The following is a 120,783-nucleotide window of genomic DNA, read 5'->3' as shown; positions in this document are numbered from 1 at the left end:
CTGCATGCCTATATACGTGTCTGTGTAGACCTGTGGTTGTCAGTTTTCTGTCTATGTACCTGTTTGGCACCTAAGGGTGATTGTGATCCTATGGTGTGTTTATGCCTATGTGTGGATCTATGGGGCTGCCATGTATCTGTTTTCATGTTGAAAGTGAGTCTGGAGTTCCTGTCCTGGCTCAGCAGAAACCAATCTGACTAGTATCCATAATGCCGCAGGTTCCATCTCTGGCCTCGCTGGGTGGGTTGAGGATCCAGTGTTACTGCGAGCTGTGGGATAGGCCAGCAGCTACAGCTCCGATTCAAATCCTAGCCTGGAAACCTCCATATACCACGGGTGCGGCTCTAAAAAGACAAAAAAAAAAAAAAAAAAAAAAGAAAAGAAAAGAAAAAGAACAAAGTTGTGACTCTGTTGATTATCGCGTGTCCATTTGGATGTGTCTTTGTACGTGGTGAGGATTGTGGATCTACTTGCCACTGTGTCCTTGTGGTTGCATGTTTATAGGCTGAAGGGAATCTGTCTTTGCCTCTCATCCTGGGGTTTTTAGAAAAATGTGTGTAGCCGTGTGTGTCCATGACAGGAATGTGTTTGGCTCATGGCCAATCTTTGTTCTCACCCAGGGCCTGGGGTCATGGTTACCTTCTGGGATGCCTCGGCCTACATTCCCAGAGAGGCGGGGCCCTGAGGGTCCCATCGCCTGTCCCCAGGGAGATGCCTCTTTGCACAGGGCAGTAGGGGCGGGGTGGGGGGGTGGAGTGGGCGGGGTGGGGGGGTGGAGTGGGCGGGGTGGGGTGGAGTGGGCGGGGCCTAGCCCGCCTCGCCAGCCGGGTCTGGCCCCCACCAACTCTCATTGGCCGTGTCTGCAGTGACGTCGTGGGGATCTCAGACCCAACTCCTCAGCTCCCGGCGCGCGGGAGGTATTGTCGGTTGCCGAGGCTTTGTTGCGTCGTCGCCGCCTTACCTGGCCGCGGACGCGCCGTGGCTGCGGCAGCCCAGAGTGGGGTGCCAGCCTCCGCCACTGCCGCCATGGTTTCTCCGGTCACTGTGGTGAGTGAGCGAGCCAGCGAACCAGTGTCCGGCGCGGCCGGAGCCCACCGGCCTGGGGACTGGACTGAGGAAGGCCAAGCCGCCGGGGACCGGGGAAAGGCAGGGATCCCGTGGCTGCCAGCGTCCCCAGGCGGGAGGCGGTGCTGTCACGGTGCCCCGCATCCCAGACCTTGGCGCCCCTCCTCCGCGCGCCCCCGGCCGTCTCCCGGGAGGGAGGAAAACAGTGGGCACGTGACTCGGAAGCGTGACTTTGTTGATCTCTGTGTGTCTGGCGCGGGTCGGCTGGGTCGCTGCTGGGGAGAGGAAGGGGACGGCAGCGAGCCGCGGGCTTGTGCGTGGGCAGATCACAGCCCAGCCTGGGAGAGGGCGGGGGAGGGCAGGAGGGTGACTGGGACCTCCTGAGAATCCTGTTCCAAATTTGTTTCCTCCCTTTCCTCATCTTGTAAACAAATCAGGGGCGGTGCAGGGGACGCCTCTGAGTCTTAGCAGCCTTGATAACGCGTTGGAGGAAAAGGGGTCGTTCTCCGTTGACACTTCACCCTGTTCAGACTTTCTCACCTGAACCTTTGTCTCTCCCCCGTCCCCCTCCTCCTTCTAGTGTTGGATTCTCTGACTGCGGAAGCCTCCCCAGCTACTACTGCTTGTTTCTCCTTCTAGGAAATATGGGGCTGGGGGGAGGGATGTAGATACTTCCAAGGGGTGGCAGGTGGATACTGGGGCGATCAGGGGACCTTGAGGATGAGCTATCTGCTCATCTGCTTATGTCCCTGTCCTGACCAGCCGGCATAAGGGACGCTCCACAGGAAGAAACTCAGTCATCTCTTCTCATTGCTCTCACCCCTGGCAGAGCAAGGATGGGCTTAGACCCTGACCCAACCTTCTGCCTCTTCCCAACCTCCTCACAGCCTGATCAGTCCCTGGGTAACCAGGGACTGGTGGTCTGAGAGTCTGTGTACCCAGAACCCTGTACTGGGTGGCTTAACCCTGCAGAGGCATATCACTTTGGGCAAAGCAGAAGTATCCCAGGAACCTCAGCTGCTCCTAATCGCTTCCCAGTACCAGAGGCCCAAGGAAGGGAGCTTCAGTGGATCATGGATTCTGAATAGCAGTAGCAGCCCCCTCCCTCAGCTTGCATGGCCTTGGACACAACCTTTCTTTAGCTGCTCTCCCCCATAATTCTGCTGAGACCAAATCAGCTGCTCCAACTTCCTTTTTTCAGTTCCTCCCTCTCCTCCCAGCCTGTCTGCTGGCTTCAGATCAAAAGCTGGGAAGAGAACCCCTCCCTCCCTTTCGTGCCTTTCTTTCTGAAGTGCCTTGAGTTGCTCGTATTCTCTGGGAAATGAGACTGCCTGACGCCCTCCTCCAACCCCTCCAATGCCTGAGATTGCTGGTATTTCAGGGACAGTGTTCTTGCTCCCAACTCATGGGTCCATTTCTGTAGGCAGCATCCCTGTCTCCTCTCCTTGCCCTTGATGGTAACTTTAGGCTGGGGCAGCTGGATGGGAGGCTGACTTGCAGACTGGCCGAGGAGAGAGGCTGTGGGGGCCAAAATGGTTGCCAGTGCCTACCTTCACGCATTCCTGGCACTCACCTGGTGTTTCCGGGCCCTGAGCTGGTGTCCTGTCCTCATTGCTGAGGATCACGAGTTGGCCAGTTGTGGCATCTCTGTGGATCCTGCTGACTCTACTCTATTCCAGACAGTTGGGGGCTGATGCTGGTAGAGAGAGGCTAAAGGGGCTTTGAGGAGGGAGAGAATGGGGGCAGAAAGGGAGAAGAAGCACTGGGCTGCAGGATGGACCCCCTAGCCCAAAGTCGTATTTTTTTTGCCCAGTGAGTGACGATTCTGGTTCTGCCCCAGGGCCAAAAATGGACATGAGTTGCAGGAAGAGTGAAGCCCTTTCTCTTCCTAATCAGGCCTCTGGGTAAGGATGGGCTTGTTCGCACTCTGCTGGCTGGTTGGGGCAGGCCAAACTGGGTTGTATTTCAATCCTCCCTGCTTGAGAGGTGGGCTAGTCTCTGGGGTGGATGCCTGGGGTGAGGTTGCGGCTCTGAACCCCCCTCTGGGCTTCTGAGCTCCTACACTCTCAGTGCTGCCCTTGTCCTGTGTTCTCCAGGTGAAGAGTGAGGGACCCAAGCTGGTGCCCTTCTTCAAGGCCATCTGCGTGTATTTTGTGCTCTGGCTGCCTACATCCAGCCCATCATGGATCAGCGCCCTCATCAAGTGCCTGCCCATCTTCTGCCTCTGGCTTTTTCTTCTGGCTCATGGCCTAGGATTCCTGCTGGCCCACCCCAGTGCCACCCGCATCTTTGTGGGGCTCGTCTTCTCTGCTCTAGGTGATGCCTTCCTCATCTGGCAGGACCAGGGCTACTTCGTGCACGGTCAGTCATCGCAGGAGCTATGTGGGAGGAATCCTGGGGTTGGGGACTAGAGGATCCTAGGAGACCAGGATTTGGGAAAGGGAGTTTTTTTTGTTTGTTTTTTTGTTTTGTCTTTTTGCCTTGAGCCGCTCCTGCGGCATATGGAGGTTCCCAGGCTAGGGGTCGAATCGGAGCTATAGCTGCCGGCCTACACCAGAGCCACAGCAACGCAGGATCTGAGCCGCGTCTGCAACCCACACCACAGTTCACAGCAATGCCAGATCCTCAACCCACTGAGCGAGGCCAGGGATCAAACCTGCAACCTCATGGTTCCTAATCAGATTCGTTAACCACTACGCCACGACGGGAACTCCAGAAAGGGAGTTTTTGAGCAAGAATACAGGGAATTTGAGGAGTTCAGAGGCTAAAGACGGTTGGCGCCCCTTTTGGAGGATGACCTTGTGGTGATATGGTGATCAGCTTGGAGTGCCACAAAAAAGTTGGTGGGCGGTAAACTTCATGGATTTCTTCCCACTCCTGTTACTCCCAAATGAAAACTCCTGGGAAAGGGGAAAAAAAAAAAAAGAAAAAAAAAAGGAGTTCCCGCTGGGGCACAATAGGATTAGCTGCATCTCTACAGTGCCAGGACACAGGTTTAATCCTGACGTGACACTGGGGGTTAAAGTATCTGGCATAGGTTCCTCCCCCAGAGTGACTTGGATCTGATCCGTGGCCCAGGAAGTCCATATGGCCACAGGGTGGCCAAAAATGAAGGGAAAAAAAAAGAAAAAGGAATCTCTTGGGTTATCCCAAGCTCTCTACTCCCACCCCATCCCCTGTTACTCAGGACTCACCTGAGCTGGCCTTCAACACGCCGTTATCCCCTCTCGCTCCCAGGTCTGCTGATGTTTGCCGTGACCCACATGTTCTACACCTCAGCCTTTGGCATGCGGCCACTGGCTCTTCGGACAGGCCTGGTGATGGCAGTGCTGGCGTGCCTGTGCTATGCCTTCCTCTACCCAGGCCTCTCAGGTGCCTTCACCTACCTGGTGGGGATCTATGTGGCCCTGATCGGCTTCATGGGCTGGCGGGCTATGGCAGGGCTGCAGCTGGTGGGGGCAGCCTGGCGCTGGACCGAGCTGGCGGCGGGCAGTGGGGCACTGCTCTTTATTATCTCAGACCTGATCATCGCCCTCAACAAGTTCTGCTTTCCTGTGCCCTACTCGCGGGCACTCATCATGTCCACCTACTATGCTGCCCAGATGCTCATCGCCCTGTCAGCTGTCGAGAGCCGGGAGCCAGTGGAGGACTACAGACTGAGCAAGGCTGAATGAGGGGCCAGGTTCTGGTCACCCCTCTCTCTCCTCCTGGGGCTGGGGTCCAGAAACTGGGAACTTATACGAGCTGGCTCAGGATGGCTGCAGTACCAGCCTAGGGCAGCAGGTACCACCTGAGAAATGCCCAAGTTTGAGGGGGTAAACAGGAAAAAGGATCTTTCTAGTAAAGCTAGTGGTCCAGGACAAAGCTGAGAACTACAAAGGGCCAGTCTAATGCCCCTTTCTGGGGCCAGAAGAAGATATATCTCCCCACCTCTACACCATCCAGACGGTCAAAGCCCCTCTGGAGGGCCATGGTGCTCAGCCCCTTGACCTTCCCCCACTTCTTCTAGATGGAAGAGTCTGACTCACCCACTTCCCTTCTTTCTGATCCTCACAGAGTTGAGGGAGAAGGGGAGGAGTCTGTGCTGGGATGACCCGCATCCAGGGCGTGAAGCCCCTGTCACAGGCCCCTATTCGTGAAGATTGGAGGAGGATGGAGTCTCCATTTCCCACATCTATCCTTGTTACTTGAACAATCTCAATCTCTGAAGTGTTGGGTGGGAAGGTGAAGGGGTGTCTGGGCAGGAAGGCAAGATTGGGGACCTCTTTGGCCTGGGAGTTTGGGGGGCCTAAGGATTCAGGTTGGTCCCATCTCTCTTGAAGGCCAGCCCAGAGCTCAGGCCCCACACCACCACCCTCAGACCCTATCGCCAGGACTAGGGTGAACCATGCCAAAGGAAGGGGCCAGCCTGTGCATGGGTGTGTGCGTGCATGCATGTTGTGTGTGCACACATGTGCACATGTGTGTATGAGTTCTGTTTGTCATCTCCCAGCCTATCTATGTCTTTCTCTGCCAGCTGTCTCTGACCTGCTGTGTGTCAAAGTCTTATAGGGAGAGGGCCTCAGGGAGCTGCTGGGGGGTGCTGAGCCTGGCTTCGAGAGCTGGGGCACTCTCCACATACACTCAGTTCTTTCCTTCTTGCCCCTCCTGCACTGGGAGCAAGAGGAGGGGGCTCTAATGACACTCTAGGGTCATAAGACCCAAGGCACATTCAATGCAAGAAGAGCCAGGATGGGACAACTCCATCCTGTTGCTCATGTGAAAAATAAAAAATAAAAACCAAGGGCCATTGGCTTCCCTGCTTGTCTGCCTGTGTGTCATGTGCCTGTCCTGGAGAAGAGGATGGGGGCAAGGTACCAGGGGCCCTGGACGTCCCCACAGCCTGGGTCACAGTCTTGCCCAATGCAACTGGCTTGGAGTGGGTTTCACTTCCTGGTCATGTGTGAGGATGTAGTTCAGGAGGATGGGGGTGTGGGCAGCATCTGCCACCAACCAAATTTGTCCTTGATGCACTCCCCTATGCATGGATGTCCAGCATCTTTAGTGACTCTTAGTTACCCAGTGTCCTCTACTGCTACCTACCTCCTCCCCTCCCCACCCCAGGCCTGATCCAGATTCCCTTTAAGCATCTCCTTTCTCCTTGGACTCTGGGCTCAGTTGAACATGGGAGGAATGAGATCAGACTGTCTGACATAAAGCCCTGGTAGAATAACATGTCACGCCACTCCAGGGGCATTTGTATCTTAACAGGCAGCTCCCTAAACCAGAACTAGAAAGGGGAGCATGGGCTAGTGGTAAATACACCATCAGTTGAGGAGCTGTACTGTTGTGGGGATGTGATAGGGACTCAAGTCCCATATGGGTGTTAGATGAATCAGTACATTTCAAACCAGAGTTTGTTTTTTCTTTAGGGACACACCCGTAGCAGATAGAGATTCCCGGCTAGGAGTTGAATCAGAGCTACAGCTTCTGGCTTGTGCCACAGCCACAGCAATGCGGGATCCAAGCCATATCTGCAACCTACACACCACAGCTCACGGATCCTGGACTCACTGAGGCCAGGGATAAAACCCACATCGTCATGGATACTAACTGGATTCATTTCTGCTGCACCACAATGGGAGCTCCCTCAAACCAGGGTTTTTACAGGGATCCCTGGCAGGAGGAGGGAGGCTCAAAGACCCCATGTTCTTGTTTCAAGTCCAGGAGCTTCTTGAGTTGTGTGTGTGTGTGTGTTTTTTTTTTAAAGGAAGGATTTTCTGTTGTGAAACCTAGTGAGCTGGTGACCATCCCCTTCTAGCTTTCAGATGCTCTAATTCTCAAAACGTGGGAACCCTAGACACTAAAGAGTCAATGTCCTGATCCCTTCAAGTCCCAGAACTCTGAAGACACATCTATGAAGAGGGCAAGATGAAGCCAGCAAGACTTTCCCTCCTATACCCTGGGCAGGGTGCGGGGTGCAGTGTGGCTGTGGTAAAGGGGAAGGCAGGGCAAGGCTCAGTCAAAAGAGGGACTGGTCACTCCACATGTGGGTGGGTTTTGACCAAGCTCTCAGGGGTCTGGGTTCTGCATATTTTCCACTCCTAAGCTCATCTCCTTGGTCCCTGCTGCACACCATGGTCAGGAACAGGCGAGGGTGCGCTCAATTTATTGTCCCTTCACTGAATGTTTACATTGATAAGCACCACAGAGTGAACTGTGCTTCCCTCACTGGGACCACACAGAGGACAGGCCAAGAAGCCCTACATTACAACATCCTCCTGATGCCTCGGCTGGGCTGGAGCTCACATAAAGTACTTTGATTTCTTCTGCAGACTCTTAGTGATGGATGCTAGAATTGACTTGGCATCTTTGTCTGAAAGAGCAAAGTAAGTACTCATTAGTGTTAATGATGCTAGGGGCAAGGGAAACTCCAAATTGCTGGGTTTGCAGTCACTATGCAGGAACCAGGGGTTCCTCAATCCTCCCAGCCCCCGTCTTCCAAGGTCAGCTGAGTGTGTGAGGCCAAGAGCTGCCAGTCATTCAGCATTTACTATTTGCCGTGCATTGTGCCAGGCACTGCTATGCACCATCTCATTTAATCCTCACAGCAGCCCTAAGGCACACATGGGAAAACAAACTCAGAGTGACTTGCCAAGGTCACATGGCTGGTCAGTGTTGGAGCCAGGGCCCTGGGCCCGTGTGCTTACAAGCAGAATTAAGTTGTCAGGGATCTCTCTAGCTGTGGAATGAAAGCTGGATGTCTCCCATAGTGCCTTCCCTGGCCTAGTTCTCTTACACAGTTCGGCAGCCACTGTGGAGGCAGCATTTCTGTGCCAGACACTTAGCTGAGCACTTGGGAGACGGGACACGGTCCTTTCTCCAGAGAAAGTCATCTCTAGCAGGATGAAAAAGGTCTGTAACCATGGAGACCATGGACACCAATAGGGTGCCACGGAGACTTCAGAGAGTGGCAGAGGATGAGGCTCGAGAGAGAGGGTGGCAGGGTTAGGGGAAAGCCTTGTTGATTGTGATATTATCTGATAGATCATGGAAAAGCTAGGAGGGAGATGAAGCAACGGGGAGCAAGGCAGGACATCTTTGCATTTAGGGAGTTCACGCTACTAGCTGTTTAGCTCTGAAGACAGTAGGGTAGGTAGGAAGAAATAAAATATTTCCCTACATGAGCAGACATCACACATGTGTGTGCAGAGGGAGGGCCTTCAGTAAATTCCCTTCAGTGCCTCCCATCTATCCTTATCCTAGACCAGTAGCATGTGGAAATTCCCAGGCCAGGGGTCAAACCCATGCCTCAGCAGTGACAACTGGCAGATCCCTAACCCACTGAGCCACCAAGGAACTCCCAGTAGTTTTCAATCTTGGTTGCATATCAGAACCACTAGCAAAATGTTATAGAGATTCCTTCCAGATCCCTGCCAGGGAGATTGTGATTGGAAAGTCTGGTTTTAGGGCTGATCACCAGTATCTTTTTCAAATGCAAGTCTAGGCCCACCCAGAGTTGCAAACTACTGACTACTGACTACTGAGGGATTGCAAACTCCCAGCTCTGCAGAGGCCAGGCACATAACAAATGATATGGAGAGGATGGGAAAGTGTTACCGACGTTGGCCGGTTAGAGAATGTTTACCCCACCCAATGGCAGATGAAATAGTGACAGCCATAGGAAAAGAGTCAACAGCCCAGGAGACCACCATTTTGCGCCTCTGCTCCAGACAGGACACAGCCGGAGCGCCCGCACCCTCCCCGGCCGGCCAGGTGAGGCGCCCTCACCATAGACAGTGAGCTTGCAGCTGCTGCGGTCCTTGCCCAGCTCGTTCTCCACCAACACGCTGTACTCGCCGCTGTCCTTGAGTGTGCAGGTGGGGATGACGATAGTGCACACCCCGCTGATGGAGTTGTACCAGAATTTGGAATTGGCTGTGATGTTGACGTCGCCCTTGTAGAGGGTCACGGTGGGCCGCGGGTTCCCCAGGAAGGCGCAGGTCATGGTGCAGTCCTGGCCGCCCAGCACCCTGTGCGGCCTGAGCGGGATCAGGAAGCGCGGCGCGTGGCGCCAGTCCTTCTGCTGGTACGTCTTCGGCTTGGTGCTCAGGTCTTCGATTGTGCGGGCTGGACGGGCGGGCACCCCACCCGCTGCGCGCCGGCTTAGAGCTCAGAAGGCACCCCGCAGACCCAGCTCACGAAACCCCCATGACCTAGATTAGATTCCCACACGCTATGAGCTCTGGGCCCCGGCTTTATATTAGTTCCTAAGGTTCCCCTTCCGCCACTCTCCCATCCCCATGCCGCGGCTGGTTTCCAAGACCTAAACCAAATCTGGGGATTTTTTATGCTTTTCCAAACCCGGAAGTCCTAGACGTCTTTCCAGCCGCCAGTTTCCGGACTCGAGCTGTTACCTGGCTTGCAATTCCCCATCCAAGTTTTCCCCAGCGCCATCCCTGCCTCAGCGGTCGGTCTCCGCTCTCTCCAATTTAGGCCCTTGTTTCAAGTTTGCCCAAGGATCCCTACCCTCAACCCCTCCCTCCAGGGTTTCTGGATGTCATCCTCACTACGTGGACCCTCCCTAAGTCCTCACCCCCGTTGATTCCTCTGTTCAGACCGCGTCTCTGCTCCACGCTCCTGCCCTTTCCTCCCGCACCCACCATCAACCCCTTCACCAGGGGACCTCCCCACCTCCGCATTAGTCCCCGCCTCAGAACACTCTGAAAGAATATTCTCCCCTAGCCTTCCAGACCTCTGCTTTTCTCCCCAGGATCCCCTACATTAATTCAGATTTTACCTCAAATCCTGGGTACCCCTGCCCACCTTATCTCATCCCCAGCATCAGGGATCCTAGAGGTTACCTGAACCCCAAGACCCCAGACTCACTCTTGTCCTTGTTGACATGCCAGGTATCCTTGGAGTCAAGTGGGTCACTGTCACCGATTTTGTTCCGGGCCGTGTACTCTGAAGTAGTACTTCCTGCCTGGGATCAAACCCGTCACCTATACTTGTTGCTGAAAACACACTCTGCTGCAGTGAACCAGGTGGCGGTGCTGGCATCCCACTTCATGATGACATAGTGAGACTCGCTATCCTCCTGCACATTGGGGCTGTGGTTCCAGGTCAGAGTCACAGTGTTGGGGACCTCCTCAAACAACCGTAGGTTTGTGGGTGGCCGTGGAAAATCTGGAAGAGTCCGCAGATCCATCAGTAACCCTGGAGGAGGTTAGCTAGAGTTGTGTGACCCCACCCTAGCCGCCTCCCAAGCCCTAAGGAGGATGGGATGCACATTTACCTTCTTCTTCATCCTCTTCTTCTTCTTTTTTTTTTTTTTTTGCTTTTTTAGGGTCTCACCCATGACATATCCAGGTTCCCAGGGTAGGAGTCGGATCTGAGCTATAGCTGCTGGCCTACACCACAGGCTCACAGCAACACCAGATCCCCAACCCACGAACGGGGCCAGGGATTGAACCCACATCCTCATGGATACTGGTCGGATTCGTTTCTGCTGCGCCACTATAGGAATGCCATATTTATCTTCATCTAAATCTCAGGCAGCTGAGGTCTTGGGGTCAGAAAACTTTTTTTTTTCCCCCCCTAAAAGGCCACCTGTGGTATATGGAAGTTCATGGGCTAGGGGTCAGAACAGAGGTGCAGCTGCCAGCCTACACCACAGCCACAGCAATGTGGGATGTGAGCCTCATCTGCGGCCTACACCACAGCTCATGGCAATGCCAGATCCTTAACTCACTGAGTGAGGCCAGGGATCGAACCCGTATTCTCATGGATACTAGTCAGGTATAACCCAATAAGCCACAACAGGAACTCCCTAGAAAGAACGTTTTTGCTTTTTAGGGCTGCACCTTGGCATGTGGAGGTTCCCAGGATAGGGGTCGAATAGGAGCCATAGTTGCTGGCCTACACCACAGCCACAGCAACAGCAACATGGATCTGAGCCATGTCTGCGACCTACACCACAGCTCATGGCAACGCCAGATTCTTTTTTTTTTTTTGCCATTCTTGGGCCACTCCGCGGCATATGGAGGTTCCCAGGCTAGGGGTCCAATCGGAGCTGTAGCCACCGGCCTACGCCAGAGCCACAGCAACGTGGGATCCGAGCCGCGTCTGCAACCTACACCACAGCTCACGGCAACGCCAGATCGTCAACCCACTGAGCAAGGGCAGGGATCGAACCCGCAACCTCATGGTTCCTAGTCGGATTCGTTAACCACTGCGCCACGATGGGAACTCCTGCAACGCCAGATTCTTAACCCACTGAGCGAGGCCAGGAATCAAACCTGCAACCTCAAGTTTCCTAGTCTGATTCGTTTCTGCTTTGCCACAGCAGGAGCTCCTACGGTTCAGGAATTCTAATGAAGCTATATGGCCATGACACTCTGGGACTGTGAAGTTTCCCTAAAAGGGCTCTCCAGATGACCGTATCACAAATTTTAAAAGTATTCCCAATGATATATAGGCAAGTTACCCTGATTTTTTTTTTCCTTTTCTAGGGCCGCTCCTGTGGCATATGGAGGTCCCCAGGCTAGGGGTCTAATTGGAGCTGTAGCTGCCAGCCTATGCCACAGCCATAGCAACGCGGGATCGGAGCCATGTCTGTGACCTGCACCACAGCTCGCAGCAACACCAGATCCTTAACCCACTGAGCAAGGCCAGGGATTGAACCCACAACCACATGGTTCCTAGTCAGATTCATTAACCTTTGAGCCATGACAGGAACTCCACCCCATTTTTAATGGTTTCATCTCCATCTAGTCCTTCTGTCCCCTTACCCATTCTTTGCTCTCTCTCTGCCCACTGACTTTACTCTGCATATGCCCTGAAGCTCACCAGATATGACTGCAGAGGCTGAAATAAGGGCTTGGTCCTAGTTCAATGCCTCTGGGGCTTTAAGATACTGAGAAAAAGTAGAACAACCTTCTCCATTAAGGCAACAGCTGATAAAGTCTTGCTCTGTGGTGCCAGAGATTTCACTACCTTAAGATGTGACTGTACAGTGTTAAGAACTCAAACATGTGCGTGGATGTCCCCCGCCCCAGGCCTCTGCCCATTGTCATACCTGCTACACACACATGGATGTCATAGGATGCCTCTCCAAACTCATTCTGGAGCAAGATGCGGTACACTCCTGAGTCAGAGCGCTTGGTGCTGTTGATGAGGAACTGGGAATGGTTTTTGCTCTTGGTGATGGTCTCCCTGCCCTTGGTGGGGATGCCGTCCTTCTGCCAGATCACGTTGGGTGGTGGTGAGCCCTGGGTATTGACAGGAGATGGCACCAGGGGTCAACGGGGTGTTATGTGTGGGCAGGCCCTCACCCACTCTTAAGGAGTCTCCAGCCAGGCTCTAATGCCAGGGGTCTGGCGAGGCATAGAGCCAAATGCTGAGACTATGACAGCTCTCTATAGCAGCCATCTTGGTTAAGTGGTGGGCATCTGGGGGCCAAGGTCAGGAATGACTCACAGAGAAGGTGGCATGGATGCAGAGAGCTGTCCCAGCGCGAACCACCATGTGACTCTTCAGCCGGGTGCTGAGTCAACTTGGGAGCAGCTGAGATAGAGGAGACAGAGGTGGATCACTCTTTCCAGAAGACTCAGCTTTAAGCCTCCCCTCCAAAGCCTTTCCCAACCTCTCCTCCTTCATGCTCTCCCTGCAGGCCACACGACCTCTAGCAACTGCAATGCTGTGAATTTTCCCCCATCTGTCTCTCTCTAATAGCAGATGAGACTCTAGGGCAGGTTTTGTGTCTTATTTGTTTTTGTATCCCTAACACCTCCCTTGTCACATGGTAGATATTCTTTGGCACACAATGCATGGGTTTTTTTTCTTTTTGGTAAAGAAGCCCCTGAGGTCATCCCTAGCTCTGTAAAGCCACGACAAATATGGATGACTTTTTTTGATCACAGCATCACCCAGTTTTTCCTGTGGGATGAGGTCCCAGAGAGGAAGGTGTGGAGCTAGGATGCTGGGCCCTAAACCGAAGCCCTTCCTGCATCCCTCACCTAGTGGTGGCATCGCCCGGACCCCCTTGTCTAGCTCCACAGGCTCCCCAACCCCAGCCTCGTTCACAGCCCGGATTCGGAAGAAGTATTTCTGCCTCTCAGTGAGGCCTCCCATTGTGGAGTAGGTGCCTGAGATGGGGATCTTTGTGCACTTGGCCCACTCCTTGGTGTCTTCAGCCCGCATCTCAAGGATGTAGCCAGAGGGTGGGTCTCCATCTACAGGTGCCCTCCAGGTCAGGGAGATGCTGGAGTTGGAGGAATCAGACACGCGCAGGCCCTGCACCAGGCCTGGGGGTTCTGGGTGACACAGACACTAGTCAGCCCCCAAACTCCTCTCCACTCAACCCTGTGCCCAGGTCCCACACTCAGTACCCTGACACCTAACTTTTACCCCCTCTGTCTTCTGCTCTCACAGTTCACATGCTCAGTACCCAACCTTGCACCCTCAACAACCTCCAGGTTCAAGTCTCTCACTGACTCAGTACTTACACTCTTGAAGTCAATACCCTCCACATTCAATATACACTATACACTCACCCTCTCGATGTTCAAAACTCCAGCCTTTAGGAGTTCCTGCCATGGCTCAGTGGTTAACGAATCCAACTAGGAATCATGAGGTTGTGGGTTTGATCCCTGGCCTTGCTCAGTGGGTTAAGGATCCGGCATTGTCGTGAGCTGTGGTGTAGGTTGCAGACGCGCTCGGATCCCCGTTGCTGTGGCTCTGGCGTAGGCCGGTGGCTACAGCTCAGATTAGACCCCTAGCCTGGGAACCTCCACATGCCGCGGGAGCGGCCCTAGAAAAGGCAAAAAGACAAAAAAACAAAACAAAACAAAAACAAAAAAAAAAACTCCAGCCTTTGGCCCAGCGCATCATCCATGTGCAATATTCCCATCCCTAGGCTCGGCACCCTCCCAATCATTTCCCTAACACCCCTTCTCAATCCTCAAACATGCCTCTAAGACCTCACCTACCCAGATAACTCAATGTTTGATCAAAACTTTTTTTCCACCCCCCCTCCTCACTGTCCCTGACTCTCAGTCTTTATGTGAAGACTTGTTCTTGTGTGAATCCTGTCCCTCTCTCAGGCTGGCAGTTCCCGGAGAGTGGAGACTCTGTGACCCCCTCCTGATAGACTTTCCCAGGACAAAATCCTCTTTCTACCTCGAATGGCTAATTCCATTATGTGTTGGGGCCTGGCAGCCCCGTACTCACTGACAGGGTTCTTGGCTACCACCGAGCTGGACGGCATACTGGGCTGTCTGGGGCCTGCCTTATTCACCGCTACAACTCGGAATTCATATTCTGTGTCTTCCAGGAGGCCATCCACAGTGTACTTGGTACCTGGAGTGGGAATTTGAGGGGTCATAAGGCCGGGGTCCAACAGGACATGGAAGTGACCATAGAGTGAAAGGACATGGGATTATTTTTTTTGCTTTTTAGGGCCGCACGCCCAGCATATGTTAGTTCGCAGGCTAGGGGTCAAATTGGTGCTATAGCTGCTGGCCTACACCGCAGCCACAGCAACATGGGATCCAAGCCACATCTTTGATGTGCGCCACAGATCATGGTAACGCCGGATCCTTAACCCACTGAGTGAGGGTAGGGATGGAACCCTCATCCTCATGGATGCCAGTCGGATTTGTTTCCACTGTGCTGCAATGGGAACTCGATGGGATGCTATTAAAATCCCCAAAGGGGCGTTCCTGCCACGGCTCAGTGGTTCCTAGCCTCGGAACTTCCATATGCCGCAGGTACGACCCTAGAAAGACCAAAAAAAAAAAAAAAAGAAAAAAATAATAATAACAAAAAAAATAAAACCCCCAAAGTAGTTGGAGGATGGGGTATGTTCAGAGCAGCAGAGGTAGGTGGGTCCACCCAACAAAGTCTTCCTTTGTCCCTCCTGGGCCTCTGTCCCTAGGACCTCACCCTGGATGGGGTCTTTGTTCACTGGCACCCACAGGTTGTTGCCTTTCTTCCTCCGCTCCACAACGTAGCCAAGCACTGGGGCTCCCCCATCTTGGGTGGGGGCGTTCCATGTGATGGTCATGGACTCTTTGGTCACATCAGTCACTTGAGGCTGGGAGGCAAGACCAGGGGGCTCTGTGGGAGACAGAGGGAAGAGCATGTAGATAGTTGCCCACCCCATGCTGACCTCCCTCTGGTCCCCTCCTTAAAATGCTTAAGCCAATGATTGCTTTTTTTTTTTTTTTTTTTTAGGCCTGTGCCCACGGCATATGGAGGTTCCCAGGCTAGGGGTTGAATCACAGCTACAGCCGGCAGCCTATACCACAGCCACAGCAACGCAAGATCTGAGCTGCATCTTCGACCTACACCACAGCTCACGGTAACGCCAGATCCTTAGCCCACTGAGCGAAGTCAGGGATTGACCCTGTGTCCTCATGGGTACTAGTCAGATTTGTTTCCTCTGAGCCACATAGGAACTCTGGCATCAGCACTTTTTAAAGACCTCAAGAGATTCTAAGGTGTAGCTAAGATGGAGAATCACTGATTTGATTTTTCCAACCTGTGTGATCCCCAATGGCACAGTTTGTAATGTACTATCTTGACACATAGAGACAGAGAGCTCAGTTGGGAGAAGTGTAGTAAGTAATTAATTAACAATCATAATTAAAATGTCAGTGGTGAGAGTTCCCTGGTGGCTCAGTGGGTTAAAGATCCTGCATTGTCACTGCTGTGGGCCATGTTTGATCCCTGGCCAGGGAACTTCTGCATGTCATGGGTGTGGCCAAAACCTCCCCAAATGCCCAGGTGTCAAGGATTTTCTTTGGAAAAAAAAAATTAGAATGGATTCAAAGTTATCCAAACATCACTCTCCTTGGGTAAGGGATGGTTTCTGGAATAGAGAAACAAGTGGGGTAATTTCCCTGGAGTTGTGCACAGTTCTGGATATGCACACAGGAGCTGGCTGTGCATGTGACCTGACTGGAAGAAGCTGAGAATTCCTGCCCCAAATAAGGTTCTGCTCTTAACCCTAGAATTAGTCTGTCTCATGGGGCTGTTAGAGATGACCCTGTGGCATCCCCCCAACAGACCAGCATTCCTCACTGGCCGAATGGCCCCCACAGTGGCCCCCGAGTTCCCCATTGAGCATGGGGCCGTCTCATTGACCAATAGGATTTCCTGCAAATACTTCCTCTGTCTCCAGCAGGTCGCTCACTCCTTCTGAATTGATGGCCAGGATTCGAAACTGGTAGGCTTTCCCCTCTTCCACTTGTTGGTGGAGAACTTGGTGACTTTGCTGTCCACCTTGCCGACCTTAATCCAGGACTTCTTGCCAATTGCTCTCTGTTCCACTATGAACTGTGTCACAGGTCGCCCGCCGTTGTCCTTTGGGGCTTTCCACTTCATGTGCACACAATTCCCGGAGAGCTCCAGGAACTCCACCTGGCCTTGGGGAGGCTTGGGACGGTCTGAGGACAAAAGATAGTGTCAGAATGGGGCTTTGGAACAAAGGACCAAAACCGCTCACCGGAGTTCACCCGACTGGGACATGGCTAGATTCTGAGTTTTGTGGATCCCTAAGAGTTTGATCCCTGTTCCCCTGAGATTCCATCTGCCTGGGAATAGGTGACCTGGAGACCTGCAGAGCCCCTGCTTCAGCACATGTCCACCGGTCTTCTTTCAGACAAGGTCTCCAGTACTTTTTCTGATTATAGTTTATTTTATAATAACATGTCTGCCAGTTTTCATCCCTTTGGGGTTGAAGGACTGCTGGGGATAATTCACTCCGTGTCCCCAGCACTGACAACACAGAGGAGGTGCTCAACCATGCTGCTGAACCGAATTGAAACCTAAGCCATCCCAACCCACGGCTTGATGGACATGCACGTGGAGGAGGTGGTGATGGGGTGTGTGTGTTGGATGTTGAATGAATGAGTTCACTAAGGCCAGCTCCTCCTCTCTTTCTCTAACTTTATGTTCAAGCCCCATTTCTACTCCCCTTCCACCTTTCCCTACAACCCCGTTTTATCCCTAATCGTATCTCCCCCCCCTCACTCTACTTCACTTCCAACTCCAGTTCTCTTCCCAACCAAATTTCATCCCTAAATCCCACTTCTCTTTCAGCTATTTCCACCTTAGTTCCAACCACATCCTCATCTCCAAGTCAATCACAATACTTAAGGAACATGTGAAGGTCTATTATGGGCTGTGCACTCTGCTACATTCTTTAAATTCCCTTGAGATAGGCATTTAAAAAGAACATCCAGTTTCAGAGTTAACTGACTTGCCCAAGGCCACCTAGTTAGGACCTTAGGAAGTGGGCTTCTAGCTGCAAAGCCAGGACTTCAATCCCATGCTCAGCCCAAACTCCAATTCTCTCCTCCGCCTGCGTCCTAAGCCCTGAGCAGCAGGTGCCCCCAGCCTAGCCAAGCCAGGGTACTGCCCTCACCCAGCACGCTGAGGTGCAGAGTGGCTGTGGCCGTAGTCATTCTTGAGCTTGAGCAGAATAAGGCCGCTGTTCACAGTTTGAAATGGTGAGCAGCGCCTGCTCTTCCCCAAGCTTTATTGACACGCGTTCCTCCTCCGTCACTTCCATGCCGTCCTTGTACCATGTCACTTTGGGCAGAGGCTTGGCTCGGAAAGGCACCTTGATGTTCGCCGTGTGGCCCACCTTCACGGTCACAGGGTGCGGCTAGCGCCTCCAGTAGCGACAGGTCGATGATAGGAGGATCTACAGGGCAGGTCGGCAGGGAAGACTTGCCCAGCAGGGGTGGGGGAGGAGCCAAGGGATGGTGGAGGAGCCTATGGGACTGGGGGAGGAGCTAGGAGTAGGTGGGTGGGCCAAACGTGGTCTAGATTTGTCTGGGGGGGTGACTTTACCTGCAATAAATACTGAGGCTTCACTCTCTGCACCCCTGGCCCGGAATGTGTACTTGCCCTCGTGCTCGGGCCCCATATTGGGGAAGATGAGCTTGTGCACCGCACCCTGCTTCACGATCTGCACGCCAGGCAAGCCCTTGATCTGTGGGGTGAGGAGAGGGCATGAGTGTGAGTGTGTCTGGTGGATCCTTTGCTTCTCCATTCCCTTCCCTGGCCGTTGCCTCGGACCTCCTTGCCATCCTTCAGCCACATTGCCCTCCACTTTCTCGTCGTTCAGCACTACGCACAGCTCAGCCGGGGTCCCTGTGGCCGCCTGCACATCAGACATCCCGCTCTTCACCGTGGCCAGCCGCTCTGGAGACAAAGGAGGCAGGGCCTGGGTTAGGATGTTGAGTGGAAGGGGTCGAGGGAAAACGGCGTGTGCGGGGGCGTGGGGTGGTCTGTCAAAATCATTTATGATGAGAAGTTGCCTGTCCTGGTGAAGTGGAAACAAATCCGACTAGGAACCATGAGGTTTCGGGTTCTATCCATGGCCTCCCTCAGTGGGTTAAGGATCCTGCATTGCTGTGAGCTGTGGTGTAGCTCGCAGATGCGGCTCAGATCTGGTGTTGTGGTGGCTGTGGTGCAGACTGGTGGCTACAGCGCCGATCGGACCCCCCTAGCTGGGAACCTCCATATGCCGCGGGTGTGGCCCTAAAAAGACAAAAAAAAATCATTTATGATGAGCAAGATGTTTGGAATTGGGTGAATGGGGAATTGACAGTGGAGGGATTGAAGCAGGTAGAGAGAAGGTTGAGGAAAACAGTGGCTGAGGAAAACAGTGGCATTGGGAAATGGCAACCAGGAATTACAGGAGATGGCACAGGGGAGGCTGTCATCAGAGGTTGGTCAGTGGGGACTTAGGATGCTCAGGTGAAGAAGAGGACTAGACAACAGAGATGCAGGTGGTTAGTGGAGTTGGGATCTTTAGCTGTGGTTATGCTGCTCTATGGGATACTCAGCGCTTATTGGGAGTTGAGGGTCAGGTCAGGTCAGTGGGGAATGGTCAGGGACAGCAAGTAGGGGCTGGCCAGGGTCAAAAGGTGTGAATGATCAGGGTTGATAGGCATGGTCAGAGTCTGGAAGTAAATGATGGATGAAGTCAAGGGATTTTGGACAGAGTTCAAAAGATGAGGAATGATCAGGGCCCGGGAGGTCGGAGATGGTCAGAATTTGAGAGATGGGGGTGGTCCCGGGGCAGGGGGAGGTAGAAATAAATCATGGTCTGGAGGAGGGTTGAAGTCAGCAGGGTAAATGGTGAATTCCACAGTAAGAAACTATTAGGGCGGGGCGGCGGTGGGGATTGGTCAGTGAGGACTGACAGGGTGCATATATACCCTCCACGGTGAGTACAGCAAGTACTGCAGTATTCAGTGGGGTTCCCATCCTGCATAGCCACCACCGTGTACTCGAGGCTGTCACTGAGCTGCGCGTCATCAATGACCAGCTCTGCTCGCTTGCCCTCATGGCTCGTCCTGTATTTGGGGCTGTGCTCCAGCAGCTGCCTGTCCTTCTTCCAGCGCAGGGTCATATCCTTGGACGTCAGCTCACACTCAAGGCATGCACGGGTCTTCTCTTTCACAAGTACATTCTTGAGGTTGCTCACAAACTTTATGGGGATGCCTACAAAGTCAGACAAACACTTGGTCCTGCTCCAAACCTCCCACAACCCTTCCCTACTGCGTGATGTTGCCCCACGCTTCTTTTTGACCCCAGAAAGCACAAGGCCGTGTGACACGGAGTGCGTTTGCGTGCAATGTGTGATTCACAGAGGTACCGGGCAGTGGAGAGTTCCAACTCTGCCTCTCACTGCTAGCTGATGGTATGCAATGCATTCTCCCTCTGAGTCTCAGTCCTCATACGTACAATAGGACAATAGCTTTTTACCTCCTTACAGCCCTGCAGTCAGTTTCTCTAATGCCCCCTTGGAACTCCAGCCATAATTGCATTGTCTCTCAGTGTCTGGACATGCATACATGCTGTTCCCTCTCCTGAGAATGTCCTCTTCTCTTCCCCTTTCTCTGGAAACCAGACCTCTTTTCGTTTCTCTTGGTAAAGCTTGGCCATCATTTCATCACATCCTTTCTGACCTTGCCAGGTGGTACTTCTTCTTTGGGTTCTCACAACCCCCATGTCTCCCTCCATCACAGCAATGATGATTCCATGTCACGTGTCAAGTGTGGTCACATGTGCGACATGCTTCTTGATGTATCTACCATCACATGAAACTCTCTAAACTAGCTCTAAGAATGCAAGTAGTCTAGAGTGATGTGCTGTAATATATGATATTAGAGCCCTAAAAGTTAAAAATTTCTTGGCCGATGATCTCCCCGCTGGTAGTAAGATCCCAGTGTGTCTTGACTCCTTGCTTGAGAACTTTTGTTCTAGTTCCATTTCCCCACCTGCTTCTCCCTCTAGACTAGGAGTTAGGGAGGAGAACCCTCTATCTTCCTAGTATCCATGACAGGGCCTTGCAAGGAGAAGATGGATGGATACATGAATGGATGGGTGGATAGCTGATGGATGGATAGATGGATGGGTGGATGGATGAGTGCCCACCCCTCAAGCTCTGGCCAACCACTCACAGTCAATATTGAGCTGGGCCTTCTGAACCAGGTTCCCTACCTCGGCAGAGACCTCGCCACTGTCGCTGAGTCTGGCATCCTTGATCTTAAGCGTGTGGGTCAGACCATCTTCAGACACTGTGATGGCATACTCGTCATCCCTCTTCAACTCCTTTCCATTGAACTTCCACACAAAGTTGGGCACTTTCTTGGAGAGGCGGATCTCAAACACTGCTGTTGGCGCTCTGTCTCCTTCATGGGCTTCATCTCTCTCCCAAGAACTTCAGTGGCTCATCTGCAGCAAGAAGTAAGAGGGACAGTCATTGGGCTGCATTTCTGGGCCTGCTTGAGGGGTTGGATGGTGAAGGGGGGCAGACAGACTCAGGTATCACTGGCCTCCTGTAACCCACATCCTTCCTTTCACCGTGCTTATGAATCCCTGGCATCCTCCCCAGGAATGATAAGACCAATTTTTTAAATGAATATTAATTTGTCTGATTTTAGATATGTTCCAGGCACTATTTTAGCCAAATTGCACATATTAAAGCATCCATTTATCACATAGGAAGAGTCTCCTATTAATTCCCATTTTTCAGATGGGAAAACAGAGGCAAAGAGAAGTTGCATACCTTGCCCCAAATACACAACTCATAAGTTGGACAGGTGCAGATATTTGAACCCAGTAGTTTAACTCCAGAGACTGTGGATTAACCATCATGCTACATTGCCCAGGGCCCTTTATCTCAGTCCTCCCCCTTAGACCCCATGTTTGTTTCCTCCGCTAATTCCCAGCCACCCATGCAGTCCTTGCATAGCCCCACAGTCTTTTCTCCCATTTTGCCATGGACCCCCATCTGAGATATTCCTCTCTCCTGACCCTGACCGTGTCCTCCTATGCCTCCTGGTGCCCACACGCATACCCAGGACCGTGAGCTCTGCATTCATCCGCTTGTTGCCCACGCACAGGCTGTAGGTGCCTGCGTCGTTTATGTTCACGTTGGTGATTGCCAGCATGTACTTGGTGCCCATCTGCTTCGTGTCATACCTGCCCAGGGAGTACTGGATCCTCAGGGGCTCATCATCCTGCCTCACGGAATAGGGAGAGAAGCTGATGAAGGGGTTTAGGAGATTTCTAGTGGTCCCCATTCCCCAAGGCCAGCTGAGCTGGAAGGTGCCATATCTATCTCTCCAAACCCTCAAACATATTCAGAGGCCTCTAAGATGTCTCTAGCCTCGTCATCTGGCTGGTGGGATCTAGGATCCCTGCCTGCCATGAGGCCTGAACTCTAAATATGCATGAGTGTCCACTAGACCACTTTTTCTTAGAGGCCCAGATCTTTAGTGACCTTCAGGACTCTCTACCCAGCCTTTTCAGATGAGTAGACTGAGGCAGACAGAAGGAAAGTAACTGTCTCAAAGCAAACAGCAAACTGGTGGATCACTGAAGAATAAAGCCCAGCTCCCAGCCAGTTTCAACCATACCAGGGGGTAGCCTTTTGATGGGCTGGAGAGAGGACATGGGTGATGGGTAATGAGAGGGTCTTTGAAGGGAACAGGTGCAGAGAAAAAATGATATTCCAGGGTGGGCCTGCCTAGGTGTTCCACCCACCATGAGCCACGTCATTTGATATTGGGGTCCTTCAGCTCCATGATGCATTCAAAAACCACCGTGCTGTCCACCTTGGTCTCTATGTCTTCCAGGGGCTTCAGAATCCGGATGGTCTGAGAGATTGTGACAACAAAATGGCAGACGTCAGGGGCATCTGGAGTCTGCTTAGTCTGTGTCCCCAGTCCTGAAGGAGCCCCTTGGGGGTCTGGGGAGAAATGACCAGGCTGATTAGATAGCTGTGACTTCCCTCCCCAAACCCCCCACATTGATTGACTTGCAGATTTAGGGGGAAATGGATATGGGAAGGGAAAGGAACCACCGTCTGTGGAACAGTCTCTGTATACGTAGGCCCATTACACAGGTCCTCTAAGTCCAATAATGAGGCTCAGGAATTATAAGAATGAGAGTGAGAATGAATGAGAACACCACCACAGAACACATGAAAGAGGAAAGCATAATTTTCATTGTGCAAATGAGGAAACCTAGGTCCAGAGAAACACCCCGCCTTCCAAGGATACTCAGTTAATAAGACAGCAGAACTGGAATTTGAATCCCGGTCCATCTGACTCCAAAGTCCATGCAAATACATCAGGGAGCAGTGAAGAGAGGAGAGATAGAAGGAAGGTGATTTAAGTTCCTTTCCTGCCCCTGCAATAGAGTTTGCCCTTACCTGTGCATGCGCAGAGCAGGAAGACCTTGCCGTCGAAAGTCACTCAGGCACTGGAACTTTTTGGTAAGGCCTAGCCCCTGGCTTGCAGCCCCCTGCCCCCCTGATGGACATTGACCTCCACCTCCACTTTTTTCATCTCTTTGAGCTTCTTGAGCAGCCCCCGGAAGTTGGTGAAACCATACTCCATGCAGACCTTCTCAAAGTCCTTCTTGGGCACCTTGGACAAAATCTCCAGCATCTCTTTCTCATCTGTCATCTTCTTCTGCTTCTTCTTGGGAGCAGGGGGTCCCCTGGAAGGCAGAGGGTACCAAGCTTGCACTTAAAGCCCTTCTCTGAAGACAAAAGGAGGCTTTTCGAACCTTGAGATGCCCCTCCCCACTCCATGGATCCTCGGAGGATGGGCTGTTAACTCAGAGCCCTGTTGATAGGCCTTCTAGAAGCTCTGGCCTGTAGGGTGGGGGTTCCATGCCCTGGACAGAGGAGCCTCCGAGCCTCACCTCTTCTTCAACATCTTTTTGAAATCCACTTTTTCTTAGCCTGAGTACAGAGAGAGGGATGGGGTCAGACAGGGGGAGGTTGGTCCCTCAGAGGAAAGGCCAGGAGGAGGGGGCTGGCTCACCTTTGGTCACCAGCAAGGACACAGTATAGATGGTGTCTGCATGGTCATTGCTTGCGATGCACGTGTAGTTGTCAGAGTCATCCGAGGTCAGTGGCTCCAGCTGGATCAGAGTTAGGCTGTTAGTGGGGGAGGTGGGGAGAGAACCACAGAGAGACTTTCAGTGAGACAGGAAAGGAAGGCGTTTTGGGGGATGGCAGAGGAGCTGAGAATTGGATGTAGGTGTGGATGATCGAACAGCTTCTCTGATTGGGAGGTGCCAGGGAGCAGTCAGTGTGAGTGTGTCTGTGTGAAGCCTGATTCCACATTAGATTCCCTGCCTTGGCTGTGAGCTTCTGGAGGACAGGGACTTCCCTGGAGTGGTCACGCTACCTGCAGTTTCTGGCACTGGGCTGAGTACTCCTCTCTTGAACACCTATTTACTCCTCTGTACCAGGCATTTGGCTGAGTCCCTGAGGAAACCGTGGTGAATGAGCCTTGGTGCCTATAGAAAGGCACTGACATAACCCCTGTGCTCCTAGAAAATGCTTGCTGAACGAATGAGCTTGGCCAGTAGGGGGACTCTGGGCTGCTTGTGTGTGCAGTGAGGGGCTGAGGGTCCGATCATGGATTTTTGGAAGGAGAAGGATGCAACTCGCATCCCCGCGGAGGGGGGAGGCTCTCTGCCTTCACAGTGGGAAGTCCCGGCATGACAAATTGGAACAGGAGAAATCATAGGCCTAGGTTTCCCAGGGACCCATCCCTCCCTTTCCTCAAAAGGTTTGGACCCAGAGGCTGCAGACGATGGTTAGACCTTAGGCGGGCTGGCTTGTGGCATTGCTTTTCTGAAAGATCCCAGAAACCCTCAACCTCACCTACATTCTATGACCAGCTCCCTCTCTCTGTCCAAGCCCTGCCTCCACTCAGTCTGGCTCCACCCACTATGGGCTCCTCCCCTTCAGGCCACACCCATCGCTTTGGTCTCACCTCACTTTTGGGCTCCTTCACCTTCAGGAACCTCTTTCTCTTCCATTTGGTCCTGCCCCCTGCCTGTCCTAGCTCTGCCTTGCCCCGCCCCTGATTTTGGTCCCCTGCTCACTCTGGCCCCAGCTCCTAACTCACCCTCTCTTATCCCGCCTCTCCTCTAGGACACTGAGAGCCCCTCTCCCCATCTTCCAGTTCTTGGGTCTCCCTTGTGGATCTCTTGTCTGTGAGAGCACCGGGGGGCCCATCCCAGGGGGCCCAGCCTCCGGCCTTTTCCATAACTGGCCCCCTCACCTTCAGCACGTGCTCCTTGTTAATGCTGTCGTAGAACATCTTGGCGGACTCCTTGATGGGGATGCTGCTCTCCCTCTTCCAGGAGACGTGGGGTTTGGGGTTCCCTTGCACCCGGGTTCAGAACACAGCTCTATCCCCTGCAGTGGGCACAGGAACCATTTTTGCCTCTAAACTGCACTTTCTGCCTGCTTCCAGCCCTGGGCAGGGGAGGGACCCTAGGCTTGGCTTGGTGTTACTGTGTATTGGGGGGACAATGGTGGTGGTGATGGTGGCTGCAGCCGTGGCGGTGGTGGCGGCTGGGACACTGGGGAAGAAAAGGAAGCACCTGGGGGCCTGGGAAGACATTGGGAGAGACGTACCCTCGGGTGCGGTGACTGGGCGAGGTTTCTCCACGAACTCGGGGACGCTCTTGCCGGCAGGGATGCTGGAACTCCGGGTCACCAAGCTGAAGAACTCCGAAGATCTGGAGGACCTCCTTGTCATGAATTCCTCTGTGGTGGCAGGTGGGAGGTCAGAATGGGCTCTGGGCAGAACTTAGCCTGGGATTGAAGGGCTGACCTTTTCTTGAGGGGACAGTGGGGCATTTTAGGTCAGGGGAGTCAGGACTGGCTTTGGCCAAAACAAAGACCTTAGAGTCAGTGGGTCATTGTGTTATGGCTAATTGCAACCACTAGGGAGCCAATGCCCTACCTACCCCTTAATGGTCAATCTCGTTAAATGGGTCACGGTCTTAAGTTCTACTTTTTCCTCTTTTATTATTTTTATTTATTTAAATTAATTAGTTAATTAATTATGCTTTTCAGGGCCGCATCTGCGGTATATGGAAGTTCCCACACTAGGGGTCGAATTGGAGCTGCAGCTGCCCACCTACACCACAGCCATAGCAAGGCCAGGTCCTTAACCCACTGAGTGAGGCCAGATATTGAACCCACATCCTCATGGATACAGTTGGGTTCATAACCCGCCAAGTCACAACAGGAACTCCTACCCCCCCCTTTTTGGTCATTTTTGGCCACCCTGTGGCCCATGAAGCTCCTGGGCCAGAGATCAGATCATAGCCACAGGCACAACCTAAGCTGCAGGTGGCAATGCTGGATCCCTAACCCACTGTGCTGGGCCAGGGGTTGAACCTGCACCTCTGTGGCTCCTAAGACGCCACCAATCCTGTTGTGTCACATCAACAGCATCCACAATGGGAATTTCTGCTTTTATTTACTTTTTTTTTGGCTGCACCAACTGTGCACAGAAATTCCCAGGCCAGGGATTGAACCTGCACCACAGTAGTGATCTGAGCCACAGCAGTGACAGCAATGGATCCTTAACCTGTGGAGCCACCAGGGAACTCCTTTTCTCTTTTTTTAGAAGGAAACTTCTCTTTGGGATTTTATTGATCTCTTGGGCTTCTCTTGTGAAGTTCTGGTCACCCAGTAGCATTAAATAGTGATCAGAGGTCTACAGGCTGCACCTGGTCTACAGATGTTTTTATTTGACCTCTGTAATGTTTAGACAAAAAGTAACCACTTGGAGTTCCCGTTGTGGCGCAGTGATTAACGAATCTGACTAGGAACCATGAGGTGGCGGGTTCAGTCCCTGCCCTTGCTCAGTGGGTTAACGATCCGGCATTGCCGTGAGCTGTGGTGTAGGTTGCAGACGTGGCTGGGATCCCGTGTTGCTGTGGCTCTGGAGTAGGCTGGCGGCTACAGCTCCGATTGGACCCTTAGCCTGGGAACCTCCATATGCCGAGGGAGCAGCCCTAGGAAAGACAAAAAGACAAAAAAAAAAAAAAAAAAAGTAAACTCTGCTAAAAATGGAGAGGGAGTTCCCGTCATGGCTCAGCGGGAACAAATCCGACTAGTATCCATGAGGACGTGGGTTTGATCCCTGGCCTCGGTGGGTCGGGGATCCGGCGTTGCCGTAAGCTGTGGTATAGGTTGCTGACATGGCTTGGATTTGCTCCGATTTGACCCCTACCTAGCCTGGGAATCTCCATATGCCATGGATGCAGCCCTAAAAAAAAAAAAAAAAAAAGAGGAGTTGGTAAAGAGTGTTTATCTGGGCTTGAACTCTGTGCACAAAGGGTTCTGAAGGAGAGGCAACAGCTGGGAGGACGGGTATTCAATATCCTGGTCCCTGGCCATCTTTTAATCACTTTCCTCTAGAGACAATGACTAAAACAATCTGTTCTGCTCTGAGACCGTTTCTCAGCTTTCCCTTGGATCCAGCCTCCCCTAAGTCTGGTCCCCAAGGGCCGAGCGTCTGGAAACTCAAGTCACTTGTTTATATGACTCTCTCCACTGGCAGCTCCAAGTCTTCTCTTTTTTAAATGGAGCAGGGCTAGCATTGTTACTCATAGCTGGTAAGATTGCTACCTCTCTAACTTCCTCCATGCCTGAAATCCTATTGTTGGAGATTCGTGCATTTGCCTATGGCTCTGATTGCCTCAAGCAATTAAGTCATCCATCACTCATACACATCCATGTGACTGATTTTTCCTAAGCTGTTTTCCTGGAGATCCAATCTGTGGGTGAGCATCCAGCTGGCTAAGCTTTATCAAAGCACAGATTAGAAGACAGGTTGGGAAGGGTTTCTGGGGGTATACTGGGCTCTTGAGGGGCCCAGGAGTCGCCAAGACTGTAGAAAGGCTGCCCCAACCTGATCCCCCCCTTGCCCGCACTGCTCCCACTCTACTTGCCTCCCACGATCTTGGTTGTCTGGGAGAAGGTCTGCACGTGGGTGGTGGAGCTGGAGAACTCCATGGACACGTGTTCCTGAACCATCTGCTTGCGGTGAATGGTTGTCATGGTGACAGCAGGCGTGGGCACTCACCTGGGAGAACCAGGGAGAGGATGAGGCCACGAAGGACAAAGAAGGGAGCAGGAGAGAGACTCAGAGATGTCCTTATGTGTGTGTCGGGGGGGAAGGGACAGGACAGGTGGGCACACGGGGAGATGGCTGTGCAGAGGAGAGGTCAGTGGTAAGCCTCTTCTCTCTGGCCTCTCTTCTCTTCCCGTGGTGTCTCCTTTTCCCTGGTTGGCTACAAGGACCAATGGGCCTGTCCTCCACTGAGTGACCCTCAAATCCTTCCAAATCCTTGGAGGAGGAGGATGTAGGCCTTAGACTGACCCAGCAAACCCAGTAAGGCCCAGAGGGAGTTGAGGATATCTATTGATAGCTACATGGAACTAGGGAGGCAGCGCTGGCTGTTTCATCAGAAGGAAATGAAGTCAGACCTGAGAAGGAACTTCCTGATTAAGCCATACCAGAGCAGGCCTTGAAAGGAAACTGCAGATCTTCATGCCCGGCCCTGGGGAGCCCTGGCATGGGGGGAATGCTAAGCCTGATGACAGTGTGTTTCTACAGCTTTGTCACTTGTGACATGGTAAAGACAGAGGTTACATTCTTATTTCCCAAATTTTTCCCCCCTCTGGAATCGATAATTCACATAGTTAAAAAATAAAACAATAGAAACTCCGTGTGAAGGAGCTCCCTCCCCTCCCCCGCCCTCTCCCAACCCTCCCCAGCAGGTAACCACTTGCGGTCTCTGGGTTCCTTCTGGAGCTCCTTCACACAAACACGAGCATGTTTTTGTCTGCACCGTCCTTTTTTACATGTAAAGTAGCCTCCTATACACACTCTTAAGCTCTCTTTTTACTTTATGCCTTGTGGAGAGCTTCCCATCCCAGTTCAAAGTTTCCTCATTCTTGTTAACAGCTCCACAGCACCTTCGATTTCACCAGAGTGGCAGTTTTTAAAACCCTATTCTGTTTAAGAGAAACTATCCAAAGACACTCAGGCCACAACCCTGGCTTTGGGACTCCCAGACCAGTGCCCTTCTAGGGGACTGCACAGTTTTCTTTCGAGCTGGAAGGTGTGGGACTAAACTTTACCCTCTCACCCGGTGATTGATACGTCTCTGCCTGGCCTGTTTCGCTCTCCCAGTTCTGAGACCAGCTCCCCTGTCCCAGCTCCTGCTGTCCGTCTCTGGGTTCAGAAGGTAGCAGACTCTGCCCTTTTCCTGAGGGAAGAGGGGAGCCTTACCTTAGTGTGACCAATCCTTCTTAACCCTCGACTGCTTTGTCCACGGCCTTGGAGGCTCAGCTGGTGCCTGGGCTGCAGACTGGCCAGTCTCCTTCTCCCTTTGCCCCTGCAATGGGGCCACCAGGAGTCACTGGTTCCTTAAATGTCTGGCCCCCTGGGGGCGATCCCTTACTCAGGCTGTTCAGTTGCCCTAGGCTGGGACACTGCTTTGGGGGATGGGAGGGACTGAGACCGGGGCCAAGGCTGGAGGAATTTGCGGGACCAGGCAGGTGGGCAGGAGTCTGAGAGCGGTGGTCCCAGAGGGACTTTTTTAGCACAGAGGTTTTGGTTCTCACTGCTGTCCGGTGGGACCTCTCTGAGCTGAGGAGTGCAGGGTAGTGTGGGTATGTGTGTCCCCACAGGGCTTGGGGAGCAAAGCAACAGGTCTCCGTTTTCCGGCAACTGAACAGGGGTGAGTTGGGGAGAATCTAGTGGGTCTGTCATTTTGCACAAATCCTGAGGGCGGCCACCACTGATGCTGTGCCTTGACAGCCTGAGTGGCCTCATGGGGCCACCTGGGGAGAGAAGAGGGAACTGTTGGCTCTTCTCCCCGCTCCCACTCTTGCAGCGCAACCCTCTGATCTGGGCAGGAGGGTAGTATGGCTGGAGTGCAGGCCCCCATGCTCTGGGACCTCCACCCCAGCCATCTCTTGTTCCTCCCTATGGGCAGCCCAGACCCTCAACCAGCCCCCTCGAGGCACACTGCTTACCTTGTAAGGACCTGTTGGTTGGTCAGCAGCCCTGCCCTGGCCTCCCTCCTGCCCTGGGGTGACCCACACCTGTCAGCAGGGGCACGACAGCTACTTTTGCTGCATCCCTAGGGGCTGGGGTAAGAATAGAGCGGGAGGGCTACTCTCAGCCTAGGCCTTACAAGGGAAACTGCTGGGTTGCAGCTATGTTGGGACCTGCAGGGGCTAACATGGGATAAGTGGGCTGGCCAACAGAGAGGGGCCTGGGTGTGACCTGAAAGTCCCCCTCCCTCAGCCTTGACCCCTCTGTTGAAGCTGGTGGCCTGCCAGACACTCTTCTTTCTCTGGAAGCCTCCAACACCTGTCCATGAGGCTCCCCATGGCCCCTGGCTCCTGGCGGGCTGGGAGGGTGGGGTGTGTGGGAGTCCCTGCCCAGGGACTTTGGCTTACTCCCAACCTCCACCAGGAGGCGCTAGAGAGCAAAAAGGCCAGGCTCTGTGTGTGTGTGTGTGTGTGTCTGCATGCCCACATGCACCTGACTGTGAACCTATACCAGGAGGAGAGGCATGAAGGGAGGTACAGGGGGACGGGAAGTAGAAGGGAGAGGCAATCACACAGACCCAGGAGGCTAGTTTTGCTCAAAATGCTCCGTTTATTGCTCTATTCAATGACCATGAGCAAATTATAAAAAGACACCAAATGTCTCTGTCTGCCGTGGAATAAATATTTAAAGTCAGCAATAAAAACACGTGGCTCCAAGATAACACATGTTGCCAAAGAGTCATGCACGCCCTGCTGACGGGCTCTCAATACACGCATGGACATGGGACACACGCAGAGCTACACAGGGCAAGACTGCTGGGAGGGATTTCCCACAGCAACACAGAAGAATGTTTCACACAGATCTGGGGCCGAGTCCCCACCCCACCCTTGGAGCTCCCCCTCTCCCACTAGGGGCCAGGTCCTCCGGGGTCACTGCCCCCACTTGGCCTCCTCCTCCTTGATGCCTCACAGGCTGGTCACTGCCTCCTGAGTGACCCAGAAGCCACCCTGGCTACTCCTCCCCTAACCCCACCCCAGAGATCTCTCCCCCAGCTGAGATCGTGGCCAACCCCCTGGGAGCTCTCTGTGTCTGACCTCCAGGTCCTCAGGCCCCCTCCCCTGCCTGGTCCCAATAACTAGGGGCAAAGTGCGACCTGCCTGTTGGGAGAAGTGGGGCTGGGGGCCCAGGGCAGGCACCTCTGCCTGGGCTACCCTGGGGCTGAAGCTCGTCACCCCTGGCCCAGGCTGAGGAGACACAGTGTCCGGTACAGACAGCAGATATGGACGGACAGACAGAACACGCTGCGGCAGGACACGTGGAGTGTGGCACAGAAACGTTTTGGATCAAGTAGCAATGGAACCATCGTTAAAAACTGAGGCCCCAGGTCACGCGGTGTGGGTCAGGCCCTGAGGCCCCAGGCCCGGCCTGGCATGTCCCTCCCCCACCCTGCCCCAGTCCCCGGTATGTACAGTAGGAAGAGCTATGTTGGGGGGCAGGGGCCAGGCCGAGGCTCAGGGAGGAGGGGGAGCCGGCTGAAGAGAAGGAAGCGGGAGGGGCGGGGAGCAGGCTGAGAGAGGCAGGGCCCTGGGTGTGGCCGGGATGAGGGCCCAGACCCAGACTGGGTGGTACCCAGAGGACCTCGGGGGAGGAGTGTGGTCACTCCAGGGACTGGCGGGACAGCTGCTTCTCGTAGAGGCTCATGACGTGATGCACGAACTGGTACTGTTCACACGTCTGGATCATGCCGCCCCTGCCCAGCAGATGCACAATGGGGATGGGGCTTGGAGGGATGGCCGTAGAGGTGTCCCCTGACCCACAGGGCACCAGTCATCAGTGAGGCACTAGGGCTAGCCTGGCCTTTCTGCAGCTTAGAGAGGCCAACCCTGGCTGGCCACTCCCCCCCTGCCCCTTCTGTCCCTGCCAGCTGTGGCATAGACAGCAGGGTCACGGGTGACATGCACCACCACTCTCAGCCCCTGCCCTTGGGTCCACAAGCTCCACTTCTCTCCGCTCTTCATCCAGCCACCACTGTCTGGATCCGCCTCCTCTAGGCATCTGCCTTCCCTGCTTCCTGTCCGCTAGTGGGTCCCCCTGGTGTGTGTCCTCCTGCCCCCCCCCCACCCCACGCACACACATCAGTCTCTCTCTGCTGCCCCGGGGGACTCTAGCTCCCCACGTGCCCCACCCCCACCCAAGGGCTGACCTGTCCTGACGGAGCTGGCACGTGGTCTTCAGGATGTCCACCACGCCCTCCTGCCGCAGCTGCTGGCAGCAGATGCTGGTGGCGATGAAGCAGCCTGTCCTCCCGATCCCTGCGCTGAGGTCCGAGGGTGTGGGTGGGTGAGGGGCCTGGCAGCCCAGGCATGGGGCGGGGGGGGGGGGGCGGCTGCCCCACCTCGTGGGTGTCGGGGAGGACTCACCTGCAGTGGACGACGATGGGGGCGCACGGTGGCCCCTCCTGCTGGGCTGCCTCCTCCACCTCCCGCACCAGGTGCAGGAGTGGGGGGGCCCGGTCTGGGGTCTTCTGGTCGGGCCAGGATGTGAACCAGTAATGCTTCAGGCCTCGTTCTTCTGTCCCGCTCTGTCCGGGAGACAGAGGCCCACCACCCCAGATGCCTGTGAACTCTCTGAGCCTACAAACCAGCCCAGAGGTGGAGAAGGGACGGGAGCAGGAACCACACGGAGGAAGGACGCAGAGAGTGGGCCCTCAGGCCTCTGCCATCTATACCACATTGCCCACGGCGGTGCCAGACAAGAGAACCGCAAACCAGTTCAGTGGCCGGGGCTGGTCAGCAGCGTCAGCGCTGGTCTTCATGAGATTTCTGTCCCAGCAACTCCAGGATCATCCAAGAGAGGCAGATAGTCCCTTCCCCAATTCATTCCTAACTCCCAGTCATCCTTGAAAGAGCCCAGAGCCCTGGGACCCTTCCTTGCTCCTCAGTATACAGTCCTGCCCACCCACCCACCCCCATCCTATCCTCTCCACCACCACCTCCATGGCCTTTATCAACCCTTGACTGTGTGAGGCCCTCCCTCCCTGACTGCACCACCCCCACAGTGGTCAAAACCATTTGTCTACACTGAACGCTGCTCTCTAGCTCAGAACGCCTTGATGGCTCTCCTTGCTCTCAGAATAAAACCCACCTGCCCCAGTCTTCAGCCTGGCAAATAACACACATGGTACAGGGTTTATCCCTCCAGGCCCATCTCCTGCTCCTGAGAACTTGTATTTCTCTTGCCTCCTTCACACACACACACACACACACACACACACACACACACACACTCTCTCTCTCTCTCTCTCTCTCTCTCTCTCTCTCCTGTGCCCTTACTTTTACTTTCTCCCTGCCTGGAATGCTCTCCCCATTTGTTCGCTTCTTGGCCAGTCAGTACTCATCCTTCAGAACCCCATTCAGCACCACCACTTCCAGGAAGCCCTCCCTGAGCACCCTAGCTGACAGAGTGTCCTTCTTCAGTCTTCTTACTTAGTTCTAGGTCAGTACTTACCATTTTACAGATGCTCTTTGAGGAGAGAGTCCAACAGGCTTTGGACAGCTCTGTATTCCCAGTACCCAACCCAGAATTAAACTCAGGGCAGGTGCTTAGAAAGGTTTATGGACAGAAGTAAATATCCCTAAGCCCCAAGCTGTCCCAGGTCTTTCCTATCCAGGCTTGCAGCACTGAGAAGATGAAGCAGCCTCTGCCTCACCCCCAGCCTCTCTTTTGGGGGAGATAGGAAGCCAGTTCCTTGGGGCCCCAGGTTATCTGGCTGTGACAGCTATCCTGGCCTTTGCTCTCCACCTCCTGGCCCTTTCTACCCTAGTGAGCTTATATCTTGGAGCTGCTTACGTGGGCCCTGCTCTCTAGGGACTCAGGTCTCCTGGACATCCCATCTTGCACCTTCTCTAGTCGGGGGGAGGGGTGTGGCTCAGAGGAACGAATCACAGGCCCTTGACATCCTATCCAGGCCCTGTGGCTGCTGGCATCAGTGCACTTCCTAGGCTGTTTCTGGATAGGATGTCAGCTTCCTGGAAACCAAATAATCTCTTCCAGACTTGGGGTTATTACAGTGGCATCGTTTTCCCCCAAAGATGGATCATAACATTTCTCAAAAAGAGAACCCAATAATTCTCCTGACTCCAAAGGAACAATCTCCTCTATTACGCTGAGCCTGGAAGAAGCACAACCTGGGGGTGGGAGGATGCCTCCCTCCACTCTTCTGGGCTGGTTTGTATTGCTCATATTTCGTATGTCTTCTTTTTCTTCCTCTTTTTCTGTAAGGACAGCCTCCCTGTGCAGCCTCAATGCAGCAAGGAGCGGCTGTCCTCTAGTGGACACATTCGGTACTACATGCCAGAAGCCCAGCATCCCAGGTAAAGGACTGTTTCTAGGTAGGGTCTCAAGAAGTTCAGTTCGGACAGTGCTGGAAGCTGCTGAAGCCCCCTTACCCAGACAGTCCTAGACTTGCGTACATTTGAAGCAGAGCTGGAAGGCATTATGAATGACAACGTAGATGGAGAGGGCTCTACAGCATGACATGCAGCTGGTCTGGTCCTGCCTCTGGCCCTTTTACCCGACGCTCCCTCACCCCTGCTTATCCGTGAATCGTGGGAACAACACGCGCCTTCATTTCAGCTATCGTGGCCTTTGGGGCCCTGTTAGCCATGGAGTCCCCCATCCTCCCAGCTGGGCACGGCCCAGCCCAGCCCCAGGCCTCACCCTGAGGGCGATGAGTCGTAGCCGGTAATCCTCAGTGTGGATGACTTTCCGCACGGTGATCTCGACGCCATCGTACACCACCTGCTCCTCCGGCCAATACTCGGTGCACTTCTGCGGGGGCCCAGACCAGGCTGTGATACTCCTGGTGGCCCCACAACTCTCTCCCCCAGGGCCCCTCGTGGGCCAGTGGGGTGGGGAGAAGGAGAACAGGGCAGAGGCTTTGCAACCTATAAGCTGTTTCCCTTTTCTAAGCCCCAGTTTCCTCATCTGGAAAATGGAAGTAATCCCATGTTGAAGGACATTTGCAGGGGTGGTTAATGAAATGGGCTGTTAAGTGTTTTGTTCTTTTTTTTTTTTTTTTTTGCTTTTTAGGGCTGCACCTGTGGCATATGGAAATTCCCAGGCTGGGGGTGAATCAGAGCTACAGCTGCTAGTCTACACTATAGCTCTTGGCAACACCGGATCCTTTAACTCACTGAGTGAGGCCAGGGACCGAACCCACATCCTCGTGGATACTAGTTGGGTTCATAACCTGCTAAGCCACAACAGGAGCTCCCTGTGATAAGTAATAGAAGTAGCCAGTGTCAGCAGGCTGGGCGGCAGCAGAATGTCATGTTTCAGATCCTTGGCCCGGGAGGTGGAGAGGCCAGCTCCAGGCTCTGCCTCCTACTCTCTGCTTGGCCCTGAGCAACAGACTTAACCTGGCTGAGCCTCACGTTTTCTCACTTTGGCAGGTGGTGAGGTAAACATACCAACCTCACTGGACTGCTGTAAGGATTAATAAGGAAACAAGACACTGATCCTTGTAAGGTACGGGGGTTGCCTACCTCGTTCATCTCCTCGATGTTTGTGATCATGACAATGATGGGCGTGTGCTCCTGCCACACCATGCGCCAGAAGTCGCCGACGGTGCTGACGATGGGTCCCTGAGTGGCGATGTACACCTTCTCTTCCCCGCCGTAGCCCTGCGGCCAGCCAAGTCCAGAGCATCAGGGTCAGACGCCCCGCTCCCGGAGCCCAGCCCCCACACTCAGGCTCTTTCTGGGGGCCGACAGGAGCCATTCAGGCTTAGGGACAAGCCTAGAGGATGGATCCCACTGGCTCGGGCTTCCCTTTCAGGGAGAGGCTGTCGGGATGGGGCTACGTACCCGGATGTAGTTGGCGTTGATGTAGGAACTCAGAGGGTCGTCGGGGTCTGGTGAAGTCAGACACACTCTGCTGTGAGGATCTGGGGTGGGGGAGACAGGTGAGGCTGGGATTTGACCTTGTGCAATCCCTGTGGTGTGGGGCCCATCTCGTCTGGACCATTTCAACCCCCATCCCCCACTTTTTCTGGGACTCGGAGTTCCTCCTTCCCTTGCCCAGGCTGAAGAGAAGGGTACAGAGAGAGGCCCTGAGTCTCTACCTCTGTAGGATCAATGCCATCCCTTGCCTGTGTCGTTTAAGCTGCCCTGTCCCCTCTCACTGTGCCTCATGTTCTGGAGAAAAGAAGGGTGAGTCAATAAGAAATTCCCTAGGGTACACATCCTGCACAGCAGAGCCAGCAACAACTCGAGTATATACTGTGTCCAACGAAGCTTGTGAAAGCACATGGTCTTTCTAAGCCTCAGTTTTCTGATCTGTAATATGGGGGTAAAGATGCCCACTTCCTAGGATTGTTGGGAAGATAAATGAGAAAACAGGTGAAGCGCCATGCAAACTGTAAAGCATTTTTTTTTGGCTTTTTAGGGCCTCACATGCTGCATAGTTCCCAGGCTTGGGGTCAAAGTGGAGCTGCAGTTGCTGGCCTACCCCACAGCTACAGCAACACCAGATCTGAGCCGCATCTGCAACCTACACCACAGCTCATAGCAATGCTGAATCCTTAAGCCACTGAGCAAGGCCAGGGATCGAACCATCCTCATGGATACTAGTCAGGTTCCTTTTATTTATTTATTTATTTATTTATTTATTTAGGGCCACACCCGAGGCATTTGGAGGTTCCCAGGCTAGGGGTCGAATCGGAGCTACAGCTGCCAGCCCAGGCCACAGCCACAGCCACGCCAGATCCGAGTCGCATCTGTGACCTATACCACAGCTCACAGCAACGCCAGATCCTTAACCCACTGAACGAGGCCAGGAATGGAACCCGTCAGCTCATGGTTCCTAGTTGGATTTGATTCTGCTGCACCACGACAGGAACTCCTGTAAAGCACTTTATAACTAAGATATGGGTAGGAAGCTAAGGCAGACAGTTACGATGAAAGGAGGAGTCTTCTACGTCTGAAATGAGACTGGAGAGCCTTGGAGCAGACACACATGTGCACAATGGGTTTTTCCCCCAATCTATTCACATGTCATATCCCACAGCAGCAGATTCTCACAACATCCTGCTCTTCTTCCTGGAGGAGGGTCTGTTCTGCTCCAGCTCAAACCTCCCTGGAGAGATGACTCTGTGCTGAGCGCCTGCAGAGGCTGGGCCTGAGCAGGGAGGTTATGCGGTGGGCAGGAAGCTGGGGCCCAGGGCTCTGCTCTAACTGTCACCAGCTCGCTGTCCTCTCCCTTCTCTGGGCCCTGGTTCTCTCCTGGGGAGGGAGGGCTGGACTGAAGGCCCTGTCAGCATGCCCACAGGGGCCTCAGAGGCCAGGGGAGGAGTGGTCAGGAGTCTGCACCACCAACCAGTGAGTCTGGGTCCTGGCAGTCCATGTGGGCCATTTACTGAGTCCCCCCGTGCCTTCTCTGTAAACTGGAACATTTGCTCCATCACAACCTCACTCATCTCATAAAATGTCCAAGAGTGAACACTAACACACCCTCAGGCGTGTAACTGAGCCCAGCACACAGTGCACTCTCCAGAGCATGGGGCTGCCTTTTTTTTTTTTTTTTTTTTTTGTCTTTTTGCCATTTCTTGGGCCGCTCCCACAGCATATGGAGGTTCCCAGGCTAGGGGTCTAATTGGAGCTGTAGCCGCCAGCCTACGCCACAGCACAGCAACTCGGGATCCGAGTCGAGTCTGCAACCTACGCCACAACTCACGGCAACTCCGGATCCTGAACCCACTGAGCAAGGCCAAAGATTGAATCCACAACCTCGTGGTGTCTAGTCAGATTCGTTAACCACTGAGCCACGACGGGAACTCCGGAGCTGCTTTATGACTGCTCTCACTTTAGGTCTCACGACAAGTTAACAGGTCAAAAGAAGGGTCCCTGGAGTTCCCGTCGTGGCGTAGTGATTAAGGAATCCGACTAGGAACCATGAGGTTGCAGGTTAGATCCCTGGCCTCGCTCAGTGGGTTAGGGATCTGGCATTGCCATGAGCTGCGGTGTAGGTCGCAGACGCGGCTCGGATCCCGTGTTATTGTGGCGTAGGCCGGTGGCTACAGTTCCAATTGGATCCCTAGCCTGGGAACCTCCATATGCCACGGGAACAGCTCAAGAAAAGGCAAAAAGACAAAAAAAAAAAAAAAAGGGTCCCAAATCTGGCAGATGAAATGGGAGGTGACATCCATAAACCTCCCCTCTCCAGGTCGTTCATGCCCTGGCCCCAGTGCCTGAGGTTTTGGCAGGTGACTTGGGGGCAAGGGCACTTGGGGGGTGGGTATCAGGTGTGGGGAAAAGCAAGGGTAAATGGAAGGGGCTCTGGGTGCCCCATGGGAGACAGGAGCAGACAGGACTTCGCGGGCCCCCTCTCTTCTCCTCATGGTGCCCGCCCAGATTAGGACCCAGAAGTGGGTACTGTTCCCCTGCCCCTGGGCCAAACGCTGGGGCCTTTGCTGTTAAAGAACTGCTGCAAGAATGGTGATGGTGGAGTTCCTGTCGTGGCTCAGTGGAAACGAATCTGACTAGCATCCAAGAGGACTCGAGTTCGATCCCTGGCCTCACCTCGCTCAGTGGGTTAAGGATCTGGCATTGCCTTGAACTATGGTGTAGGTGGTTTGGATCCCGTGTTCCTGTGGCTGTGGTGTAGGCTGGCGGCTGCAGCTCCAATTTGACCCCTAGCCTGGGAACCTCTATATGCCAAGGGTGCGGCCCTAAAAAAAAAAATGGTGATGGTGCTATTGACCCTACTGAGCATGGGCTCTGATCCTGATTCTGTGCCCGAAAGTGGGGACTCCCAGATTAGCCAGGTCTGTCCCTGTCCTCAGCTGGTGGGCAGGCAGTCAAGCAGTGTATGGCCTGTGAACACGGGGGCCAAGGGAAGAGAGGGGCCTTGACTTGGCTCCGAAGGAAGAGGGGACACCTGGGCTGTATCTGAAGGACCAGTAGGAGGAGGAGTAGGGACACTGCTCTGTCTGATTCAAGGGTACAGGGCAGGTGGGGGCTGCGGAGAGATGAGACTGGAGAGGAACCAGCTGACAAAAGGTCTTATAAGCTATGCTTTTTTTTTTTTTTTTTGTCTTTTTGCCATTTCTTGGGCTGCTCCCGCGGCATATGGAGGTTCCCAGGGTAGGGGTCTAATCGGAGCTGTAGCTGCCCGCCTACGCCAGAGCCACAGCAATGTGGGATCCGAGCCACGTCTGCAACCTACACCACAGCTCATGGCAACGCTGGATCGTCAACCCACTGAGCAAGGGCAGGGATCGAACCCGCAACCTCATGGTTCCTAGTCGGATTCGTTAACCACTGGGCCACTATGGGAACTCCAAGCTATGCCTCTAAGGCCTGAACTCAACTCGAGGATTATAGGGTAACAATGACAGTGTTTAAAGTGGAGAATGACACAATTAGTGTCCTTTTTGCATCACGTTGATGACAATCGTAAAAGATGGACTGGAGGAGAGAATGTGGGAGTCAGGAGACCAATAAGGACATTACTGCAAAGATGCAAGTAAGAAGTGCCAGGGGTCAAAGGGCTGCCTGCCTGGCACAACTCCAGTGGGCACCATGTCAATGCAGTCAAAGTAAATGGCACTCCCGGAAATGTGCTCTATGCAAGGCCACTCCCCTCAAAAGTCACTGGGCAACATGGAAGCCCTCACCCTCAAAAATCATTTGGCAGTGAGGACGGAGATGGGCAGCTAGATTTGAGGGATACCCATTCATTCACTTATTCATATAGGAGCAGCTCCCCTACATGTCCTCAACGCTGCCTGCTTGGTGACAGGCCCCTCTGTACTGGAACTGTCCCTGGGTCTGTCTCTCCCATTAGACTGTGAGATCCCTGTGTGTTGAGTCTGTGTCTTATTTATGTCGAAATTCTTAGCCCCTGGTCATGGGCTCAGGAAACATGCATCAAATGAATGAGAAAGCAGGCCTCAGGGTGTCTGGGATCTGAGACGGGGATTCTGGCCACACACCCAAGTTGGGTCTCTGAGGGCACAGGGTCAATTCTTGCTGGCCACAGAAAAGAGTCTCCGTTGGGCTTGGGGGCCTGGAGGCTCAGGGCATAGTTGCAATCCAGTGGGGATGAGATGGAGTGATGGCCCTGCTCCTACACTCCCCCAGTGGCTATTCTGAGTGGCCAGCAAAGCCCAAGGTTGTGGGGTTCTTGAGCCCCTCCCTCCTGGTGGGGCTGGGTGGATGGGAGGTGGGAGGCGGCAGGAGGAGAAAAGAGGTGAGCAGCCCTGAACACTGCATCCTGGCCTTAAATGGTGCTTTGTTTAACCGGAACTACCTAGACACTGTGTAACCATAGCAACCACAAGTCGATATTTTAAAAGTTAAAAATAAGTCATGACATCTTACATGTTGTTGGAGATGCTGATGGCAAACTGCTTTTTTAAAGCATCATTACTCCATAAACCCAGTGGAGTAGGTTTGCGGGGATTCGTTTGCAACAAGTCATTCTCCAAGCTAGCCCTGAGGCCTCGGGACAGAACTCGGCAGGGGTGGTACGCAGATGGGGGCTTGTTGAAAGTTCCCTAAAAATGACACCCCAGGGCTGAAAGAGGAATATCAGGTCACCTGGTCTAACCACCCCCAAAAGGGTAAAATCCCTATCAGACCTTCCAGGGGACCGCTCAGGCAGTCTAGCTTGAATGCCTTGACTGATGGGGAGCTTACTACCCGACAGCCAGCTCATTTCCTTGTAGGCTGGCTCTGCCCATTAAGAGGACCCACAATCCGACCAAGGTGAACTCAAGGTAAACAAAAAAAGCCCGATTCTGGGGTCGCAGAGGCCTGGTTTGAAACTCAGTTCTGTACATCTTAGCTGTGTGATGGTGGATGAGCCACTTAACCTCTCTGAGCCTTAACTGTCTCTCTTTAAATTCTGCCCGCTCTGAAAAGACAAAGGAGGTGAAAACACTCTGAAGTCACTGTCTTGGAGCTGCTGTCTTGTGACCCCTTCTTTCTGGGTTTCTACAGATCCTAGCACAACACTCAGCCAGGGCAAGGGTCTGGAGAGAACTGTGTGAAGGAGAGGGCTGTGGGACGAAATGAAGTGCCCTCTGCCCTCTAAAGGTGGTGTTTCCCTCCATTGGGCACCCCCACGTTCTGGCCCTCCTCCTCGTGACCCTGGAGGCCAAGCTCTGGGGTTAAGGTCTTCCTCAGGGTGAGGGTGAGCCCACTCCCACCCCCGGGGGCAACGAGTACTCACTGGGAAGGATGGTTTTGTACCGGTTCTTCCGCACCAGCCCAGGGATGTCATACTCTTTTGGATCCACAAAGTTCATGGGGATTTCCTGCCGGAGGAGGACACGGGGGAGTGAGTAGCAGTGGGCTGGCTTGAGTGCATGTATTCATCCAACAGATATTGACTGTTTTTGTTTTTTTTTCTTTTTAGGGCCACATTCACAGCATATGGAGAGTCCCAGACTAGGGGTCGAATCAGAGCTGCTGCAGCCCCTGGCCTACGTCACAGCCGCAGCCACGCAGGATCCAAACTGCGGTCTTTGACCTACACCACAGGTCGTGGCAACGCTGGATCCTTAACCCCTTGAGCGAGGCCAGGGATCGAACCCCAGTACTGTGGTTACTAGTTGGGTTCGTTTCTGCTGAGCCACCATGGGAACTCCAACAGATATTAACTATGAAATGAGATCGTGCACATAAAACACATCTAGAATAGTCCTGGCATGCGCCGAGTGCCTAAGAAATGTTATCATCATTGTGAGGGTCAGCCTGGAACATAGGAGACACTCAGTAACTGGCTGATGAACAGAGGAGAACAGGAGAAAAAGTGACCTGGCCAATCACTTCCTTCTTCCACACTCAGCTGCAGCCACGCTGAGTGCTTTGCTGATCCATGCTCCTATCCTGGGTTGTGCTGCTTGCTCTGTGGTAACATCCACCCCTTCCTCATCTTCTCATGACCTGTCCGTTGTAAATGACACCTCTTCCGAGAAGCCTTCCCTGATTCTCCAGCCGGAATGGAGCCTCCTTCTGGGCTTCCGGGGTTGTATTTGCCCCTCCTGAGCACTCTCTGTGTCAGGAGCTCCAAGTCCAAAATTCTCTGCCTGGAATGTGAGGTCTGCTCAAATCTGGCCTTACCCTATCGCCAGCTGCTCTCAAGGGATCCACCCTCCAGTCACCTTCAGCCTCCAGGTCTGAGCTCACGGACCAGTCACACCCCCCTTGATCTCCCCGCCATCGTTCCAGCCTTTGAGGTTTACCTCTCGTCCCACCCCGTGTCCTCTGGGCTGACTCCCCAGGGCCTGGCTTCTCTCCGCCCCCTTCCCTCTGTCCACACGCTTTAGCACCTGACTACAGGTAGCTTTAGAGTGTTCATGGCTTTTGGATACACTACGGGTGCCTTCTGTACAGCAAGGATCATAATACTCACCTTCTCGGGTGGTTGTCAGAATACAAAGAATAAAAAGCATGAGCAGAAGCGCCCATGGAGTGGGTGTGCGGGCCGAGTTCTTTCTCTCTGGGCAAGACTGACAAGGATCTACTGAACAGGAGAGGACAAAGGGACACAAACTCTTCCCTCAAGGGGAGGTGTGGCCAGAGAAACTCAGAGAGGTGGCCAAGGCTGGGAGGTGAGGAAGGCCTCCTAGGGGCCTCCAGGGTGGGGATGAGGCCAGCGAAGGCACGGGGGCTGGGAGGGCCCAGTCTGAAGTGGACAGTCCCTGGAGAGATGGGGGCATTGATCCAGAAAAGAAGGCTGGGCTCACTCAACTCAGATAAGGCAGGCTGGGCCACAGGCTGGAGAATCTGGACCAGCGAGTCAGAGGGTGATAGAAGGCTTCCCGGAGCATCTACTCAGAGGTTAGAGCCATCCTGTCCACGTAGGGAGCAGGGTGGCCTGGGGCCAGGGGGACCTGTGAGGGGGGCACCCAGTTCCCCATCTCTCTGGCTTCTCCAAGGAGGGACTCTCCCAAATGCTCCTGGCCTCTTGCCCATTCCTGCCCACGGAGGTGGACGAGTTACCTGCTGAGTGTGTTTAATTGAGGAACTGGGCTTTCGGGCCCCAGCCCTTTCCTTCCCCCTCCTCTCCTGGCCCTCCTGCCAAGAATTACAGGGCTTCCCTTATGGGGTGAGGCCAGTGATGTGCCAGCGTCATCCCAGGTGGGTGGGTGGAAAGTCTGTTCATCCTGGTGGCTGCTATCAGGAGGCTAACTACTGCTACGTACCTCATCCTCATGTTAAACTTCTCCTTCATCAGCAAAAATAAAGGGGGTTCTGTGATCTTCTATGTCCCAGCTCTTTTTTTTTTTTTTAAGGGCCGCACCTGCGGGATATGGAGGTTCCGAGGCTAGGGTTTGAATCGGAGCTACAGCCGCCAGCCTATGCCATAGCCACAGCAATGTGGGATTTGAGCTGCATCTGAAACCTACACCACAGCTCACGGCAATGCTGGATCCTTAACCCACTAAGCAAGGCCAGGGATCGAACACGCAACTTCATGGTTCCTAGTTGGATTCGTTTCCACTGCACCACGAAGGGAACTCCATGTCTCAGCTCTTAACTGGCTGAATGCTCAGGCCGGTAAAACAGGGGTATCCATTTATTGGGCCCCTCAAAGTCTGACAGGAGGCAGCTGGACGCTGCTGCAGAATTTAAGGGAGGTGACCAGGACCACCCTAAGCTGGAGCCCCAGAACCAGAGAGATTTCAGAGGATTGGCAATGTTTGGTGATGTCAGGCAGAGGGTGGGTAGGAAAATGGGAGAGTCAGATGAGGAGGCTGTGTAAGGCTTTCAGACTATAGTCCTCGGAGATCAAGACTTGGGAATGCCTCAAACACCCATCACTCGATGGGCCCTTGGCACACATTCTGCATCTCTTGAATCCTTGCATCACCCCTGTTATCTATTTATTTTTGTCTTTTTGCCATTTCTTGAGCCGCTCCTGTGGCATATGGAGGTTCCCAGGCTAGGGGTCGAATTGGACCTGCAGCTGCTGGTCTACACCACAGACACAGCAACGCGGGATCCGAGCCGCATCTGCGACCTACACCACAGCTCACAGCAATGCTGGATCCTTAACCCACTGAGCAAGGCCAGGGATTGAACCCGCAACCTCATGGTTCCTAGTTGGATTCATTAACCATTGAGCCACGATGGGAACTCTACCCCTATTATTTTTATGCCCATTTTCCAAATGAGAAACTGAGGCCCAGAGGGGAAGCCGCTTGCTCAAGCCAGTGGGAGAGCTGAGAACAAAATGACATTCCTCTATCAGGTACTGAGTTCGGGGTACCCTGCTCCAAAGCCTTGGTGGGTGGGTGGGGGAATTAACAAGCAGAAAGGGCTGCCCCCTGCAGGGTAGCTGGCTCAGGGTGACTCACAAAGAATTCTGCCTGCAGCAGGAAGGGGTCCAGGGCCTTCTCGTGAAGCTCCTCAGCCTGGAGGACACGGGAAGCGCTGAGCAGGTACTCGCGGGCTGACTCCTCGCGCGGGGACATGAGATAGCCGAAGCCCTCCTCGTTGCAGCCCGGCGTGCACATGTCTAGGGTCAGGGAGACGTTGGAGCCCCTCCTGGAAGGACCGGGAAGGGGGGGTGAGTATCGGGGTAGGGAGGGCCATTGTCATGGGGACCTTGGAGCAAGAAGATGAGGGCGAGATGGGGGTGGGAACCGAGTGAGCTCCCGGGAGAGGTGTGACATCACCCCTGACGCAGGGAGCAGGAGGCTCAGCCCGGAGGATTAGGTCTGTCTCCCATCACCTGTCGCCTGCAGCGGACTAGCGAGCTGGGGCCCTGGTTTCAAAGGTTCTGTGCAAGGCCATCCCAGCACCCCTCTTCCCCATACTCTCCCCTGTCACTGCTGGAGGCAGTTCCTGCCTTGTGGCCCAAGACGCTCACAGAGTGAGGGGTGCCTGGCCAGAGCAGAGAAGCAGGGCACGACCCCCTGTATCCCAGCCATGGGACTGGCAGTCTGCAAGAACGACTCATTGAGGGGAGGCCAGGATCCCTGGCTGCCTGGGAAAGGGGGGTCGCAGGGGCAGCCCAGCAGCAGCAGCAGCAAGGATGAGCAAACTGAATCAACACTACTGTGCTCAAAATCTGAGGGCACAGAACAGGAAGGCCCTCATAACACTGAAAGGGACACTGGGTCCCAGAGGGTACAAGAACTGTTCAAGCTCACACAGTAAAGGGGTGGCAGAGCATAAAGAAAAAGCTAGGTTTTCTGACTCTTGTCCAGTGCCCTTTCCATGACATCATGTGGGCAACTCAATCCTGCTGTGATCTGGCTTACCCAGCCAGGCTCCGAAAAGTTTTTCTTTTTTCTTTTTGGTTTGTTTTTAATTTTTTGTTTTGTCTTTTTTTTTTCCATTTCTAGAGCCGCACCCGCGGCATATAGAGGTTCCCAGGCTAGGGGTCGAATCAGAGTTGTGGCCACCGGCCTACACCACAGCCAGAGCCACGCGGGATCTGAGCCACGTCTGTGACTTACACCACAGCTCATGGCAATGCCAGACCCTTAACCCACTGAGCAAGGCCAGGGAATGAACCTGCAATCTCATGGTTCCTAGTCGGATTCGTTAACCACTGCGCCACGACGGGAACTCCAACTTTGTTTTTAATTTTTGTTCTTGCTTTTTAGGGCTGCCCCTGCAGCATATGGACGTTCCCAGGCTAGGGGTCTAATTGGAGTTGTAGGTGCCAGCCACAGCAGGATCTGAGCCATGTCTGTGACCTACACCACAGCTCATGGCAATGCCGATCCTTAACCCACTGAGTGAGGCCAGGGATCGAACCTGCTTCCTCATAGATGCTAGTCAGATTCGTTTCTACTGAGCCACAAAGGGAACTCCTGAAAGGAGGGTGTTGACACCTCCCAACACGTGCTCTGTGGAATACTATGAGACAGTATAAAAGTAGGGGTCAGACGATCTTGAGGAATGCCATACACTACTCCTATTGATTGATAATGACCACAAGCATGTTAAAGGCCCTGACAAGTCCTGCAGCAAAGAAACCTTACTCAGACCACAAGCGTGTATGTGTGAGTGTGCATGAGCATACACTTATGTATGACTACGTGTTCCTATGCTGGAATAATATTTTTTAGCATTCACCTTGGGGCATTCTGCTCTGCATGAATCAGAACTGAAGAACATGTGTCCATACTGGCGGGGCTATGAGGTCAGCCCTGCTGTGGGCACTGGGAATCAGAGTCAGGCGTCTGCCCTTCTGATCAGGAGCTGAGAGCTCCAGGGCCCACAGAGCCCACCCCTCCTCCACCCCTCCCACCTCTCCTGCAGACCCATGGACTTGACGGTCAGTGAGGTGGGGTCGGCCTCAGGTTTGATGTCCATCACGCAGTCAAACACAGGCGTCTCAGGGACGGGATCCAGGTCCAGGAAGTCATCTTCGACCTTCTCCTCCATCCACTCTGAGTAGGTGAAGGAGGGCTGACGGCTCACAGACTGGCGCCTGTCTTCGGGGGGCAGTGGGGCGGGTGGCTCTGGTGGAGCCCTCAGGAGATACCACACCTAGTTGGGGGCATATGGCATCATGGACCTAGGACCCTGCTGGCTTCTGCCCTGGGGGAAGGGGTATCCATGGGATTGAGTCCCCCACCCCTCTATGTGTTTGGAGCAGACCTGCTCTCCTGGGAGGTGTCTGCCACGGCACAGCCCCTCACCAAGATGGGAGGTTCCATCCCTACCATGTCCTCCCAGCCCCTCTCCCTCCCCGACCCTCAGGTTCTTGTGGATTGAAACCTTCTTGGTGGGGGTGGCGGGTTCCTCCTCTGGTCTTCTCCCTGCCTCAGCCCCTTTCCCTAGTCGATAACACTGCAAACCAGGTTTGAGAAAAAAGGCGCCCCTCCCCCCAGGCTGGGGACACTGGTGGAAGGAGACAGGAACCCCATCCTCCGCCCTACCCTGAATGTCTAGTCTGTCCATCAAATGGGAGCAGGTGGGGATTGGGTCTCAGGGTCATGGCGGCATGGGGAGCACCAAGGTCAGGTTAGGAGGGGCCTTACCAGGGTGGTGACGAGGACCACAGACAGAGAGGCCAGCAGCAGACAGGGGATGCCCCAGGTCCCAACGCCCAGCCAGGCCTGGGGAACATCAGACAAACAGGTCAAGGTGATGGGGGTGGGGGAGGCAGGCAGAGCACTCATCTGTTTCAACAGGGTCAAAATCAAGGCTCTGAAAACTTTGGAGCCCGTCTGAGTGGGGGACAGGGGGAAGTACTTCAGGGGCCACTAAGTATCTTCCAAATGCAAAGAAGCCCCACACAGGGCCCCAGCTTACTCACCGAGGGTCCCAGCTGCTCCAGGAGCGAGAGCACAGAGGAGATGAGGTCGGTGGCATTCTGCGACCAGAAGGGGCCATAGCCGCTGAGCCAAAGCATCCCGCAGGCAAGCTGGGGCAGCCGGGACAGGGGGTGGGCAGCGCACTGAGTACAGAGCCTGGGCTCCTTGACCCCATACCACCCCCCACCATGAGCTCCCCTTCAGCCTCTACCTGGCCCCCCAGAGTTCAGACTGCATAGCTGAGGGAAGGGCCCAGGGCTCTCCCTGGAGAAGAGCTGACTCAAGGGAGCCAAGAGTAAGCCCTTCCCAGAGGGGACCCCCCCAAACCCGCCAGGTACCTACAGAAAAAGGAGCATCCCCGCAGGGATGCCTCTATAGACAGGAAGTCTCCAGAAGGACCCTCTCTGGGATAGGGGGTTGGGGGCTGGGCCTGTGTTCCTGTGAGAGGCTTAGCTATCGGGGCTGTGGCTCAGAACCCCAGGCTTCTCCTCACACCAGCCCCAGGGACACCCAGAAGGTCCCTGGTCCCCCATGTCCTCGAGCGGCCATCTTGGGGTAGGACGTGGAGGCCTCTTCCTCCAGCCACCCGCTCTCTGGGCCCTGCGAGGCCTGTGATGTCCTTACCAGGAACTGGGAGGCAGCCAACAGGCACAGGCTGCTCCTGACAGTGAGGGAGGGGCTCCCAGGGCCCCGAGGTGGCGGCTTCTGAGCTGGCTCTGAGGGCGGTGCAGGAGGTGGGGGCGGTGGCATCTCTCTCGGAGAGGCTGCGGGCCCCTCGGCCTGGTCCAGCGTCTCCATCCCTACCGGCGGGGGGAGACCTGCGGAAGGAAGGCCGACACGCGGCGATGACCGGGCCCTGCCGACCTGGCGGGCCGCTCCTTCTGGGGTTGCTGCGGCTTCCACTCCACCGGGATCAGTCAGCGTGGCTCCACTTCCAGCAGTCACCCTCGATTAGCAAAGCAATATTCACCTACCTTCGTCAGAAAGAGCTAAGTGTGGGTGGACAAATTATTTCTCTTTTATTTCTCCAGTAACAGAGTTAAAATGGCAGGAGGTTTTTTTTTTTTTTTTTTTCAGGGAGTTAACATCGTGGTGTTTACGCAGCTTCATTCTTTCCCATTTCTTAAGGAAACAAAAAATAACCACCTCAAACTCAATTAAAAGAGAGAGGGAGGAAAAAAGAAAAAAAAAAAAAAAAGGTGCAGCATAACCAGGCCGTGACCCTCAACAGCCCACCCATGTCTGTCCTCTGGGTTTCTGTCTTCTGTGTTCCATGCCCTGACTGGGCAGTGGACAAGGTCACAGCCACAGCCCCTCCCCCACCTCCAGACCCCCACGATGAATGGGGGGGGCAGTCAGGAGGGCAAGGAGGAAATTCTTGGTGTAGAAGAATTGGTATTAAATGCCTGGAACACAGTTCTGGGTCTGTCTCTAGTTGTGTGACCTTGGGAGAGCCACCCCCTCTCTGGATCACAACTTCCACACCTCAGAAAGGGGAGTTGGGCTCACATGGTTTCCTAGCTGTGCCTTACAGAGCCCGAGGTGCTTCTCAGGTGCACGAGCTATGATCCTAGGCCTGTGCCTCAACCGGGGAAGTGTTTGATATCATTCCATCTACTGGATCTCCTCAAAGATGATTCGACACAAGGTTCCACTGCTAAACAAGTCTGAACACCACTGGCTAAGCTCTGAGGTCCCAGTGGAGTGCGAGGATTTCAGCTGCTGAGTCCCAGATGTTGGAGTTCCCCATCCAAACCCACACAGTTCAGTCTGCTGCCAAGAAGAGACGGCCCAGCAAAAACGGACATATACAGTTTGGCAGTGGGGATGGGATGGTCCCCATGTCACTGTACATATGGAAAAACAGACTCCTTTTATGGTTGGCAGACAATGCCTCTGGCCAAGACCACAAGAAACCAACAGAGTTGTTTGTCTTCCGGGACAAATATTTACTGAGCACCTCCCATCACCTGAATCAACAGTGCGGTGCTGAAAGCTGGCTCTTGGAGATACCTGTCTTTCTTTCTTTTTCTTTTAGGGCCAAACCTGTGGGAAATGGATGTTCCCAGGCTAGGGGGCAAAACAGAGCTGCAGCTGCTGGGCTACCACAGCCACAGCAACCCTGGATCCGAGCCGAGTTTGCGACCTACACCTCAGCTCAGGGCAACACCGGATCCTTAACCCACTGAGCGAGCCCCAGGGATTGAACCTACAACCTCATGGTTACTAGTCGGATTCTTTCTGCTACACCACAATGGGAACTCCAAGATAGCTGTACTTCTATCCCAGGCTCCTCCTTCCAGACCTTGACCCTGGGTGGCTCCCCACCTGCTGTGTTCCTGCCATACTCCTTGGCAGCATCTTGGGTGGGCCCATGCCCTGTGTTGCGCACATCCTGTCCAGTCCACCAGGAGCATCTCTCCAACATCCTGGCTCCTGAAGTAGGTTCTCCCCTCTCACACACACCCAGCAACCCATCCCTCCTTCACACGACCACCAGCAGCAAGACACCTGGAGTGTGCACAGCCCTGCTTCGAGTGCTTCACACATGGTAATCTATCCTTTCTTCGTGGTACCCCTACGAAGCTGGCACTACATTATCCTCATTTTACAGAAGAGGAAGATGGGGTGCAGGGAGGTTACGAGACCTGCCCAAGGTCATCTAGATAATAAGTGGTTGAGGTGGGTTTGAACCGAGGCACTGGTTCAGGCTCTGAGCTGTTACACCCACAAGAGTTTGTAAAAATCGTTTGCTGAATATCCTTTCCCCCAGTCCTCTCCAAGTTCCAGGAGGGCAGAGGCAGTATCAGTTTTGTTCATCGTGACTGTCTATAGCATCAAGCACCGGTCCTGGCATGGAAGTCTACAACAAATATCCTAAATGATTGAGGGACGATGGGTGATAAATGATGATGATCATACATTCTCTGAAAAGCTGTGATGAAGACTGTAGCTACTACAGATGAAACATCCAGCATGGCACCTGGCATCGAGTAAGTGCTCAAGAAAGGTCACACTATAGTAACACATAATTCCTGCTTTCGAAAGGCTCAAGGCGGCTAAAAACAGGTCAGTGGACACATGTTTACAAGGCCGTATATTAAGCGAAAAATCTAAGTGTTGGTGGATTTTGCCCAGGGAGGCTAGAGTTACTAACCACATGAGCAGACAGTTTAGACACTGGTCAGCAAGGTGACAAAGGAAAAGCTACTGCTAAGAGATGAATCACAGAGTTCCCATTGTGGCTCAGTGGAAACGAATCTGAGTAGTAGCCACGAGGACACAGGTTCGATCCCTGGCTTCACTCAGTAGGTAATGATCTGGCGTTGTCGTGAGCTATGCTGTAGGTTGTAGATGAGGCTCGGACCTTGTGCTGCTGTGGCTGTGGCTGTGGCAGCAGCTGCAGCTCAGGTTCAACCCCTAGCCTGGGAACCTCCATATGCCGAGGGTGGGGGCCCTGGAAAGACCAGAAAAAAAAAAGAGATGGATGATATCGGAAGCCCAGAGTTTCCACTATTGATAAGCAAAGGGTTGATTACTCAAGTGGCAAGTTCTCCACCCACACCTTCAGAAAACGCAGTCAATGTGTGATGGCAGATGTGGACGGGTGGGAGGGGAACAGCTCAGGGGAGACCTGGCTTGGCGTGTAAGACACACTCTGTGGACTTAGGGCAATTCCTTCTCCTCCCTGGATCTCAGTCTCCTCATTTGTGAGAATAGAGAGAACACAGTGCCCCTCAGACATTTCTGCCATCCTCAGAGAACAGGGGACATGGGTCTTTGAGGGAAACCAGCAAATCACATGATCTTGGACTTTACTGCTTTGTTTTAAAATTCATGGGTGCTCTTTATTCTATTCTCTGGTATATCTGTGCTTGTTTTGATCTTAATGTGTTTTTTCCCCTCCCAAAGCTTTGAATCAAATTCATGCTTCAGGAAAATGTTCTACATTTATCCTGTGGCTCTGCCCTCAGGGGTACATGCACCCCAGTCTGAGAAGCCTGGAACTTGCCTGCAATAAAACATCATCATGCTGCCGTTAGAAATGACTGTGTAGATGAATATTTAATAACAGGGACAGAAATTTCGATGGTGTGAAATGGGAAAGACAAGGTTACAAAACAGTCTGATCTCCTTGGCCCTTGAAATGAGGAAGGTATAAATGTGCAGATAAAAAGTGGAGAATCCCTGATGGATGGTGAGAGCTTAACCTGAGCGGTGCTTGGAGAGCTGGGCATGTACTAAGTGCTCAGTGAAGGTCATGCACGGTAAATGGGATTTTTTTTTTGTGTGTGTGGTCTTTTTGCCTTTTCTAGGGCCGCTCCAGTGACATATGCAGGTTCCCAGGCTAGGGGTCTAATCAGAGCTGTAGCTGCTGGCCTATGCCACAGCCACAGAAACGCCAGATCCGAGCCGTGTTTGCGACCTACACCACAGCTCATGGCAACGCTGGATCCTTAGCCTACTGAGCAAGGCCAGGGAACGAACCCGCAATCTCATGGTTCCTAGTCGGATTCCTTAATCATTTTGAGCCATGATGGGAACTCCCTTGAATGGTAAATGGGAAGAAGAGAAGCCGGGTAGCAACATTTGTCCTCTGGGGGAGGGTGAGAGTAGAGAGATTTTTTTCATTGTTTATGTATTCTAGACTCTCACCAATGAGTAAATAGCCACATACACATGCAGATAAATATTTACACATACATCCACATATGTACCCATCATGCATATACTCATATATTTATACTGGGAAAAAATATATTTAAAAAGAGGTCACTGTTCTGAAGATGTTCAGATAGGATGAGGCCTGGTTAATATTCCCGGGTTCAGGACTCTGATGCCCACCCATCACACCTAAATGCATGTGGAGGGACTTAAGAAACTGAGAGCCAGTGCCAGGCTCTGTGAAACCCACCCAGCAGGCAAGCAGCCAATCAGAAGACAGGCCCCCCTGAGGATGCTCACATATCACTTTTGCATATGAAAGATGGTAGGTTAACTGCCTGGCACCTTATGGGGGTGGAAGAAAAACTGCAGGCTGGTGGGGGCCCTGTAAGCACCTCTCAGAGACAAAGGTGGAGGCTGTTTTTTTTGCTTTTAACCCACAGGATACCTGGCGGCCCTGAAGGCCAGATGAATTCAACCGATGGGTATTCACTGAGCACCTCGTAGATGCCTACCTTTCAGAGCAGTTTATTTAAAAGCTTTTCTGGGCAGAAATCTAAAAAAACTCATTTATTAACGGACTTTTTTTGGGGGGGGGGATGCACCCTGGGCAAGCAGAAGTTCCCAGGCCAGGGACTGAACTTGCACAACAACAGTGACCTGAGGCACAGAAGTGACGACTCTGGATCCTTAACCATTAGGTTACCAGGGAACTCTGCAATCTAACACTTTTTTTACTCTGGAAGATACATCTTCAGACACACACTATCTTCTGCCCGTAATTCTGGAAGGGATCCACAGACGTCAGGTTAAGAACCCCTGATCTCAGGGGTGGGGAGCAGAGGTCTGTGATAGGGTGGTGGAAGTGGGGAGGTGGCGAACTGGGTTGACCTGAGTCCCTGCTCATGCATGTGTGAGTCTGACACACATTTATCGAGCACCAATTATATATTTTGCCAAGCACTAGGCGAGGCTCTGTGGATATAGCAGTGGACAGCACGGTGCCCACCCCCTAGACCACAGAGGTCCTGAGCCCTTTTGTCCTCTGGCCTCTGGGTCCCACTCCTAGAGATCACACCAGCCCTTCTCCTCACCCTGCCCACCCTTGCACCCTGTCTTGCTCTGGAATGAGAACGCCACCCCCCTTGGCAGGCTCTGTGGAGCCCCCAAGCTCTCGTGTACACGCAGTGCCTTCGGCTCTCTCCACAGCCCCCATGAGGTAGACATTAGCATCATCAGCCCCGTTTTGCCCGGGAGAGGCGGCTGCTTGTGTCAAGGGCTGGCTTTTCAACAGTTCACAGCGAGGTAGCTGCTTGCCACGCACGAAGCCCTGACTCAGAGGCAGCTTGTGGATGGTGACAGAACATCGGGCTCCTCGCGGGCTGCCTCCTGTACAGGGTGAAGGGGATTTTCCAGGCATGGAAATCAGGCTGAGCCAGGTTAAGTGGCTTGCCCAAGTACGTGCAGAGCTGAGATGCAAACCCAGGCCTTCCCGGCACCAAGTGATCTTTCTGCTTTGCCACAATGCTTCTCAGGAAAGGGACGCTGCAGTGAAGGAGGGTGATGAGGAGAGTCTGGGAGGGAGGGAGTTCCTGTGTCCGGGGGGCGCCTTGAACCCTCACCTGCTGCACAGGGGTGGCAGTGCAGCTTTTGTGCCTGATCCTGGCTGATGGCTCCTCAAAGGCTGTATGGGATGGAAGGAAGGAGCTCCCGAAGGCAGGAGCTTTGCAGCCCAGCCAGAGCTCTGGGGGCCTGGGCAAGGCACGCAGGCACACCACCAAAGCGTTTACCTGAGGCATGTAAAAACACCATGACCCCTCTCCTGCCACCTAGCACCCGAACCCCACCATTAAACAGCAGCCACGTGGTGCCCCAGGGCTGGTGCCACCGCAGATGAGAACCCATGGCTGCTCCTGTCAGTGACTCATCCTTGGAGCTGCCAGCTGCCAGCCACCGGAACTGGAGGCCGAGCCTGGCTCAGCCTGTTCCTGTTTTCATGACGAGGGAGCTTCTGTGCCATTCAGCTTTTCTTCCCTTTACTAACGTGGTCAGAAGGGACCTCCCCACCAGGCCTACCTAGTCACTGGGCCCTGACAGAGAGAATATCACCCTCAGCCCTGCCTGGGCTTCTATACCACAGACAGGCAGAGCCTGACAGGCCCTGAGGGGCATCTGGGGGGTCTGCTAGTTTCTCAGATGGGGAAGCTGAGGCCAACAAGGAAAGTGGCTTGTTGTGGATTGACTGCGAGCCACAGGCAGAGCTGGTTAACACTTACTGAGCACTCACCATGTGCAGGTGCCATTCTTTTTTTTCTTTTTAGAGCTGCACCGGTGGCCCATGGATGTTTCTGGGCTAGGGATCAAATTGGAGCTACAGGTGCTGGCCTACACCACAGACACATCCACTCCAGATCCGAGCCGTGTCTGCGACCTATGCCACAGCTTATGGCAACATCGGATCCTCAATCCACTGAGGCCAGGGATTCGATTGAGTCCTCATGGCTACTAGTTGGGTTCATAATCCACTGGGCCACAACAGGGACGCCTTGCAGGTGCCATTCTAAGTGCCTCACATATAGCAGCACATTTAATCCTCATGACAATCCTAGAAGGTGCGGCTTTTACTCCCATTTTACAGATGAGGAAACTGAGGCACATGGACGTTAAGTCACTTGGCCAAGGTTGGCTAGTAAATGGGCAGAAGCTAAGACTAGAAGCCAGGCACTCTGTGGCAGGGCCCATACCATTAACCAACACACCAGAGGAGACCAGCTCAGGTGATCTGCTCTCCACACCGTTTCCTCTTTAAGAAATCTCCAAGACTCCTGCTCCTCCATATTTTTACAAGTATGGCCTCATCTCCGTGGGAGATGGTGCTGGGCTCCACAGGGAGAGGCGAGAGAGAAGGAGAGAGACAGAGAAGGTGAGAGTGAGGGAGAGAGAAGACAGAGTGAGAGACGCAGAGGGTGCTCAGGAGATGTGGAATGCTGAACTGAAGCCATCATCTTGACCTTCAGCAGATGGGTCAGTGAGACCAGAGGGTACTGGCGTCTCAGCCCTGGGGAACAGTCCAAAAGTCATCTGTATGGGACTTTTCATTTGTGTGTTGTTTAAAGTCCATGTTCTGGAGGTCCATTGTGGCTCAGTGGTTAACCAATCTGACTAGCATCCATGAGGATGCAGGTCAATCCCTGGGCTTGCTCGGTGGGTTAAGGATCCGGCGTTGCCGTGAGCTGTGGTGTAGGTCACAGATGCAGCTCAGATCCCACATTGCTGTGGCTGTGGTGTAGGGTGGCAGCTACAGTTCCGATTGGACCCCTAACCTGGGAACCTCCATATGCCGCAGGTGCAGCCCAAAATGCCAAAAAAAAAAAAAAAAAAAGTAAAATAAAGTCGATGTTCTGGGGATTCGTCTCAAGGGAGGTGAGAAGTTGTACCACAAAGAAGGGGTTGGGCAGCTGCACTGTTCTCCCTCCTGTCTGAGGAAGAACTCTCCAGAAGTCTCCTCAATGACTTGCTTTAAGCTGGAGATTTCTTGGTTCTCGGACCAACACAAAGTGTAAGCCTGTGGGTCTGAGGTCTGGGCTAAGCAGGCACTTCCTCCTGCCAGTCACAGGACTGTATTTTGTCCTTTTTCTTAGCAAGCTTGGCAAGGCTTGGTTCCGGCACCCCAGTGATTGTTTTATAAATACCGACTTCTTTGGTCTTTACAACTGTATGAGGTAGAGGGCTGTCCTTCTTTTACAGATAGGATAACAGAGCCTGGGAGGCTAAGGGACCACCCAAGGCCATCGTGGCTTGTGGACAGAAGAGCCAGGACTCAGAGCCCGGCAGTGTGGCTGTAGCACCTGTCCTATGAACCAGGCTTCATGCTGCCGTCCCAAGCTGGGCCTCTGCTGCTTCCTCCTCCTCCTCCTCCCTGTTGGGGGAAGTCAGCCTGAGAAGGAGCTGCAGCCCATTCTAGGACAGAGGGGGCAAGCCTCCTCCCCTTGGCACAGTCTGCCACACTGAGGCTCGGGGTGGGGGTAGAGATGGGGGAGGGGCAGAGAAAAGCAGGATAGGAACCAAGGGTGACGCTTTGCCTAGAGACGGGGAGGCTGGTGGGGCTGGGGAGTTGTGCTAGGGAAGGGAGCCATTAAGAGGTGAAAATGGGGAGTTCCCATCGTGGTGCAGTGGAAACAAATATGACTCGTATCCATGAGGATGCAGGTTTGATCCCTGGCCTCGCTCAGTGGGTTAAGATCCGGCATTGCTGTGAGGTGGAGTAGGTCGCCGATGCGGCTTGGATCCCATGTTGCTGTGGCTGTGGTGTAGGCCAGCAGCTACAGCTCCTATTCGACTCCTAGCCTGGGAAATTCCATATGCTGTGGGTGCGGCCCTAAAAAGCAATAATGATGATGATGGAGTCCCGTCTTGGCTCAGTGGTTAATGAATCCGACTGGGAACCATGAGGTTGCGGGTTCGATCCCTGGCCTTGCTCAGCGGGTTAAGGATCCCGCATTGCCCTGAGCTGTGGTGTATGTTGCAGACGCGGCTTGGATCCCGAGTTGCTGTGGCTCTGGAGTAGGTGGGTGGCTATGTCTCCTATTGGACCCCTAGCCTGGGAACCTCTATATGCCTCGGGAGTGGCCCTAGAAAAGACAAAAAGACAAAAAAAAAGATGGTGATGATGATAATAATAATGCTGTTGGAAAGATGGCACTGATGGATTTGCTTGCCACAGGGTTGGCCACAAACTTTCACAACTTATGAAAAATGCAATTAAGTGAAAAGCAATAAGGAAGCACACCTGTAAAAAGACATATCTCCAGGACCTGGCTTTATCCAGTCCAGACCACAGCTCTTGCTGTCCGCATAAGTGGCTTTGTTTCTGGGGAGGAAGCTCCTTTCGGAGGCTCCTAGCGAAAGCTCTGGAGTCACCCAGACTTAGATATGAAGGCCGACTTAACCATTTACTACTGTGTGACCTTGGGGAATTGACTCCATCTCTCCTCTGGACAACAGATTCTTGAGACTTGCTGGTTAGAGTCTGAGGATACCAATAGGTAAAAAATGCCGAATGCTTAGCTTGGTGCCTGGCACACGGAGAGTGCTCAGTAAGCAGCAGCCCGTTTAGAGAGGAGGGAGAAGGCAGGCCTGAGGGACAGGCTGCAGGACCTCCCTGGCATCTGCCAGGTGAGCTCCCCAGGAGGAGAGTGGGTGCCCCGCCCCCATGTGGGCAGGGGCTTTGAGGCTGCTGGCTGGTACCTGGGGTCAGTGCATGGAGTGGGCATGGGCTGGGGGCGGCGGAAGCGGGGCAGCTTTGTCTCTGTCAGTTAATTAAATCTGAAATGCTCACAAGCTTTCAAAACAAAAGGCAACTCAAGTACTCTTTGGATGGGATATAATAAAATGGTTCTATCTGAAATTGCAAACAGCTTTGTGGCTGCAAACAAAGGCTCAGTTCTTTGTGCCTCTGTAGAGCGGAGGCCCAGAAGTACAAGGGTGAAAAGGGTCAATGAAACTCTGCGGGTGCAGCGCCCTCCCTCCCTCCAGCCCTGGCGAGAACTAAAAGAACCAACAGAGAGGCTCTTGGCCCGGTGGGGTGTGGTGGGGTGGGGGGGTCCCAGGTGCCCGAGACTTCAGCACAGATGCATGGGGAGGGAGGGACAGACCTGGGAGAGCCTCCTGCTCTACCTCCCACTTCACAGATGAGGAAACTGAGGGCCAGAGAGTAAGAGGCAGAACCAGGCTTGACACACACGTCTTTAACCCTCTGGTTCAGTTCTCATTCATTAAGCCAGGATGGGATGCTTTGCAGGGGCTTCCTGTGGGTATCTGAAGGTCTGAGGCCTCCCTCCCTGGCAGCAGAAGGCTGGCTCCTGGCTCGGTGTTCCTTGGAGGGTGCCAGTAGGAGCTCTCAGAGGTCTGGGAAAGTCCAGGGGATAGGAGGTGAGCAAGAGTGAGTGACTCAAGGCCCTCAGAGATGGATGTGCTGACCAACCTCAACCCTCCAGAGGTCGCTGCTGCCCTCAGATAATGCTCATCAACTGGGGAGGCTCACAGCGTTGGCAGGTTCACGACGGCAAAGTGTCAAGAGGCCCGGGGGGTGGTTCTACTTCTATGACTAGTGAGCTGTGTGACCCCAGGCATCTCACTGTCTCTGGGGGCCTCAGAGGTCTCCTGTTAAAAAAAATTTTTTTTTTCCCAGGGCTGTACCCACAGCATACGGAAGTTCCCAGGATAGGGGTCAAATCAGAGTTATAGCTGCTGGCCTATGCCACAGCCACAGCAACTGGGGATCTGAGCCACATCTGTGACCTACACCATAGCTCATGGCAACACTGGATCCTTAACCCACTGAGCAGGGCCAGGGATTGAACCCGCATCCTCATGGATTCTAGTCGGGTTCATGAACCGTTGACCCACGAAGGGAACCTCCCTTTTGTAAATTTAAAGAGTGTGCCTAGGGGTTTTTAAGGTCCCTTCCAGTGCTAAAGATTCACTCTTGCCTTGAAAAAACCTAATCTGAGGCCCTGCTTTAGTTTCGTTCGGTGGCTTCCTCTCGTTCTCAGCGTGAAGACCCAGATCCCTGCCTTTGCCATCAATTAAGACTCAGCACGTTCTGGCCCCTGCATGTCTCCCCAGCCTCCACCCACACTATTTCCTCCTGGTTCTCTTGTGTTCCAGCTTCCTCCAGATTCCCTGCTAGCACTAGTCTGGGAAGTAGAAAAGTCTAGAAACAAGTGCTTCTGCTCAAATAGTCCTAGGAAGCAGGGAAGCTGAAGTTGCCTCCTGTGCTGTGTTGGGGGTGGGGGACAGCTGCATGCCCTTCCCTTGGGGGAGCTGGCAGCCTGTGTCCAGAGACACGCCAGGGAATACTGTGCAGGCCTCGAGAGCAAAGGGTCAGAGGACATATGGCACGAAGAAGGATCTCAGAAACAGAGCTGAGCAAAAAGAATGAGATCTAACACAACACAATAGGTGAAAATTTCAAAAAAACGGGCACACAAAATACTGCCGCCCATTCTGCAAAAGCACACAGAAACCAACAAAACACACTCTAAACACGTTAACTATGGAGAGAAGGGACGTGGTGGTGGGAGACAAAGAGAATACCTAAGGGAATGAAGCCAGAGAGCCCTGAAGACAACAGGGGCCACACACAGAGGAGTAAGGCTGACCACACTCTATTTTTTTTTTATTTTTATTTTTTATCTCTTTGCCTTTTCTAGGGCCGCTCCCACAGCATATGGAAGTTCCCAGGCTAGGGGTCTAATCGGAGCTGTAGCCACCAGCCTGCACCACAGCCACAGCAACATGGGATCCAAGCCACGTCTGCAACCTACACCACAGTTCACGGCAATGCTGGATCCTTAACCCGCTGAGCAAGGCCAGGGATGGAACCCGCAACCTCATGGTTCCTAGTCGGATTCATTAACCAGTGTGCCACAACGGGAACTCCCAAGGCTCACCACACTCTAGAACCTACATGAATCATGACTGCTTCCTTCCCCTCAGTAAAAACCAAACCCAACCGCTGAGCTGGAAGCGGGCAAGGTCCAGCGGGGAAAAGGATAAAGGAAAGCAGAGGGCCCTTCATCTCGTCTGCGTTCTGGAAGTGGGAGAGTCACAGAGAGACGAGTCTGCTCCTGCTGCCTTGGGAATCCACCCGCCCTGAAGGGGGAAAGGCTCGTGGACGTAGGGAAGCAGACCCACCTGTCAAGGAGACCCCTGAGTCGTCCCTTCTCCCAACTGGCTCACCCACGTGACATGCTGTGAGTCATTTCGCTGGCTCTCTACAGGGGGGCGGGTTCCACGCCTTGGTGACTGTCTCACAGATGCCCCCGCAGGATTAACGAGTCCCCATGAAGATCCCTGGGGCCGGTTCAGCCCTGGGCTCTGGGCCTGCCAGGCTGAGCGGCTTACCTGGGGGGAGGGGACTCACCCCAGAGGGTCCCCACTACCCCTCTTGCCTGGCAAGCATTAATTAATGTTTTCCAAAATGATTCTGGAAAATATGAGGCGGGGTGGGGGGGAATCCAGAAGCATTAAGAAAACCCAAGTCATCCACAATCCTACTGCACTGAGAAAGGCACTGGTTTCCTTTAGAGACTCTTCTGGTATTTTTTTCTATCATTGTGGGTGGATTTTTTTTCTCCACAGACCATTCTGCATACAGTGGGCTCTCTGTATCTGTGGGTTCCTCATCGGTGGATACGGAAGGCATATGCCATTTTATACAAAAGACTTGGGCATTAGTGGATTTTAGTGTCTCCTGGGGATCCTGGAACCAATCCCCTACAGATATGGAGGGACAGCTGTAGAGGCAAATCCTGAGAATATGCCTCTTTGGGTTTCAAGGATTCCGTTTTTCAGCAGTATGGCAGACAGCTGGAGGTGCCCTAATAATCCCTGCCTCCTGGTCTTCACACTAAAGTGTCAGATATGGAAGAAAAGCTTTCTTGGCCTTTCTATCCCAACCCGGCAGTAGGTGACTACGGCTGAGTCAATGACCTCCTGTTGATGCCACAGGGAACAGAAGAACCACCCAGCTGAGACCTGCGTGACCCTCTGAATCATAAACAAATAGAATAGCAGCTGTTTTAAGTCACTAAGTTTTGAGACAGGCAGCAATAGGTAACCAAAGCACAGGTCGAGACTTGAAGAAATGAGCGTAAATGGGAGGAAGAGGCTTTTTTTTTTTTTTTTTTTTTAAAGGTATTAAAAAGTTCCCAGAATTTCCATTGTGGCTGAGTGGTAATGGATCTGACTAGTATCCATGAGAGTGTGAGTTTGAACCCTGGCCGTGCTCAGTGGGTTAAGGATCTGGCATTGCCGTGAGCTGTGGTGTAGGGTGCAGATGTGGCTTGGATCTCGTGTTGCTGTGGCTACTGCATAGTGGCAGCTGCAGCTATGATTAGACCCCTAGCCTGGGAACTTTCATATGCCACAGGTGTGGCCCGAAGAAAGAAAGCAAAAAATTAATAAAATAAGATAAAGTAAAATAAAAAAGTTCCTGAGAGCTGGGGTGATTAGTCCTGAGCCAAGTCATGCAGAAAGGTGACAGCATCCGTCACTGCATATCTGAGTTATGCAACGGATCCCCACTGTCTGAAAGGGCTTTAGCATCAACCTGTTGTGGAGACAGGGGACTCAACCAGATGGCCTCTTTTTTTTCCAGTTGCGAAGACTCTCCAGTTTCACTGTACATCCAGGTAACGCCTAAGAATATCAGAACTGTTTCTATACCGGTGAAGGAAAATGCATGACTGGATTTTCCAGCAGGTCTGGCTCCTCTTCCTACCTGACTTTGCAAGCAGACAACACTCCTCCATGTGTCTGCTGGTTCTGTGAGGTTCCCGGCCAGTGGTGAGGGGGTCATGGAAGATACACAAAGCTACGTGAGCCACTCTACTTCTGAAGGACTGGCCTGGGACTTGATGCCTGGGCCATGGGAACATGCAAATGTTTTATTTGTTTGTTTATACTCCACACCCTGGAACAACTGTCATCATCATTATTAGTGGCCATTTATGGAGCACTGTGCAACAAGCAATTTACATGTATTAGCTCATTTAAGCCTCTCAAAACCTCTGTGAAAATCTAATTATCACCCTCATTTTGGAGTGAAGAATTTGGAGCTCAAAGTGTTCAGTGGCAGAGCTGAGATTGGAACCTAGGTCTGACTGTGTCCCCCAGCACTCCAAGACCCCAGTGGATGGGCTCCTGCCTCCATATCTGTCCTGGTGTCAGAGAACAATAATCTCTACCATTGCTGACCAGTGATGGTACCAGGGTTGGTACATACGTCTCAAGACAATGATATCGTGACAAAGTGGTCACTAATTAGGGTTCTTAGCACATCCAAATGGTGCCTTTTCTTTAATTTCTATCCTGAAGACTCAAATCAAAGACAATTCATTGTGCCACCAGCCACAATAAACACTGCTAAATGCATTAAAAGTCTTGAAGGAAAACAGACACATCAAATAAAGAAACAAAAGTCAATGGCACCTAAACTGCTGAGCACTGATGGGCCCAAGTGACATCTCAGTAATAATACCATATCCAGGCTTGTGTCCTCTACGTTTGCCCATCTGGGCTCCTGCACCTGTTCCCAGACCAGTGTAAACCAGTACTAGGCACCAGATTAGGGGGCTCTGTGAGAACGAGGGTTAGCAGGTGGGGGATACAGCCCATTTCGAGGTTAACCTGTTCCTGAAGATGCTTTGTGACAGCCGGTTCCTCAAGACATGAACCGGGACCCTAGTCATCCTTCAGGCCACAGTTTACTTATTTTATATATTTTTTTGCGTCAGACAGGATTGGAATTTGAATGCAATCTTTTTCATGTAACTGGCTTTGGCAATTTGGGCATCTTATCCATGTGAGACATTTATTTCAAAGGATTATTAACATTATTATTATTATTACTGCTTTTTAGGGCCTCACACCCATGGCATATGGAAGTTCCCAGGTCAAATTGGAGCTACAGCTGCCCGCCTACGCCACAGCCACAGTAACACAGGACATGAGTCACGTCTGTGATTTACACCGCAGCTCTCAGCAATGCTGGATCCTTAACCCACTAAGAGAGGCCAGGGATTGAACCTGCATCCTCATGGATACTAGTCGGGTTCCTTACTGCTGAGCCACAATGGGAACTCCCCAGGTCACAGTTTAAAAGCCATTTCTTCCAGGAAGGCTTCCCTGACCCCCACAAGATAAGGTGACATCATTATTGCATCTTTCCATGGGGCCGTGTCCTTCTGAGGGCACGGACCAGGTCTGTCTTGCTCTTTATTGAATCACCAGAGCCTGGCACAGCACTGAGCACAGAGGAGATGTTCAATAAAAGCCTGTCAAATCAAGAACAGGGTCATACCGTCTTTGTAAGTGCCCCTTGGTGGCTTCTGGTGAAGACTTTACCCATGTCGTGTTGGGATAGCTGTAAAAACTATGGCCTGACCCTCCCCTGATGGCCAGGGGTAGTCACTGCATGGGTAAGACAGCAAAGATTTCAGCAACACAGGCCTCCCCTTTACTTTATAAAATGTTACCCAAGATGGGCTGGGGTCCCTGGCTGAGACCTAGACTTTGTCCTCCTCACATGGTACAGAGCCTGGGGCTGGGCTGGGTGTAGCTTACAAGACACTGGGACCCAAGGTGGAGAAGTCAGCTGTTCCTACCAAAGGGGCAATGACCTTTGAGACTCAGGCCTTCAGTGTCTACTCACAACCTTGCATAGACCCAGCTAATCAGGACACACTTAAATTGCAGGGTGGCAGTAACTGTTCCTCTCGATACAGTGATGATCGTGACAAACGCTTCTCCAATTAGGGTTATTAGGGTTGTCCACTGTAGGGCTGTGGGAGTACCTTGCTCCCAAGATCAGTGTGGTCCCTGGACCTGGGCCTTGTGCTCCCTGTCTTCTGGCCACGCCACTCCTCCTGGGGTGAGAGGTCCACAGGGCCCAGGAGGTGTGCTCATGCCCCCCTTTCCAGGCCATGCCCTGGATACTAGGACTCCAGAACCCTCTGCCTGCAGGAAAGCAGGTATACCCTTCAGAGTGGGGACATAACCTTCCATGTGGGTATCTTTAGGTCTGAGCAGTGGCCACTGGTCAACTCTCAGGGTTGAGTGGACTATGCTGGCCTGTGCAGACGGATGTGCCCCATGCATGCACATGAAGGCCCTGGCTGGCGGGTGGTGCACCCCGGGGGTGTCCCCTTTGCAGTCTGCCCTTGGTCCCTGGAATTATTAGGAGCAGACCTGCCCATGAACTTGCCCTCTGGAGATGCTGTGGGCCATGGTGATGTCATGCCACCACCAGGGCCTACTGTTGTCTTATTCACCTCCTTCCCCTGCTCTGCACCCCTGAGGACCGCTGGTCCCAGGCAAGGCCTGCACTGGTGCTGTTTGTGCAGGAGCAGAGGCCCCGGCATCAGCAGGGTTGCCTGGTTTCTTGCAAATGTGAACACCTACACATAGAAGGGGGGGGGGGAGTGTGAGTTTGAATGTATAAATGTGTTTGGGTGACTGTGAGCAAGTAAATGAGCAAGGAAGTGAGCAAGCAAGGGGGTGTGCAGGAGAAGGGAAGGAGGGTGAGCTCTTGAAGAAGAACGTGTGCACGCGGGAGAGGAACAAGCTATGCGTGCACATGCATGGACCCAGGGACACATCCATGCCCGCCGTGGCACCTGGGGACTGCATGCAACGTGGGGCTGGGGAAAGGGCCAGGAAGGGGAGGGGAGGGGCGTGCCTGCTCATCTCTGTGTGCATGAGAAGCGGGTGTGGTTGCACGAAAGAGACTTGAGGAGGAAACAGAGAATAAGCAGCGTGTCCATCTCTAGTGGAAGAGGATGGACAACAGGGCAGTGGAGCTAAGTGATCCCGGGTGTGCGCTGTGCCCCCAGCCCCGCCCTGCGCTGTGTGAGACACAGACAGGGTGGGTGCCCGGGGGACTGCATGAGGGTATGAGCACGTGTGTACGTGAGCCTGAGGTGGTGACAAGTGAGAGCAAACATGAGCATCTGAGAGCCTGTGTGGTATGCCTCTGGGGGTGCGGGAGAGTGTGCCCATTGGGGGGGGGGGGCGCAGCCATGGGCTGCCTGCAGGTGTTGGCGATGCTTGAGGGTGTTTCTACCCTGAAATCTCAGTCTGGGAGAACTGGATGACCTGCTGGGTGCTGGCTTGGGTCTGGGTGACCATGGCCACGAGTGGTGGCCACGTCACCCCTGCCTGGCAGTGCGTGTGGGAATGGGTGAGTCAGCCAGGCGGGGCTGGTCCTCATTCTGCCTCGCCTCAGTCTTGCCCGGTGGGGAAGACAGCTGGGAGGGAGAGAGCTTACTGGAGGGCTGTATTTTTACACCATTATTATGCAATTTTTCCGCAGTGCTGGGTGGGCTCATTCTAAAGGCCCAGTGCTCCCAAGCCCCTGGGCCTGTATAACGCCGCCGTCTCCTTTTATGCCCAAGTTGCACCTTAGGTCAGTGGTTTGGATGATGGACATTGTGAAAGTCTATTCTTGACCAGGTTCCAGGATCGCTTTATTTACAATGCTAGTGCCCTCCACCCTCAAGTCCCTCCCTCCTTCCCTCTCTCTTTCTTTTGTCTTTTTAGGGCCGCACCCGCAGCATATGGAGGTTCCCAGGCTAGGGGTCGAATCAGAGCTACAGCTGCTAGCCTGTGCCACAGCCACAGCAATGCCAGATCTAAACCGCATCTGCAAACTACACCACAGCTCATGGCAATGCTGGATCCTTAACCCACTGAGCGAGGCCAGGGATCGAACCTGCATCTTCATGGATGCTAGTCAAGATTCGTTTCTGCTATACCAGGATGGGAACTCCCCTCCCTTCTGCCTTCTTTAATTTTCTCCAGAGCACTTATCACCATCTGCTATACTACATATTTTACTTACTTACTATCTTTCCCTTGATAGTGAATAGCTATATTACTTGCTACATTCCAGGCACTGTTCTGAACTCGATTTATTCATTTAATCTGCTGACAGTTCTACATGATAGTGTTATTCCTGCCCTGCCTGTAAATAGAAGGCACAGAGAGGTTACGTAGCTTGCCCACCATCACCCCCATGGTAAATGGTGGAGCCAAGCCTGGGTCCAGGAGGCCTGCGCTTAACTAGGCACCTGTGATGGTGGGTGACTTTCTCAGGTTGGTTCACTGTTGAATCTCTAGTGCTTACGGAGTGTCCAGCACATGGAGGTGGTTAAGTAAATGGATGTTGCCAGTAAATGGATGAAGGAATGAGTGAATGGCTGTTGGACACGGAGCACGGGATAGAGAGGCAGTTGCCTTTGGAGAGCTCACAGTCCCATGGAGGAAACAGACAAAAAGTTATTTCGATATCATATCAAGGGAGTTTCCCTTGTGGCACAGTGGAAACAAATCTGCCTAGTAGCCATGAGGATGCAGGTTTGATCCCTGGCCTCGCTCCGTGGGTTAAGGATCTGGCGTTGCCCTGAGCTGTGGTGTAGATCACAGATGCAGTTTGGATTCTGTGTTGTGGCTGTGGCGCAGCTTCAATTTGACCCCTAGCCTGGGAACTTCCATATGCCATGGGTGCGGCCCTAAAAAGCGAGACAACAACAACAACAGCAACAAAACCCAACATCATGTCAAGATGGCATTGTGGGAATCTCGAGGGGCACATAACTTGCTGGGCCCTGGTAAGTTAGGCTCTCCTAGAGGGAGGACACAGATGGGGACCATGACATCACCCAACTCCTCCTAACTCCATCCTGGGGACAGACACACCTTAGTTCTTCCTGCCTCAGTCCACAGGGTGCCAGAAGATGACAATCGCTCAATGGTGACAATGGAGGCAGAACGGGGTAGTGACCAGGAGCGTGGGCTCTGCAAAGAAGCTGCCTGGAGCGAATCCTCTAACACTAGCTAAATGACCACAGACAGAAGGTCTAACCTCCTTGGTTAAAAAAAAAAAAAAAAAAAAGATGGGGGCAGCAAATAATATGGACTTTCTAGGGTAGCAGAGAAAATTGCATGAGATATATATTGCAATATTATGACTTATAAAAAATATATAATTGGTCGTTGAGATGACCAAAACATGTTTTTATCATATATATTTATCATATATATTTGGTCTTCATCACCTACCTCACAGCTCCCAAAGCATTTGGAATTTCCTGAGCTGTGAGACCAATGGGATAATATTTGGTCTCTTGTCCTCAGTTCCTGAAAAGCCTTCAGGGAAGGTGACTTTTGGATCCCACCAAAGGTGGGGGCTGGTTGCCAGGAGAACCAACCATGTGATTAGAGCACTGGAACTTTCCAGTCCTAGGTCCGACCTCCAGGGAGAGGAGCTGGGTGTTGAATCATTTGCCAATGGCCAATAATTTAATCAATCATGTTATGTAATAAAGCCTCTGGCAACATCCAAAAGGACAGGACCCTGGGAGCTTCCGGGCTGGTGAACACATGATGTGAGGAGAGCAATGCTAGGGGAGGGACGGAAGTTCCAGGCCCTTTCCCCTTGCCTTGTCCTATGCGTCTCTTCCATCTGGATGGTCTGTATCTTTTATACCCTTTTATAAGAAACTGGTGCTCATATTTTTTCCTTTATTTGCTTTTTAGGGCCACACCTGCGGCATATGGAAGTTCCTAGGTCAGGGGTCAAATCGGAGCTACGGCTGTCGGCCTACACCACAGCCACAGCCACGCCAGATCCGAACCATGTCTTCGACCTACACCACATCTCATGGAAACACCAGATCCTTAAGCCACTGAGCAAGGCTGGGGATTGAACCTGCAACCTCATGGTTCCTAGTTGGATTCGTTTCCGTTGTGCCACGATGGGAACTCCAGAAACTGGTGCTCTAGAAGCAAAATGTTTCTCAGTTCTGCGAGCTGATCGAGTGCATCCATTGAACCCGAGGAGGGGTTATGAGAACCTCTCAAATATGGCCGGTTGGTCAGAGTATAGGTAACAACCTGGGCTTGTGACTGATGTCCAAAGTGGAGGGTGGTCTGGTGGGATGGAACCCTCTGCCTGTGGAATCTGATGCTCTCTCCCAGTAGAGGGGGTCAGAAATGAGCTGAATTCTTGGACACCTTGCTGGTGTCCCTGCCCCCTGCAGACACATGAAAGCACTTAGCATGGTGCCTGGCACAAGGCAGGCAATGTGGAGCTAACCACTACTCCTCTTCCATTCTAGGTTGGTTCTTGGCTTTGGGGGAGGAATTTGGGGGGGGGGTTGGAATTAAACACATCATGCTTATGACTGTAGCCTCTCTGCAGTGGCCTCAACCCATTTTGCAGAAGCAGCTCAGAGCAGGGCAGGAACTAGGTCTGTTTTATTCACCCCAATAATCCCTAGCACCTAGTACAGCACCTGACACATAGTAGGTGCTCAGTAAGTATTTGGTCAATGAATGCTCATGTGATTACATTTGTTTAATCCTTGTCAGGATAAATGTTCTTTCTCTCTTTCTTTCTTTCTTTGCTTTTTAGGGCTGTACCTATGGCATATGGAGGTTCCCAGGCTAGGGGTTGAATCAGAGATGCAGCTTCTGGTCTACACCACAGCCACAGCAACGAAGGATCCGAGCCTCATCTGTGACCTACACCACAGCTCATGGCAATGCTGGATCCTTAACCACTGAGAGAGGCCAGGGATCAAATCCGCATTCTCATGGATAGCAGTTGGGCTCATTACTGCTGAGCCACAACAAGAACCTCTGAGGATAAATGTTATTGTTGTTGCTTCCATTTGCAAATAAAGGACTAGAGGACCAGCAAGGTTAAGTGACTTGTCCGTAAATACACAGCCTGTATGCAGAAAAAGCAGACTCAGAGGCCAGACCCCATGCCCTGCCCTCCACACCATGCTACTCTCTGCACTCCTATACATCACATCCTATTTTCCGTGGACTTTTTTCTAGCCAGTAGGGCCATCCCTGGTTGTAGAATCATCTCTGAATTCTATGACTCATATCTGAATCACAGAGCTGTTTAATACTTGAAAGGGACTTGTGATGTCATTTCGACCTCCCACCCACTGTGGAAATTTCCTCTCCAATGTCTATCCAGACAACTCTTGAATGCCTCCAGTGATGGAACACTCATTTTTTTCTTCTTCTTGAATTATCAAGTTCCATGACTAGACTACTTTTAGAGTCAAAAAGAAAGTTCTGCATCCCATGGGCCAAGAGGCCTCGCTTTAATTTCTACGTATTGGATTTATGCCTTCTTCCTAAGACACATACAGATAAGTATGCTGTTCCCTTACCAAGACAGCCTTTCAGATATTTGCAGATAGTTCTCGCCTCCCTGTGGAGAATTCTTTTCTTCAAATTAGCTGTTTTGGGTCCCCACAAGGACTCCTGTGCCATGGCATCCATCCTGGACCATTGCAACAGGCTGTCCAAAGTGTTTTGAGCAATGCCACCCCCTACTGGATAAGATGTGAATTACATCAATGGGCTTGATGCCCACTGGGATGCTTGAGGTAGGAGCTGGGGGCATCGGCTCATCTTGTGAATAAAACAACAGCTTATTTTATTTTATTTTTTTAGGGGCCACACCCACAGCATATGGAGGCTCCCAGTTAGGGGTCCAATTGGAGCTGTAGCTGCTGGCCCACACCACAGCCACAGCAACGCCAGATCTGAGCCACGTCTGAGACTTACACCACAGCTCACCACAACACTGTATCTTTAAACCACTGAGCAAGGCCAGGGATCAAACCAGCTTCCTCATGGATGCTAGTGGGGTTTGCTAACCACTGAGCCACAATGGGAACTCCAACAACAGCTTATTTTAGAGTCATCCCTTTCGAGTCACACCTAGTAATCCATCATGTCTATCTTAAAGACGATCACTGAAGACTCAACACTCTGAGGTTCCTTGCCAATCATAGGGTTTCTGACAAGGTACAGATCTGTGACTTTAGCATCAGAATTCAAAAGCTGTTGTTTTTTCCTAAGAAGAAGGTTTGGAAGGAGAGATATGTAAATGTATGCAGTGTTATAGGATTATGGTGATTTTGCATTTTTTTTTTCCACTTGTCTTTATTTTCCAGTCTTTTTACAATGGATATTTGCTATAAGGAGGGGGAAAAAAACCCCTCCTTCCTTCATTCCTTCCAAAGCGGCTTATCACGGGTATTTGGTCTACAACTGGGATGTGCTGCCACCCCACAGGCAGGAGTGCCTCGGGAATGTTTCTATGGTGACCGCAATGGCCTGTGGTTCAGACATCAGGCTCCCCACAAGTGTGGTCAATGGGACTCAAGAGGCACTATCTGACATTCCCAGCCAGGCTTCTCCACGGGGCTGTCAGGGAGTTTTTCCATGGTGTCCACCTGACCCCTGGCTCCTGTCATGGTCAGGTTGTCTCCTAAGCTTACCTTGCCAAGTTGGCCCGATACACCACCGGCCAGGGATCATGTCCCTGGGGAGGCCTGGAGCCCCCAGTTCTTTACCCTTCTCTCCACCCTCCCCACACACCCTCAGCTGCCTGCTATTCCCTCCAGCTGAGCTTAGAGCTGCTCCGAATGATAACAGGTCAGAGAGACATCAAGGATGAGAAAAACAAACCCTCATTTAAACAAAGACCTACGGACCGGCTGAGTCACTCCTCTCGAGTCAGTTCAGAGCCACCCAGGTTCCTCTCCAGCCCCACTGCCATCTGGGGCTTTCTTCCTCCCTGAGAGCTCAGGGGACACCCGGCTGCTGGGAAGACTCACCCGGCAGCCTCTCGCTGCAGCACATGTCCAGGGCCCCTTGCTCGGAGTCATCAGCGGTGTAGTTCTCTGTCTCACTCCTGTGGCAGAAGGAAAACCAAAAGATGAGGCTGTTGAGCTGGGATCAAGACAAAACCATGGGAGTTCCTGTCGTGGCTCAATGGTAACGACCCCTACTAGTATCCATCAGGATGCAGGTTTAGTCCTTGCCCTTGCTCAGCAGGTTAAGGATCCGGCATTGCCGTGAGTTGTGGTGTAGTCACAGACATGGCTTGGATCTGGGGTGGCTGTGGCTATGGTATAGGCCAGCAGCTGCAGCTCCAATTTGACTCCTAGCCTGGGACCTTCCATATGCTGCAAGTGCAGCCCTAAAAAGACCAAAAAAAAAAAAAAAAAAAAAAAAGACAAAACTTTGAACAAAGAGAAAAAGCCCTCCTTTCTTGTGCTGCATGCCCTGGAAGAACCCTGTCCTGTCAGGGAGACCTGAGGAAGAGGACACCCTATGGAGGGGTCAGGCTGCAGAGGTGGGAGGGGAATTCTGCAGGTGACTTCCAGGTGGAATAATCAGCAGCCCCATCATCACCACAGAAGCAGAGCTTACTATGTGCAAAGCATTTTGGGAGTTCCCGTCATGGCGCAGTGGAAATGAATCTGACTAGGAACCATGGTGTTGCAGGTTCGATCCCTGGCCTTGCTCAGTAGGTTAAAGGACCCGGTGTTGCTGTGAGCTGTGGTGTAGGTCACAGATGTGGCTCAGATCCCACATTGCTGTGTCTGTGGCGTAGGCTGGCAGCTGTAGCTTCAATTCGACCCCTAGCCTGGGAACCTCCATGTGCCGTGGGTGTGGCCCTAAAAAAAGCAAAAAAAAAAAAAGCATTTTACAAACTCTATCACACTGAGTCTTCATCAGGACCCAATGGATTAGGGATCATTCCACCAATTCAGAGAAGTTAAGTAACCTGCCTCAAGTCACACAGCTCATTAGGGTGAAGCTGGGTATGAAATCATGGTCTAGGACTGGAGGCTCCCACTCTCACTGCTGTGCCACTCTGCCCCCTTGGGTTTGAACCATGGGTGAGCAAGAGGGATCTGGTAACATACAGTCTGTGTTCAGCTCCCCACACCCGGCACATTCCCTGTGCCTTGGGCAGTAAGAGGTGGCATGCGAAACTCTTTTCCAGAAATAGCTAGAAAAAGTTGCCGTGTATAATATTTGCATGTTGTAAATGTTCTGTCTCGTTCTGCAATCAGAACACCTTCTTTCTAGCTCTCTGGGCACCTTCTAGGACTATGCTGGAGTCTAGCTTTTCTCCATTATCCAGTAAGCTGGAAAAAGTTTGCTGGAGATTAGCCAGACCTTGGGAAGTGTCAGCAGAGCAGCCATGATCCTGAGGGCAACCTCCCTGCTCATGGGGCTTCCCCTGCTTCGGGAATGGCCTGCTGTGTAGGTGTGGGCTCCACGGCTCTGCCTGCCCTGCCTGTGTGACTCCTGGCAGTAGGTGACTGATCCAGGGCTGGACACACGAACCAGGCTGGGCCAATCAGATCCTCTCGCCTGCACTTTTCAAATGCATTGGGCCGGGGTGGGGGGGTGGGGCTGGAGCCTGTGGATGCTGATGCTGAATCACGGCAGCCACAGTGCCCCGGCGGGAAGGTCCACAAGCTGCTGCCGGGGGCCTTGGAGCTGCTTACTTCCTGCCCATCTTGGGTCTTGATTGGACAATATGCTTGTCAAGACCATGAGATGCCCCAGATCCCTCCAATAAATTCCAACATTTTAGCTTAAGCCAGCAGGATTTGATTCCTTAACCTGGCAACCAGAAGAAACTTGAATACAGCCTTTAAGTTTGAGTTGGAGTCTGAGTGGTCAGCTGCCTCTCCACCTGCTATTCCTGCAATCCTGCCTCTCAGACTGGTCCTGAGGCCGATTTCAGGCCCAGCTGCAGATCTGAAATACGGGAAGGGCAGACAGGCTGGGTTAAGGATGACTTTCCTTCTGACTTCTTCTGCTCTCAACTGGCACTGCTTTGTTTTTTCCCCCACTCCAACTGGCAGGGTCTCTGAGAACCCCAAATCCCAGGGTCCAGCTCTCTTGCAGAGAGAAGACTGCTATCTTCAAGGTCCTTTAAATGCCTCTCAAGTCTCCCCCCATTTCTCCCTCTTCACCACGTACATCTTGGTTCAGGGCAGCATATCTTGCCTAGATTATTGTGGCAGTTTTTAAAACTGGTCTCTGGCATCTCCTCGAGCTGGCCTCCAAAACACTCTCTAGGCGGCTCCACTACACACGGCTTCATAGGTTGTGCACAACTGGATAGGGCAGGCCCGAGCTAGAATCAACTCTTTCAAAATGCAATATTGGAGTTCCTGTCATGGCTCAGCAATGAACAAACTCGAAAAGTATCTATGAGGATGTGGATTCGCTCCCTGGCCTCACTCAGAGGGTTAAGGATCTGGCATTGCTGTGAGCTGTGGTGTGTAGGTCGCAGATGTGGCCTGGATCCGGTGTTGCTGTGGCTGTGGTGTAGGTCAACAGCTGCAGCTCTGATTCAACCCCTGGCCTGAGAACTTCCACATGCCGTGGGTGCGGCCCTAAAAAGACCAAAAAAAAAAAAAAAAAAAAAAACCAAACAAACAAAAAAACCCCAAAAAACCCAAAAACCAACACCCCCCCCCCCCCCGCAATATTTACCATATACCTTTCCTTAAAAAAAAAAAAAAACTTCAACAGCATTTTTTTTTCTGCTTTTTAGGGCCGCACCTGCGGCATATGGAAGTTCCCAGGCTCGGGGTTCAATCAGAGCTACAGCTGCCAGCCTATGTCACAGCCAGCAATGCGGGATCTGAGCTGCATCTGTGACCAACACCACAGCTCATAACAACCCCAGATCCTTAACCCACTGAGCGGGGCCAGGGATCAAACCCACATCCTCATGCATCCTAGTCGGGTTCATTAACCACTGAGCTATGAAGGGAACTCCCCCAACAGCATCTTATTACACATAGAACAAAGACAAAATTCCTTTGACATGGCTTATTAGGTCTTGCGTGGTCTGAGCCCTCCAACTTTATTTCATGTCCTTTTCTCCTTTAACCTCTGCACTGTAGCTACACCAGGACCGGCTCTTTCTTTTGTGGTGCCTTTGCACATGCTTCCTCTGCTTGTCTGGAAAGCCCCCACCTGAGCTCTACCTCCCAGGACTTTTTACTCACAGCACTTGATGAGGTGGGAAATCTCATTTTAACATATGCCATTATTTGATCACCTTTAGATGATAAGGGACATGAGGGCAGGCGCCACCATTTCTGTCTTATTTACCATCATATCTTCAAAGTCTCGCATGGTGCCTGGCTCACAGCAGATGTTCAGTACACGAACTCTTGTGGAGCAAGTGACTGCTGCCCTGACTGTCTTGCAAAAAAACATCAGGATCCTCAAACATGGCCATTAACTGAGTTGTCTTTGTGAAGGCGGTTCTGGGATGCCACCTGGAACCCTCCCCCATGGCTGCAAGTCCAGAATTACTTGTCTGGAAGGTCTCTCATTTAGCAGAGGAGGAATTGGAGGCGCGGAATAGAGGTCTGACTTGCCCCAGGTGATACACTGAGTGGGTGGCCACGCGGACTGGGATCAAGAACACCTACCCCCTACCTCCTGATCTGGAGGGTTTTCTTGATCTCAAAGAGCACCCCAACTGGAGGGCGGTCCCAGAGGCCTGGCCCCTGGCTCCAGGCAGAAAGGGAACCGAGGTATCCGGATACCTCTGGAAGGGGACCCATGTGTGACTCACAGCTGCTTTCACACCTTAAGCCTCCCAGGCCCCAAGCCGTGTTCAGAATAGCACAGCGCTGCATGTGTGCAGCGGACTCTATAAATAAGCTTCCTAGAAAATGACTAATTTCATAATCAGGAAAGCAGAAAGAGTAGCACCTCTCAACTGTGGAGGAAAATGGAGCGAGAGCCTGCCCTCGGCCCCGCAGTCAAAGGACTCTAGGCAAGCTTGCCAAAACCTGCATGCCTGGGCTGTGGCGGGCAGGAGGGTGTTAATTAGATTTCCAAAGAGACGAGCAGGTCCATTCAGGCTGAATGGAGAAACCCAGTCTCTGGGCATTGCCCTCCTGCCTCCCCTTCAAGAGAATAGCTGCTTGCAGTGGATCTACTGCAGGCTTCTCCTCTCTCCCTCTCCACGTCTATCAGCCGGGCAACAGGAGCAGAAAACCGGCCTGTGACAAAAGGCCGAAACTTGCTGGGCTGCCCTCTCCTGCCCCCCACTGCTGCGCTTAGGAGCAGAGAACCCCGGAGATAGATTTGGAGATCACCCTGGCTGTCCTTCCTTCACCGATGGAGAATATATGGGAGGGGAAAGAGCCTTTCCGAAGCCGTTGGCCCATTCAACAAGCATCTGCTGAGCACCCCCTGCGAGCGAAGCACCACAGCTCTCCTAGGAAGGCGATGATGAACACGCCAGGCCCTTTCCCTTCACAGCTCCCAGTCTTCCAGGGGAGACATAGGCAAACACGATCATTCCCACACCTGCTTCAATAGGCTGTATGCATGTGATACCTTAGGGAGCTCAGCTCAGCTCAGCTTGTGGTGGGGGGTGGGGGTGGGGGATGTCTTCTGCAAGGGGAAGAGAGGACCCGGTTCTTAAAGGATGTTTCTAGGGTGGATGAGGGGTCACAAGGGAAAGAACTCCCTTCCTAGTGGGTTCGTGCTGTCAGGAGGCGCCTGGAGTGGATGCCAGCTTTGCCCAGGATGTACTTGGAACCTGTGTCCTCTTCCCAGGGGGTGAGGGGCAAGGAGGAGCTGGATGCTGAAGCCAGGATTCCTGGGTGTGAGGCTGAGCCTCCAGGAACCTCATGATCCAATCCCAGGCAGACATGCTTCCTGTCTGGGGCTCCCAGGACCCTTCGGACACCCTGTACTGTCAACATGGAGCTTCTATCACTCTCCCGAAGCCCTGATCCCAGCAGACATCCTTATTCTCTGAAGCAAACCTGTTCACTCCCACTTCTAGGCCTTCGTGAGTGCTGTTACCTTGGCCTGGAGTTTCCTTTCCCCTCCTGCCAAATCTTCCTCATTCTGAACACTATCTCTTCCGTGAAGCACCCCCTGATCTCCTGGGAGGAATCGAGTTCTCTCATTTCCAGGCTCCCCAACAGCCCTGGCTCATACGCCTCTCTGCCTCTGACTTTTTCTGCTGCTAGAGTTAGCTGTTTGTGCCCCTGCCTCCCCTACCAGGCATCTGTGACTTGGGAGCATCCCCTGCCACCAGCCACCTCTGCATCCCAGGTATACAAGCCTATCAAAGCAGGTGTTCAAAGTCAAATGGAGACTGGATGAAGACGATGTCGTACATATGTACAGTGGAACACTACTCAGCCATAACAAAGAACGAAATAATGGCATCTGCAGCAACATGGGCGCAAATAGAAATTTTCATGCTAAGTGAAATAAATCAGAAAGACAAATAGCATATATATCACTTCTGTGTGCAATCTAAAATAGGGCCCATATGAACCTGCCTACCAAACAGAAACAGATTCAGACATACAGAATAGGCTTGTGGTTGCCAAGGGGGAGCAGGGAGGGAGTGGGATGGACAGGGAGTTTGGGGTTAGTAGATGCAAACTATTACATTTGGAATGGATAAGCAATGAGGTCCTGCTGTATAGCACAGAGAACTAAATCTAGTCTCTTGGGACAGAACATGATGGAAGATGGTATGAGAAAATGTGTATGTGTGTGTGTATATATACATATATGACTGGGTAACTATGCTGTATAGCAGAAATTGGCACAATGTTGTAAATCAACTATACCTTAATTAAGAAAAGGCAAACAGATACTGACTCATGGACTTTGAAAAACTTAGTTTCCAAATGAGACAGGTTGGGGGGTAGGGGGATGCACTGAGGGTTTGGGATGGAAATTCTGTAAAATTTGGTTGTGATGGTTGTTGTATACCTATAAATGTAATAAAATTCATTAACTAACTAAAAAGAAAAGAAAAGAAAAGGCAAATGGGAGTTCCTGCTGTGGCTCTGTGGGTTAAGAACCTGACTCACATCCATGAGGATATGGGCTCAATCCCTGGCTTCGCTTAGGTTAAAGAATACCTTGATACCACGAGCTGTGGTGTAGGTCACAGATGTGGCGTGGATCCCGCGTTGCTGTGGCTGTGGCCTAGGCCAGTAGCTGCAGCTCTGATTCGACCCCTAGCCTTGGAACTTCCACATGCTGCAGGTGTGGCCCTAAAAAAAGGAAAAAAAAAAAAAAAAGAGGCAAATGGAGGGCAGTGGCGGGGTCTTAGGGTTGGTGGCTTTGGCATTCTGGGAGGGCAGAATCTAGCTAGGAGCTTCCTAACCTGGAGAAGGTGTCCAGAAAGAGACCTATAATGCCATCCAGATTTTCATTAGCACATTCAGCACACAGGTGCCGAGGACATGCTGGCTTCATGGAGACCCAGTCTGCCCAGCTCATGCCAATGAGTCGTGTGTCCCAGAGCACACAGAGGGAGAGGACCCGACCTCCTTCTGCGGCAGAGGCAGGGAAGCACACACATGCGCACTCACCTTGCTCCTTCATCATTGGTCCCAAGGTGTCTGGATGGAGGGAGGCACCATCTGGGGCCAGGGCCGGATGCTTGCTCAGCAAAAAGCCCATGGCAGATGTGAATAGAGGAGAGAGGATGGCTTTAGAACATCCAGATGGGGGAACTGAGGCAAGAGAGGTCAGGTGCCTTGTCTCAGGTCACACTGTGTCTGAACAACTGCTTTCAGGGAGTTAAAAACCCAGATTTCCATTTGGGAGTGACCTCTCTCTTCCCCAGGTGCTCTGCCTGTCCTTTGCCACAAGGAGGGCCCAAGACCAGAGGTCAGTTCCCTGCCATTCTGTGTCACACCAAAGCCTTCTAACAAGTAGCTTTCCTGCCTAAGTTACTCAGTTTCTGTTGCTGGCAGCCACAGAGCTCAGACTGATGCATGCAGTAAACTCGTGGAACAGACAGGCTGTGAGCCCAGGACTCCCAATGCTTAGTTCACTGCTATTTCCATCCTGCCGAGCTGCCTACCCTCCCTGCCCAGCTGTCCACTGTCCAGCCATCTGTCCCCACGTCTGAGCAGACTGCAAACTCAGAGTGTTCTGAATCCCAAACACAGGGTCTGAGTGTTCTCTGCTTGGGACGTGCCCAGATGAATGATGACTTCTCCTCCATGTTGCTCTGTTGGCGGGAGATGCAGGCATGGGCATGGCAGACACCCAAGGGAAGGGAAGACGGAGGGTGCTGGAGAAGCCCATGATGCAAAGGGGTGGGGGTGGGGAGGGCTCAGGAACAGTTTTCCATCTCTCATGGGAGTCTGATTCAGGGGCTGGAACACTCATGTGTTCAGCTAATGTTTCCTAAACACCTGTTATGTGGAGGCCATGGGGTGAGGCCCTGGGGATTCAATGAACCATAGGCTCTCATGGCACCTGGAGGGGGATGCAGGTAAGCAAAAGGCAATGGAACACAGGTGGCCCGTGTGATGGGAGAAATGCAAGGTGTTGCCATGAGGCCCCTGATGAGGCAGAGGAGTCAGGGAAGATTCCCAGGAAGGGACCTGTGATGAGATCTGAAGGCGGAGGGGGCATTGGAAGCTGTGGAGTGGAGGAGGAGTGGCTGGGTGTTCCAGGCAGAAGGAGGGCACGTGAATGGGCCTGGAGTTGAGAGAAAGCAGGGCACTCTCAAGGAACAGAAAGAAATTCCACCTGGCAAGGGGCCGTGGGAAGGGAGTACGGACAGGGGTGTTTCCCGAGGTGCTCTTTGGTGATGTTCTGGGGTTTTCCTGCTCCCTCCCCGTCTTTCCAGTCTTCAGGCGACCTTAATCCTCACAACAGCCCTAGGAGGAACATACTATCATTACCTGTAGTTTTGAGATGAGAAAATGGAGCTTCAGAGAAGTGCGGTGACCTGCCCAAGGCCACACAGCTAGTGATGAAAGGTCTGCCTCTCTTGGAGTTCCTGTCGTAGCACAGGGGTTAACGAATCTGACTAGGAACCATGAGGTTGCAGGTTCGATCCCTGGCCTCGCTCAGTGGGTTAAGGATCTGGCCTTGCCGTGAGCTGTGGTGTAGGTTGCAGACACAGCTCGGACCCCGCGTTGCTGTGGCTATGATGCAGGCCAGCAGCTACAGCTCCGATTCGACTCCTAGCCTGGGAATCTCCATATACCGCGGGTGCAGCCCTAGAAAAGGCAAAAAGACAAAAAAAAAAAAGAAAAAAAAGAAAAGAAGGGTCTGCCTCTTGATGCCTATATTCCTAAGCTTTCCTCTCTCCTGGCTTTCAGCCTCTGTTGAAAACAATGCTCTGAAAATAGGAAGAGAGTGAACACGAACGAAACAGCAGACCAGAGCAGCTGCGTTGTAGATTTCCTTTAAAAAATCCTCACCACTCAGTGGAAATGAATCTGACTAGCATCCATAAGGACATAGGTTCGATCCCTGGCCTTGCTCAGTGGGTTAAGGATCTGGCAATCTGGTATTGCCATGATCTGTGGTGTAGGTCGCAGATTCAGCTTGGATCTGGTGTTGCTGTGGCTGTGATGTAGGCTGGCAGCTACTGCTCTGATTTGACCCCTAGCCTGGGAACCTCCATAGGCTGTGGGTGCAGCCCTAAAAAGACAAAAGACAAAAAAAGAAAAAAAAAATCCTCACCATAGGTCTTTGGGGCAGCACCCCCATTTTACAGATGAAGAAACTGAGGCTCAGGAGGGTGAGGTGCCTCTGTGATCCTCACATGGTAGGTGAGTTTGTCAAGGAGCCTGAGGGAGACTCTACTCCCCAGGGTTCAGAAGGAGGTCACTGCTGCGGGGGCCATTACCTTGTGTGACCTCTCCCATGGAATAGGAGGAAGGCTTGCCCTGGTGCCTTCTCCACCTGAAGCAGCAGCCCAGGGAGCCCTCCCTGGGAGACTGGCTGGGGTGGGGAGCGTGACTGATGGTGGCAGCTGTGCTCCATTATTGGATGAACAAATGTGCTTCATGGCCAAGGACCCAGTAGCTGTGGGCTCTAGTCCTAGGCTACTTTGTGACCGTGGGCAAGTCATTTCCTCTGAGTCTCAAGAGCACAAATGAAAATCAAAGGAATTGAGCATCATGACTTTATTATTTACTTATTTGGGGGACTGCATCCATGGCGTAAATGTCTGGGTCAGGGATCGAATCTGCGCCACAGCGGCTACCCAAGCCACAGCAGTGACAATGCCAGATCCTTAACCTGCTGGGTTACCAGGGAACTCCTGAACTTAATGACTTGAAAGGGCCTTTCCTTAAGGTCAAGTTTCAATTCTGAGGCTATCAAGGTGTGATGAAGTAGAGGTGGTGATTCAGCAGGGAACCAGCAGAGGGCGCCGCCAGCACCAGGGACAAGAAGCCTTGGTCCAAGGATCCTGAGGCAGAGGCTGCCCAACCTTCAAGTGGGCACGCGGGTGCCATCCAAGCCAGTTACTGATAGAGGCCAAGCTCAGCTGTGTTGATTAGTATCACTGTGGACAATCCTTTCTGGGTGATGGACAGGAGCCCAGAAGATCAATTGAAGGGTGGGATTTCAGAGCTCAAAGGTCATCTGGTTTAACCCTCTGCTCCCCAAGATTCTGAAAACACCTGCTTCAGTTCCCTCTTATATATCTCCTTTCCCCAAGTATGCAGATTAATTTACAAGGAGAAAACGGGCCATTACAAACAGGAAGTCGTGATCACACCTCTTGGGGAGGAGGGGTGCTGTGGCATTCCCATTCTGTTAGATGCTTGCTCCTACCTATAATGGCTTGGAAAGCACTTTTCCCTTTGGCAGAAAAGCCCCCCTTTGAATCTTCTCTGCTTGGAAAACTCTTTAAGACCCTTGAAAACCCTGTTCGAACATGACCCCCTCAGTAGAACCCTCCCTGACTCCCTTAGGAAGACATGGGCACTTCCTGCTGTTCTCGGGCCCTATTTGGTGATTATCTGTTGCTGCCTGTATCCCCACCTCACAGGGAGCTACCTGTAAACAAACCTGTGGGTTATCGTCACGGCGGCCTCCTTTCATTGAGTGTTTACTGCATGCTGGATTCGGTGCCCAGCACTGTGCGTGTACTACCTCATTCATTTCTCACTGTAACCTTATGAGCTAAACACAGTTATAAACCCCCTCCTACACATGTGGAGATTAGGACTTGGAGAGACTGAGTCACTTGCTCAAGGTCACCCAGTGGGTAAGAGGCAGAAGCAGGCTTCAAACTCTGTTGGCCCCAACTCCAAGTCCAGGCGTTGCGGAAACTACTGGGGGGTACAGCCTCTGATGTGGATGTTCCTGTTCCCTGTATTAATACTCTACCTGGCACCAGGCAGACAGTCAAGATGTATTCAGGAAAAAGTAAATGAAAGTGGATTTGATTTTCAGCATGTATACATGGCTCATAAAAAATACCACAAAGCACAGGTTTGGGACTAGGCTGCCTGAGTTTGGGTCAAGGCTCCTCATGGGCTGCCTGATCATGGGTAAGATACCTGACTCCTTTGTGCCTCATCTGTGGAATGATGCTGTCTCACTGTCTACGCTTCAGAGAGTTCTCAGGGAGATTAAATGAATTTTGATCCTTATGTGAAGCTTTTACAGGAGATGCGTGCAAAATGCTGAGACAAGTTCTCCAGTAAGCTCCTAAAAATGCTGTCAGGCATTGCCTGCATCTCAGGTAATAGAGACCTTTCCCCCACAGTGAGGTCCATGAAGGCTCTGGGATGAGTCTAGTGGTATACTAGTAAACTGTAAAAATGTAAAAAGCCATGAATTGTGGTGTTGGCCGATTCCCCTGGTGTAAATGCTCCCACCCTGGCTGATTTCAAGCTATGAAGGTGAGGGTTCCTGCCCTGAGTTTTGGATATTAGGAGTTTTACTCAAACTCTCTGTGCCTCAGTTTTTCTCATCTGTAAAATGGACCAGTAGCAGTAGTACTTAACTCAAAATATTATTGAGATGAGAAAACATAAAACTCTTATAAGTTCCTAGCATAGAGTCCACTATGTAAATGATAACTGATATTATTAAGAGTTTTCACAACACTCAGTCTCAATGCTGCTTGTCTGGCTCTGCCACTGGCCCAATCCCAGCACCTGGCCTTCCGCCTGACACCCTGGCAGGCAGTCTCTGTCTTGGTTATCTGCCTTCTAGGACTGAGGCCCTGTCCACACTGGCAGCTCTGCCCCTTCCACTTGGAACTAGAATCTTGACTTAGTCAGTGCAGGTACCTCCCCACCCTGGTCACAAATGATTTTGTGCTCCGCTCTCTACCTAGACATCCCTGATTTTACCCTAGACATCCCTGATGCCAGCCATGGACCTGGACTGTCAGGGCGGCCTGGGCCTTGCTCCAGGTCACCCATGACGAGCTCGTGTGGCATCTGTTCTGTTCTTCATCACTTACAATACAAAACCTTTTTTATATTTTTTGGCCACACCCACAGCATGCAGATGTTCTGGGGCTGGGGGTCGAACCCACACCACGGCAGCAACCTGAGCCGAGCCACAGTAGTGACAATGCTGGATCCTTATCCCAGTCCACCACAAAAAGAACGCCACAAAATCATTTCTCAAGGGCTTGTATGCAAGGACAGAGGGGAGAGCTGGAGGTACAGAGCTAGGTTTGCCCGCCTGCAGCTAGGCAGGTCCCTAGCTCCTGCCATGGCTCAATGTAGGGTTCAGTCCTCCATCAGTGACCCCACCTTCTGATTTAGCCCTCCTGTGTTCAGGCCCAGGAAGATCCTGGTGCTTCAGGGTTTGGTTTAAAGAATTGGGAGTTCCTGTCGTGGTGCAGTGGTTGGCGAATCTGACTAGGAACCGTGAGGTTTCGGGTTCGATCCCTGGCCTTGCTCAGTGGATTAAGGATCCGGTGTTGCCGTGAGCTGTGGTATGGGTTGCAGACTCGGCTTGGATCCCACATTGCTGTGGCTCTGGCATAGGCCCCCCTAGCCTGGGAACCTCTATGTGCTGCAGGATCGGCTTAAGAAAAGGCAAAAAAAAAAAAAAATTGGGAGTTCCTGTTGTGGTGCAGTGGAAACCAATCCGACTAGGAACCATGAGGTTGTGGGTTGGATCCCTGGCCTTGCTCAGTGGGTTAAAGGTCCAGCATTGCCGTGAGCTGGAGTGTAGGTTGCCGACGCACCTTGGATCCCGTGTTGCTGTGGCTGTGGTCTAGACCGGCAGCTACAGCTCTGATTCAGCCCCTGGCCTGGGAACCTCCATATGACACAGGTGAGATCCTAAAAAGCAAAAAAAAAAAAAAGAATCTGGCAAACTGAATCACAGGCAGGGTCTGGGAGAGGCAGGGCAGAGGCTGTTTGGAAACATTAGTTGGATTTGAGGTGCCTCTGCCAGGAGAGGGAAGAGAGTGGGAGCCAGGAAGCTGAATGGGAAAGAGAAAAAATAAAAAGCCAGAGGGGAGCAAGAATCAAAATGAAAAAGGGTCTGATCTCTTGAATTCAGATTTAATAAATATCAGCTGCACACCTACTATGTGCTATGTGCTGATACATTATTTCATCAGACTCTTGTATCACCTTGTGACAAAGACCTCATTACTTACTTTGCATAGGAGTAATAGGCAGTCATGAGAGCCAGGTAAATGGTCCCTCAGGAGAAGACAGCACAGGGCCTGGTCCTGGGCCAAGGATCCTTTCAGAGCCTTGTGCCAAGGGACAAGTGGACAGCTGGAAACTTGGGGCCTGGGGGTGCTGTCCACAGAGCCCTCTGTCATGGGTAGAATCCCTCGAAACATAACAGACTGGCCATTTTGCGGTCACACCGCTTAAGGCAGCCACAGTCCTCTGCAAAAAGGATGCATTTGGAGGCAGAGAGACACAGGTGAAAACACTGTGCTCTGTCATCTTCTCCTCACAGGGCCCCGGACCAGTGAGTGTCCTAACCTCTCTGAGTCTCGGTATCTTCCTCTGGGACATGGAAGCAATAGGAGCTGCCGGCTGCAGGTTGTGGTACAGACGGTGCAAGTAACTGAAGTACAGAAAGTACGAGGCAAGCTGGGGCTGACATCCTCCTTGTCACCACGGCTGACTTGGCTCAAAACTGCATCTCCTGGCTCCCTCTAAATCAACCAGCATGGGAGATGCTCCTGCTCTTTGTCCCAGGCAGTGCCATCAGCTACAGAGCTCTGGCTCCTTTTTCCTCCGGCTCTACTAGATGTCCTGGAGCTAATGAGACATTGCAGGAGAGACCAGCTTGAGGATGAGCAAGGCTGTCCTGGCCAGAGCCGATCCTCTCCCCCAGGGAGACCCCCAGCCTGTTTCTGGGTTCCCCCGGGTCAGACACAGAGCCTTTAGGAAGGGGGCAAGAAGAACTGAAAACCTGACTTTGCAGGATTCCCCCAACCCTCTTCCACCATGAAAACTGTGTCTCCACCCCCCCCCACCCCCCCCACCCCCCCCCCCCCCCCCCGGCTATGCTCACTCTCGCTTCACATCCTCTGTCTTATCTATTCCTCTTTGCTGGACAGGCCTCCCTGCTCCCCTCCTAGGAGGCATCTCCTGCCTTTCCAAGGACTGCCTGAGCTCACGCTGCCTCCGGAAGCCCCCCAGGGAGTTTAGCACTCTCTCCTGGCTGAATTCTTCCTCTAGCATTTTGATGTGTGACTCGGCACCTGGCAATGGACCGCACTCTTCCCCAGGCTGCTCCCTCGCTCTCCAGTCCATAACCTTGGCTTCTGTGAGCTGCCCAGGTTGCGAAGGGGGAAAGGGATGGAGCCTCCTTCTATACACCCCCCGCCCCATGGCAGGGAGTCCAGCGCAGAAAAGGAGGGATGGAAGGCCAGGCAATGTACACCCAGCTCTTTCTGCACATTCAAGTTTGCAAGGAAGATGGAAATGAGTGATCAAGTAGGAGAAAAGAAGAAGTGAGTGAAAAGGAGGGAAAGCGGAGGGAAGGGCAGCTACAGGAGACTCAGGACCACAGTCACAAGAGGACAGGTCAGGCCATCATCCACGCTGCCTGAGATCATGCTTTAAGGCTCTCTATAGATCATCCCTGGCTCAAAAGACTCCTCTTTGAAAACCCTTGGAACTCACCTCCTCCAGGCAGCCCTCCCTAATTGACTCTGATCTTTTGCCCATCCCCTTGGCTCCCTGAACTGAACTATTACGCATGCATCAGTGCCCACTGAATTCCCATGATGCCAGGTCCTCTGTGGAAGGGCTGGAGGTCCCTGCCTCGCTGGCAGTGAGTTAACTTTACATTTATCACCCACAGTCAGAGATTACACTGTGTTTACACCACTTCTATTAATTTCAGAGGGTTCACTGGGGATACATTTTGCTCAGTTATTTTACACCCAGTTGGCCTCTAAGTAATCTTGAGACAAGACCTGCTGTAGTCTTACACCTATTTCTTCACTATTGGGCTCTGTGTGTGGGGCCTGTGGGGATGCACAGATGACCAAGGCCCAGCGCCTGCCCTCGACTAGCTTGCAGTCCTGTGAACAGAGTCAAAAACATGCTGAATGTCAACGGAGGCCGTGCAATGCGAGTGCCTGGGGGAGCACAGCGGGAGATTCGGGAAGGCCCACAGGGAGTGATGTTTGAGCATCTCAAGGGCCAGTAGAGTCCACGAGACAGTGGGGAGGGTGCTCCAAGCAGAGGAGACAACAGGGGCAAAGGCCAGGAGAAGTGAAACGGCAAGGGGAGCTGGGAGGAGGAGGGTGCCTCAGTGCAGTTGAACAGCTGGCAGGACAGAGAATTCAGCTTACCCAGTATGGGGCTTTTTTTTTTTTTTTTTCCTGTCTTTTGTCTTTTTAGGGCTGCACCCGCAGCATATGGAAGTTCCCAGGCTAGGGGTCAAATTGGAGCCACAGCTGCTGGCTTATGCCACAGCCACAGCAATGCCAGATCCAAACCACATCTGCGACCTACACCACAGCTCCCAGCAATGCCAGATCCTTAACCTACTGAGAGATCTGAACCCGTAACCTCATGGATCCTAGTCGGGTTCGTTAACTACTGAGCCACGAAGGGAACTCCACGCAAGTACTTATTATTGTAGCTCCTCTCATTATGGACCGCTGTTGCCAGGTTACTCCCTGGTGCCCCTAACACACACACACACACACACACACACAAGCCCCCCCCCCTCAAGCCCTCATGGGCAGGGTCCTCCTGGCACAGTAAATACCAGTATGCATGAATGAATTCCATCCCCTCCTGAGAGCCTTCTTTTTTTCCACCCACGATGACTCTAAAACACAATAATTCTTCTTCAGAAATGGAGGCTGGATTCATTTGCATTCTGTCCCCTCTCTTCTTTATTACCTCCAATACCATGCAGACCCTACACAAAATTTACTTTACAAAAAAATTAATGGTTTCTTCCTTGACCCTCCACTCCTAAGACTTCATTTAGTGGTCTTTTCTGATGACTACACAAAAATCAAAAGCACCCTGTGGTTCCTCAAAAAGTTAAACATAGATTTATTTATTTATTTTTAAACATAGATCTGGCAATTCTACTTATTAAAAAAAATTTTTTTTTGCTCCTTTTTTTTTTCTTTTTAGGGCCACACCTTTGGCATATGGAGGTTCTCAAACTAGGGGTCCCATCGGAGCTATAGCCGCTGGCCTACGCCATAGCCACAGCAACGCCAGATCCGAGCTGCGTCTGTGACCTACACCATGGCTCAGGGCAACGCCAGATCCTTAACCCAATGAGCGAAGCCAGGGATCGAACCTACATCCTCATGGTTGCTAGTCAGATTCACTTCCGCTAAGCCATGATGGGAACTCCCAATGTTATTTATTTTTTAAAGGCTGGGTCACACCCTTAGATTTAGATAATCTTCAGAGTCTCCTCCAGATAGCCACATGTTACCCACCACTCAAGTCCCCTGAATCCCTCCTGAGTGGCTTTCAGAGAGTTGGGGAGAAGGGGAACATTTCTGCTCCTTTTTTTTTTTTTTTGTCTTTTTAGGGCCGTACCGCTGCATTTGGAGGTTCTCAGGCTAGGGGTCCAATCGGAGCTGTAGCCACCGGCCTATGCCAGAGCCACAGCTCAACGCCAGATCCGAGCTGTGTCTGCGACCTACACCACCGCTCATAGCAATGCCAGATCCCTAACCCACCTAGCAAGGCCAGGGATCGAACCCGCAACCCCACGGTTCCCAGTAGGACCGTTTCTGCTGCGCCACGACAGGAACTCCCCCTCTGCTCCTTTTTTTTGTGGAAGTTCCTGGGCCAGGGATCAAACTGGTGCCAAAGGAGTGAGTGGAGACACAGCAGTGACAACACCAAGTCCTTAACCCACTGAGCCACCAGGGAGCTCCTATTTCTACTCTTAGGAAAGACATGTTAAAGCTCGGTATGTCTCTTCAGGGATGTCAACCAACCTCCTCACCATGCAAAGGAAGGGCAACTTAGGGTCTATATTCTGCTATGACAGTAACTAGATTTGTCCAAGAACAGTTTATCCCCTATATGAGCCCCAAGTTAGGAATTCTCACCCAGATGCTTGCTTACAAACTGCATCTAGCTCAAGGGGATCCCGTCTCAACTCAACATGCTGCATCTCAGGTACAGAAACTTGAGTCAAGGTTGCTTCAAGGGGGACACAGGAAGGAGGGTGGCTTTTAAACTATGGGCTGCAGCCCAGTGAAAAAGCTTTCTTCTAGGAGTCTGGGAATTTTGGAAGCTTTGCCAGATATTGGTGGCCAAGGTGCTCATCCCACATCACACAAGATGCAGAAAAGATGGAGATGACACTGAAGAACAGGGGAAAGCCTTATTTTCTATAAGTCATGGTTTAAGGTAAAGAAGAGCTTTTTGGTGATGGCTCTGTTCGAAAATGGAAAGGTTTTTAGTTTTTTTCTTTCATTGACCTGAGTTTCCAGGTCCTAAAGGCAAGCAGACATGCAAAATTAGATGAAACTTGGACCAGGGCACCTAGAAAGTCTATGATTCTATGAAGACTTAGACCATTTTTCAACTGGAGCCCCCACAAGGTCCTTCTTGCCTAGTATCGGGCTCCCTATACTTGATGAAAGCATCACATCTTCCATGTGACAGACAGACCGCCTGTCTGCCTCCCATCCACCAGGTCATCTAAGTGCCACAGGGAGCCACACCCCCACACTGTGACAGTGGTTACTGTCCTCCAGGAAAGCAAGAGCGTGGGCCTACACGTAGGACAGACCACAGTGCTTAGTGCTTCGGGGGCCCTAGAAACCCAAGCCCTATTTCCTAGGGAAGGGGAAACAGTCTGGGAGAGGGGAAGGACATTGCCCCAGGTCACCTAATCACGAATAAGCTTAGGACTGAACCCAGGTACTTACACACAGGCAGCTGTGCTGACCCATGCTGCTAAGAATATATTTCCTGATGTGTTGGTTAAATTTTTGGTAAAGGGCGCCATATATTTTGAAATGTTCACACATACCCTGTGTCCAACTTAACGCAGACAAAACGCTTTAAATGATTAACCAGCTTCTGGAGTTCTTCCATTCCCACTTGTAAATCCATTTAAACAATTAATTAGGTGCTTGAAGAATTTACACTGCTATAAATAGGTTCTCCCTCCCCACTGCCCTCTCTGCCTTTTTTGGGGGGAAACTGTCAATTTATTGGAGAAGCTGATAATTCCTTGTCCTGCAAATATGGGCCTTGGTGCTAGAGATGACTTGCTTTAAAATCTCTCCAAGGGAAGTGGCTGAGGGCATAAGAGTTGCACAAGGGAAAATTTGAAATGAAGCCAAAAGGTTGTAATTTGTACTGGAAAGGGGCTGAGGGGAAACTGAAGATGTTTCCTCTTTTGTTTTTTTAGGGCGATACCCACAGCACGGCCAGGAGGTTCCCAGGCTAGGGGTCTAATTGGAGCTGTAGCTGCCGGCCTACACCACAGTCACAGCAACGCCAGTTCTGAGTCGCGTCTGCGACCTACACCACAGCTCACGGCAACACCGGATCCTTAACCCACTGAGCGAGGCCAGAGATCGAACCCCAGTCCTCATGGATGCCAATCAGATTTGTTTCCGCTGAGCCACGACGGGAACTCTGAAAATGTTTCCATTTTAATTGCTTTACAGTCATTTCAGGTATGGTTTACTATTTCATCTTCGTCAACAGCCCTATTGAATATGCAAACGTGACTCGAATTTTCATACTTAAATGACAACACAGATATTCAAATCATCTGAGCTTTATCATTTTGACCATATTACAGCTTACAATGCTCTTACTATGCCACGATATCTTTATTTAGCCTGAGATAAGAGATTTTGTACATAAATGGTGGTTTCCAACATTCATTCATTCAACAACTATTTAGTGGGCCACAGCTGAGTTTTGGGCTTGGTTCCCAGGCAAGAAGAACACAAGGATGATAGGACTCCAGCTCTCTGGGATCCCTTAATATCATGCGATTTCTTATTCCTCAGGCCTGTTAGCACCTATGTGATCTGAGCCGCCTCTGCGCTCCTGCCTCTTTCCTTTCCACCTTTCCTCTTGACCTATGTCTTTTTATTTATTTATTTAGTCTTTCTGTCCTTTTTAGGGCCGTACCTGCGGCATATGGAGGTTCCCAGGCTACAAGGTCTAATTAGGGGTCTAATTGGAGCTACAGTTGCCAGAGCCACAGCAACTCGGGATCCGAGCCGTGTCTGCAACCTACACCACAGCTCACAGCAACGCCAGATCCTTAACCCACTGAGCGAGGCCAGGGATTGAACCCACAACCCATGGTTCCTATTTGGATCTGTTTCCGCTGTGCCACGATGGGAACTCCTTGACCTATGTCTTAAGGCTACACTTGCTGTTCCCTGAAAACACCAAGCTATTCTCACCCTGGGGTCTTTGAACTTTTGGTCTCTCCCCAGGTCTCCTCCTCACTTCAGCCACCTCTCTGTTCACATACCACTTCCTTAAAGATAATTCTATTTAAAGGTAAATCTCTTCCGCCCAGGTACCCTTTACCTGCCTTTTCCGTCTCCAGAGCACTGCTCATCTCTTGAAATGTTCTATCTTTGCTTATGTTTTCTGTCTCCCTTGGTACAACTTGGGCAGGAAGCTCATCTTTTACAGCAGTGCATCCCCAGAGCCTAGAACAAACCAGGCATGTAACAGATGTTTTCCATGTATCTGGAGAATGAATGAATGAATGAATGAATGAAGTGACTGGCTCTGGACAGTTTGGGATGCTTGGTGAGCCAGCTTTGCAGGAGCCGTCATGGTTCTATCAGATCACAGCCCCACTCCTAAGGCTCCCTCCTCCCCCTCCTGCTGGGCTCTTTCTGCGTGCGGCATGCTCAGACTCCAAACCTTGCCATCACTTCTCATGCCCCCCTCCCTCTCCTCCCACATTCAATCCGCTGCCAATTTTGGTGACCACTGTGGCCTCCTGCATCAACTCCTCTTTCTCTTCATTCTTACAACCCCCACCCCTCCAGCCAGACCCTCCTTATCTCTTACCTGTACCACTGACATTGTTTCCTACCTGGGCTCCCTGAGAGCAGACTCTCCCCCTCCAATCTGTTCTCCGTGGGGCAGCCAGAGTGAGTTTCCTAATGGCCACGTTCGATCATGTCTCTTCTCCACTCAAAAACTAAAGAACGATCCCTTGGCTTGGCACTCCATGCCCCCAGCAACTGCCTCCACCTTCCTACCCAGCCTTCCTCCTCATGGCTCTTTTATCTTTTTTGGTCCAGCTGGAATGAACTGCTTTCCAGTTTCTACACAGGCCCTAGAAGCCCCCACTGCCTGGTCTCTGCTCATGCTGTTTCCACTCCTTACAAAATCTTCCTCCTTCCTTCCACTGTATGAATCATTTCGACCCAGCTCAGATGCCACTTAGCTTCTACGAGAAGCCATTCCTTACCTTCCAGAAGAATAAACCCTTCCTTCTCAACTCTTCCCATAGTCATCTGTCTCTGCTTTAGGACAGGTCTCATGAAAGGACAGGCAATGGGGATGCAGAAGAGAGAGTTGAGACTGTGAGGTCAAGGGATCTGAGCTGGAGACACAGCTCTGGCTCTCAGACGTCTACAGGACACATCCTTAGTTAGGTACATTAAGCTCAGAGCCTGAAGGTCCCCATCTATAAAATAACACTACTCACATCACGGGTATGTTATGAGGACTAGATATAAGCAACAGAGTCTAAGAAAAAGCTTTGACTATAGATAAATGATCAAATTCAATCACCGTTAAGTGCGAAATAACTGATAAACCAAAGTGCCACTTCTCCCAGGGAGCTTCATCGATGTTGCTGAGCCCCACGTCCAGGAAGAGGTCAGTAGGGGAGGGATTTTTGTGAGAGGGAGGGACTTTGAGGCTCTAAAAATCTCATGTCCTTGGGCATGAAGAAGGGAAGAAGTGGAAGGTATATCCATAAAGCTGGGGCCTTAACGCTATTAATAGCTACCAATTCCAAGTTTTTCTATGCCCCGGGCACTGTGCTAAGTACCTTCATAAATGATCTCATCACAGAGAAATAGAAAAGGAAAGCCAGGCCTATAGGCAGTTATATAAATAAGTGCTCCCCTCCCTCCCCCAATGCCCCCCCAACACTTCAGACCTGAAAGACATCCTGAAAATCTCCAATCCAATGATCTTATTTTTTCTGATGGAGAAATGGAGACCCAGAGAGGTCATACACATTCATGGAAACTGTCCCAGCCAGTGAGGAGGAGACTGGGCCTCAGATCTGGAACCCAGATCTCTTCATTCTTAGGGTGAGAGCCACCAGCTATGCAACAACCAATGGGCCACTGCTCATTATGAAGTCTACGTACATGGCACTTCTGGAGCACAATGCTATTTACGTGGGGGACAATGTGAGTGGTGGCCCCTGGAGTTATGCCACCTGGTCACCCTGGCTCGGCTCCATGTCAGGCTGCTCACTCTACCCAAGGAAGCTCTTGAAACAAGAGCCTCAGGACCCTAGAGACTGAACCCTGTCCTCCTGCCAACATCCCCCACCCAACAGAATCTCCTCAGAGGTGACTGACTTCATCCATACACCATCCAGCTTTACTCCATCAACATACCTCTCCCGGCACCTTCTCTGCATGAGGCCTCAGGTTTAGCTCTGGGGACACCCAGCTGCCCTTGAGGGAGCCTTGCCCTGAGCTACCACCCGAGCCTACTGAGGCTGTAAGTCAAGCTTCCCCAGCAGCTCTGTCAGCTACAACAAGAGGCCCCACTCAACACACATCAAGGAGGGAGAGGTGGCTGGACATAAAAGACTCGGGGATCTCTACAAAGGGATGATGAAGGGAGACTGGTTGGATTAGAAGACCTAGGCCCTTAAGGAGGAGGGGAGACTGGGGGTGATGGCTGCAGTCATGACACAGTGGGGAAGGGGGTGACTCCCTGACTAGGACATCACCTGGTCCAGCTGAGGACACAGGTTCAGTGACTCCCAGGAGAATGAGGGCTAACACCTTGGAAGCTGATTGCCTGTCCAGGACTGCTTCATTCTCCCAAACTAAATCTCAAATCTGGAGTAGATGCTTAAGAGAGAGCTCCTCTGAGGCTGAAAGAGGTAAATTAAAGGCTGATTTTTTTTTTTTAACAGTAAGTATGATTGCAAATGAATGGCACCTGCCACTCTAATTGGGGGCAGGGCTGGGATTACAAAGACTTTCCTGATACCCTCAGGTAAATTTGTGGTTTGGGGGCATCAGTGAGGACAAGGATGGAATTGTGTAAGAGAAGAAATGAGTATGAAAGCCAGGGACGCTGGATTCTAACGCAGGCTTTGCCACTAACTCTCCCGTGACCTTGGTTTAGCCACCTTGCTGGGCCTCAGTTTTCCCATCTGTAAAATGAGGGGGTTAAATGAGTTCCCAAGGTTCATCTGGTCCAAACCCTCTAAGCCACATGATCCTTGGTGAGGTAAGCCTCTCTGGGCTCTGACCCGAGCAATCTCCAGGTTTTGCAGGAGCCTGGGCCTCATTCAGGAAAAAGGGGCATGCTGGGGGAGGGGAACGTGCTAGGCTTTATTTTGAGGGTGGGTGGGGGACGGGTGGTTTAAGCTACATGGTCCGGGGGGAGGCGAAGCGAAGGCTGGGAGCCACGGTTTACAGGCCAGCGGGCTAGCGGAGATCTCAAACCTACCCCCGGAGCTTCAGACCCCGGAGCGGTGATGCAGCCAAGAGCCGCGCACCAGCCACAGCAGCAGAGGCTCGGACCCTGGACCGCCATCCCGCTCCCTCCCCTCCCTCTCGCGAACCGCGCACGAGCTTCGTGGGGAGTGGCTGTTGCTCGCTCCCCGCTCCCCAGAGCCTCGGGGGACCCCTCCCCCAGTCCGGGGGCGCCGGGAGCCCCATGGGGGCGTGGCGGGGGCGGGCGTCCGCTTCTTCGCCCGGGGGTCTGGAGAAGGTCTCAGTTGCGGGCCTCCCCGGGAGGGACCCCGCGCCCTCCAGCTTCTGGCTTCCCACACAAAGACGCCGACGGAGGCGCCGCACTTACCGGCCAGAGCGGGCTCCGGGCGCCGGCGAGCTGGCGGGCAGGCTGGCGGGAGGATGTGCGCGCGCGAGTATGCGTGTGTCCCTGTGTGTGTCTGCGTGTGTGTGTGTGTGTGTGTGTGTGTGTGTGTGTGACGGGAACCTAGCAGAGCTCTGTGCGTCTGCGTGTGCGGGGGCGTCCGTCCGTCGGTCCGTCTGCCCAGCGCTCCGTCCCGCGCTCCGTGCGCGCTCCCTCGCCCGACCGCCTCGCCAAATGCGCTTCAGCTGCGGAGTCTCGGGCGCAGCCGCCAGGTCGGCTCGGCACCCTCTGCCCCGGCTCCGCCCCGCCCCCGGGCGGGCTTGCGCCGATTCCCCGGGAATTGCGCAGGGACCGCGGGGCTGGCGGGGAGGGGGGGGAGCTCCGGCGGCGCCCAGAGCTCGAGTGGGGCGGGATCACAGACCCTTAATCCCTGACCCTGATCTCGGGCGCCCCCACCCCGCAACTCAGCTCGGAGTTCCCGCAGGCGCCTCCTCGCGCGGAGGTTGCCTGGACAGGGAGGGCGGGGGAGCGGGAGCTCCGCATCCATTTCATTCATGATTTTCTCCTCTCAGGAGCCCCGGGCCCGAGCTGTGCGGCTACGGCGGCCGCCAGAGGCACCCCGGCGGGGCCGTGCGCGCCGAACCCGGTGTAGGACGAACAGGGAGACAGATGGCGGTAGGGGAAAGAGAGACAAAGGGGTCATAGCCGGAGGTGGGGGGGGGGGTGGTGTTGCACGGAGCGGGTGCTGTGGCGCTCCCCGCATGGAGCCCTCAGGATGCCGTTGCCACACCTGCGCAGGCGGAGCGGTGGCGTACCGGGGCGCTCACAGTGCCGGCGCCCAGGACACGCTCCAGGGCTCAGAGGAGGCACTCGCCTTCCCACCCTTCTCTGTTCAGTGTCTGAGGAGCAAGACCTCCCTCCTCCAGATCTCAGCCTCCTGACGCACGTCAAGGGGAGCGCCCCGTCTAGGCTTTCCCGTGGGCACCAGGGGCTTGGACACACAAGCAGCTGCCCACTCGGCCTTCAGCCCCATATCCCCTGGAGTGCGACCCCACAGAATGCCGGAGGTTCCTGGCATTCATTCTTTTTTGAGACTTTGGGAGGCGCACAGGGCCGAGACTAAGCTTCGTTTTCATGTAGGGGAAACCAAGGCGTGCCATCATAGGGCTACCACCCTGGTTCCAGCCAGCCGTCCTCTTTCGCCTGGATTTCTGCAATAGCCTTCCTAATGGTCTCCCCGCTGCCACCCTTGGCCCCCTGCAGCTGATTCTCTACGCGGCAGTCAGAGCTATCCTTTTAAAACGTAAGTCAGCTCGCATCGCTCCTTTACTGGATATCCACAGTGGCTCTCTATGCATCCAAATTAAAGCTAAATCTCGTATAATGGCCTGCAAGACCTCTCATGAGCTGGCTCCCTTTTAACTCTCTAACCTCACTTACCACTCCCATCACACTGAGCCTTTTGAAGGCATCACCAACACGGCAGCCACCCTGCAGCCTCAGGATCTTTGCACTGCTATTTTTCTCTTCCTGGAAACTAACCCCAGGTAGTCACATGGCTTGCTCCTTTACATCTTAAAGGCATCACCTCAATGACGCCTCCTGTGACCACCCTATTTTGAATGCAGACTCCTTCCCTCCATTTTCTCTGTGTTCCCTGCTGCCAAGGTTCCAGCTCTCCCCTCAGTCCTCTGGCATCCTTGTTTTCCAGCCTTACCACACTGCTCTGGTCTCTAAACAATCCCTGCCTTTCCCCATTTCTAGCCTTTTGTTCAGGCTGTGCTTTCAGCCTGGAATGCTATCCCCTCATGTTTTACCTAATTTTTAAGCTCCTTTTCAAATATTTCCATCTCCATAGAGGCGTCTCTCATATTTCCAAGGACACAGCCTTCATTTCTTTTTGTTTGCTGTGATAGTGGTTCCTTGTCTTTTGCCCCAAGTGCACTGTGAAATCCTGAGATAGGACTGGGTTTCCTCTCTCTCCAGTTCCCAGCACAAACAGGACCATCAGTGCATGTTTGTGGATCAGGGGTAGGGAGTGGGAGGCCTTGGGGTGGGTCTTGATTAGTCTTTTTTTTCTAGAAGGGGCACAGAGCCCAGTTGGATCTTGTTATCCTCAAGTAGTTTCCTGTGGGACAAGAAGAAGGATCAAATGCAGATAACCATGCCATGATGCTTGGTCTGTCCAAAAGTGTGGGTAGATGGGTCAGCTCAGTGCCCAAGGGCCCTCTCTCCCTCCCTGAAAGCATCCTCTCTGTCATTTAGCATAAGGCTGATTTTCCCCAGACAGTGTCAGTGTAGCAATAGCAGCTACTATAAATGAGCCTTTAGTATGTGTTGGGCACTTTTTGGGTTTGTTTTCAGTATTGTTTCATCTTCCTGGCAACTTGGCGGGGCAGGCATTTTGACATCACCATTTTCAGGAGAGGAACCAGAAAGAAGTTACTTACTTAAGGTCCTACCACTGATATGTGAGGGGTGTGTGTTTCAAATTAAGATTTAGCTAATTCCAAAGCCCAAGCTCATAGAGCAGAGACCCTGATGGCTGATGAGGTGAGGGCCTCAGCAGGGTCACCCTGACCCCTGTTCTTGCTGAAGTCAGCTTGGGAGTCCCAGGGGCATGGCTCTCCAGCAGGGATAGGACCTTGCAGATGTCTGTCAGTGGAGCCTGTGATGTCCTGTGGTTGACTTTATGAGGGGCATCCACTAGCCACCACCATAGGACATCACAGGCTCCACTGACAGATACTTGTTTCCACTGCACCACGACAGGAACTCCCTGAGATGGACATTATTATCCACACCTGACCGCGGAGACTAGGCTTTGAACACAGAGCACACAGCCAGAACTGCCTCCCAAACATTCTTACCTGTGTGCTCTGTGTTCAAAGCCTAGGAAACAAATCTGACTAGGAACCATGAGATTGTGGGTTCGATTGCTGGCCTTGCTCAGTGGGTTAAGGATTCGGTGTTGCCGTGAGCTGTTGTGTAGGTCGCAGACGCGGCTCGGATCCCGAGTTGCTGTGGCTATGGTGTAGGATGGCAGCTACAGGTCCGATTGGGCCCCTAGCCTGGGAACTTCCATATGCCACGAGTGTGGCCCTAAAAAAAAAAAAAAATGCCCATCTCAAAAAGTTATGGTGGGGTAGGACCGTGATGATGTACTAGAAAATAGTAGGGGATCAAAAATGATCTTCCTCCTTTGCTTTTTGCAGGGAGTTTCTATCACATAGAGATATACCTAAACTCGTCTTCTTACCCTGTTTCTGCCCTGTACATCCTCTTATTATTTAAGTGTTCCAGATTCTTATAGTCCACTGAGTGTTGCCCTGGGGTGCAGTTAAGGAAGGGAAGTCTGTAACAGTACTTGAGGGCTTTGCATGTTGCTTCTGTGTACTCTCTCCTTTCCTCTTTTGCAAGCACCTGAAAAGGGAAATTCTGTCATTACCAATGAGGAAACTGAGGCACAGAGAGGTCCATGGCCTTGACCCTTTCCCATGGCCCCAGCACTCCCTAATTCATGGCAGTAATGAGCTTCTAAGCTACATCTGACTCTGCACTCAGCCAGTAGCACTCTTCCCTAATCCCATCACCACAGAAAGCAACCCTAACCATTTCCTTTCTCTTCTGGGATGGGGAAAAAGGAGAGTTCTCTGAGGCCCATGGCAATGAAGTAGTTGGGAGGTTGGGAGGATTTAGGCTTCTTGAGTCATTTTGTGTGACTCATTTACCTTTTCTCTCTTTTTCTTCTTAATTTTTTTAATAACGATTTTTATTTTTTCCATTATAGTTGGTTTCCAGTGTTCTGTCAATTTTCTACTGTACAGCAAAGTGACCTAGTCTCTCTCTCACACACACATATATATTCTTTTTCTCGTATTATTCTCCATCATAAGTGACTAGATATAGTTCCCAGTGCTATACAGCAGGATCTCATTGCTTATCCACTCCAAAGGCAATGGTTTGCATCTGTTAACCCCAGATTCCCAGTCCATCCTACTCCCTCTCCCTCCCCCTTGGCAACCACAAGTCCATGATTTTCTTTTCTGTGGAAAGGTTCATTTGTGCCATATATTAGATTCCAGATATAAGTGATATCATATGGTATCTGTCTTTCTCTTTCTGACTTATTTCGCTTAGTATGAGAGTCTCTAGTTCCATCCATGTAGCTGCGAATGGCATTATTTTGTTCTTTTTTATGGCTGAGTAGTATTCCATTGTGTATATACACCACATCTTAATCCATTCATCGGTCAATGGACATTTAGGTTGTTTCTATGTCTTGGCTATTGTGCATAGTGCTTCAATGAACATATGGGTGCATGTGTCTTTTCCAAGGAAAGTTTTGCCCTGATATATGCTCAAGAGTGGGATTGCTGGGTCATATGGTAGTCCTATATATAGTTTACTGAGCTACCTCCATACTGTTTTCCATAGTGGTTGTACCAATTTACTTCTCACCAACAGTGCAGGAGGGTTGCCTTTTCTCCACACCCTCTCCAGCGTTTGTTATTTGTTGACTTGTTAATGACGGCCATTCTGACTGGTGTGGGGTGGTACCTCATAGTAGTTTTGATTTGCATTTCTCTAATAATGAGTGATGTTGAGCATTTTTTTCATGTGCTTATTGGCCATCTGTATGTCTTCTTTGGAGAAATGTCTATTCATTACCTTCTCTTGATGGAGGGAGGAAGAGGGATTTTGGAGAGAGAAAGATGCCAGAGAGTGTCTTGCTGGTGGTTTGTGATGGACTGTTATAGTCAATATTTCTTGCTTTTGACCTCACTTGCAATGCACTCTATCAGGAATGAAATGTTTTGCTTCAGTGAAAGTGTTCCCCATCCAGATTTTTATTTATTTACCTACTTATTTATAACCCACCCCAATCCACAAAGGATTTGAGGTTGCTTACCACAGGAGCAGAAACCATAAAACAATGTTAAAATATCAATAAAGATAGAGAATCAGTACCAAGGAAAATGTAAATTAAGAGACAAGACCAAGGCTTAATAATTACAGCTGATGTTATATTGAGTTCTTCCTGTGTGCAAAGGAATTTGTATCCATTTTATTTTATTTAATCCTTAAAAGAGTCCTATGAGGTGGGTGCTATTATTATCTTCAATTTGAGGCATAGGGAACCAAGGCTCAGGGAGATTAAATACAATGCCCAAAGTAAGTGGTAGAGCCAGTATTTATATCTACTTTGATTTTGAAACTCATGTCCTGTCCTGCCTCTCAAAGAGACAAAAGACCATACATTTGCAGGCCGCAGCGGTGGCCCCTAGAGTACTGGGCTTGAGCCTCAAGTTCAGTTCTAATCTTCTTGGATATCAAAACGCAAAGGAAATGGCAAATTACATAGAACTAATGTCTTCACATACTTCTAGTCTATGCTCAGTGTCACTTTCTCAATGAGGCCTAACCTGACCATTCTTCTTAATTGATACTGGAGCCTGCCTCTCCTTGCTCCCTTCTCAGTCCCAGTCTTCCTTTTTCTTTGATTTGATGATGGTACATTTTACCTTCCAATACCTTGGATAATTTATAAACTGTTACATATTACCAATATTATATTCTTCATACAACACACAAGATTCCATAGTATACTCTATAGTAATACATTTATTTATGAATTACAAATTAGATACGCTCTCTGTGTAATACCTTCATTGTGTCATTGTCTGTCTTCTTCCATTAGAATACAAGGTTCACATGATGAGCTTCAGTGTCTGTTTGCATCACTGATGGAGCCCAAGTGTCACGGACAAGGACTGGTATATAGTAGGTACTCAGTACGTTTTTGTTAAACACTTGAATGATAATTTCAGAGATGAAGGATGGAACACTATATCTAAAGTGGCGAAGTAGGTCGTTTTTTTTTTTTTTTTTTTTGTTTTTGCTAGCTCATATTTTCTTTCCCTTCTCTCCTTTCTTTTCTGCTTCTCTTTCTTTTTCTCGGCTCATTTCCACGACAAGTTTCAGGCAGTTCTAGCACTTAGCTCTCAGAGCAAGGCTTCAGTTGGGTTTTTCTGACAGTGGAAGACCCTTAGGGTCCCTGTGGTCCGTGGCCACAGCAAATGCATTGTTACAGCAAATGCTTAAATGAGATTTCTTGATGCTGATTTGGGTGGAGTCTCTCAGTGAAAGCCAGATGTTACCCCCATGCCTAAATCGGCAAAGGTAAATTTTTTAGGGGGTCTAGGAATAGCTTCCAAGTACCATTCCAAAGGATTTGGGTTTTGAAGCAGATGCTCTGGGGATGGAGATGGGGAGATCAAAAGCAGAGCTTCTGTGTGAAACAATTGAGTTAAAGGGAGGACATCCTTGTATTCCTAAGAGCTTCCCTCCAGAGTCGTATTTCCTGGCTGCAAGCCTGAAGAGTGAAAAAGCCAAGGTCATTAGCAAGGTTTATCAGAGGAGAACCTGAGTTGAGACCAATTGCTGGGGTGTATGCAGGTGACGGTGTGATGTGAGCTTGCTTAGGAGCTGGCCACAGATTCCAGCCAAGCCTCCGGGAGCCGCAGACACCAGCCTGTCAGCTCAAGGTGAAGGCTAAGGGCACCTGGCTGCCAATCCCAGAAAGAAACATCAGAAACACTTGTCTCAGGAGGAGTGGGAGTCTGAACTTTGTCTCTTCCGTGGTCTATGCCCTGGGCTCCCACAAAGCAGATTTATTCAACAAATACCTTATTGAGTGCCTACTCTGAGTTGGCCACTGTTCTAGAAGCTGGGTACATGTCAGAGAACAAGATAGTGGGCTTCTGTGCTCTCATGGAATTTATATTTTAGTGGGGACACACTGCCAATGAACCGGGTTAAAACAATAATTAAAGGGGTGATTTCCAACAGAAGTGAGTGCAATGAAGAAAAAGGAAAGAAAGTTGGGTGACAGGGAGTGTAGGTGGAGAGGGGACACTTTTGATTGGGTGTTTGGGGGAGACCTCTCTAAAGAGATAACATTTGAACCTGGACTTGACTTACAAGGAGCAGCCAGCTGAGCAGAGAAAGGGAGGAGCTTCCAGGCAGAACCTTCCCTTCTGGGCCCATCGGGATGGCCAGAGTGAGAGGGGAGGCGGGAGGGGAGGGAGGGGCCAGGCGGCAGCGGAGAAGTTCTGGGAGGTTTCTTAGTGGGGGGAGTGATGAGGAACCTTAAGTGTTCCAGATACAACAGCATCACACAAGCACCAAGAATCCCAGCTCTTCCACTCTCAGAGGGCCCCCAGAGGCTGTGTAGCCCCATTCTTCCCAAGCTGGTTCTGTCTCAGAGTCATTTAGGGGGAACTGTTAAAAAATATGGATTCTCAGGCTCCTACCTGATAAATCTAGTTCTGAGGGTGGAGGAGAGGCTCCATCTTAAGGAAGTTCCCCCAGTGATTCTGCTGATTGGCCAGGGCTAGGAACCACCAGCCTGGAAGGGCCCCACTTGGGAGGAGGCTAGTGAAATTCAGGAAGGAGAAATGCCTTTCGTGCCTGAAATCCCACAGTGAGTTAAATGGGCAACCAATTTCCTGACCCCACAGCAGGGCATGGCCAAGGGTCCTTGGCAGCAAGTCACCGAAGTGACCATTGGCTAACCTCAGCCAAGGGGATTTATTAAAAGGCAATGGAGAAGCTCAGAGACAGAAAGGAAGGCTGAAGAACCATGCTTAGAAAGGTGGGGCTCAGGGAGCTTCTGACGTTTGCAGGGTTAGGCACATCTCCACAGCCGCATCCAAATCCTTCCTGCCCCTCAAAGTCCTTGAGGAGTAAGAGTTCCATTGGCTGAGTTCTGGTTGCAGGCTCACCCTACCGGCTAGAGGAGGGCACACCTGGATGGACAGTCCCATCTAGACATCACCCAAGATTTATTCCAAAGGAAAATCAGAATTATCAAGAGAGCCGCCAACGATGTCCACGACACCTGGCACCTCAGAGGGTTGTAAAGATCAGTCATCATCGCTGCTGTGATCATAACATACTTGTGAAATACTTATAATGTGCCAAGTTCTATTCAAAGCAGGCCATATATATTAGCTAATTTAACTCATACTTCAGGTCTGTGGGGCAGGTACTGAGGTAGGTACTGAGTCGGGAAACTGGAGCAGAGAAGGTATGTTGCAGTTGCCTAGATTCTGCTTTTATAGGTTCCAAAGCCCATTTATACCTGTCATCTAATTTGCTCCTATGACAACCTGTAAGGACAGGCTTCTTTGTTTGTTTGTTTTTTGTCTTTTTAGGGCCACACCCGCAGCATAAGGAGGTTCCCAGGCTAGGGGTCGAATCGGAACTGTGACCTACCCCACAGCTCATGACAACGCAAGATCCTTAACCCACTGAGCGAGGCCAGGGATTGAACCCGCAACCTCATGGTTCCTAGTTGGATTTGTTTCCGCCGTGCCACGATGGGAACTCAAGGACAGGCATTTTTACAGATGGAGAAAGTACGTGTGCATACTCCAGAGTCACACAGCTAGTCAGTGGTGGAGTCTTTGGATTCATGTATTCACTCATTCATGTATTCACTCATTCATTCATCAAATAGCGAGTGGCCGTCAGGAGTCAGGAGTGTGCTGAGTTCTGGGAGTTCTCTGGATAACAGCTGTCATTTCTTCTCTGCATGAGTGTCACCAACTGCAGGGGCCACAACGAGAGAAAAAGCTAGAGCGTGAGTGTGGGTCAGGAACCAAACCAAACCAAGGCCCTCCTGTTAAGGGAGTTTGGATTTCATCTCAAGGGCAACCGTGAAAGGATTTTAAGCCGGGAACTTGTGTGCGATGAAGGCCCCTCTGACAGCAGTATGCAGAATGGACTGGAGGGGGTAAGAGTAAAGGTGGGGAGTTAGGGAGAAGATGCTGTGATTCAGGTGAAAAATCGCCTGAATTGGTTGCCGGGATGAGGATGATGCTGGGATGAGGATGATGGTGCTGGAGATGAAAGGAAGTGAACAGAGTCAGAGACAAGATGCAGAACTGACAGGACTTGCTGATTGGATGAGAGTGGAGGGGCCAGGAGGGGTTTTAAGATGAGGGCAAGGATTTTTTTTTTCTAACTTAATGAAAACATACTTTATTGCTTAAAAAATGCTCACCATCATCTGAGCCTTCCTGAGTTGTTGTAGTAATGTCAAAGACCACAGATTATAGATCACCAAAACAAATTTAATAATAGTGAAAAACTTTGAAATATTGCAAGAGTTACTGAAACATCACGCAGAGCCATGAAGTGAACAAGAGCTATTGGAAAGATGGCCCCCATAGACTTGCTTGATGCATGGTAGGGCAAGGATTTTGACTTGGGCAATTAGGTGAAGTGCTGGTGCCATAGACTTGGGTAGAGCTAGCTGAGGGACTGCTTTGGTGGGGGAGATGATTCGCTCTGTTTTGGACAAGTGGTGTCCCAGTGGGATGGGGACATGGAGAGATTCAGGAGCCTGTAGGCCTTTGGCCTCCAGATCCTATGCTCTACCCACAATGCCTTGCTAATTTAGAATTGCAAGAACCCTCAGAAACCCACAGACCATCAGATCAGACCTTAGCAAGTACCCCCCTCACATTTCAGATGAGGAAACAGGGGCCAAAGAAAAGTGGTTTCTGGAAGGTCACAAAGTGACTGGCTGGCTGAGCTGAAACCAGATCCCAGAGGTTCCCCGAAGGCCCCCTTCCTACCATCCTCAGTACCCTGGTCCAGAGGGTGCCCACCAGGAACTCGCAGCCCAATGCAGACTCCAGAAGGGCTCTGTCTGGCCTACAACTAATTCAAATTAGTTGCTATCATTAAAAAAAAAAAAAAAAAAAAGGACATTGCAAGTACAAATCCATGTAAAAATAACAGGAGATCTGGTAACTTCAAGCTTACAGGCCCACATGGCAGTGACCCATGCATCTGGGTAGCAGTTGCTCCCATGAGGCAGGGTGTGTCCAGTTTGCCACAGTCTCCACCCACCTCCATAACCAAGGGCCTGTGTTATTTGTCATTTGTCAGGATGTTTGCTCTTGTTCTTCTTCAAGGGGAAAGTCACATATTCCCTGTAACCTGTCTAAGGGATCTCTTATCTGACCCTGGCTTGCTTCATTTCCTTGGTCCCTGTAAGCATTCGAGTTCTGACCCTATCGCTTCCCCTCTGTAAACCATTCCTCATTTGTAAAGTGAGGCATTTGAATGTGATGATTCCAAGGTCCTTTCTAATTCTAGCTTGCTAGGCGCTCCAAGTCTGCACTTCAGAAATGCGCTGTGCTATTGACAATGCTTAATTGTTCTGCAGATGGTTTTGAGGGATTGCTCACCCTTGACTCTTTTGTCCTTGAATTATGATTTATCTAAGCCCTTGGAAGAAAAATGCCTTTTGTTTTGGGAGTTTATCCTTCATCTTTTGATTTTGGAAAAAATAAAAGAGTCCTTCAAACAATGCAGTATAGCTGCAGTTGCTAGGAAGGGCGAGCAGCCACAGAGGCTGCCTGGAGACAAGGCCGTCAGAAAACTCCTGTCTCCCTTCCTTCCCTCCCTTCTCTCCACCCCCCCTCCTTCCCACCCTCCCTCCTTCCCCTCCATCCCTCTTCTCCTCTCTCTCTCTCTTTTGAGCAAAGATGTCATAATCAATAACCCCTTCTAGAAAGACCAATCGCAGGAGTTCCTGTTGTGGCGCAGCAGAAACAAATCCAACTAGGAACCACGAGGTTGCGGGTTCGGGTCCTTGGCCTTGCTCAGTGGGTTAAAGTTCTGGCGTTGCTGTGAGCTGTGGTGTAGGTTGCAGACGTGGCTTGAATCTGGCATTGCTGTGGCTCCAATTTGACCCCTAGCCTGGGAATCTCCTTAGGCTGTGGGTGTGGCCCTAAAAAGCAAAAAAAACAAAAAAAACCAATCTTAATTACCAATAGAGTTTAGGCTGCCCTGAAAACGAAGGGTATTTCAAAAACCACTCCATACCAGCCACACTATTAAATACTCAGTGGAATGACCTGCTGGGTTTTAATTCTGCTTTTGCCACTGTTGTCTGACCTTGAGCAAGTAATTTATTTTTCTCTGGGCCCCGGTTTCCCCAGCTGTAAAACAGGAGGTTGAAGGAAATGCTTGGATGTTCTTGTAGTTCCTTCTAGCCCTAATATTTTAGAAGATTTAGACAGTAAGATAGCAGCAATAGGTAATGGCTCTATGACTCTCTTTCCAGGTCAGCAAGGCTCTGGGAGCCCTTCATCTCGAAGCATAATATTCAGCTATAGGTCCTGGGCTTTCTCTCCTCTGGCTATTTAATCAGTGGTAAAGAAAGGATTTCTCTGCACCCTTCTCAGTAGATGTGATATGCCCTTTTAGTACCTTACTTTCAGCATCATTCCTTTATTGCAGAAAGGGCCAGTGACAGGACCTAAATGTCTCCAGTTAATTATTTTACAAGTCTGGTATGGCCCCTCAGGTTTCGGAGGTCTCCAGTGGCAGGGATGTTTAAGTGACGATTTAAGCATCAAGTGCGCCCCCTGGTGACCTATTGAAAAATTGCAGAAAGGCTCAGGCATTCAGCAAATACTGACCGTAAATCCTGCATCTGCCTAAACTTCAAGGCAGGATTTTAAAAATGGACATATATGTCCTATATAAAGTAATATATAGTCTACAAGTGGGGTGTTATATCTTTTAAGCTTGTATTTCCTCCCTCAGAGCCAGCCTTAGCCCATTTGGCAGGTCCACCTCTTGCCCTTCAGTTCTTTTTTTGTTTGCTTTTTAGGACCGAACCCACGGCATATGGAAGTTCCCCAGCTAGGGGTCGAATCAGAGCTATAGCTGGCAGCCTACACCGCAGCCACAGCAACTTGGGATCCAAGCTGTGTCTGCGACCAACACCACAACTCATAGCAGCGCCAGATCCCTGACCCACTGAGCAAGGCCAGGGATCGAACCCTCATCCTCATGGATGCTAATCAGATTCGTTTCCACTGCATCACAATAGGAACTCCCACTCTTCAATTCTTGACTTGGCAGTTGGTGTGAGGATATATTGAGTTTGGCTCTGCCATCCTTTAGTTACATCTGTTTTCTCGGTGCAACAGTGGAATTGGTTATTCTAGGATATAATCAGCTCCCTGTTGTTGGAGATGTAGAAGCAAATGTTGCCAGCATCCTTCTTGGGACCTTATTAGGAAAAGGTAGGGATAAAGTTAGTTCCACTGATTCAAATGATCAAATATTTATCGAGTACCTACTATACCCCAGAAACTTCCTAAAAGACAGGATATACAAGTTGTGAACAAAACAAAGTCATTGTTTTATGAGCTTACATTTTATTGGGAGGGAGAAATAACCCCCAATGTTGCTTTATAATCAGAGAGTCTAAGATTCATCAGTTCCATGGAATGGTAGCCTGGTGCGGAAAACATTTGTAACAGGTTTTGGCCAGGGACTCAGGGCCCTAAGGAGATATTGTATAACAGAGTTAAAGCAATTGAGGCCTCTGGGCAGCACGCTGATAGATAGGAGCTCCACCACTAGGAGCTGTTCTGGGTCCTGAAAGTGGAGAGGCTGGTTCAAGATTTTTGTTCTCCAGGGTACAATTAATTCTGGGTGTAGCCTGTGGATGGGAGGAGAGGGGAAAGAGAAACACGTACAGGCATCAGGAGTTGCATATATTCACAAGTTACCAGAGCCTGAAGTCATCTTCAAGATGATCTTTCCAACATCCTCTTTTTTTTGTGTGTCTTTTTAGGGCCACACCCATGGCATATGGCGGTTCCCAGGCCAAGGGGTTTAATTAGAGCTGTAGCCACTGTCTGTGCCACAGCCACAGCAACACCAGATCTGAGCCACATCTGCAACCATGGCAATGCCCGATCCTTAACCCACTGAGTGAGGCCAGGGATTGAACCTTTGTCCTCATTAATACCAGTCAGATTCATTTCCACTGAGCCACGGTGGGAACTCCTAACATCCCCATTTTAGAGATGGAATAATTGAGACCTAGAGAGAAATGCCTTTTCTGAAATCATAGTTGATGATCATTAGCAAATGGGAATTAAAAATTGAGTTTGTATTATTGACAGGAGAACAAACATTACAAATTAGTATGAGTAGTGTGATTCTAATTTTGATTAAAAATCATATGTGATTATCCTTTGGATTGCAAGGATTTAAAATTTTCTTTGATGTGCAATGATGTATTTAAAAAATATTCTACAGTGAGAAAACATAATTGCAAAAAAAACATTATTCAAAAGAACTAGTACTTTCAGTGATTCCAAGGAAATAAACCAAAACCCAGTAGCAGTGGTGGAATGCACACACCACGCACACAATTTTTTTCCTCTTTTCATTTTCATGAATCTTCCATATTTAAAAAATAACCATTGTAGAGATTGCTAAGTCTTCCCAGTATGCATATTCAGCAGGATTATCCTTCCTTGGGGTTTCTTTTCCTTGGCTTTTGTTTATTGTTGGATCATGTAACCAGTTCTGACTAATAAGTGGTGACCCATGTGATTAGAGAAAATGGTCAGAATTGCCTTGGAGCCACTGCATTTAATTTCCAATGCAACCGTTCTAACACCAAGGAACTCCAAGTCTTGTGTTGAGATTGAGGTACCTTAAAATAGAAGCTTCCTGCACTGCTGAGCAGTGGGCCAGGAGGGCAGCTACCCTGAAGCTTGGCATGCTATAGATTTTGTATGAAAAGGAAATAAACTTTTACTGGGTTATGCCACTGAGATTATGGTGGTATTTGCTGCCACGGCATCACCTAGTCTATTCCAATGAATATAGTAACACATATAACTTATATACTATATATAACTTACATACTAAAAAGAATTATTACCAGAGTTCCCTTGTAGTGCAGTAGGTTAAGGATCCGGTGTTGTCACTGCAGTGGCTCTGCTTGCTGCTGTGCTGTGGGTTTGGTCCCTGGCCTGGGAATTTCCACATGCCTTGGGTACACCCCCCCCCAAAAATTATTGCTATTCCATGAAATATAATCAAACATGTACCGTAATCAGAAATGTTCCCATTGTGGCTCAGCAGGTTAAAAACCCGATGTAGTGTCTGTGAGGATGTGGGTTCAATCCTTGGCCTTACTCAGTGGATTAAAAATCTGGCATTGCCCCAAGCAGCAGCATAGGTCAAAGATGCGGCTCAGATCTGGTGTTGCCGTCGCTGTGGTGTAGGCCAGCAGCTGCGGCTCTGATTTGACCCCTAGCCCAGGAACCCGTGTGGCTACAAATTTTAAAAAAAGGTGTTTGTATCTTCAGTTTCCATTGTGGTGCAGCGCAAACAAATCCGACTAGGAACCATGAGGTTGTGGGTTTGATCCCTGGCCTCGCTCAGTGGGTTAAGGATCTGGCATTGCAGTGAGCTGGGGTGTAGTTTGCAGATACGGCTCGGATCTGGCTTTGCTGTGGCTTTGGTGTAGGCTGACAGCTGAAGCTCTGATTCAACCCCTAGCCTGGGAACCTCCACATATTGTGGGTGCAGCCCTAAAAAGCCAAAAAAAATATTTTTTTAAAATGTCAAATTATGTTTGTAATGAATAATCATACTAAGATTGTTTTGCAGTCAAGATCGCTTTTTTCAATGAAGGGATATTGGTTTGTAATGAATGATTAGCTGAATCATAGACATGTATTATTGGGAGGGACCTCAAAGTTTTATTTTGCACATTCTGCAAGTTCATATATAGAGAGGTATTAAAAACCTCTCTCCTATAAAAACCATCTACTTCAAATGAGTTGTCTAAACCAGTGGGTTTCCAAACCTTGCCAAGCTGAGTTACCAGGAGAATGTAACAAAAATTGAGACTCCTAAGTCACACCCTGGAGTTTTGGCTAAGGAGATCTAGGATAGGAGGACCTAGAAATGGTGTTTTGAGACATCTGCTGTGTGATTTCAATCACAGGTCTGGGACTCACAGGTTTAGAGGATGACTTTCAAATTGCACTTGTCAATTCTTAAAATTAAGCTTCATTTCAATTTTGTATTCATGTTAAAACTGAAATCACTTTTGTAAATTCAGGTCAAATTCTCTAGAAGCAGAATCCAAAATGGGGATTCATGTGCATGAGATTTATTAAAGCGGGCTCTCAGGAGAAACCTGTAAGGGAACGAAGAAAGCTGCACAGGGAGGGAGAAGAAGCCATGTCATAATATGATTTCAGCAAAGTCTAGCCTCAGCATGATCTTGCAGGGACTTCAGAAGTGCAAATTGCACCATAGAGCTTGTCTCACCTTGAGTCAAGGAAGCAGGGCTTCTTCTGCACCCCCACCCCCACCACTGGGTAGTCATTGGCCATAGGCAGCCTTGGTTGGGGGGTAATGTAAATTGTGAGGGGGCTGTGATCACCCAAAGACAATTTGGGGGTGGGGTTTGGTGAGCTCTTAGCTGGAATTCAGTTGGCAGCTGGGGGATAAGTGTACGAAACTGGAAGAGGGGAGCTCAGGGGCACCAATAGCATCTGCTATAGTCTCCTTCTCCTGTCACTTAGGTCCACTTGCATCTGAGGTTGAATTCACTTCCTCTTGTCTTTGCTTCTCCAGGATTCTGGATGGCCACAATTTGTAGTGAAAGATACAAGAGAGGGATGGAATGAGTTACAGCCCCCAGTTCTGTAGCTGGCCTCCAGGCTGCCACTGACACTTATCATTTTGCTTCTTTCTTCACCCATTAGAACTTCTCTTCACCTCTGCTTACTTAGCATCTTTGCTGGTCTAGGTGGTTTGACTCAGTGGAATGACCTAGATCTTGGGGCCAGGGGTGGGGGGACATCTGAACCCCTTGTTATCATGTCTTTATCAGGCCATGGTTGTTTCCCATTTATGGTTAAACTTGGGCATGAGAGGAGGAAGAAGAAGAAGAGAATATATTTGCGATAGTAGCAAATTCTTTTTTTTTTTTTTTGGTCTTTTTGCCATTTCTTGGGCCGCTCCCATGGCATATGGAGGTTCCCAGGCTAGGGGTTGAATGGGAGCTGTAGCCGCTGGCCTATGCCAGAGCCACAGCAACGCGGGATCCGAGCCGAGTCTGCAACCTACACCACAGCTCATGGCAGCGCCGGGTCCTTAACCCACTGAGCAAGGCCAGGGATCGAATCCGCAGCCTCATGGTTACTAGTCGGATTCGTTAACCACTGAGCCACGATGGGACCTCCAATAGTAGCAAATTCTTAGTGGTAAGAATAGGTCACTCCTGGAAGTATGATGAAGCTTGCTTGGGCTGGTGGTGTACTGGCATAAGGAGCACAACGTATCAAGGAGGCAGCCAGAGTTTTAAGGTCAATGAGACTCTTAACTGATTCATTCATTTATTGAAATATAATTGATTTACATTATTGTGCTAATTTCTGCTATACAGAAAATGATTCAGCTATATATATGTATATATGTGTATATACACACATACACAGCCCCATTTCCATTATGGTTTATCATAGGATATTGAATATAGTTCCCTGTGCAACACAGTAAAACCTTGCTGTTTATCCATTCTATATACACCAGTTTACATCTGCTAATCCCAAACTCCCATTCCATCCCTCCTTCCCCTTTTATAACCACTAGTCTGTTCTCTATGTCTGTGAATGAGATTCTTATTTTGTTCCCTGGTATAAACAAGCTCCTTCTCAGGACCAGGATCTCTAGATTCCTGAGTCCAGAGTTGCAGGCTTGGGAAGCAGATTCCCTAAGTGGGTCATAGGAAGTAGAGGTGAGTGGGGGGCCCTCTTGTTTCTCTCTCTTGGTTCCTGGATGGAATATTTTGCCCATGAGGGACATTCCATCTATAAGGGCTATTGGTTTAAGGATACCTGACACCTTGCCTGCATCTTTAAGAGGCCATTTAAGCAGTATCGGATTAGCCACTTTGGGATGTGTGATATGTGATAAGACTAGTGGGTTCCACGTGCCCACTGTTTTCTTCTTTGGCCATTAATAGGGCTCCTTGGTCCAAGGCAATAGTGTCCATGGCTCCCTGTTGGTAAATCAGCTACCATGTGCAGGAATGGGACTAGAATGAGGAGAATGAGGTGCCTAGGGTGCACACCTTAAGATGACACTCTGTACTTTTTTGTATTGTCTCCCCTGGATCCTGGCCCTGCTCCATGAGCCTTCGGATACTGGCACTCATGGAGACACTTTAGGCAAGAAAGGCAAATGATGTCCCCAGAATATGTGCCGGTCCTAGTCAGGATGGATTGCTGCCATTTCCAGGATGGAAGTTATGGCTCAAATGCCAGTAGGTGGCTGATTGGCCTCCTTGAGGGATGGTACCATATTGGGGAGCCCGGGTTTTGGTCTCTGTTGCTGACAGCTTGGACATCAGCAGTGGCGGTAGCCAGATCAACCTTGGTGAAAGGGATATGGTGCTATAGGGCCTGTGTCTAATCTCCATCTCTGTTGCCATGACTGCTCCACTCATCATCCCATTTCACCAACACTGGAGTGGCCAAGGACAGAGGTTGGCTAACATCTCCTGGATCCTGTCCACTTGATTGTTTCATGCCTCTCCTGGAGCAGAAGCTCTCTGGTGGGTGCTGATGTGGGGTACAAAGTATACATACAGTTCATTGGCTTTTTTTTTTTTTGGTCTTTTTTGTTGTTGTTGTTGCTATTTCTTGGGCTGCTCCCGCGGCATATGGAGGTTCCCAGGCTAGGGGTTGAATCGGAGCTGTAGCCACCGGCCTACGCCAGAGCCACAGCAACGCGGGATCCGAGCCGCGTCTGCAATCTACACCACAGCTCACGGCAACGCCGGATTGTTAACCCACTGAGCAAGGGCAGGGACCGAACCCGCAACCTCATGGTTCCTAGTCGGATTCGTTAACCACTGCGCCACGACGGGAACTCCTCATTGGCTTTTAATAGCTTCACAGAGTTGCACAAACATCCCCACAATGTAATTTTAGTCCATTTCATCACCCCAAAAAGAAACCCTGTGCCCTTTAGCAGTTACTCCCATTCTTGGTCCTCTCCCCATCCCCCAGCCCTAGCCCCAAGCAACCACTAATCTCCTTTCTGTCTCTATGGATTTTTCTGTTCTGTGCATTTCACATAACCAAAATCATAGAATTTGTGTTTTTTTGTGTCTGGTTTCTCGCACTGAACATAATGTTTGCAAGGTTCATCTCTAACATGTATCAGTACTTCCTTATTTTTTATTGCCAAATGTTGGCCATTCTATGGATATACATTTGGTTTATGCATTCATCAAATGATGTACATTTAGGTTTTTTCCACGTATTGGCGGTTATGAATAATGCTGCTATGAACATTTGCGCACAGGTTTTTGAGTGGACATATTTTTTCATTTCTCTTGGGTTGCTGGGTCAGATGGTAACTCTATCTTTAGCATTTTGAGAAACTGCCAAACATTCCCCACAGCGGCTTCGCCATTTTATATTTCCACCAGCAATGTATGAGTGCTGCTCTTTTTCTACTGCAGATGCCCTTAGAACCATGGGATATGGGAGTCATATGGCCCATGTGACAGGGTTGCTCGTTCTCCAGGCAGAACTTGCTGCAGAAACCCTCTCTTGCTTTGGGTTCTTCTCAAAACTGGCCTCCTTCCACATCATTCAATAGATAGGTCAGAGCAGGATCCCCCAGTGTGAACTCTGCTGCTTCCAAAACCCCAAGAGGCTTACCAAGGCTCTTTCTTGGTGGCAGTAGGTATAAGGAACAATATCTTGTCTTTTACTTTGAAGGGGATGTCCTGACAAATCACTGAACCCCCTAAAAACTTCACAGATAGGGGAAGCAAGCCCCTGAATATTTGCGATATTATCTCTTGGATATCCAGATTAGTTCCCCACTTCATGGTGACCAGGTCTAGTTAATATGATGTCATCCATGTAGAGGACCCATATGATATTTTCTAGAATGTTCTGATGGTCCATGTCTCTTCAGAATATTTTGCAACAGAGGAGGTCCTGTTGTGGCCCAGTGGTAACAAACTTGACTCATATCCATGAGGACGTGGGTTTGATGTCTGGCCTCGCTCAGTGGGTTAAAGGAACCGGTGTTGCCGTGAGCTGTGGTATAGGTGGCAGATGTGGCTCAGATCTGGCATTGCTGTGGTTGTGGTATAGGCTGGCAGCTGCGGCTCTGATTTGACCCCTAGGCTGGGAACTCCTATATGCCGCAGGTGTGGCCCTAAAAAGACAAAAAAAAAAAATTTTTTTTTGCAACAGAGAGCATAATTGTTATATACTTTTGCCTGTCATACCTGAAGCAGAATCCTTCCAGTCCTACTTCCTGGTGGGTATTAAAAATAATGCATTTGGGGAGTTCCCGTTGTGGCGCAGTGGTTAACGAATCCGACCAAGAACCATGAGGTTGCGGGTTCAGTCCCTGCCCTTGCTCAGTAGTGGGTTGACGATCCGGCGTTGCCGTGAGCTGTGGTGTAGATTGCAGACGCGGCTCGGATCCTGCGTTGCTGTGGCTCTGGCGTAGGCGGTGGCTGCAGCTCCGATTGGACCCCTAGCCTGGGAACCTCCATGTGCCGTGGGAGCGGCCCAAGAAATAGCAAAAGACAAAAAAAAAAATGCATTTGCCTCATCAAAAGCCGTATGAGGTACCAGAGGCCATGTTACTATGTTCTAGTGAAGATGGCAGATCTAGCACAGCAGTTGTACTTGGTACTGCTTCAGTCAGTAGTCCACTGTCATCTGCCATGTTCATTTGCTTTTACAAAGGCCAGACTAGTGAATCAAATGGACATATGGGCAGGACAACACCCTCTGCATCATTTAAATCTTCAAGGATAGTACTAATCTTTGCTATTTCCCTGGGAATGCAATGTTGTTTTTTTATTTATTATTTTGTCTCAAAGAGGGTATAGTTTCAGGGACTTCCATTTGATCTTTCACTCTATAGTGGCTTTTACTCTATAGGCCAAGGAACCAATATGGGCTTTTGCTAACTGCTAGGGAATATCGTTCCAGTTATATATTTAAGAGCTGGGGAGATGGTTACCAGTTGGTCTGTGGACTTGGTGGGTTCACTGTTGAGATGGACTTGACCCAGGATTCCATTTATTACTTGACCTTCATCTGCTATTTCTGTTATAGGGGGCAGTGATGGTGCTTTGGGTCCCTGGTGTCAGTTCAGACTCTGTAAATAACAGATCTAGGTATTTCTTTTAACCCAAACATTGTACTTCAGTTACCCAAATACTGGCAGTTACCCAAATACTTTGAGAAAGGACTGGAGGAATCACTACTATCCACACTTATTTTAGGGTGTGTCCCCAAGGGGACTCAGCCTTTCTTTCTTTTAAAAAATTGAAATATGGATTTTTTTTAAAAAAAGCTTTTTTTGGGAAACAATTTCAAACTTACAGAAAAGTTGTATGACATGTACAAAGAAATTTTGCATGGTCTCTCTGAAAAGCCCCATTCAAGTTTCATCAAGAATATCCTTTATGGGAGTTCCCTTCGTGGCTCAGCAGTTAACAAACCAGACTTGGATCTATGAGGATGTGGATTCAATCCCTGGCTTCACTCAGTGGATTAAGGATCCAGCATTGCCGTGAGCTGTGGTGTAGGTCGCAGACGCGGCTCAGATCCCGTGTTGCTATGGCTGTCACATAGGCTGGTGGCTGCAGCTCTGATTCAACCCCTAGCCTGGGAACCTCCATATGTGGTGGGTGTGGCCCTGAAAAAAAAAAAAAAAGAAGAATGTCCTGTATAACATCTAGTCCAGGATCACATGTTCCATTCACATGTCTTGTCTCTATGGTCACCTTCAATTAGCAACAGCTCCTCTGTATTTCCATAACTTTCATGACTTCTACGTTTTCTTGAAGAGCACAAGTCCCTCAAAATGATTTTGTTCAACATTTATACATGAATAGAACTAGGCCATACATATTGGCCAGAATACACAGAATTGATGTTATATTTTGGAAATCCCTGGGTCAGGGATCGAATCTTAGCCACAACTGCGACCTGTGCCACAGCTGCAGCAACGCTGGATCCTTAAATCCTTAACCCACTGTGCCAGGGATCCATCCTGCACCTCAGCAATGACCAGAGCCATTGCAGAGGCAATACCTGACCCTTAACCCACTGCACCACAGCAGAAACTTCCAATGCTGTATTTTTCTGATTGCAACCCTACATAAATGTGGATTTGTCCTGTCATGGGTGGTATTAATTTGATCACTTGGTCAGGATGGTGTCTTCCATGTTTCTCTGCTATAGTTACTTTCCTCCCTTCTGTAAATGGTAAGAATTTTGCTGGGAAATACTTTGAAGCTATGGTAAATTCCATTCCTCATCCCATTTTAGCACACTAGTTTTAGCATCCAGTGCTATTTCTTGCCTTAATTACTACTTCAGTGGTTGCCATGAGGACTCATTGATTTCTGTTATTCAGTGAGTTATAATCTGGTACTATCTATTCTTTATTTTGATGATCCAGTTGTATCATATATTTCCAGTGAGAGTTCCCTTGGGCTGGTTTCTGTGTTTGTTTTATGTGCCTCCCATCATACTTTGAACATTTCTCTATTTTCTAGAATAGTAAGACTTTTCCAGGGTCACTTTGTTCTTTTCTTGCTGTAGTCCTGAAATCAGCCATTTTTTTTTCTCTGAAGTAGTCTTTCTTGGAGACTGATATTTAGAATTGAAGATTTATTGGAGTATTGCTCCTTCCAGGCCTCCTCAATTGTCAGAATCAGATTATATGTATATATATATATACACATACATACACATATATATGTGTATATATATATATATGCCTACATATATGTGTGTGTGTGTCTGTATATGTGTGTGTGTGTGCATGTGGGTATGTGTGTGCATTTGTGTGTGTATACATACACATAAATATGGCTATTTCTATTTGTATATGTTAAAAAGTGTTAGTTTATACCTGTACCTCCAATTCCAATCCAGTACCAATCCAGCAGGGTTCATAGCTTTCCCTGTAATTATTTGTATTTGTTTTTTTCAAGCTTGAGAAATCTGGGTTTCATTATGCTTCACATATTTATTCATTTGCTGAACCTCCTGAATATGACCAATAACCTGACCCTACTGGGCCAGTGCTCTGCTTGGAACCCTCCTCGTGGAGGCCCTGATACCTCTTCTTTGCTCACCCCCTTGCTCTGATGTCTTCTTTGCATGGGCTCATCAGCCTCCCTTTCAGTTCTGGGTCTGAGACTTGACTCAGGTCTAAAAACTGGATAAAGCATCATGAACCTCTATTAAGGTGGCTGACCTCAGCCTTCTGCCCATTCATTCTTCGCTTCCTTTGGTTTTGTATGTTGTGATATCTTTGATGCCTGAATATCTTTATTGCCCCAAAGAATAATTGAGTGGTCTATTTCCCATAGAGTCCTCCAGGTCAGAACCCCAGCTGCTGTTCTGACATTGCTACTTATTGTGGTTAATTAAGGCTATCTGATGATTAATGCTGTAGTTTGGCCTCTACTGGTCTAGAATCCTATCATCCCTACTGAAACCAGGGAGCCCAACTCTGTGACAGCATCTCCTACTGCCAGCTCCAGCCTCCGGCTGCAGAGCTTCTCAACTATCTGACATTCTCCTCATTCACTCCTTTTCACCTTGGTAGAGCTAGCATCCTCTGGGCATTCTGAGTAGCAGAGTCTCAAATGGGGATTTCTGGGATTAGTGAGTGGAGTGTTCTGAGGAGAAACCTGTAAGAGAGTGAGGGAAGCAGAATAGGGAAGCGGCAAAGCTAAGCATGGAAATTGTTTCAGGTAAAGTCAAGTCTCATCTTGGCCTTGAGTCTAAACTTTGGTGCAGGGTCTGTCCCATCTTGAGGCAAGAAAGAAAGGTTTTTTTTTTAAACTTCCCCCTCAGCCAGGCATCTCCGGGTCAGGCAGCTCCAGTCACCTAAGAACAAGCCTTTGGAGAAGGCAGCAGGTATGAGCTACTAGCAGTGGTACCTGCACCAACTGGTAGGTGCACAAATGAGCCAAAACAGTGAAAGGAGTCTCAGGGATCTGGACAGGTAACCAAGAGTGTCTGCTCTCCCTGGACAGACCTCAACCCTAGTCAGCTCTGAACCTGCTCAGTTTATGTCTGCACCCTCTCAGCTGACGTGTCTGGAGAAGGAATGTTACTGAGTGGTATCACTTTTAAAAAAACCAGTAGCTTCAGTTGAATATTTGATGCTACCAGGTCACTATGGATATTTCTCTAGGGCACTCATCTCTTGTTCTCCTTGATGACTCTTCCTTGGCTCCCTCTTTCCTTAAGCTTCCAGCACCTTCATCATCCTCACTCTCAGCTGATGAGTTAATTGGGATGATAGAAACAACCAGAGGAGAAAATCCTCAAAGCTCCATCTCTACATGTGTCACCTACCAGCATCTTTAACCAGGTACCTTCTCTTCCCTTCTGTTAATATAGGTGAACCTTCTTTCCTTCCCTTCTTTACTGTAGATGAATTATCACTTTTCCTACCAAGGCCAATCCTATGGTGGTAGGAGTGGGAGTGAAGGTGAAGCCGCACTCAGATGGCACTGCTGACCCAGCAGGGGCCACTCTTATTCAAGTTTAAGGGCTGTGCTATCCAGAGCTGGGAGGGAACAGGGGAAGAAATATTTTGACCTCTCTCCTTCTTCCTGATCTCCTGCCGATGTCTTCAATTGGCTGAACCAAAGAAGCCTATGTGTTGTAGTCAATAGAAAGTAGCCTCCCAGGGCACAGAGAAAGGCAGAGTAGGTGAAGAACTGGTTGAGGTAGGGGCCAATGGACCACAACCAGCACATGTGTGACCTATATAATGATGATTTACAAATTTCTCTCTCCATTGGAACCTTTTAATTCCAGACTCATATATCTACTTGCCTGTTAAATTAGTTTATCTATTGCTCCATTAAAAATTACCATAAATTTAGAGGCTTGAAACAGCATGTATTTATTGTTTCACAGTTTCTGTAGGTTGACAGCTTTTCAGTCTGAGTTGAACCTACACACATGGGTCCTGTTATAAGGACTCTTGTGACCGTGACTTTTGGATAGTTTCAAGTTGTCTTCCTAGGGGAGCAGAATTGAAACAAATAACCATCTCTTTCTCATAATGGTTGTACTGGTGAAAATTTATAGTGAGACCAGTATTCTGGGCTGTTTTGCCCTCTGCTTATGGAGGCCCCCAGAGAGCTTCAGGGGAGAGGACAACTCCTCCCCATGGTGTGACCACAGCTCTCAACCAATAATGGGACAAGTATAATGATTCCTCACATACATTTCTACATTTGTACATCTTGAACTTCCAGTCTCTAGGCCTGTGAGAAAAAAAACTGCGTTATTTAAGCCACCCAGGTATTTTCTTAAGGCAACCCAAGCTAAGACAGGCGAAGATTTCTTACATAGGATACAGAAAAGCATATATAATAAAAGAAGAATATTGCTAAAATAAACTTTATCAAAAGCTAAGACTTGGCTCTTTGAGAGACTTCTTAAAGAGAATGAAAATATTCATAATGCATAAAACTGACAAAAGATATGTGTGTAAAAACACAACTCAGTAATGAAAAGACAAAGAAATTACAAAATGGTCAAAAATGGCACAGGCCATTCAGTAAACAAGATATGTAAATGACAAATATGCACATAAAATATTGCACATTATTATCAGAGATACAAATGCAAATTCAAGTTGCCATGCAATACTACTAAAATGTCTAGAATTAAAAAGAATATACCAAGTACTAGCAAGAGTTTGGAGGAATGGGAACTCTCAGGCATCATTGGTGGGGATGTAAAATGGTGCTACTTTGAAAAAAATAGGTTGGCATATTTTTATAAAGTTAAACATATACTTTCCATTTAGCCCAATCCACTCCTAGGTATTTACCCAAGAAAAGGTAAATGTGTGTGTGTGTGTGTGTGTGTGTGTGTGTGAATGTAAAGACTTAATCATGTGTGTTCAAAGCAGTTTTATTTACAGTTTCCAAAGACTTGAAACAATCTAGATATTCAACAACAGGTGACTGGATACACAAATTTTGTATATTCACTCAGTGGAGTTATGACTCAGGAATAAAAAGAATGAAGTATGGATGTATTCAACAAAGAAATAAGATGCAAAAGATTACACAATGTAATAGTCCATTCTAAATCAGGAAAAATTATTCTCTAGTAACAGAATAGAGATCAGTGGTTGTCTGGGCCAGTGGGTGGGGTTGAGAGATTGCAACAAAACATGTGGGAACTTGTTGAAGCAATAGAGAAGTTCTGTATCTTGACTGGTGGTGGTGATTGCATGCACACATGCACATATATATGATATATATGTCAAAATTAATTTACATTCATAACATACATAAAATTTTTGATATGTAAATTTTAGTTTAATAAGGTTGACTAGAAAAATATGGAAAGTAAGAACTCTAGGGATAAAAGTTGCCCTGTAAATGGACTAAATACAGTTTTATTAAAGGACAAAAGATGATAGCACAGATATATATGTCATACATTGATACTAGTGAACAAAGTTTTTAGGGAATTAAATGTGTTCAAATAAAAGGTGATTAAAACTGTGCTAGTGGTACACAGGTGTTAGCTGCTATCATCATCATCATCAAATTCCATCTTAGCTCTTTGCTGTCTGATGAATAATAGAACAAATCTCCATGGACACCAAAACTTAAAGTTTATTACACTCACCAAGATTTTGTATGAGCTTGCTACACATATGAATTGATGTGTAAAAACCAGGGGAAAAAAATTGAAAGGAGGGGCTCAGGGGACAGAAGTGACCATGAGAACAAAACCCCAGTGTGACTCAAAAATTAAAAGTACAACAAAAGGGTCAGAACACCACTTAATCAAGATACAAATGTATTCCATCATCACAAAGATTCCTTGTGCTATCTTTATAGTCACAATTCTCCCTTTCTCTTTCCCTTGTCTTACTCTTGGTAATCACAAATCTGTTCTCCAAATCTATAATGTTGTAATTTCAGGAACATCATATAGATGGTAATATAAATAGCCTTTTGAGATTGGCTTTAAAACCATTTTTTTATTGACATATAGTTGATATACAATATTATATGTTAGTGTATGATATAGTGAGTCACAATTTTTAAAGTTTATACTCCAATTAGAGTTATAAAATATTGGCTTTGTTCTCTGTATTGTATATTATATCCTTGTAGCTTACTTTATACCTAACAGTTTGTATCTCCTACTCCCCTACCTCTTTATTCCCCCTCTCCCTTCCCTGTCCTCACTGGTAACCACTAGTTTATTTTCTGTATCTGTGAGTCTGCTTCTTTTTTGTCATATTCATTAGTTTATTATATTTTTTAGATTACACATATAAATCATATTGTACAGTCTTTGTTTGTCTGACTTAATACCTCCAAGTCCATCCATGTTGCTGCAAATAGCAAAATTTCATTTTTCTTCTTCTTCTTCTTTTCTTTTTTTTTGTCTTTTGTCTTTTTAGGGTCACACCTACAGCATATGGAGGTTCCCAGGCTAGGGGTCGAATCGGGGCTGTAGCTGCTGGCCACAGCCACAGCAACGCGGGATCTGAGCTGCGTCTGCAACCTACACCACAGCTCATGGCAACGCTGGATCCTCCTTAACCCACTGAACAAGGCCAGGGATTGAACCCGTGTCCTCGTGGATACTAGTTGGGTTTGTTAACCCCTGAGCCATGATGGGAACTCCAAAAATTTCATTCTTTTATATGACTGAGTAGTATTCCTATGTGTGTGTGTGTGTGTACCACATCATCCTTATGCATTTATCTGTTGATGGACACTTAGGTTGCTTCCACATCTTGGCAATTGTAAATAATGCTGCTGTGAATGTTGGGGTGAATCTTTTTGCTGGGTCATGTGGTAGTTCTATTTTAGTTTTCAAGAAACCTCCATACTGTTTTCCACAGTGGCTGCACCAGTTTACATTCCCAACAACAGTGTATGAGGTTTCCCTTTTCTTCACATCTTTGCCAGCATTTGTTATTTGTATTCTTTTTGAAGATAGTCATTCTGACAAGTGTGAGGTGATATCTCATTGTGGTTTTGATTTGCATTGCCCCAATGATTATTGATGTTGAGCATCTTTTTAGGTGTCTGTTGGCTATCTGCATTTCTTTTGCGGAAAAAATGTCTATTTAGTTCTTCAGCCCATTTTTTAAAAAATGTCTCTTTGTATAGCTATTTTAGTGGTGGCTCCATGTATTTTTTTTTCTTTTTTAGATGACCCACAGCATATGGAGTTCCCAGGCCAGGGATCAGATCTGAACCATCATTGAGACCTAAGCCACAGATGTAGTAATGCCAGATCCTTAACCCACTTTGCCCAGTTGGGGATCAAACCCGTGTCCCAGCATTCCCAACACACTGCCAATCCATTTTAGGAACAGTGGGAACTCCCTCCAGCCCAATTTTTAATTGGGTTATTTGGTTTTTTCTGATGTTGAGTTTATGAGCTGTTTATATATGTTGGATATTAACCTCTTTTCAGACATACCACTTGCGAATATTTTCTCCCATTCAGTGGGTCTTTTCATCTTGTCAACGATTTCCTTTACTGTGAAAATGCTTTTAAGTTTAGGTCCCATTTGTTTATTTTTATTTTGATTTGCATTGCTTTAGGAGACAGATCCAAAAAAATATTGCTGTGATTAATGTCAAAGAATGTTCTGCCTATGTTTTCCTCTAGGAGTTTTATGGAATCCCTATTAAAATACCAATTGGGAGTTACTGTCATGGCTCAGTAGTTAATGAATCTGACTAGAAGCCATGAGGTTGTGGGTTCAACTCCTGGCCTTGCTCAGTGGGTTGCCATGAGCTGTGGTGTGGGTTGAAGACGGGGCTCAGATCCTGTACTGCTGTGGCTCTGGCATAGGCCGGCGGCTACAGCTCCGATTTGACCCCTAGCCTGGGAACCTCCATATGCCAGAGGAGTGGCCCTAGAAAAGACAAAAGAACAATAACAACAACAAAAAACAGAAACCAATTGCATCTTTCATAGAACTAGAACAAATAATTTTAAAATTTCTGTGGAAACACAGAAAAGTCTAGAGTCAAAACAATTTAAGAAAGAAGAGGCGTTCCCGTTGTGGCGCAGTGGTTAACGAATCCGACCAAGAACCATGAGGTGGCGGGTTCGGTCCCTGCCCTTGCTCAGTGGGTTAACGATCCGGCGTTGCCGTGAGCTGTGGTGTAGGTTGCAGACACGTCTCAGATCCAGCGTTGCTGTGGCTCTGGTGAAGGCCAGTGGCTACAGCTCCGATCAACCCCTAGCCTGGGAACCTCCATATGCCAAGGGAGCGGCCCAAAGAAATAGCAAAAAGACCAAAAAAAAAAAAAAGAAGAAGAATAGAGCTGGAGGAATCACACTCTCTGACTTAAGACTATACCACAAAGCTATAGTAATCAAAACAATATAGTACTGACACACACACACACACAAATACATAGATCAATGGAATAGAGAGCCCAGAAATAAACCTGGGCACTTATGGTCGATTGATATATGACAATGGAGAGAAGAATATACAACAAAGAAAAGACAATCTCTTTAATAAGTGGTGCTGGGGAAACTAGACAGCTACATGTAAAACAATGAAATTAAATATTCTTTCACATTCTATACAAAAATAAACTCAAAGTAGATTAAAGATCTAATTGTAAGAGAGGAAACCATAACACTCCTTGAGATGGGCATTTTTATTCAGTATAAACATGTTGGGATCAATCCAAATTGTTTTTTTT

At 50.5% G+C, this 120,783-nt stretch overlaps 3 protein-coding genes across 4 annotated transcripts; 1 reads left to right on the top strand and 2 right to left on the bottom strand.

Annotated features, from left to right (window-relative positions):
• The first annotated feature begins 859 nt into the window (after window positions 1–859).
• TMEM86A (transmembrane protein 86A) lies at window positions 860–5,848 on the top strand. Its single transcript, XM_047776148.1, has 3 exons — window positions 860–1,047; window positions 3,162–3,426; window positions 4,303–5,848. The coding sequence occupies exons 1-3, from the start codon at window positions 1,027–1,029 to the stop codon at window positions 4,737–4,739; spliced, it is 723 nt and encodes a 240-aa protein (XP_047632104.1). The 5' UTR covers window positions 860–1,026; the 3' UTR covers window positions 4,740–5,848.
• Window positions 5,849–7,281: 1,433 nt separating this feature from the next.
• Window positions 7,282–27,463, bottom strand: IGSF22 (immunoglobulin superfamily member 22). Its single transcript, XM_053743494.1, is given in 33 exon segments — window positions 7,282–7,420; window positions 8,836–9,174; window positions 9,934–10,006; window positions 10,008–10,051; window positions 10,054–10,233; window positions 12,125–12,317; window positions 12,526–12,598; window positions 12,600–12,612; window positions 13,065–13,361; window positions 14,278–14,406; window positions 14,992–15,165; window positions 16,195–16,296; window positions 16,299–16,496; window positions 17,477–17,505; window positions 17,507–17,548; window positions 17,550–17,717; window positions 17,719–17,758; window positions 17,908–18,049; window positions 18,136–18,159; window positions 18,161–18,261; window positions 19,284–19,302; window positions 19,304–19,569; window positions 20,532–20,750; window positions 20,753–20,780; window positions 20,783–20,805; window positions 21,431–21,597; window positions 22,120–22,232; window positions 22,905–23,079; window positions 23,287–23,326; window positions 23,409–23,508; window positions 24,663–24,799; window positions 25,022–25,153; window positions 27,355–27,463. Coding segments are annotated over 33 exon segments (3,960 nt in total). The 3' UTR covers window positions 7,282–7,349.
• Window positions 27,464–30,539: 3,076 nt separating this feature from the next.
• On the bottom strand, window positions 30,540–92,289 carry PTPN5 (protein tyrosine phosphatase non-receptor type 5). 2 transcript variants are annotated; one of them, XM_047774279.1, is made up of 14 exons: window positions 92,109–92,289; window positions 69,639–69,715; window positions 47,383–47,576; window positions 46,761–46,868; window positions 46,483–46,560; window positions 45,747–45,988; window positions 43,840–44,029; window positions 40,707–40,791; window positions 35,339–35,418; window positions 35,018–35,155; window positions 34,191–34,301; window positions 31,892–32,052; window positions 31,675–31,788; window positions 30,540–31,221 (listed from the first exon to the last, which is right to left on the bottom strand). In XM_047774279.1, the coding sequence occupies exons 2-14, from the start codon at window positions 69,661–69,663 to the stop codon at window positions 31,128–31,130; spliced, it is 1,620 nt and encodes a 539-aa protein (XP_047630235.1). In that variant the 5' UTR covers window positions 69,664–69,715; window positions 92,109–92,289; the 3' UTR covers window positions 30,540–31,127. The 2 variants fall into 2 exon arrangements, with proteins under 2 accessions (XP_047630235.1, XP_047630236.1); XM_047774280.1 differs by having other exon boundaries at window positions 46,761–46,772; window positions 92,109–92,217.
• Window positions 92,290–120,783: the final 28,494 nt, after the last annotated feature.

The sequence above is a fragment of the Phacochoerus africanus genome, chromosome 4 (assembly GCF_016906955.1).
Source record: "Phacochoerus africanus isolate WHEZ1 chromosome 4, ROS_Pafr_v1, whole genome shotgun sequence".
Taxonomy (NCBI): Eukaryota; Metazoa; Chordata; class Mammalia; order Artiodactyla; family Suidae; genus Phacochoerus; species Phacochoerus africanus.
The sequence above is the reverse complement of the archived record's forward strand: the minus strand, read 5'-3'. Positions and strand labels throughout refer to the sequence as shown.

What these genes read in the sequence shown, in the direction of transcription:
- TMEM86A (XM_047776148.1), top strand. Translation starts at nt 1,027, where the DNA reads ATGGTTTCTCCGGTCACTGTG. An exon ending in TGGTTTCTCCGGTCACTGTG is followed by an intron (nt 1,048 to 3,161) that starts GTGAGTGAGCGA and finishes TGTGTTCTCCAG; the next exon opens with GTGAAGAGTGAGGGACCCAA. An exon ending in CCAGGGCTACTTCGTGCACG is followed by an intron (nt 3,427 to 4,302) that starts GTCAGTCATCGC and finishes TCTCGCTCCCAG; the next exon opens with GTCTGCTGATGTTTGCCGTG.
- PTPN5 (XM_047774279.1), bottom strand. Translation starts at nt 69,663, where the DNA reads ATGTGCTGCAGCGAGAGGCTGCCGG. An exon ending in TCAACGCCAACTACATCCGG is followed by an intron (nt 35,156 to 35,338) that starts GTACGTAGCCCC and finishes GGCTGGCCGCAG; the next exon opens with GGCTACGGCGGGGAAGAGAA. An exon ending in CCCATCGTCGTCCACTGCAG is followed by an intron (nt 31,789 to 31,891) that starts GTGAGTCCTCCC and finishes CTCGGACCTCAG; the next exon opens with CGCAGGGATCGGGAGGACAG.